The 140948-nt window shown below is 52.0% G+C and overlaps 1 protein-coding gene across 5 annotated transcripts; it reads left to right on the top strand.

Annotated features, from left to right (window-relative positions):
- Nucleotides 1-22838: 22838 nt before the first annotated feature.
- Nucleotides 22839-137784, top strand: Tacc2 (transforming acidic coiled-coil containing protein 2). Of its 5 annotated transcripts, none has more exons than XM_048338095.1 (18): nt 22839-26089; nt 26793-26894; nt 97091-97227; nt 101297-102569; nt 106214-106274; nt 107532-107733; nt 112911-112972; nt 115615-115727; nt 117001-117172; nt 118405-118545; nt 119422-119511; nt 125529-125672; nt 126286-126362; nt 128006-128049; nt 133297-133457; nt 133722-133828; nt 134185-134305; nt 137237-137784. In XM_048338095.1, the coding sequence occupies exons 1-18, from the start codon at nt 23040-23042 to the stop codon at nt 137300-137302; spliced, it is 6123 nt and encodes a 2040-aa protein (XP_048194052.1). In that variant the 5' UTR covers nt 22839-23039; the 3' UTR covers nt 137303-137784. The 5 variants fall into 5 exon arrangements, with proteins under 5 accessions (XP_048194052.1, XP_048194051.1, XP_048194053.1 ...); XM_048338094.1 differs by having other exon boundaries at nt 115612-115727; XM_048338097.1 differs by lacking the exons at nt 22839-26089; nt 26793-26894 and adding an exon at nt 78071-78186 and having other exon boundaries at nt 115612-115727.
- The last annotated feature ends 3164 nt before the right edge of the window (nt 137785-140948 follow it).

The following is a 140948-nucleotide window of genomic DNA, read 5'->3' as shown; positions in this document are numbered from 1 at the left end:
CACACACACACTCCGCCCCCTCAATCATCTTGGCTTCCTTCTTTGTCTGGCTCCCCTCTTTCTTTCTTCCACAGTGACTAGGAACATGGTGACCAGCGACTCCTGCGTTATTGTTTTCAGAACCCACCATTCAATTCCCACTGCTCTGGTGCTTCAGAGAGTCCCCGTGGAAGAACCAGGCGTGACTTGTTTCTGCACACACACTAGTGATTGGCACTTCCGGGAGACCCTCGAGGCGGGAGGGCAGAGCGGGTACAGGGAAACGCTGGAAGATCTAGGCAGAGTCAACAGCTTCCTGAGTAGAACCCCAATCACCCAGGAAGTAAGGGCAAAGCTTGACAAGAGGGATTCTATCAAATTAAAGAATTCCTGCTGATCAAGGAAAACAATCACCAGAATGAAGAGACAATCAATAGATTAAGAGAAAAATCTTTTTATCCAGCTATTCATTGGATAAGGGATTCGTAATCAGACTATATAAAGACTTAAACAAAAATTAAGTACCAAAACGAACAATCCAGTTACTAAACAGGCAATCGAACAGTCAGTTCTGAAAGGCAGAGGTACAATTTTTCAATAAATTCATGAAGTAAATGGTCAACATCCTTTCCATAAAGCAAATCCAAATCCAAACGACGCTGAGATTTCAGCTCAGTCAGAATGGCAATCATCAAGAAAACAAGTCACAAATGCTGACAAGGATTGGGGGTCGGGGCAGAGGTGGGCAGGAACCCTTCTATCATTGTTGGTGGGATGTCAGTTAGCACAGCCACTGTGGGAATGCACCATGGAAATCAGTATGGAGGTTTCTCAAGAAACTAAAAATCGAACTATCCTTTGACACAGTTTTATGACTCCTGGGCATATACCTGAAGGAATGGAGACATTCCACGCTTGTGTCTACTGAAGCACTATTCCCAATAGCCAAGCTATGGAATCGACCTACTGTCTATCAACCAATGAGTGGATAGAGAAAATATATGGTATATGTACACAATGAAATGTTTTTCAGACATGAAGATGAAATTTTCAGGAAAATGGATATAACTAGCGATCATGTTAAATGAAATAAGCCAGACTCAGAAAGGCAAATGTGCCAGGTTTTTGCTTATATTCAAAACCTAGGTCTTAGCAAAGAAAAGAAAAGCCAGACACCAGTGGCTCACACCTGTAACTGTAGCTACTCAGGGTGTTGGGGCAGGGATGATGGGTTGGAAGCCAGTCCAAGCAGAGAAGTCAAGACTCCATCTCCAATTAACCAGCAACATCACTGGACTAAAGGCATGGTTCAAGTGATGAGGCTCCAGGAAGCAGGACAAGAGCAGAAAGCCTTGGTACTGACGAGCACAATTGAGTTCACACACACGCGTGCACACACACACACATTTAACTTGTTTCTTATTGTGCTATACTTTGAAGTTTTGACCAAGCCTTGTACATTTACACTTGGGTTTTAAAAATCAACAGTGGACAAGTTTGTTGTGGGTGTGAAAGAAAGGGGACCGATTCTCCAAGTGGTTATGACCTCAAATGGTGGCTCAGGATTGCAAGTGCTCATACTTTTCCTCTGTCACCTGAGCCCCCTGCCCCCTTCTTACCCCTCCCCTGCCAGGTTCCAGCTGAACTCCCCGGTGGGAACATGCAGGGTTGGGGAGGGAAATGTATGTTTCTGAGTGGTGGCACAAACCAATGGATAGTTTTGCTCTTAGATGAAATACCGCTGCCTTTACCAGTGTGGTGGTACAAACCTGTGTTTAGGACAGCTATCTGGGACACTGAGAAGGGAGGGTTGCTGGGATAAATCAAGGAACACAGATGAGCATGGGCCATCTGGCTTTCTCTGAGGAGTGGTTGCCCTGGCTGTTTGGTGGGTGACCCCAGACTTGGTGTCTTATCGAAGCAGCTGTTCTATTCACCTGGAATCGCATGCCCAGCTGGGTTTCTTCCCAGGTGCCGAGAGCAGGGATGACCTGTTTCTGGTGCTTGGTACACAGGAGCCTGGCTTAGCGATCAGCCCCTGGGGACGCCTTCTGGTTGCACGATAAAACCGTGACCTGGGATCTTGCTGTTGGTGGCCTGTTCTTAAGTGTGTTTTCATAGGGTCTGCTCTCATGTCCTTTCCAATTTGTCTTTCTCTGGCTTAGAAGTCTTCATCGGCTTCGAGTCCAAGATCTGTGCAGCCGTCTGGGGGCAGTCAGAGTCTGTGGAGGGAGCAAGCGTTCCAGGAAGCGCCCAGAAGCCCTGACCTGGACCTGCAGCGCGCCTCCAGGTAGGGAGCCAGCCCTGGGGGCGGACTGGGCCGCGGGCATGTGTTCTGTGTGCTGCCTGCTCCAGCATTTGCTTTGCTCCATTTGCTTTGAGAAACTGACCCTACAACGCAGGAGCCAGTCCTCAGTGAGATGTTGGAGCACTGGCTCACGGTCCTCTCTCTGATTGGCTCAACCTAAAGACACTGGAAAATCTGTCGTTTTTGGCACCGAAAAATGAAATGGATGACGATAGATTTGCAGGCTAGCAATGCCCTGGCCATTTAGCTTCCTGGTCAGAACTGAAAACGGAAAGATGGCCGCTCCCAGAGTCTCATCTGTGGCCGCATCAGATATTTCAGGGCGGAAGCCATTGAAGGCACTGGGCTGTGGAACTGAGGACCCAGTGGGCAATTCCTAGAGCTCCCGGGGAGGCTGGTGGGTTCATTTCAGAAGCTCACAAGGCCATACCGGGGCAGTGGTGTGCCGGTACTACAGGCATGACCCATTGGTGTCTCCTCATGTCCACCCCTGGAGAGGTTCCTGATTTCAATGGAGGGAGGGTCTACACTCAAAGGGGGGGGGGGCAGTGACAAGCAAGTGACCAGCAGACATGAGCAGTCGACCCCCAGAATGGCCCCACCCAAGTACACTGGAACAAATCAACAACTACTTAGGAGCTCTGCTCCTTAGGATTCAAAAGGGATTTTATGTTGATGTTGCTTTGGGTCTGGAGGAGGCTGCTGGTGGCGGGAATTACTGTGCGGTGGGGAGGGTTCTTATCTTCTGGGAGGCTTGAGCTCTGTGGTTTCCACAGCTATATGACTTCAGAACCTCTTTGGCACGGAGGGTGGCGGGAAATTGTGATCCCGTGGGGCACAATGTTCTTTTTGCTGAAGGAATCAGAGAGGGACAGTTTGAACAGCACCGGGGGCTCTGTCCTGGCCTCTAACGCAAAGCCTCCTTGCCTCTTTAGATCCCTGGCTATTCCATATTCACAAGCCTTTTATTAGGGTAATAGGACAATAGTTAAATGCCAAGTTTTTTATTTTTGTTTTTTGCCAGTCCTAGGGCTTGAATTCAGGGCTTTGGTGTTATCCCTGAGGGTCTCTCTCTCTCTCTCTCTCTCTCTCTCTCTCTCTCTCTCTCTCTCTCTCTCTCTCAAGGCTGGCTCTCTATCAATTGAACCATAGCTCCACTTTCAGTTTTTGGGTGGTCAATTGGAGATAAGAGTCTCATGGACTTTTCTGACTAGGCTGGCCTCAAACTGTGATCCTCAGATCTCAGCCTCTTGAGTAGCTAGTGCCCAGCTTAAATATTTAGGGTTTGGGTTTTTTTTTGTAAGTAGAGAGTTTTTTATTTTTATTGAATTTTATTGATAAGGTGATGTACAGAGGGGGTACAGTTACATAATAAAGTAGTGAGTACATTTCTTGTCATATTTGTTACACCCTCCTCATTTTTCTTTTCTTTCCCTAGTTCAAGTAAGCTTATATACAATATCCAGTGTACCAAAATCATATACAGTGACCACCTGGGGTACGCCACAGGAAGTTCACTTAGTACATTAAACATAATGACAACAATAAAATCCTCCTGTTTCCTTCTCTGGGAGTTCATTTTGCTTCGCCTCATCTTATATAATCATATGTACATAGCTGTTGAGCTATTGTGATCCTCTGATAGGTCTATCCTTGATAAAATATTTAGTTTTAACCAAACTTCTCAATTGTTTTCAATGACCATGAAATGAATGGATAGGTTTTATCATTTTTGGAATCCTCTACTATGGGAGCCACCACTGGTTGAGACCTAAGGTCAGCTTTCCCAACCATATCGTGTGTGTGTGTGTGTGTGTGTGTGTGTGTGTGTGTGTGTGTGTGTGTGTGTTCTGATCCTGGGGCTCAGGACCTGGTGTGCTCTCTGAGCTTTTTTTTGCTCAAGGCTAGCACTCTCCCACTTGAGCTACAATTCCACTTTTGGCTGTTGAGTGATTAGATGGGGAGAAGGGTTTCAGTAACTTTCCCATTCAGGCTGGCTTTGAACTTTGATCTTTGAGTAGCTAAGATTACAGGCATGAGCCACCATCTCTGGGCCTACCCACCTCTGGGATCTCTTAAGAGTCTTGGGGGATTATTCTGGGCCTGTGTCACAGTTGGATTGAAGCATATAGCAGCCTAGAGGTCTTTTGGTGCTTGTTCCTCAGCTTTCATCAATTACTATTTCTCTCTTGAAGAAAAATTGCCTCCTCTTGGCATGCAAGTTGAGCATAAAAGAGGTGTCTTCCAAGAATAAGCCTGAAGAAGCAACTTCCAGTTCATAATTAAAAACAGAATATCCCCCATAAATGTACACATATCCATAATTCGGGGCACCCGTGCTGATGAACTCCATGGAGACCATGGAGAGCGTTTTCCCTCCCTGCTCTCTGGAGGTTTCTGGTGGGCTCCATGCAGGAGTGGGAACGTTTAGGGAGACAGGCTGGGGCTCTGGCTCCTGTGTGAGCCACACCAGCCCTGGCATCGTCCGGAGAGATAACAAACACATCGAATGCTCACTTCACATATGGATGCCAGACACCATACCAAATGTTCTGTGCATGCAAAATTCAAGTTTGCTTTCTTTGGATGGAGTCAATTCTGAGTCAGAGTCCTAACTCAGCCAGGCTGGTGGGAATCCCCACAGTAGCCCTCCCCTTTGGGGGACTCCCCTTTTGCTGAAATCTTGGGTTCTAAGGCTATCATCTGATCCCCTGCCCCCCCTCCCACCAAACACGACCACTGAGGTGCTGGTTGGTCCAGCACCTTGTCCATTAACTCCTATGACTGTGCTAATTCCTGATTCCCCACCACACTTCCACGTGGTCTGTGTGCACCCCACCTTTAGAGACTTTCTCTCCCTATCCATGCTTCTCTGAGCTAGTAAACATTGTCAGAAAGCCAGCGAGGGAATCAAACACCCCCATCTTTCTCTGCTCTCTATCCTCAAAGGCATTTGCCTTCTCCAGGGGCCTCATTGGACACCCAACATTTACTCTTTAAACGATACAGGTTTTGCTGGGCACCAGTGATTCATAGCTGTAATCCCAGCTTCCTAGGAGGCTGAGATCTGAGGATTGTGGTTCGAAGACAGCTCAGTCAGGAAAGTCTTTGAGACTGTTCCTTCAATTAGCTAGCAAAAAAGCTCTAGGTGGAAGTATGCCTCAAGTGGTATACCACCAGCCTTGAGGGAAAAATGCTAGGCAAGAGAATGAGTCCCTGAGTTCCATCCCTGCTACCACTCCAATGAACAGAATGCAGATGTTACAGGAGGTGAGCAGAGCCACTAAGAGCAGTTTGTTTTCTACAAACCGTAATGACTCCAGAGCGAGAAAATGCCTAAGAACTTGTCATGGCTACTGCTGGCCACGGAGACGCAGGAACAAGTAGTGTTGCACAATTGTTCTGTAGATGTGACCAATTGCAGAATGAAAATATTAGAGGAAAATTACATTTCCCCTAAACTCATATATTTTTCCTTTTTCACTGTTCCTAAACAAGATAATATGCCATCTATCTACATTGTGCTAGATATTTGCTATTTTTAAGTATTTGGAGGATGCATTGTACCACAAAGAATAGAGGCTTAGAGCATTTCATAGTCTGCCTTTGTGTTACTTTTGCTTTGAGAATATTCTCTCTCTCTTTCTCTCTCTCCCTCTCTCTCTCTCTCTGTGAATTATGCTAGAACATGGAGTATTCACCACCCCCCGCCAAAGGGTTGTAAGTTCTTCACCTCAAGATGATGGGGGCCCATCAGTTCAACTGGCTGCCACATGGTGTCGCTGTTGTAACTTGGCCCTGTCTAGTCGGCCAAGCCCTGCAGAGGTCCCCGCAAGGCAGGCTTCGGGTTCTCCATGGAGGACACTCCGCCCTCCCAGGACAGAGTTTAGCTGAATCCCAGTTAGCAACCCGGCACCTACCCTACCCACATGGCTGGATGCCGGGCCTGGAGTGGTCCCAGGCCCGTCACCCCCTGGGGCCCTCCTTGGGTACCTACAGCCAGTCTTTTCCTTTGAACTTTCAAAACACCACCAGCCCCACAGCTAGCGGGCTGGTTGGGGGGTAACGAAGCGGGGGAGTCTGCGAGATGGGGGCTACATCACAACTGTCTGGGGCACCGGTAAAAATACTCCTTTCTGGGCTTTTGCAGAGGACAAAGTCCTACCGTGAACAAAAGTCATGGCGTTTGGGTAGAAAGAGTCCAGGGGAAGGGAAACATGAGCAGCTGAACTTTGAGTGAAAGGCAAGGGCGCGCTGTGCTGTGGACTTCAGGCCCAGCGCTCAGCAGCTCAGGAGGACACCAAGGCTCAGAGAGGTCAGGACATTAGTACCCAGTCACACAGACAGAATGGATGAATGGTGAGGAGGGTTGGCTGTAGCTGGTCTAATGCAACCCCAAGCCCAAACTTGGGACCACGTGTTAAACCCTCAGAGAGTTTTTGTGCTGGGGGTTCTCCATAATTAGAAAGTAAACATTAGTTAGTTCTTAGAGTTTGAATTTTCCTGTGAAGGAAGTCAGTTCCTAGAAGAAAACTCCAAGAGGTCAGACCTGCGTACTGCATGGACGCGGGTAGGGGCGGTGCCTAAGGACGAAGACTTCTGTCACTCAGAGCTGTGGCCACTGCTCCCATGGGCTTCCTCCGGCTTCTGACTCACTGTTAACCTCTGCAGAATCAACACACAGGAGAGTGAGAGAACCGGGGAGGAGCCCGTCAGTACCTGGTTGACACAGGCTGGGCTGGAGGTGATCTTCCGCTGAGTTAGGCACGGGTCTGGTTTAAGCATGGCATTTAAAGCTTCGAAAAGAGGGAAGGGTAGGGCATGGTGGCTCATACCTGTAATCCTAGCCACTCAGGAGGCTGAGACCCGAGGATCACGGTACAAAGCCAGCCCAGGACAGGAAAGTCCATGAGACCCCCACATCTCTAATTCAGCACCAAAGCAGTGGAAGTGGAGCTGTGGCTCAAGTGGTAGAGCACTAGCCTTGAGCACAAAAGCTCAGGGATAGCACCCAGGCCCCCCCCCCACACACACAAAAGGGAGGGAGGGAGGGAGGGAGGGAGGGAGGGAGGGAGGGAGGGAAGAGCAGTGTCCTTCCATTATGAGCTAATATCCCTTTGTGCAACAGCATGGAACATGGGAAAAATAGAAAAAGGAGGGAGGAAATCGCCAATGCTTTCACTGTCTGCGGATGCTTAAAACATGAATGTGTTCACATCAGACTTTTCCCAGTTCATTATCACTTTCTTTTCTTGACAGTGAGATAGCTAAATATTTGATGTAGATGTGGTTGGTTTAATTCTACAGCCAACACATTAATAATCTATAGTTATTTGTTTTTATCTCCTTTTTTGCCCTCTTTTGTATTATTTTTATAATTCTTTCTTGTTCCCTTTGGCTTATTAGCTACAGCTATTTATGTTCTTTTAAGGTTTCTTTAGGAATTATGTTGTTAATATGTCATAATCTGATTTGATGTCATATATCAGTTCATGTACGTGAGGATTCATAGAAAAATAAACGTCCACTACTCCCTCTTTTGGCCTTTCTGCTGTTGCTGTCACATTTAATTTCTACAGAAGTTTCAAATCCCACAAGAGATTTTTTTTTTGCTTTAAGAAATAAATTATCTTTTATAAGAGATTTAAATAGTAACAAAAAATCTAATGTGTATGTAGTATTTCTGGGGTTCTTTATTCTTTCGTGGAGGCCCTGATTGCCATCATCATCTGGTATTATTTTCTTTCTGCTTGAAGGACATCTTCTTTTTTTTTTTTTTGGCCAGTCCTGGGCCTTGGACTCAGGGCCTGAGCACTGTCCCTGGCTTCCTTTTGCTCAAGGCTAGCACTCTGCCACTTGAGCCACAGCGCCACTTCTGGCCATTTTCTGTATATGTGGTGCTGGGGAATCGAACCCAGGGCCTCATGTATACGAGGCAAGCTCTCTTGCCACTAGACCATATCCCCAGCCCGAAGGACATTTTCCTCACAGTTTTTTGTTTTGTTTTGGTCAGTTGTGGGGCTTGAATTCTGGGTGTGGGCCCTGTCTCTGAGCATTTTTTTGCTCACAGCTAGCACTCTACCACTTTGAGCCTCAGCGCCACTTCCAGTTTTCTGGTGGTTAATTAGAGATGAGAGTCTCATGGACTTTCCTACTGGGCTGGTTTTGAGCCTCTATCCTCAGATCTCAGCCTCTTGAGTAGCTAGGATTACAGGTGTGAGCCACCAGCAACCCGTTTAACATTTCTAATAAGTCTTGTGATATTTGTTTATTCTGTTTAGACAAGGCCTTACTATGTAGCCTAGGCTGGCCTTGAATTTGTGATCTTCCTGCCTTTGCCTCCTAAGTGGTAGGATTACAGGTATGTGCTACCATGCCCAGCTTCACATCTCTTGAAATGTTAAATCTATGCCCCCCCCCCCTCTCTCTCTCTCTCTCTCTCTCATCTCTTCTTTTTTAGTACTGGGGATTAAAGCCAGGACATTGCACTTGCTAGGCAAATGCTTTGCCACTGAGCTACATCCCAGCCCTTGCCTAGCTAATTCTTTTTCCATTTGTGCATCTGGAAAAAAAGTTTATTTTGCCTATGGTTTAGCAAAATATTCTCTCTGATCAAAGAATCCTTTATAGCCGGGCGCCAGTGGCTCATGCCGATAGTCCTAGCTACTCAGAAGGCTGAGATCTGAGGATTGCAATTTGAACTCAGCCCAGGCAGGAAAACTCCGTGAGACTCTTATCTCCAATGACGCACCCAAAAGCTGAAAGTGGAGCTTAAGGCTCACGTGGTAGAGTGCTAGCCATGAGCTTAAAAGCTCAGGGCCAGTACTGAGGCACTGAGTTCAAGCCCCAGGCCCCAGGCATGCACACACACACACACACACACACACACACACACACACACACACACCACACACTCTTTTCCTTTACAGATATTTTCCCACTATATGTTGACTTGCATTATTTCCAATGACATCCACGTCTCTTCTCTATTTATTTGTGTGTTGGGGTAAGAGCGTGGGGGTCCTGGGTTAGAATTGAAGGCCTGGATGCTGTCCCCAGTCTTTTTTGCTCCAGGCTAGCCCTCTGCCACTCTCATCCCACAGGAGATGTTTTTGGTGGCTGATTGGACATTAGAGTCTCTTGGACTTTCCTGCGAGGCTGGCTTTGAACCTCATATCTAGCTAGGATTACAGGTGTGAGCCTTTGGTGCCCGGCACTCTCTAGCTACCTTTAATATTCTTTCTTTTTCCATAGGTTTTCCGCTAGCATTTTAATATTTTTTTCTTTTTCCATTTGATTATGATATGCCTTGATAGAAATTCTTTTTTTTTTCTTGACCTTGTATATGAGATGCTTGGATGTGTGGGTTTATAAATGACCTTATATTTGGAAACTTTTCAGGCATTATTTCTTCAAACTTCTTTTATTTTTACCCTCTTCCCCTGGGTTTCCAGGTACACATATATTCAGACCTGGAGGTTGTCCTATAGTTCACCGATGTCTTGATCATTTCTCCTCCAATCCTTATTCTGTCTTGTTTTGAGCATTTCTGTTTCTATTACTATATCTTCAAGTTCACTAACATTTTCTCTCCAGTAATTTACCTGCCATTGCTTTCATATAGTAACAATAATTAGAAATGATGCTTTTTTCATTTTTAGAAGTTTGATTTGGGCCTTTTTATACATTCCATGTCTATGTTCAACAGGCTCAGCTTGTCCTCTGGCCTTCTAAATAAATGGGAGTAAAATTATATTAATTTAATTTAATTCTTGGCAGTGCTAGGATCAAGCCTAGGGCCTTGTGTATGCTAGGCAAGCATTCTATCACTGGGCTCCATTTCTGGCCCTATAATACCTTTCAAACATCTTGTGTAGTAATTCTATCTTCTGAGAGAGTGCTCGACTATGTTTGATGACTCGTGTTTTCTTTCCATTGTGGATCCCAGGTTCCTTCTTCCTTGCATGCCAGAAAGGACTTTAGGCTTTGGGTTCTGGGTATTTCTGTATTCCTATGAATATTCCTGAGCTTTGCTGTGGGATGCAGTGACTCGCTGCAACTTAATCCTTTGGGGGTCTTGCTTTGGTAGGCGAGCCCAGAGCACTGTGTGGGCGAGGGTTAAATTGTTCCCTCTACTGAGGCGAGACCCTTCTTAGTGCTCTGACGAAGTCATGACGAAGTCTCCCGCTCTGGCTGGAGGGAACAGAGCTCTTCTCCAGCGCTGAGATTTGCTCCCTCGGAACCTCTCAGCTGCGCTGCCCCTACTTGCAAACGGTTTCTGTACTGGCCCGTCCTAGTTGGTACCTCACCTGTTTCCGGGGTTCGCTCTGTTCGGCCCTCTGCTCTATGGAGCTGTGCCCTGGGCATTCTAAATGCCTTGGTCTCCTCAAGTCAGAGAGAGGGTCCATCTCCATCATGTCGCCAGCCTCCCATGCCCAGTTTGCCAGGCCTCAGGCCGGGGCGACATCAGGCCTGTCTTAGTTAGGCGTCATTGCCGAAGGATCACCAATCTTTTTCTCCCCTGTCTCTTTAATAATAGCCGCCACCCCCCCACTATCCCAATCCCTCTGGTAATTAATAACTCTTTCCATGACATTTTCAAACGCAGGCTCCCTCAACACACTGCAGAGCCACCACCCTATCAAGTGTCTCTTGTCAGTTTTCAGTGGAAATGCAAGAGAACACCTGGCATTTGTTTTGGAAGAAGTGGGGAGCTCGTTTTGTGGGTGAAAGTTGTTCCCTTTTTCTCTTCAAATGCTCCTTGTATCAGTCACTTGCAGCCTCTTTGTGTCTTTTTATGGCCCCAGATGCCAAATTTTCCAGCAGTTAATCTTTCTAAGCTCCCACTGCAGCTGTGCTGGTGCTGGATTGGACTTTCATGTCTTTGACACTGAACCACGTGGGTTCCTAGTAATGCTGACTCATGAATTTTCAGCCCCCCAAGGGGATTACAGAGAGATCTAAAGAGAAATAAAAATAAAGACAAAGAAAAATAGACTTGTGACTGAGATGTTGTATAAAAAGAAACTTCATCACAGTTGTAAGCTCAGCACACACAAGCTCTGTCTTGGATAAGTGACACGGCTGGCATCATCACGTTCAGAAGATGCTGCCGTCTGAAGGCCTTTTTAGTCACTGAGGCTGGGGATGGGGCTCAGTGGCAGAGCCCTTGCCTGCCTTGTGCGAGGACCCTGGTTTCATCGCTAGCACTAGAAAACCAATATGGCCTCCAGTGGACTATCCCATAAGGATCTCTGTTTTGTGTGGTGGGAGAAAAATCATTGCAATACAATTAGAAATGAAATGAAAATACACGTATCATTAGTTCTGGTTCAATATGTTTGTGTGGGGTCAAAATAAAACAAAAATGCTACCACCACAACCCAGTTCTATAATCAGAACGGCTTGCATTTTTCCAGCGCTGACTACTGGGCATTTAATTTGAAATATTCATATTTTGGTAAACAATCTACCAAATTCTTGGATCTGGGCTTATTAAAGCTTAAAGATGTTTTTCTTTGTTGTGAATTAAAAAAAAAACATCATTTCATTGGCTATCTTTATTTATAGTTTTTTTTTTTCTTTGCATTTGATCCATAGGAAAAGCAAGTTCTAGGCTGGGTGCTGGTAGCTCACAGCTATAATTCTTTTTTTTAATTAAATTTTATTGACAAGGTGATGTACAGAGGGGGTATAGTTACATAATAAGGTAGTAAGTACATTTCTTTTCATATTTGTTACGCCCTCCCTCGTTTTTATTTCCCTTCCCTAGTTCGGGTAAGCATATATACGATATCCAGTGTACCAAAATCATATACAGTGACCATCTGGGGTACGCCACAGGAAATTCACCTAGTGCGTAAAACGTAACGACAATGAGAAAATCCTCCTGTCTTCATCTCCTGGAGTTCATTTTGCTTAGCCTCATCCTATATAATCATACGCACATAGTCACAGCTACAATTCTCACTCTAAAGAAGCTGAAATCTGAGCATTGCCATTTGAAACCAGCCTGGGCAGAAAAATCTGTATGACTCTTATCTTCAATTAACCACTGTTGGGGTCTGAACAACCCCTTTCTCCCCCCACGGGGAGAATGGTAACCACAAACTCTATGAAAGAGCACTCAGCCTGGCCCTCCGCCAGCGGGAGGCCAAAGGCGTGCTCACATGGGCAAGCGCTAAGTTGAGGACGGGTTGCTGAAGCCTCCCCTCCCCCCAGTCCCCTCACATGTTACCAAGGGCGGAGGCGAAAAGGAAGGCATCAGGGACACGCTGCGGTGGTGGGAAGCGTCTCAAAGACTTTAATATGGAAAGGCACTTATATAGAAGTAATGGCGGGAAAGAAAGGGGGCTGGCCAAAGGGCCAGTCATAGGCTAAGGACCATGTCCATCAAGTGACATCATGAAACTTCCTTTGTGGGCGGGACAACCCCATCATGGTGGCATGCACGTGTTCACCTCCCAAGGGGCGGAGGCCTTCTCTTCCTGTTGAGGCTGGAAGGTGGGAGGGGCTACTTCCCATTGTCCCAGGGCTGGGGGGGAAGGACAGCCCCCAACAAACCACCAAAAAGCTAGAGATGGGGCTGTGGTTCAAGTGGTAGACTGCTAGCCTTGAGCACAAGCTCAAGGACAGTACCTAGGCTCTGAATTCAAGCCCCAGGACTGGGAAGAAAGAAAAAGAAAGAAAGAAAGAAAGAAAGAAAGAAAGAAAGAAAGAAAGAAAGAAAGAAAGAAAGAAAGAAAGAAAGAAAGAAAGAAAGAAAGAAAGAAAGAAAGAAAGAAAGAAAGAAAAGAAAGAGAGAGAAAGAAAGAGAGAGAGAGAGAAAAAGAAAAGCAGGATCCACTTGTGTGCCATGGCTCGCCTCTGTAATCCTAGCTGCTTGGGAGACTCACTGTTTGTGGCCAGTCTGGGCAGAAAAGTCCATGAGATTCTTCCCAACAGAAGAAGCTGGGTAGGGTGACACGCGCCCATCACTTTAGGTACAGTGGGAAGCATGAATAGGAGGATTGTGGTCTAGGTATATCTGGGGCAGGAATCAAAACCCTGTTTCAAAAATAACCTACATATAAAATCACTTATTTCATGCATAAAAGGCTCAGCAGCAGCTTGCCTGCCTAGGAAGCATAAAACTCTTGAGTTCAAATCCCGGTACCACCAAAAACAAAACAAAACAGCAAGCAAACAAATGAATTAGGATCTAGATACATTTGAAGACTAGACACCGGAGACCTAGAGTTCATTGCAGCCAGTGGGAACACTTGCGTACAATAACGCAGACGCCGCCAACCAACAGTCTGGGAATGGCAATTGGGTCATCCTGCGGCCCTTTAGAGCCCCACGGGAGAGCGGCTGGAAAACTCGGCCAAAAGGCAGGTTTTTTGTTTGTTTTTTTTTTTTGGCCAGTCCTGGGCCTTGGACTCAGGGCCTGAGCACTGTCCCTGGCTTCTTCCCGCTCAAGGCTAGCACTCTGCCACTTGAGCCACAGCGCCGCTTCTGGCCGTTTTCTGTATATGTGGTGCTGGGGAACCGAACCTAGGGCCTCATGTATCCGAGGCAGGCATTCTTGCCACTAGGCTATATCCCCAGCCCGAAAAGGCAGGTTTTTTAAAAATCTTCTTTGCCAGTACCCATCCCTTGCCAAGCAGGATCGTGGGTTCACAGAAGTCAAATGGCACAGTGACTCTGAAGAAATATAAATGGCCACATGAGTGTAAGGCATGGCATACACGTGTGGTCCCAGCACCTAGCAGGATGAGGCAGGAGCAAGACCCTCCCTGGATGGGAAAAATCCTATCAAAAAGGAGAGTACTGTAGATCTTAGGAGAATATCTGTATAGTTTCACTCCCTTCGATGATGTTGAATGCCCAGTGATTTGGATTCATAAAGCAGCAACGTAGTCTGCAATATTTATCAATCCTTTGCTAAATAAAAAAGTGATTATTTTTCCTGAATGCTACACTTGCCAACTGATTTCATGATAAGGTATTGTCTATTTCAAATAATCAGAGGTCATCTTTTGGGGTGGAGCTCAGTGGTAAAGTGTGCTTACCATGCACCAAGCCTTGGGTTCAGTCCCCAGTGGGGTCCCTCACCAGTAAATCAAAAAGAAAGAAATGATCTCTTAAAAGAATTCCTTAGCTAGATATGAAGTTGGTTTTGTAACCTATTCATTACATATGTATGCCCACACAACCAGGAATATTTGTATTAGATGATTCTAGCAACAGAGAGAGGTGAATTCTTGTTTCCTGGTTTTCTATTTGGTGAGTGGTCTCAGTGACTTTAGGAATAAAATCTGAAATGTCTACCAAAAGAAAGAGTAAAAGAAAAGAGAACAAGGAGGAAAGGATAAAAGTGCACATGGCAAAGTGTAGGTTGAATGGCAAGACAAGTCTAATTCACGCCCCCCCCCTCCGCCTGCACACACACACAATTTCCCAGATAAATTTAGATTCTATGAATATTTTCCTTCTATCTACTTTTCTCCTTTTTCTGTCACAGAATGAGCAGGGAGAGTGAGAGCTGGAATAAGAATACAAGCGGAGTCGGCAATGGTGGCTCACACCTATAATCCTAGTTCTTTGGAAGGTTGAGATCTGAGGATCAAGGTTCAAAGCCAACCCAGGCAGGAAAGGCTGTAAGAATTCTTACCTCCGATTAAGGACCAAAGAGCCAGGAGTGGAGTTGTGGAAGAATGCTAGCCTTGGGCACAAAAGCTCAGGGACGTTGTCCAGACCCTGAGTTCAAAAGCCTTGGGAATAAAAGATTAGGCAAAGAATCAGTCACAGGTAACAAAAGAGCACTGTATACAGGGTGCTGGGAGGACCTAGAGCGGAGTGGAGAGTGGGGGGAGGGGTGGGGGAGGGGCGGGGGTCATCCTCAATGTTGAGGGGTTTTGAGAACTCCTTGTATGAATAAAAGGCCCATTTCCCAGTTGACACGCAGGTTCTACCCACTGAGGTACAGGGGGAGCTTTTATCTCCCATTCGTAGAGTATCCCTGTAGGAATCCCTGAGGGGCATCTGAAATGTTCTCACTGATCAGGGTGCGTGCGTGCGTGCGTGCGTGCGTGCGTGCGTGCGCTGGTCCTAGGGCCTGGACATTATCCCAATGCACTCTATCACTTGAGCCACAGCTCCACTTGTAGTTTTTGGTTTTTTTTTTTTGGCCAGTCCTGGGCCTTGGACTCAGGGCCTGAGCACTGTCCCTGGCTTCTTCCCGCTCAAGGCTAGCACTCTGCCACTTGAGCCACAGCGCCGCTTCTGGCCGTTTTCTGTATATGTGGTGCTGGGGAATCGAACCTAGGGCCTCGTGTATCCGAGGCAGGCACTCTTGCCACTAGGCTATATCCTCAGCCTCCACTTGTAGTTTTCTGGGAGTTTATTGGAGATAAGAGTCTCATGGGCTTTCTTGCCTGGGTTAGCTTCCAACCATGATCCTCAGATCTCAGCCTGGTGAGTAGCTAGGGTTACAGGCATGAGCCCCTGGCACCCAGCCTCACTGATTGGGCTTTCAAGGTATGCTTCCTCATTATACTCTGCTGAAGGCCGCAGGGAAAGTCCCTCGTCTGAGGGCCAAGGCAGGAATGCGGGGACCTGTGGAGCACCCCCTGTCTCCACCATGGCAGCCTGCAATATGACACGTGCCAGGGCCAATAGCTCTCAAGGGTCATTCTAACCCGCGGGCTGCCACTCTGCCTCTGGCTTTCATTTTCTGGAAAGCACATTGGAATGCAATGAGCCACTGTGAATGATGTTAGAGGGAGACATCTTGTAATCTTTTGAGTTAGAGGCATTCACGAGAAGAAGCCATTCACGGACATCTGTGCTATATAATGGGTCACAAATTGCTTGCCCTGCCCTCTTCAGTCACGAGACCTGCCAGTCAGCGTGGAGGCCGGGCACGCAAGCGCTGCCTGGCCACGTTTGTTTTGCAGAGCAACTTTAAGAAATCCTCTGCCCTTCCTGGACCTTAGTTTTCTCATGTGCAAAATAAGAGATTTGGAGTAGTAGATTACAGAAATGTTGATTGTATGGAAGGACATTTCTTTTTAATTACATATGTTTTAAAAAGTTAGGTAGGGGTACAAAGGGATGAACTTTGCTAGTCTTCAAGTGAAATAACCATGATCAGAGAGCACTGATGTATATTTACTTATCCTTGTTTTGTTTTCAGTTTTATCTCTCCATCTGTCCAACCATCCATCCGTTCATCCATCCATCTAGTATCCATCTACCCATCTTCCCACCTACTCCTCCATCTCTCCATTCACTCACATATCCATGTACTCAGCAACATTCACCGAGTGTTTGCTATCTCATGGATACAGTATTGAAGAGATGAAGACCCAGCTTCTAGTGAGGGCAACTGTCATTAGTATATGGTTGGTCATGGTGCCTCACGCTAGGTGGGCCTGTGAAAGGAGCTCTGGTCCAGGAGCTAAGGCCAGAGAGGTTCACTGAGAGGTGGTGGGAGAAGGAGGGCTCTGTGACCCAGGCAGATGCAGAGCCGGTGGCTCTGAGTGGGTGGCATGGTACAGGAAGGGTAAGCTGGGCCATGGCTGGCAACAAAGCAAAGCCACTGGAGAGTGTTCCCATGGAAATGGCGATTCAAAGCCATTTCCCTGCCTGAAGCCTGGAGAGCAGAATGAAGGGGGCTCCAGAATGGGAGAAGGAGCTGCACCTGTTTGAATGAAAGGTTGGTGCAGGCAACAGGAAGAGAAATGGGCTCTGCGGCCAGGCCAACATCACAGGCCTTCATGTTGCTGTGCTTATCGGCTATCCTCCCCTTACCACATTTGTCTTGAACCCCTTGGGACATTTTTTTCCATGCATACAAAGGAAGACCTACCTTCTTCTGTCAGGATGCTATGGGATTTAAGTGCAAGCATTACCACAAGTGCTTAGCATAGTCGTGGCCTTAACCGATGCTTAGTGTATGACTCTACCTCAGCTTCACTTTTGCTCATCTGAAAGCTCAGCCATGGTGCATCGCCACGGTTGTGTTTTCCTCCAGATCGCCATTGTTGTGTGTCCTTTCAGAAGTATGTCCTCAAGAACTCAACCAAATGTGCTCGGTCCCTAGCAGGGCGTTGGGAAGGGCAGGCCTCTTCTGTGCCCTGTCATCTGTTCAGCACATCGCAGCCCTTCTGCACCCCTCCTGGCTGCTGCTCCCTTTGGGGCGCTGTGGGTGGAAGTCCTGTGTCCTTCCTGATCTCAGACACAGCGGCAGCGACTCCAGAGCTGAAAGGCTTCCATTGAGCCCGTGTGTTCTGCACCCTCCCTTCCATTGTGGGCACAGCCTTAACCCACACATGGAGACTCAATCTTGAAGCATAAAAGGACATTATGTAAGCTTAATTAATGCCCAGCCCTCAACAGACTCCCTTCTTAGAATTCTTTTCTGCCTTCAGGCAAATCTGCTCCTGGTGAGTGACTCTAATCTGGCTTTAAAAAAAAAATGCTTCTGATGACAAATCAAAGAGATTGCTGGGGCTCCATTTATGCTAACAACCGAGTCTCTAAGTCCTTACTGGGCAGAGTTGCTCTATGTCCCATTCTCAGTGGAAAATCTGATTCTGGCTACTCTCTAAAAAGAAGGAAACATATTTGCCAGGTGCCCAAGTAGAGCAAATTTATCATCTTGTTCCAGATGGAAATTACATCAGTCAGCCTAAGGGGAAGTCATGGCAGGGAACCCTAAATTGGCAGTTACTGTGCCTGGCCATTAAGGAAGTGGATTTGTTTCCAGTCTGCTCAAGAGGATGGACAGTACCTTATGGTAACAGTAGTATTGAACTGTGTGACTCCAGTAAATGTGATGTGTCTGTTCAAAGGAATGAACCAAGTGAGGAGCTCAGGGGTGTTGGCTAGGTTCTGGGTTCTCTCTCTTGGCCTGGTAGTTTCCAGAAGGATAGCCCCATCTGCTTTAACCAAACCCCAGGTAGCTTTCATATTTGTCTGTCCATGGTGCATCTGAACTCTCTGTAGGCCTGTCCATCTTTGGTGACCATTTGTGCAATGGAAGGTCTCGGATTTCTCACTCGCTCTTCTTTGCTCATTAGCTCACTTTTGAGTCAGGAAAATCTAATGTTAGCTGACACTGTAGCCAGATCTCCGGCAGGTCCTCGGGTACCAGCCTCTCCTCGTATGTGCCGGAACAGGCGTTGGACTCCGATGGCCACTTGAAGTGAAGGCCTGCACTCTCCTCCTTGAAGGATGGCAAACAATGTTGCATTCAGAAGCATGGCAGAGTCTCGAAGCAGTGGAAGTTTTTGTTCTTGGAGGCAGCATGTGGCAGTGGAGACCTAAGCACAGGGTATATACACTTCCCAAATTCTTGCCTATAAATGGCAGCAATAACATCTACTGCGCCCAGCCACCGCAGGATTAAGTGGGATGAGCCTGGCCCGGCACTGGTATTGGTTTTCTCTGCTATGATTTCCTCAACCTTTTATTTATTTTTATTATTTATTTATTTATTTTGCCAGTCCTGGGCCTTGAACTCAGGGCCTGAGCACTGTCCCTGGCTTCTTTTTGCTCAAGGCCAGCACTCTGCCACTTGAGCCACAACGCCATCTCTGGCCATTTTCTGTATATGTGGTGCTGGGGAATCGAACCCAGGGCTTCACGCATAGGAGGCGAGCACTCTTGCCACTAGGCCATGTCCCCAGCCCCAACCTTTTATTTTGGAAAACAAGAAGACTGAAAAGGATGGGCATGCACGGAGTGCTCATATGCCTATTTCATTAGTCTGCCTGAGCTGCCATTACAGAGTACTACAGTTCCTGAGGCGAAGGAGCGAGCTGGGTGGGTTTCAACCTGTCCTCCCCTGGCCTTGCTTCTGCGCATGCGCCCCGCTTCTGCTCCGGCTCACCCCTCGCAGGCTGTGTGTGCGCATGCCCCTCTGCTGCCTTTCCTCACCGCAGAAGGATACCGGCGCTGTGAGACTAGGCCCTCACTCCTCGGTCGGCACCTAAGGGGGTGTCTCCGAACCCAGAAACACTGGGAACTGGAATGTCACATGAGGATATTGGAGCACCAAGTATATTAGGCCCGGGAGCACGAATTTCAAGATTGTGGCAGGACGCCATCCACGGTGCCTCCCTTCCCTCCCTCCTCCCTGGAAGCATGAGCCTCCCCTCCCATGGAGAACGGAGAAATGGAAATGGTGGTGGTAGACGCAGAAATCCTTTCTCTGGTCACACCCAGACCACCTTGTTCTCTCTCTCTCTATGAATGTATGTATGTAATAGGAAAGGATTTCTTTCTTTCTTTTTTTTTTTTTTTTTGCCAGGCCTGGGCCTTGAACTCAGGGCCTGAGCACTGTCCCTGGCTTCTTCTTGCTCAAGGCTAGCACTCCGCCACTTGAGCCACAGCGCCACTTCTGGCTTTTTCTAGACATGTGGTGCTGAGGAATCGAACTCAGGGCTTCATGCGTGCTAGGCAAGCACTCTACCGCTAGGCCATATTCCCAGCCTGAGCAAAGGATTTCTTAAACTTCCTTTATTGCTTTCCTCCTTGTAATACCTTTAAAGAAGAGGACAGAAGGGCTGGGAATGTGGCTTAGCGGTAGAGTGCTTGCCTAGCACGCACGAAGCCCTGGGCTCCATTCCTCAGCACCACATAAACGGAAAAAGCCAGAAGTGGCGCTGTGGCTCAAGAGGTGGAGTGCTAGCCTTGAGCAAAAAGAAGCCAGGGACAGTGCTCAGGCCCTGAATCCAAGCCCCCAGCACTGGCCAAAAAAACAAAAAAAAGAGGATAGAGCCCTAGAAAAAACATATTTCTGTGAACTTTGCCTTGAGCAATTCCTCTTGGGATATTAGAAAATATATAGTCATAACAAATGCATAAAATCAGAGCTATGTAAATACCAAAAGCTGTCCAGTCCCACCCCAAGAAATTGTAAAGGGAAAAACAAAAAGAAAAATGTCCAGAATACAGGAAGTGGCAAGCAGGTACCATATATTTTCCCTTTTTTCCCCAAACTTTGTGTTGGATGTATATTATTTGTAAAATAGAAGTGCTTTGGAGAGCCAGGTGCCAGTGGCTCAGGCTTGTAATCCTAGCTACTCAGGAGGCTGAGATCTGAGAATCATGGTTCAAAGCCAGCCTGAGCGGGAAAGTCCTTGATACTTAGTTAACCAGCCAAGAGCTGGAAGTGGAGCTATGGCTCAAATTGTAGACTGCTAGCTTTGAGCAGAAAAGAAAAAAAGCTCAGGGATAGTACCCAGGCCCTTCTTTTAAGTCCCAGGACCAGCATAACAATGAATCGGAGCTAGAGGCATGGCTCAAGTAGTAGAGCACCTGCCTAGGAAGCACTGGGCCTGATTTCAAACACCCATACCACCCAAGATAAAAACATTTAAAATATAAAATTCACTTAATTAAAACTATATAGAATTGAGCCGCATTGTCAAATGTAACAACTGATAAACTATTTTGCAGTAAGTAGGTAGTTGGTTATTAGTGGCTGTAATTCTGAGCCTCATTGCTACAAGTTTCCTGCATGTTTCAGAGATTTCTCTTCATACATTGCCAGCTAACTGTGTTCACGTTGAGACAAATGGAGGTATTTTAGTTCCTGTGTGTGTGTGTGTATGTAAATGCACACGCGAGCATGCATGCCGCAAGCACAAATTCCATGCTAAAGAAGAATGAGCTTTATAATATGTCTCTTTTTTACCACCTGTTAAATATGAACAATCAACTTCACTCTATTTAAGAGTAGATCTCTATTTCAAAGCACAGCTTTACCAACTTGTGCTTGCCTCCCACCCTGAAAACATCAAAGGAACCCAGGACCGCTGAGAGCCTCTCTACAATTTATGCAGGATTGGCTTAAATCCCCCTTTATGGTTTCTTCTTAGAACAGCTCCTGGGCGCCCCGCATTTTCAGCTTCTGCGAATGTGCGGCTGCGTTGCCGGTTCCCTGCGGACGCACAGGTGCAGGCCCGGCCCGCATGGCTGGTGCTGCCTGCACTGGCCATGGAGACGGGGGTGGCGTGTGGCTTGCTGGGGGTCTGGTGGGCTTTCTTGTGTGTGAGGGGGGTCGGGGGATGATTTTGCCTGTGATGTGGCTCTGCCCTTGGCATTGGTGGAGAACCAATGAAACATTCCACGTTTTCATTATTGGCAGTGCTGGGCTCCTAGGCTCCCGCGCCGCGTCTGGAAATACTGCCAGCCTGGATCGGTGCATCCAGTCCTCGGAGGCGACAGAGCGGAGGAAACACGCCCAGGAAACCGGGGGCGCAGAAGGTTCTCCGCCGCCTCGCTCAGCCCTGCCCCGGGAGCAGGCGCGCCCTTCGGCCTCCATGCCCTTCACCGAGTGTTCCCCGGAAGGTGGCTTGGCAAGTCCCGCTGCAGGACAGGAGGATGGCGCTCTGGCCCAGCAGCCCAAGAAGGACCCTCAGCCCGGCGGACCCGGGGAGCTGGGGGCGGCAGCCACCCCCGCGCGGGCCGGCTTTCCTCCGCACTGTACGGCGCCCGTGGCTCCCGGTGCAGCTTGCCACACGCGGTCCAGTGGTACCGACCAGTGGCCAGGAATTTCTCCGGGGCCTCCTGGGGAGTCGTGTGGCCAGAGTGACCAGCCTGATGGCTTCAAGTCCCAAGGGAAAGAGGGTGCAGGTGGCTGTGCCCCCCCAGAGGGCAGCACCTGCCACCCTGTGGCCACCCACCTGAACAAGGGGAGCTCAGATGAAATCACAGTTCCACAAGGCCCAGTCCTTCGAGCCTCCGACGGGGGGCTGTGCCAAGGGGAGGCGTCGCCTCAGGGTTGGGCAGACAACTTGGAATTCCCCAGGGCCTGCCATCCCCCTAGCAAGGATTCAGGGGTGGACCACCACGCCAAAGCAAATACTGCCACCCAGGACAGGTGCCAGCAGCGGGTAGGAGCTCACGAGCCTCCCACGGAGCTGCTACATCACCCACCGTGTCCGGCCGTGGCTCTGCGTGGCACAGATGCCCAGAGCCATTCACAGACAGGGTCACCAGGAGCCGAGTCTCATCCACTTGTCCGGGTGCCAGCGGGCAGCCAGCCGGGTTCGGGAAGCTTGCTTGCGGGTACAGAGTCTGCTCCACTCACCCAGACGGAGGAAGCAGGTCCAGCTCCAAGCCCCACTGCACATCCAGGGGCTCCGAGTTCTGCCACCACAGGAGAACCCCGCTGGCTGGCCAGGGAGACCGTTGCTGAGATGGCAGCGCCAGTTTCCGCAGACTCCAGCCCGGAGCTGGTGCAGGGAGGGTTGCTGGGTGCTCTGGGAGGAGAGCACGGGCGCCCAGAAGGGAGCCACAGACAAGTCCCTGTCCAGAACCCCCAGGAGCAGGGAGAGCCCTGGAAGACGGACAGAGCCACGCAGTCTCCCAGGAGACACCGAGGCCCCCTGCTCATCTGGGGGCTTCAAGTGAAACTTCCAGAAGGTCAGTGGGGTCCAAGGATAGAGCCAAGGCCTCTGAGGATGCCGAACACCCCACTGTGGCTAGAGAGGAAGGCGGGTCATCCGGAGAGACCCGTCGTGGACAGGAAGATGCTACAGAAACACGTGGTGGTGTAGATCAGGTGAACGCAGAGGAAGAAGCTCCTCAGGCCGGTGTCGGCAAGCCCAATCCACAGCGGGGCCAAGAAGAGGTTTCAAAGCCAGGCAGTGAGGGAGAGAACAGAACCCCTGCTAGGTCAGGCTCGGCACAGCCATCCAGAAATGGACACGAGGCCAGCGCAGACTCGCAGTCAGCAGAGGCACCGTGGCCGCCGATGGCTGAATCCCACGTGGCCGATGTAGCTGCCCCACTACACAAACTCCCTGAGGAGGACCCCACTCTGCCCCTGGCACCAGATGGGTGTGGTGAGCACGTGGTTCCCAAAAGGCCTCGTGGTGGGGAAAGCTTGCTGCCCGCCCCTGGCCAACCCTCCCGGCTGGAGCACCATGGAGCTGGACAGGACATTCAAGTTGACAGGTCACCTCCCTGTGACCGGGAGAATTCAGCAGTGGATGGTAGCCTCACGATGTTCAGGGTGGGGCAAGAGTGTCAGCGGGCAGCATCCTGTGCGGGAAGTAGCCAGACAAGAGGAGCTGCTGAGATCCCCCTCCAGCCATCCCCGTTGGACCCTGAAGCATCCATCGTGGATGCGCTCAGGGAAGAGGCCCAACCACTTGCAAATGAGAAAGAGGCTCATCCCGGCAACCCGGATGATAAAAGCCAGGGTGTCCATCCTTCCCCAAGCCACGCACCCATGGAGCCTCAGAGGGATGCGAGACTCCCGGCTCATGGGGGACAGGACCTGGCATCCAGATTGGAACATCAACATGAGGCCCCCAAAGGTAGTCAGTCTGATGCTCCAACTCCCTCCAAGCAGCCGGAATCAACCCCAACAGGGCAGGAGTGGCCCGTACTAGGGGAGAATAGGCAAAAGGGAGCGGGCAATGGTGCTGAGCTGGTAAGTGTCTCACCTGCTACCGCTGACACCCTAAAAGATGCTTCTCTTGCCGAGAACTTGGGTGGGGAGGAAAGTTGCTACACTGGGCAGAGGCTAAACAAGTCCCAACAGGAGCTGGTTGATGCCATGAAAACAGGCAGCCGGCACGAAGACGCAGGTCCCATGGGCCCCCCGCCCCCAGGCGTGGGTGAGACAGAGACGGCAAGTGGAAACACAATGGAGGCCCCGCCTTGTCCACCTGACTCAGTGGTGTTCCAAGATGCAGCTCACTGCCTGCCAGTCCCAGAGCCTACCAGCCTCAGCATCGCACCCCCCCGGGGTGCCCCAGAGAAAGAAGCACGTGGTGAAACCCAGGAAGACAGGCGGCAACCCGTGCCAGCCCCGCAGCGGGAAACGGAATGCCCAGCCGTGGCGGATGCAGGAGATTCCCCAGCGGCCCAGGACCAAGATGGCGCAGTGAGGGCTGCTGAGACCTGGGAGAACTCCAGGCCAGGCGGCCCAGGGATGCAGCAGGCTCCCGAGGGCCCCGCGGCTGCTCTGAGGGGTGACTTCATTCAGGAGGAGCACGGCTTCCCCTCTGGAGCCGAATCTCCCACCTCCGACCCGGGTGAGCCTTGCCGAGCTGAGCAGCTCACGCCCGGCTGCCAGGATGCCCTGCTGCCAGCTGGGGAGCCGGGTGGGATTCCCAGAAGCACTGGGGAGAGCTCTGCCCGTGGGACGGTCACCGACTCAAAGAGGCTCCTGGCGTGGGGGCCACCTGAGGGCACTGGGCCTGACCTGCTTTACCTGCGGATGGACGGTGCTGCTAGAAAGGAAGCCGAAGACGACGGAGCCCAAGCCATTTCTACAAAAGGCCCCTGCCACACGGAGGAGTCACTGCTGTCTGCTGGCTCCTTTGACTCGCTCCTACACCCGGGATCTGCAAGTGGGGGGCACTCGGGGGTGCCCGCTGGCAGTGGAAGCCCCAAAGCCGGGCTGCCTCTTCTGGCTGAGGGTGAGCAGACATCCGAGGAGGAACAAGTACCTGCAGCCCCGGAGGTGGACGCCAGGCTCTGCGGGTCGGCAGCGGGCCCTGTGAGGGAGGTCAGCACTGCAGGCGAGGTTGTCCAGGCGACGGAGCACAGCAAGGACAGAATGGTCCAGGCTTCTTCGGATGCAAGGAAAGGGGCCTCGGGTAGCGTGGGCCCCGGCTCCAAGCAGACCAGAGTGATCGCGGGGCTCCCTGACTTCAGAGAACACATCACCAAGATCTTTGAGCAGTCTGTGCTTGCAACCCCGGCTGCTGAGCGATCCCAGAGTGAAAAGACAGGCGCCGGAAGGCGTACAGTGGGGAAGGACCTCACCAGACCACCAAGCCCAGAGAAGCTTCTAGAAGGGACAAAAGGAGTGGCTGTTGCTCCTCTCCCTGAACCTCCTGCTGGACTCTGGGTGGAGAAGAAGCACAAACTGGCTGTCGAGGCTGAGCCTTTTCATCTGATTTCCGAGGGTGCCGCTTTAGACGAGCCTCCCGGTCCGATGGGGCCAGCTGTGGCACAGAACCTTCCAGATGCCTGTGTTGAAGAGAGGGTGACTCGTGTCCCACCAAGAGAGAGAAGTGAGGGGCCAGAGGGATCTGGGGAGGCAGGGCCGGGAGTCCAGGCTCCCTTGTCCCCAGGGAGGGGTGAGCAGAAATCAGCTTCAGGTCATTCCTCTCCCGGGCAGGATCGGGGGGTACCTGCAGGGAGCACCCATGACTTCCGGGTGTCTCCCCGGATCCTTGGAGAAGAGGAGCTGGTTCTTTCTGGAAAAGAGTCCCTGGAGATCCTGGCAAGACACAGAGAAGACGCTGTCTTGGACTGTGCTCTCCCAGGAGGCGTGCCAGGATCCACCTGTGCCCTAAAAGCATCGTCTACCTGTGGGGATGCTTCGATTGTGCCCACGGCTAAGCGTGATCCCAGGAGCCCTGACGCCCTCGGGGGTGAGAGGAAGCCGGAAGCTGCTGCCGGCACCACGAGCGTGCACTGTGCCCCTGGAACGGTGTCCGGCAGTCCCCCGGAGGCCAGCAAGGCGACAGGAGCTGCTGGGGGAGCCCAGGGTGGCGTCACGCTGAGCACGGCCGGGACACAGGCACGTGCCTCGGGTGTCCTGCCCGAAACAGCTCCCGCGAGGCTGCTTCCCGGCGTGGCTCCTGACTCAGCGCCGCCGGGGAGCTGTCAGGACCCAGCTTGCTCCGATCAGACTGAGCCAATGGAGGGTGCAGCCGCCTCCCAAGGGGACAGCCCCGCCGGGCACCCGAAGACCAGGGGGCAGCCAGGACCCGAGCTCCCCGCTCCTGCCGGCCCTGGGAAGGCCCAAGTCTTGGTTCCAGAAGAGCTCAACACTGACAGGTACTTGAATAATTTCCCGTGGGGTTAGCCTCCGGGGTGATGCCCGTGCTGACTTTTTAAAAGCCAATCCCGTAGCCAGGTGGTTTTCAGAAAGCTAAGTTTTCCACGCCTCTTAGCTTAAATGCGTCCACGTAACGTCTTTGGGTGTGACGAGACTCTGAAGAACGTGAGAAGAAATGGTTGGAGGTGTGGAAGCTGTGTGTGTGTGTGTGTGTGTGTGTGTGTGTGTGTGTGCGCGCACGTCTGCTTCTTTGTGTGAGATGGAGTTTCCTTAGGTAGCTCAGGCTGCAGTTGAGTTTGAGATTCTCCTGCCTTGGGCTAGGGTTTTAGGTGTGTGTCATAATGCCCGGCTCCCTTTGTATTCTTGAATTCACTTAACTTTAACTTCCGGGGCAATCGGAGAGTGCTTCCCCGCTGGCTGTGCTTGATGGGATGATAGGTTGAAGTGGATGGTAAGCTTTGTGGGCTGTAGGTCCAGCTGCTTTTGAACCTGGATTTGTTTAGGCAGAGGGCCCTGAAGTGATTCGGGGCAGCTCCAAGGCATTAGCTGCGTGGAGCTCATTTAGCCCTTCTAAAGCTTTTCGTATAATAGTCACCTGTACCCTCCACTGGGCAACATGATTCTCTAGTAGGACGTGCAGAGAGATGGCCCTGTCACCCATTCGTGCTGCCCTGTTCACTGTTTTGGTTTTCGTTGTCTCAGGAAGAACCCCGGGTCCGTCCCAGCCACCTTCCCTCTGACTCCTGAGAAGGACGTTCCGAGAGTCCCTTCCGATGAGGCCAGAGGCGTAGGAGGACCAGCAAGGTCAGTGACCTTTACCTAACTTTGGAAATCTTGTCACCTTCCTCAGAGGCAGACGCACTGGATGTTTCACAAAGGAGGGTAGCCTTGGAAGTAGGGCCACGGCGAGCCAAAGTGCCGTTGTTGTAAAAAGGACTGAGGTGCTTACTTAAACTTTACTACCTTAACCAAACACCGTCATTGAGATAGGAATGACATCCCACATGTGCACTCATTTGCAGGGTTCAGTTCAGACTTGAGGATGTGGTTAGCATGCTCACCACTTGGGTCCTATCACCAACCCTCAACAAACAAACAAACACCGTACAGTCCAGCGGCCTTTAGAGCACTTCGCGTTGTGCGACCATGGCTGCCATCAGTTTGAGAACGTGTTCGTCCCTCTCAAAAGCAGCTCTGCAACCCTAACCACCTCCCTAGCCCCCCACCCCCCCCCCCACCCCCAGCAATCGCAGGCACTCCACCTCTGCAACTTTGGAGACAGATGGGTTTGTACTGGTATAATCTCTGACACAGGCCCAGCCCACCTTGCACCAGCTGCCTTGCACCACTGGGATCTTGAGATGAGGGTGGATGACCCTCATGCAGGGGCTGGCCTACTCATGCCTCAGGGCAAGGCCATGTGTGGTCTTGAAGAAGTTGAAGTTTCATCCATCAAGGGAAAAGCAGACCTTGCAGACAGGAGCACTGTGAATAAGCTTTGCAGCATCCCCAGAGTTTTGGCTATTGCAGTGGGGCGTGTGTGTGTGTGTGTGTGTGTGTGTGTGCGCTTGAGCACGCGCAGAAGTAGGGTAGGTCAGACTCTAAATTAGTACCTGTGTCTCCTCTCGGCAGCTGCAGGCGTTTGGCGTTTGTAAATGATTTGATTCATATTTTGCACATGCGGAAAGAATGCACGGTCACCTGTTTTACAAGTCTGAACACCCCCCCTCCCCCGCCCACCTCCCAGCTGCCTCCTCAGCTAGCCCCACAACAGAGTCAGTCTGTCAGGACGCCCGGCCCGCACGGCTCAGCCTGTGCTGCCCGGCCAGTATGAGCTAATCTGCATTTGATGCCTGTTCTAGACTGACTTAGTGAGCCATGTCTTCTTGCCCTGACTGGCCTGTATCGTTTGCATTCCCTTTTAAGGCCTTGGAAGAATCTTTGTGGAGCTAGGGCGATCTTTCCCATCTCCACACAACCATACCATAAACTTAAAAAAACAAACAAACAAAAAAAAACAACACCATCTGGAGGTGTTTGATCACCTTCTGTGGGAGCTCAGGGCTACACCCAGAAATAGGTCATGGCTCATTGTTTTAATCACATTGAAGTTTAGAATTCTATTTTCTGAATTTGCATTAGGTATTGTAACTTATGCTACATGTTTGAAAAGTATGGTAAAGCATAAAGAGAGGAAAATCCACAATTATATCACCTAATGGTGACTGTTACTTAAGATTAGTATATAATTTCATCCACAAATATTTTTCAGTTTACATGTATACAGGGTTGTTCCCCACCTCCATCTAAAATTTTTACAGACATGTAGAGTTGGTGGCCAACGTCATGTGACCTATCACAGGACTGATAGCCTCAGAGTCACAGGTTCTGCCTTGTTTCTGTCCCCTTTGTTCTAGAACAACACAACACCCTGTAGCCGTAGGGGGGGGGATATGTGAACATTATGTATAAAATACACGACAGAGACATTCTGGAAATTGTGTGGAAGAAAAGAATATGAAATTATACCATTAGTCATTTTATAATGCTTATATGTCAAACAATAATATCTTGGGTCTATTGGATTAAAATGTTTTAGTGAGTTGGTTTTGGGAGGGGAGGGATGGGGGGGTGTTTGCCAAAACTGAGGTTTGAAATCAGGGCCTGGATGCTGCTGGCTCTTAGCTTTTTTTTTTTTTTTTTTTCTTTTTCACAAGGCTGGTGCTCTGCCACTTGAGCTTTAGCTCATCTTCCGGCTTTTGGGTGATTCATTGGAGATAAGAGTCTCTTGGTGTTTGCCCAGGCTGGCTTTTAAACGTTGACCCTTAGATCTCAGTCTCCTGAGTAGCTAGGATTATAGATGTGAGCCATTGGCTCTGATTCGTTTATTTCTTTTCCTGTATTTTTAAGGTGGAGCCCCCAATTTGAAAACTGTGTATGTGGCCTTTACCCACAGGACTGGCATTCTGCGTAGATTATGTGCCTGTAGAACCCAGGAACAGGGCTGGAGAGGTCAGCCTTCTCTATGCTTGGGGGTGGGGCGGGGGAAGGCCTTCCACCCCATCCCCCCCCCCATTAGCTGAGTGTTTCTGGAAAGAGTTTTGGTTAGAGCCTCCACTCTGGTCTGCTTGGTGGATGACCTTTGGCTCCTCTTCCTGGAGGAAGATGACAGGGAAGACAGCATATGAACCAACAGCCCCTGGAATTCCACCTTGGGCTTAGAGAGCAACGGAAGTCCTCAGAAAGGAGGACGCCACAGCCCAATAGAAATGCAGCACAGGCCCCACAGTTACCTTAAATTTCCTAATGGCCACATTCGAAAGCAAAACAGAAACAGAAACAATTCACTTGGAGAATTATTTCCTGGATAAAAAATATTATCATGTATGTCATCATGAAATTGGTAAAGGTTTATAATATTAAGGCTTAATAGGTATAATAGGTTTTAAAGGCATAATACTGAGGTTTATAATATTATAATACTAAGGTTCTGTAATCTTCATATGTATTCAAGTTAAGTCTTTGAAATCTGGCATGTGTGTTATACTCACAGCTGAACGTAACTGGGATGGGTCCCATTCCTCTTACACGTTAGCCCATGTGGCCACTGGCTGCCATCTTGGATCCCCAGGTGTAGAGCACTGGGGCTTCCACTATAGATCAGAAGGCCACACCTTCCCAGGTCTCTGTCCCTCTGCCTAATTAGCTGTGCCCACTGGCTTCATAAAATTGGTTAGGAGTATTTCTTCCCATTGAGGAGGAGACAGAACTTCTTCCTGGTGATCCCAATCACCACAGAGGATTTTTGTGTGTGGCCCTGAGCAGGTCTGAGAGAAAGGCTTGAGTGTGTGCTGGAGCAGGTGTTTTTTGGGGGAAGGTCAAGTCCTCCTCCATTTGAGGGAGGCTGGTGACCAGACTCATGCTCACTGCCAGGACCTGGAGTGAGAAGAAGCTCAAGGCCAGTGGTTTGAATTCTCACCCCACCCTGGGTCCTTATTCGTTACCTACATAGCCTGTTTCTTCACCTGTAGAGTGGGGATGAAAGCAAGTGTATTTGACTCATCATCTGTCACCACAGTTAAATATGATCGCTAATACAAGTGCCTCACTGGTGTGTGTCTCAGTGCTTGGTGGGCGTCAGGCCCCATGGGTTTTGTGGTAGCTTTTTGAGGAGCAGTGAACTGAGGAACCAATTCATGTCCCTCTCTGATGTGCAGATTGTTTTGGGGATCCAGTCTGGGCTCCTGAGCTTGAAGTTTCAATGTGGTTACTTTCCTTCTTCTGAACTCATTTTTTTTTTTTTTCCTGCGAAAATAACTTGATGGCTGAGAGAATACTTTCACACTTTTCCTACTGTGATCTGCCACAAGTTACAAAACTGTTGAGATTGTATTTTACTGTGATACTTTGTGTATCTTTCTTTGAATGTGCTACTGTATTGTATTCGCAATCAAAATGATGTTTTAAACTTCCACAGAGGAAGCAAAGTCAATCCAGTGCAAGGCCTCTACTATCTTGAGACCGTCAGGCGACCTGCTCCCACGGAGTCTTGAACATCCTGTGCTCAACCTGATAACATCTACCAGATTCCACATCTAAGAAGTGTTTTTGTTTCTGCTGTCTTAGAATAGCTTGCTAATCCAGTCTCATACCTCTAACTATGTTTACTGCTTTCTTTCCTAACGTATGCCTTTCAACTGATGGTGATTTGCCATGAGTGGCTTGTGGCTTTACTTCCCTCCAGCCATGATCACACAGCTGATCTGAGCAGGTGCTGGCTGACAAGCGCCTCTTGCGCATTTCTGTGTATCATGCACAGAAATCTTTCCCATAGAGGGGACGGGGACCCCGACACAGCCTTGTTTCTCATTGAAAGTGCTTGCCTTGATCTCATTATGTACACCGTGATCCAGACGGGGGGGCGGGGGGGGAAATCTAGAATTTGATGCTTGGATTGCTTTGTATGCCTGTTTAGGTAGGTAGTCCAGGATGGATCTTGGATATGGCCTACCATGCTTACGTTTGCTGAATATTCATTTAAAGGGGGAGGTCTTCGTTTTCACTTGGGGAAACGGTTAACAAAGTATCATGTTCAATTATTAACGTATTTTAAGAGAATTACATTGTCCCCAGATGCTTAGGAACTTTATATAGTCCCAGGCTAAACCATGAAGGGCAGTGGAGTTGAAAAGTTGAGGGATGAACAAAGAAAGACAGCTGGCGCCTTTCCAAGGAAACTCTGGCGGGACCTGAAAGCCACACTAGCCGAGCTCCTCTCCCCCCTCCCACGCCACCTCCCCACTGGCTCTCTGTTTCTTCCTTCTCTTTTCATTCCCTTCTAAAATTACCAGTGATGACACCATGTTTTCAAGTTAAGGATAAGGTTAGAAGATGACAACAACTGGATAAATTAAGGAAAAGAAGGGGAAATTATTCCAATGAGATTCTCTTAGTTTGTGGAGCCAGAACAGCAGATCTCAGCTCTCTGGAGCTTTCCAGGTTTGAGATGCCTAACCCTTCAGCCCTCAGTTTCCTTCTCTGTACAGTGGGGAAATGAAAAACACCTCCCTGAGTAAGGCTGCGGTTAGGAGACAACTGAAATGTCTTCCCAAACCTCCAGGACAAGTTCTGTGTATTGTTGGCACAAGCTAAGAATGGGGGCCTGCAGGAATGAGGGCCCACAGGAAGTGGAAGGAGTCTTGTCTGCCATTCCACCTCTCCTGGTTCCGGTTGCTTTCTGTCCAATGGAGTTCCACTCACCCCACAGGGCCCACAGTGATGTCATGCGTGGAACAAGGTCACAGGTTCAGACACTCGTCAGAAACTAAGTCTGCATCAGAGGTAGGTTCACGGTGAGCCATCCTACATAAAATTCAAAGGGCGCTTTCATAGGTAGCCTGTAAGTTTGGAGCTTTTGTCCTTCATAAGGAAAACCAATATTGTGAGTCGTGACTCTGTCATTTGGAGAAATGCCAGGTCTCTTTGCAAAGCCCGCGTATGAAAGGTGCTGCTGTCCTCAGAGGTCAGAGCAGCCTTGTCTGTGTGCAGGGGCTGGTGCCGGATAGCCAGCGCCTGGACTTGTAGCTCTCCTGCCTCCACGGCCCCTCTGCCTGCCTGTGGCACGCCCCCACTGTATGCCCCCACTGCACCTGGCCACCAGGGCAAAGTGGTCATTTTCCAAATTGAATATGTCCAGGATAGCTTGCCTCCTTTTCCCGAAGCCTGTCATTACTGTCGCCGGGGGAAGTGACAGCTCAGACATGGACCTGGGCTTGTTTGATCCAGCAGCAGTGTTTGGGACATAGATAGTTTACATTCTATCCAGCTAGAGTTCCAAGGACTCTTGGAGCAGGCCTGTGTCTTCCTCCCCTCCCCCGCCGCTACCTTAGGGAAGAGGAAACAGGCTCTGAGTGGGGGGAGGGACTAGGGAGCCACCCAGTGGGAGCCGGGACTCTGGTTCTTACCGCAGCCATGCCAGCCACCCACCTCTGCTTCAAGACATGGAGAGTGCAGGGGGGGATAGGCACAGACCTAGACAGCAGCAGAGCTCAAATTCCAGCTTGGTTTGACCTCTGTGACCTGGAAGGGGGGCGGGCCGGGCAAGGAGTCCCTTTCTGAATATGTTTACTCAATTGTAATATGGCCTGTGGTATTATCTGTGGTGTGTGGTACAGACAAAATAAAAAGAGCCACCCTAAAATGACTTTGTGACAACTGTTCTCTGTAAGTTCACTTTCTTACCCTTCCTTGGGGCCTTGGTGCTTTCAAATTCAGCATCTTGCTTAAATTTCATTTTGGGCTCCCTGGTAGGTACTGTTCTTGTCCTCCTTTGCAGGTAAAAAATGGAGGCCCCAACAGGTGGGTGTGGTTGGGGAGCTAGTAAGTCAGGACTAGAACTTCCCTTCTGGAGCCTCTCTTCTGGAAAACTCATCAGCCCCCATGTCTGTGCTCAGAGCTCTGGCCATCAACCCGTCTGCGGGGTGGAGTCTGGGAGAGGTTGTTCTCTGTAACAGTACCATCTGCCACAAGTTGGAGCTGAAACGGAACTAGTCACATGGCTGGAAGCCGGTGCCCTGACAACCAGGGGGAAGAACAGTTTCTTCATAACTGCTTAAGAGATTACGCTGTATTACAGGTGTCTCAAAGGGTAGCAGGCCGGCTGAGCAAGCAAGCCAAGCAAGGTCCTGAGTTCAAACCCCAATACTGGCAAAAGACACAGGGTGGGTGGAGGGATAGAGAGAGGTTAATCTTGACTGTCAGAGCCAGAGTGGCTCCCCAAGTCCCCAAGGTTGTTCAGGAAGCCTGGAAGTCTCTCAGATATGCAAGAAGCTCCATGAGCATTTGACCCCTCCTTACTTCTGCACATGGGAAAGCCAGGTAGTTGTGCCTGTTGTTGTTACTCTTTTGGGTTCTGTTTTGTGATGCTGGCCTTGAATGTTCCAGGCAAGCCCTCTACCCCTGAGTCACATCCCAGCTCCATGTGGTTGCGGCTCCGGGTATGGATGGAGTCGGGGTGGGCTCCTGGCAGGCGTGCTCAGAACCACAGGCCAGCCAGGGTTCTGCTCCCATGTGGAGCGTAGAGATGCCTGGCACCTGCCAACTGCTCCGCTCTACCTGCTGAACTCATGCCCAGGGTGAGCACTCCCTGTCTCTGAGCTGGCAGTGTGGTAAGGAGGTGCTGGACAGTCTAGTCAGCTGGCTACCACCAGCAGCACACAGGAGGAGGCCTCCCTACCTGGGCAGCCCTCACGGGCCTGTGTTGGGGCCAGAATGGATCACAGTGTTGATTCGTAGTTGACCTCCAAAGTGAAAAGGTGAGGAATGGGCTTAATGCAACTTACAGCATCTCAGCCTCGACTTTCTTGTCCTCTTCCTTATTTCTTTTTCTGGTGCTGATACTGGGGTTGAACTTAGGACCTAGGCATTGTCTTTTAGCTTTCTCACTCAAGGCTGGTGCTTTGTCACATGAGCCACACCCTCTACTTCTGGCTTATTGTTGGTTAATTAGAAATAGGAGTCTCACAGACTTTTCTGCCTGGGCTGGTTTTGAACCATGATCTTTACATCTCAGCCTCATGAATAGCTACAATACCAGGCTCACTCTGCCCAGCTCTTCTCTTCTTTCTCTATGCCTGTGAGGTTGTCCGATGTGAACTATTTCAGGAGGCTGCCAGGTCAGATGTGGAATGAGAAGTTCCTCTGTAGAGAAGGTGCTGGAACAGGTCTGATGAGTGATATTCCTAACACTCTTTAATTTTGCAAGGCCAGCAAGAAGGGAGTTGAGGATGAGATCTCAGTGGAGGACAAGGGTGGGCAGAGTGGGCCAGAGAGGACCTGGTGTGTGGAGCTTTGAGTCAGCCGAGTTCTCAGGACGGTGAGGCTCTACCTCTACCATGGTGAGTGGGGAGAGCCAGAGGAGGTGGGCAGGCTGGAGCTGGGCTTCCAACCCCATCTCCATTTTTGGAATGAGGTTGGCTGGCACAGAATTGCACCAGGCCTGGGAGTCTGTGTGATGGGGGAGGGGAGGGGACTGATGATGTCTCCTGGGAGAACAGGCACGGTGAAACGGGGCACAGGGTACACAGAGCTGGTGCACTGTGAACTAGGACTGCCACAGAGCAGGAACCATCGGCTCCTCGGGGATCTGCGGACAAGGTCATGGGCATGGACAAGGTCATGGGCTTAATCCCACAGTGGTCACTCCAGCAAGAGTGCACCCAGGTTGGGAGAGGAGAAGCAGAAGCCACCGTGTCTCCCAGGAGGGAAACAACGAAAGAAGCGCCTGGGGCATGCTGGGAGCAGGCTCCTCCACTGGGAAGGATCTTGGGAGAAGGAGCTGGCCAGCTGTCAGGCTGATGTGCCGTGGGTGAGCGGGGCCTGTGCTCCGCGGGCTCCTCTGCAGGCTGATGCTCAGGCCTGCCTCGTCTGAAGCTCCTCCCGGGGACTGCACGCCGTCTACCTGCCTGGCCTCGCTGCCCTCCAGTGTAGGACCAAGACATGGGATGGAAGGTCCTAAGTTCTTGGTCCAGGCATGTTGCTTGGATACATTACTGGTCCATATATCTACATGTAGATAAAATGGTCTGGGGCCTTAGGCTAGACGGCAGGCTGCTCTTCTCTCTTAGGGAATGTTAGACTTACAAGGCTCTTGCTTACCCAGCACCTGACACGTGGCACGACTCGACTCTGAAAGTGTCTGCTGAATAATTAAACACACCTAGCTATCAAGTGAGTTTGGAGGTTCCTGTCCTAGAAAACGAGGTCAGGCAGATACTGAGCCACTTCTGGCTCTGCAATTAGGCTCCTCAGCCTCAAGCGACTTCTTTACACCCGAGAAGCTTCCGCTTCCTCCACTAAAGAATGTGTGCAGCGCTAGGGTGACTCTCCCAGAGATTATTGAAAAATATTATGTAGAAAAAGCTTAGCAGAAACAAAAGCTTATGATCAAAGACTCTGTGGGGACCAGCAGGAAACACGGGGCTACCAAGGTGATGTTTTGATAATTAGTATTATGCTTTGTCATCACCATGAGTTGAGTGATGATAATACCATTATTAAGGCGGGTCTGCGTGTGTTTTTACCCCAGGGCTAACTGGAACTTGCTGAAGCCCACGCGCGCCTGAGTGTTCTGGATTCTTTGGAATGTGCCTGGGCTGATGTGGTGCCCTCCGGTGCCCTCCCGGCCCCTGGCTGCAGCCTCCCCCCTCCCCCCGCCACATGGAGGAGGCCGCTGCATGGCAATGTTGTATTGGATGCAAGGTCAGGCGGTCTGGCATTGATAGGGAATGCATTCTCTTGGGTGAGGCGCGGGCCAAGTGCGGCTGCGAAGGTCTGAAAGCTAGCATTAGTGGCAAGGAGCGTGCGCTGGCGTAGCTGTGAGGCGAGCTCTGGGCACCTCTTCCGGGACCAGCTGCCCAGCCCTCCTCAAGAAGGGGCAGGGTGCAAGGCTGTCTGCCCGGCCTGCCTTCCAGAAGCTGGAGCCTCATCACTGGAGTTGGAGACCCCTCCAGGCAGGCGCCTGCGCAGCTGCTATTTAAACGCCTATGGCCAGAGTTGGCAGATGGTGAGAATTTGGGGGAAGGTGCAGACGCCTGGGTTTGAGGCCGCAGCCCCTAGCCTGCACTGCTTTTCTCGGCTCCCTCTGAAGGCAATCTAGGCAGATGCTCTGCTGGCTCTCGAGGCTGGGCGGTAGGGATACTGGCCTTTGAAACCGGAGTCACAGGCATAAAGTGTCCAAGCCAGACAGATCTTTGCTACCTTCATTTTACTAATGAGAGACCCGAGGCACAGAGCAGGTAGATCACTTCCCTAAGGCCACACATCCTGTCTGGGGACCACCTGGGCTCACCTTGAATGGCGTTTTCAGGTCTCAAGGCTGGTACTTCTCCTTACACTCCCCGCCAGTCCCAGGAAATTACCCGCACGTGAACCGTAGGAACTGATCTCCTAGACAGTTTTCTGGAGGTGGGAGTGGATGAAGGGGATGACCTTGGATGACCTTGGGCTGTATCTAGGAAGCTGCATGCGGGAGCCAGTCAGGTGATGTGTGCTGTGTGGCCGGCTCTCCTTGGCTGTGTTGGGAGCCCTTTCAGGATTGCAGGAGTGGCAGCATGAGAAGTGAGAGGTGCTCACAGGTTCAGTGTGATACGGGGATTGAATGTGGTGTGGACGCACCAAGGGGAAGGACGCTGTCACTCAGAGTCCACGGACACCTGAGCTCTGTCTCCTCCTGGCCCCATGTCTGTGAGGACAGTCTACTGAGGAATCTTGGGGGACACGGCCCTCTGCTTCCCAATCCTTTGCGAGCCGTTGGGCCGGGAGTCCTTAGGAGATGAGTGCTCACTGCAGGGTTCACTCTGGGTTTAGCCCAGTAGGGACCGGTCTATCTGTGAGAAACCACCGGGTTCCCTGTGGGCCTCATGTGTCCACCTGTTTCCTGCCTTTGGTTCTGGTCCCCAGTGGAGGGAAAGCATTGCTTTTCAGATTCTCCCTTTACATTTTGCACTTGAGGAAGGATAGAAATAGGAAAGCTGGCTCTAAAGGCAAACAAAAATCTTGTAAATTTTATTATTATTATTATTATTATTATTATTTTAGGGGCTCGAACTCAGAGCCTGGGCACTGTCCCTGAGCTTTTTTTGCTCAGGCTAGTTTTGCATCACAGCTCCACGTCTGGCTTTTTGGTGGTTCATTGGGGATAAGAGTCTCATGGGCTTTCCTGCCTGGAGTTGGTTTCAAACTGCGGTCCTCAAATAGCTCGGATTATGGGCGGTATGAGCCACCAGCACGGACTGCATTTTCACAAGGCCCTGGGTGACTCCTCACGTGCTGTTTGAGAAGCTGGCTAGGTTCATCGACCGCCATTTGAGCAGCAATGATCAGGGGCACCGTTTGCACTGCGTCCCGATGGCTTCCTGGGTTTTTTTGAAAGTTTTGTTTGTTGCTGTTATTTGTTGCTTGCTATTTGTTTTGGCAGTTCTGGAGTTTGAACTCAGGGCCTCATGCTTGCTGGGCAGGTCCCTACCACTTGAGCTATATCCCCCACCCATTTTCCTTTCATTATTTTTCAACAAGAATCTCATTTATTTATTTAGCCTGGATCAACATGGTTGCTGATTCTCCTACTTACACTTCTTCTATAGCTGGGATGATAGGTGAATATTGCCATGCCCAGCTTTTTAGTGATTGAGATGGGGTCTTGTAAATGATTTGATTGGGCTGGCCTGGAGTCACAGTCCTCCTGGTTTGAGCCTCCTGAATAGCTAGGATTGCACTGTGAGCCACCATGCCATCATTCTTCCAGTGGCTTTAGTCATCCTGATACCACCGCTGGCTCAGGCTGTCATCCCAGCTACTCGGGAGGCTGAGACCTGAGGATCATGGTTCATAGCCAGCCCATGCAGGAAAGTCCTTGAGACTCTTATCTCCAATTAACTCCCAAAAAGCCAGAAGGGGAGCTGTGACTCAAAGGGTAGAGCTCTAGCCTTGAGCAAAAAAAGTTCAGGAACAATGCCCAGGCCCTGAGTTCAAGCCCCAGAACTGGCACCAGATATGTATGTGTGTGTGTGTATACTACGTGTGTGTATATATATACATACATGTATATATGTATATATATACTCTCCCTACATATGTACTATATCTATATGTCTCCCAATGTATATGTATATGTATTATGTATGTACTGATCTATCATCTATCTATCTACACTGATACCTTCCTATTCCTCCGAGAGCATCTGGGTCGCGTGCTGCGGGTTCAGCGTAGGTGTGGGAGACCTGCTACTTGCCCAGGCATTTCTACACTGAAGAGGATCTCTGGGCTCAGCTCTGTGGAAGGAGACCACACAGCGGTGCTTATTCATGGGGCGGGAGGGGAGGCGCCTGGGTACTGCTTACCGCCATGCGGACGGAGCGGCGTCTGCATCCTCACACCTGCCCCGCCGGCCCGGCGCCCATGGCTGCCGCTCACCCGACGCTGCACCGTCTCCCCTCCGCTCCCATGCCGCCCAGATAGTCACTCTGTTTCCCGGAGAAGGTTATCTTTCCTGCCAGGGAATATGGCACAACTAGGCAGAGCTCTGTTTTCTATCTAGTCCCAGATGCTTCAAGTTTCAGGCTAAGCCACGTTCAAGTGCACGAGCACTTTGGCCTGGGGGACTGGGCTGAGTGCGCTAGGCCTGGAAGATGGTCGTCCAGCACCTTGGATGTCAGTGAGGCGTGCCGGTGTGAGGTACGCCCTCAAGGACCCCCCCCCCCCCCCCCCGGCCATTACCTAGAACGTCAATGGGGCTGATGAGAAGCTCTCTGTGTTTCCCCGTGTGTATTCTGGCTTCCAGGCTGACATTTTATCGTAGCATGGGCGGAGGTGATGGCTGAAGGTTGAGAACGCCTGAACCCCGCCTGCAAATATTTCTCTCGGCTCTACAAGCAAGTTCTGCCGAGCGAGCGGCGCTTCAGGAATGTGTCTAGCTGTTGCACAGCTTTTCTTGGAACGCGAAGACTTCACTTGGAAGTCCAGAGCAGGCACCCTTTCTAGAAAAACGAATTCCTGCGAGTTGATTGGAGAACAGGGATCTTGTGCCAAGCTCTGGTGGAAGGAGAGGCCCGGCTCTGGGCAGCGTCTTCCTGAGGGGCCGGGGAAGACAGGAACGCCTTGCGACGCCACTGTGCCAAGCCTCTCCGGCACTGTCTTGAGGGATGACAGCCGCTCCTATCACACAGGACTGCGACAAGAATGAAGGGAGGAGGGACGGAAGGAGCCCTCGTGCCAGCTGCGAAGTCAGCCCTCACCCAGGGCTCTCACTACCGCAGAACATCTTCTTAGAGAATTTCTTCCATTGCTTTTCTGTCTCTGTATTTGTGCCAGTTTGGGGGTTTGAACTCAGGGCTTAGGTACTGTCCCTGGGGCTGGCACTCTACGCCTGTGCCACAGCCCTACTTGTGACTTGTGGGTGGTTAATTGGAAATAAGGAGGCCATGTAGGCCAGTACACAGGCCCGGTCTCCTGAGCTTTGCCTCTTGTTTGGTACTTCAGTAGGTGGCTGCGAGTTCTCTGGCAGGCTTTCTTTCTGTGTCCTGATTCTCGTGGGGTCCCCTTTCCTTCTGGATCCGTCTTTCTAACATCCAGAAATACCTACTGCATTGTCAGTGCTCAAGAAATATTTGTTAGCCAGGCATGGGTGTGTCACACCTATTATCCTAGCTACTCAGGAGGCGTAGATCTCAGAGTCACAGTTCAAAGCCAGCCTGGGCAGACAAACCTGTGGCACTCTAATCTCCAACTAACCAGCAAAAAGCCAGACTTGGTAAAGCACCAGCTCTGAGCAAAGAAGCTGGATGAGAGTACAAGGCCCTGAGTTTAAACCCCAGGACTGGCAAAAAAAAAAAAAATGTTGAATGACTAATCATGTACAGGTCAAGTGTGCACATTTGTGTCATAGGTTATTGGGTATATATGACAACAGGCCACCAACCTACAATATTTCCTTCCCGTGCTGGGGCTTGAACTAAGGGCCTGGGAACTGTCCTTTAGCTTTTTTTTTTTTTTTTTTTGCTCAGAGCTTCTGTCCTACCAAGTCAACCACTGCTCTGCTTCCAGCTTGTTTTTGTTTTGGTGGTTAATTAGAGATAAGAGTCTCCAATCTTGAGCCTCAGATCTCAGCCTCCTAAGTAGCTAGGATGACAGGCGTGAGCCCCTACCAGAGCCCAGCTGCATCTGTGTCTTTAAAAGGAAGAAAGGAAGTGTTGAGTCACGGTTGAGTCTCTGCCCTTTGGCCTCTGAGTATATACAATATAGCAATGCTCTCTTTGACACTCAGCCTAAAATAGGAAGTGTGGCGCCCACACAGAGCCGCATGCCCTTTAGTTACAGAAGTTCCCAGAGGAAAGGTGATCTTCAAGGGCAAGGCAGGTAAGTGCCCCTCTAGTGGTGGGCAGTGGGTATCAGTGAAGGAGTTAATTTCCTGGTCTAAAACCGAAAAGAGAAACCGCAATAAAAGAAACGATCACAAAGCAACACCAACACACAATGATCCCTAGAAATTCCGGAGGCAAATAGTTTGAATACGGACCCCGCCTATTTCCAAGTTTGCAAGAGTCTAAGAGAATGCAGGCCACCCAACAGTTGTGCAAACTGTAGAGCAGAGTCATGCAAAGGTCCTGTGGGCCCAGTGCCTGTAAGATGAAGAAAGTAATGCCAATCTTCGGTTCCAGAAACTAGTCAGATACCATCTCCATTCTGAGGCTTTTTTGGGGGGTGGGGGGGAGTGGGGGCTGGGGAAACAGGTGGCCATCCTCCCAGGAGGAGATGTGGAGTGTGGAGTGGTAGGTCAGAACTTGGCGTTCTGGGTCCTTGCATGTAGCTTTGTCTTTTCCTTGTTCCGCACGGGGGGGGGGGGGGGGGGGGGAAACGCGGGCGGGGGAACCACTACAAACAGTAACAATTTATCCAGGCCCCAAGGCGCCTGAAGAAGTTTGCAGGGCAATCAGGAGCAGCAAGGGGCTGTGTGCGCGTCGGTGTCGTCCAGGAGCGAGGGCGCGCGGTCCCGCGTGCGCCCGGGCGCCGCCCGCCCGCCCGCCCGCCCTCCGGCGCCCCGCGCATTCTTGGCCCGGGAGGCCAGCGCGCCGGGCGCCCTGCGAGCAGCTGGCTGCGCTGGCCCGGCCGAGCGCCCCGGGCGGAGGGGAGGAGCCTGGCCCGGCCCCGCCGCTGCCGCTGCCGCCGCTCCCAGTCCCGGGCCTTTTGTGCGGCAACTTTCCCGGAGCCCTGCGGGGAGCCGCGCCGTCCCCCGCGCGCGCGCGCCCCACGCCGTGGCCCCTGGAAAGTTTGTGTCCCCGGGCTCGCGAGGCGGGGGAGGGGGGAGACAGCGCCCGCGCCGCACCGCACCGCGCACCGGGCCGGGCGGACGCAGCCACTCCGGGACTCCAGGGCAGGGGCGTCGCTGAAGGAGGGCGGCTCGCGGAGGACCCCGCAGCCCCCGGACCGCCCGGGGCCGGTAAGTGAGCCGCTGCCACCCGCTCGGGGCCCGGCGATCGCCGGGGGCAGGGAGGGGAGACCGGCGACCCCCGGGACCGTGGCTGCGGGACAAAGGCGAAGCCCCTGCCGCTATCCCGCGGGGGGGTGGGGTGGGTTGGGGGGGGGGCCCGGGGCCGGGGTGGGAACGTGGGTAAATACGGTGTCGCCCGCTGGCCGCGCCGGTGGGGAGGCTGGGGCGCGCGGGCGGCTCCCCCTGGGGTCCGCGCCCGCGGGCCGGCGGGACGTGCGCCCACGCCTGCGTCCCCACCCGCGCTCCCAGGCCCTGCGGGGCGTGGGTCCCAGCCCCGGGGCGGCCTGGGCGTGTGCCGCGAGGTCTGTGGTTCCCCTAACCACCCCACCCCACCCCACCCTGGGTCTCACGGGGGTCCCCGTGCCGCGCCGCGTGGAGGAGCCGCGAATCGCCGCACTGGATTTCCTCCGAGTTGGGGACTTTTAAATTCCCCAGCAGTTACGTCAGTGGGGCCGGGCGGGGCGCGGCACGTGACCTCCCCCGGGGTGGGGTGGGGGGAGCAGGCCGGCCTCCTCTCCACGCGGGGACTCACTGGCCCGCGCGCCCGCACGGGCCCCACGCGCTCCGGCTCCACGCGCTCCGCGTGCCTGCGGACCCCGTGCCCCGTCTTCTTGATCTCTCCGGGGCCCCTCTGGCTGAGACGGGCACGCGTGGGCAGGGGTGGATGGAGCGGAGGGGCCCTGGGAATTGCTCCCCGAGGGGGAGGAGTCTGCGTGGTGCCCGGGCCCGGGGGTCCCCGTGCACCTGTGGCGGCCACGCCTCCTCCCTGCACAGCCCGGCCCCGGCCCCGCCCAGGGTCCCCTGGCTGGCACACGTTTGTACACCAGGGGGGAAGTGTCGGCCTGTCGCCATCACATCACAGTGCCCCGAATTCCCGATTCAGGCCACATTTCCAAAGCCATTTTCTCTATGTTTGGAGACGACTTTGGCGGAAAGTTCTGGCCCCAGCCTGGGTGGCCTCCCGCTTCTCGCCCATTCTGAACCACTTGTCGTTGCCAGAGCTCTGCCTTCGTCCACCAGGGCTCTTAGGTTGACAGCGCCGAAACAACTCCAAAGAAGGTTTTGTTGGGGCAATGCACCCCGGTTTCCTCCCAGGGTGTCTGGCTGCGCCCAGGGCCGGTGGAAGGCCTCCTGAGAATGGGGCTGTCTGTGCCAGGCAGGTGACTGGGAGGGAGTGGAGTCCCACGGGGCTCCTTGCCTTGTCCAGAGCATTTTCTCTGAAGGGAGCTGGAGCAGGAAAGAGGCCAGCGGCCGACACCACAGTGCGGCCACCAGAAACGGTGCAAATGTGCAGGGCAAACGTTACCGCTGTGAAACCCAGACAGAAGGAGTCCCCTGGCCCCCTCTGGAGAGCCCGGACACTTAACAATGCTTTATCTCAAAGGAAACTTCAAGATCGCTTCATGCAACAGATAGATAGGAACAGGGAGGCTCAGGGCCAGGGTCGGCTGCAAGGAGGGGCTTCCCCCCTAGCACCCAGGAACCTGCCCTAATACTTCCAGTCTCACTCTGGCTTCTTTATTATAATCCGCTTTGCATCTCTGTTATTTGTTTCCCGCTTCTATGGAGACAGACACTCCTTGAGGGAGGACATGTGTGGTCACAGTCCCACTCACCATAGCGATGGGGACGTGGGGGGTAGGCGGAGGCTGGATCCAGTAAGACACAGCCCCTGCCTTCAAGGAGGAGTGTGTGTGTGTGTGTGTGTGTGATCTGAGCAGGCGTGCAGTCTGTGAGGAGGTTACATCATGGGAGAATGGCCCTGGATGTGTATGAGGACATAGTAGGCATCTAATAGTGGGTGAGAGGCAGGGGTGCCGTGCAGGGGAAGAGTCTTGCACAAGCAGGCGTTGTGTTACCCCTCACCCCGATGCCTACATACTGTCCTGCCTAGGGGGCTCCGCCGTGGCATTTGGAACTGGAGGCGCGGTTAGACTTGGGAGGTTGTGGGCTTGCCAGGCACCTGCTCCGGGTGTGTGGAGGCCAGCAGAGCTGAGCACTCCTCACTGTGGTCTGGGCTGGGAAATGCGCGTCCATTTGCACAGATAATCAGGAGAGGCTTTGGGGAGTTGGTGACAGAGTTAGTGACTAAGACTGGCCAGAGAAGCAAATGTAGGAAAGAGAAGGCCACAGGGCTGGATTCCCTGGCCCCTGGATCCGCTGGTCCCTGGAGATGGCCTGATCCCTGCATCCCCTGGTCCCTGGAGATGGCCTGGCCCCTGGATCCACTGGCCCCTGAATGGTCTGGTGTCCGGATCCCCTGGTCTCCACTGCTGTGACCAAGGGCTTTGAAGTCAGTCTTGGTAACTTTTCCTGCCTCTCCTCCACTTGAGGTCACACTCCTTGCTTTACGATCTCCATAATCATTGCCCCAGCAATTCCCCATCCTGAGAAAACATCCTGAGGATTATGAAACCACTTGAGAGCCATGAGAGGGGCGTGGAAACAGAGACCCAGGGAGATAGAAATAGGCAGGTCAGTGCCTCAGAAAGCAGAGCCAGACAATTCTCTAGGGCCTAAGGAGTGATGGGCTGGGAAAGAGGTTTCCCTTGAGATGTTTTGGGGACCTCCTTCATCCTCTCCCTTCCCCCTTGCCTGCCTCCCTCCCTCCCTCCTCCTACCCTATTTCCCCTTTCCCTGTCTAGTATGTAAAAAGGGTTGCAGCCTGTCCTTTAGCCAGATCCAGTTAAGAGAAAGCAACATTCCCAAGATTTATTTCCCCCGAGAAAGGGAGGGGCGGTGCAGAGAGCAGTCAGAATTTAGAGACAAAGATTTTGTTTTCCAGGCCCTGCCCTGCCTTGCCCCTCACCAGCTGTGTGACCTTGAGCATTGCTTGAACCTTCTCTGACTCACTTGGAGAGTTAGCCCTGCCCCGACTGGATTTGTTTATTGCCAGGAAAATACTCCGGTAAACTGTAACAATACTCACCACAGTCAGTTGTATTAACACCTCCGTCTCAGCTTCAGAGATTTATTTTGCAGAGTCAGATTTCCTAACCTGTTTGTATTATTAGTATCGTTAAAGGCAAACAAGAAGATTACTGGTAAAGGTAGTTCTCTTATTTTGAAGCAGTTTCTGAGCCCCGCTGTCCCAGAGCCGGTTAATTCCTAGAGTTAGGAGCTGGGCTGTTTTGGTTTGCCCTCCCTTTCAATTGTTCATTTATCTTTTCCCTAAGAAACAAGTGTAAATGAAGACTTTGTCTCTCAGGTCTGAGCTCCTTAGATAGCAAAGCTGGGAGGGACACACCAAAAAGGAAGGCTGAACTAAGGGCCTGGGTGCTCTCCCTGAGCTTTTTTTTTTTTTTGCTCAAGGCTGGTGTTCTACCTCTTGAACTACAGCTCTTCTTCCAGGTTGTTTTTTTGTGTGTGTATGATTAATGGGAGATCCGTGTCTTATACACTTTCCTGCCCGGGCTGGCTTCCACGATCCTCAGCTCTCAGCCTCCTGAGTAGCTAAGATTGCCAGCCATCCCTTTAATTCCTCTCACTTTGTGGTTCTGACCACACACACACCTGTCTCATTCCAGCTCATCCCTTGTCTGTGCCATTTGGAATCTAAGGCTCCTGAGCCACATTCTTGCTTTTTAGGGCAGGGTCTGGAGTTGGTTTCACGGCCTAGCGTTTCCCCTGGTGAGAAGTGAGGCTTGAAGTTGGGTCACATCACCGTGTGATTGTCAGTAGCTTCCTTTTCTTTCCTCCTTTCATGGCTAGGTCAGCCCTCCATTCAACCCGTAGCCTTCCCCGTTGTCCAGTTACCTGAGTGTCCAGAACAGGAAAAAGTCAGATGTTACCTCATCTACCTTTGAATGAAGCTCATTCTTCCCAGCCAGTTACCTGGCCTGGAAATCTGCATTGTAGAGCTTACTGATGATATTACCTGGATCCTAGGCCTGACTTGGGGAGCAGGAGGGTCCCAACAAACCAGGCCCTGCCACCCATTACCTTCAGCGTCTCATTACTCACAGATGTGAATGACGGGAAAGCAGGAGGAAATTCTGAATTCAGTGTGGCTACCTTGGGAAGAAACAGGGACTTCCTTCTGCTCCTGTCTTCTAAGGTGCTGACATGAGATTCAGGATTGTTAGAGAGAAAGACAAAAGGCAAGAGGTGGTGGGCAAGAAGCAGGCATCATACGGCTGTCTTGGTCAAACTCTGGTTTGAGTGATCACTGCCTTGGGTCCGGTTCTGCAGGTCTCATTGCTTGCGGGAGCAGTTTGGTTCTCCAGGGGTGATGAATTCTCTTGCTGGGGTACCCCAAGCTCTCTGATCCTGGCATCTTTTTTTATTGGTTTATTTTTTGCCAGGCCTGGGGCTCAAACTCTGGGCCTGAGCACTGTCCCTGACTTCTTTTTTTTTTTTGCTCAAGGCTAGCATTCTACTGCTTGAGCCACAGCGCCACCTCTGGCCTTTTCTATATATGCGGTGCTGAGGAATTGAACCTAGGGCTTCATGTATACCAGACAAGCACTCTTACCACTAGGCCAAATTCCCAGTCCCCTGACCAAAGTTTAAAGTAGCAAAAGAACTGGGTGCCGGTGGCTCACGCCTGTAATCCTAGCTACTCAGGAGATTGAAATCTGAGGATCCTGGTTCAAAGCCAGCCCGGGCAGGAAAGTCCATGTGGCTCAAAGTATAAAGAGTGCTACCTGTGAACAAAAAGAGCTTCGACAGGACCCAAGTCCTGAATTCAAGCCTCAGGACTGACAAAAAAGAAAAGAAACGAAACTACAGTTGCAGAGCCCAGGGTGTTTCTTGTTTTGCTTGTTTGTTTTGTGCTGGTCCTGAGGCTTGAACTCTTAGCCTAGATACTACTTTCAGCTTTATGGGTGGTGGGTTGGAGATAAGAGTCATGGATTTTCCTGAAATCCTCAGATCTCAGCCTCAGCTGAGATTGCAGGCCTCTGGGGGCCCAGGTGCCCTGGGCTTTTTCACCAAAGCAGCTTGAGTGCATGTTAGAGTTACAGATCCCGCGGTGTCCCCCAGGACGGCCATATGAGGGGTCTTTCTCTTCGAGGGCTCCCAAGTCCCTGCCTCATTTCTTTCTGCATCCTCAGCACTCTGGACTGTGCCAGGCACCACAGTTTTCTAGCAGTTCCTTGTGGGCTCGGTGGATTCACCGTCTCTTGTCTTGCGCTGTGGGAAATGGGCTTCGTGCCTGGTTCTCGATCTTCTTGTGTTGTCGGTTGGATGGATGAACATCATTTCGTGTGGTTTGGGGTCAGGGAAAAATCTGTGACGGATGAGATGCTAGTTAGCGAAGTAGGTTTCGTTTTTTGTGTTTGGACTTAAAAACGTTGTCGCGTCTGTCAAACCACTGGAAACATCTGTTGAGGCTTTGGCTTGTTGTTTGTGGCTGGGTCTCTGTTCTAAAATTAGAAAAGTTAGAAGGGAGCAGGTTCTGCCTTCTCATGGCGGAAGCTATTAGTATCATTCTATAATTGCCGCCTTCATCTATCCATGCATTTATGGATCACCTAGTGTTTATGGAGGACATGTGAGAAAGATCGTGAGCTTGACCTGTGTTTCTTGCAGTTGTTGGGACTGATGGTAGCTTGAGATAGGGTCTTACAGTCAGCCTAGACTAGCCCCAAACTTGCCATCTTCCTGCTTCTGCCTCCCCAGTTTCGTGATTACAGGCATGGACTACCATGCCTGACTTACTTATATTTTTAAATTATGATGAACCGAATCGTGAATGAGCTTTGCCCTGTGAGCTATTTTAAGTGCACAGGCCAGTAGTGGTAAGTGTATTCACCTTGTTGTGAAATGTCCCCAGGCTTTATTTTATCTTGTCAGTCTGAAACTTGGTGTCTGCTACTCAGCAGTTCCTTCTCTTTTCCTCCCCCAGCAGCTGGCAATTACCATTCTACTTTTGTTGGGATGAGTTTTGCATTTTATTTGCGTTCAGTTTCTTTTAACAACTTTTCAAGCAATGAAATTTGCCTCTGTCTCCAGAAACCAAGGCTTACAGATTAGAGTTCATTCAGTGAACGTGCCTGGAGCTTTGAGTGACAGGATGGAGCTGGGGGGAGGGGCGGGGGGGCCCAAGCTTGGTCCTGTGTCCAGTCCTGCTGTACTGTGAACTGCCTTTGCTGTCTCCACCCAGCTAAGCCCAAGGACGCCCCCGCTTGAATGGGGGTGGGGGTGGGGGATGCACCTGCGATTGGATGTTTTAGAGAAATGCAGGCACACTTGACTGGGATTCTACCTACAGGGCCGGTCCACTTGGCAGGCAGCATTCTTGTGCTGCTTTGATTAGGGACAGCTGCATTGTCCCTACCTGACCCCGTGACCCCATGCGACACCTAGAAGGGCTTCTTGCTTCATCTTTTTTTTTTTTTTTTTTGCTGGTGGTGGTGGCAATGGGCAGTGCTGGAGTTTAAACCCCAGGCTTCAGGCTTGCTGTGAGCCACCCTATTTTCTTCCTTCCTTCCTGTTCCTTTCTTTTTATTTTCCATTCCTTTCCTCCCTCCCATTCTCTCTCTGTTTCCTTCTTTTTCTCTCTACTTCCTTCCCCCTCTCTTTCTCTCTTTCTTCCTCTCTCCCTCCTTTTCTTTCTTTCTTTCTTTCTTTCTTTCTTTCTTTCTTCCTTTCTTTCTTTCTCTCTCTCTTTCTTTCTTTCTTTCTTTCTCTCTTTCTCTTTCTTTCTTTCTTTCTCTCTTTCTTTCTTTCTTTCTTTCTTTCTTTCCTGCACCAGGGGCTTGAACTCAGGGTCTGGGTACTGTCTCTGAGGTCTTTTGCTCAAGACTAGCGCTCTACCACTTTGAGCCACAGCACCATTTTTTTTGTTTTCTGTTGGTTACTTGGAAATAAGAGTCTCATGGATTTTCCCATCCAGGCTGGCTTTGAACCACAATCCTCAGATCTCAGCCTCCTGAGATTATAGGTGTGAGCCACCAGCACCTGGCTTATAAAATGAATTTTTTTTTTTTTTTTGGCCAGTCCTGGGCCTTGGACTCAGGGCCTGAGCACTGTCCCTGGCTTCTTCCCACTCAAGGCTAGCACTCTGCCTCTTGAGCCACAGTGCCGCTTCTGGCCATTTTTTCTGTATATGTGGTGCTGGGGAATCGAACCTAGGGCCTCATGTATCCGAGGCAGGCACTCTTGCCACTAGGCTATATCCCCAGCCCTATAAAATGAATTTTTAACTGCATTTCCCCCTTCATTTGTTCTACCCCTCTTCCCTCCCCCGCCTTGTCTTGCAAGTACCCATTTCCTGGTACTTACCATGGTTCTTGTCTATGGACAAGGGGTTGCGTTTCATGATGGGCTTGCTGGCAGGGTCCTAAGCAACATAGGTTATATTGTAAATCAAGATAGGGAGTGAGACATGTAGATGGACTGGCTCTTACGTCAGATCATTCTCAAGATTACCCATGCACCTATGAATTATATGAATAGACCAATCTACTCTTGACGCCTGTGTGTAATGACCTCCCAGAGGTCCTAGCTGGTGCCCCCTCTCAGTACCTTACCGGGAGGGCTGAGCCAGGCAGCCTGGGCAGACCAATCGGAGCGATTCTCATCTCCCATTAACCGGCAAATGCAGTCAGTAGAGGTGTAGGACACTCGCCTCGAGTGGGAAAGCCAAGCAGGAGTGTGAGGCTCCGAGTTCAAGCCCCAGTACCAGTGCAGAATAATGATGACGATGATTGAATTCCCGCATGCTGAGGCCTTGCTCTCGTTGCTGACCACGGCCCGCACGAGGCCTGGTGTGGACCGTGCGTGAGGATCTCTCCTGGGGAGGGGGGAAGGCTCCCTTCCTGCCGGGGGCCCCAAGTCCTCTGCTGCTGCCGCCTGTCCCCCTGGAGATTTCCCCCATCCCGCCCGGGAGGCTTTGCTCTGGGCAGGGCCTGGCACTGTGGCGCGTGCTTTCCCGTGGGGAAGATCCCGGGAGGCCACGTGGCTCCCACACGAGGGCACAGAAGCGAGTGCGGACCTCGCCAGGTCACTTCAGTTCCGAACCACGTCCCCTGCTCTGTAAAGTAACTCGTCCGCCTTCCCTGCTGGCGTGCTCAGGAGCCACCCAAAGCTCTAAGATACTGTACAAACCAGAATACTGACTCCCACCCCCCCCTGTTCCATCTTCCCACCCTCCCTCCATCTCTCCCTCCCCCCTTTGCACTTTCCCTTCCCTCTCTCCCCTTTGCTTCCTTTTACTGGGGTTTGTACTTGGGGCCTCAAGCTTCCTAGTAGGCAGTCCCGGCCCCACTATATTTGTGTTCAGAAAAGGAATTCTTCCTCTTCTTCTTCTTTTCCTCCTCCTCCTCCTCCTCCTCCTCCTCCTCCTCCTCCTCCTCCTCCTCCTCCTCCTCCTCCTCCTTCTTCTAACTAAATGCTCAACCTTTAACTTGCTGGGTTTTCTGGTATCTCTGGGAGTGGAAAATATGTCTCCATTCTCCCACCCTGGCTCCAGGAGCTGTCCCGGGCTGTTTTCCCCCAGAGTCCTGGGGGAGCTGCCTTCCTGTCTTCTACCCCAGCCAGCTCAGATCTTGTGTGGGATTTCCTGGCCCCCGTGCCCTTGGCTCCGTGTCCAGATCCTGACTCTTTCTTCACTCTGGCCCAAGGGAAGGAGGGGCCAGCTCTTCACACAGGCCTGGAAAAGCCATGTGTTCAGCGGTGTTCGCTTTCTTACGACTGCTGTGATCTGTGCTTTCACTGTAATTGCAATAACAAATCTTGTTACATTGTCCATCCATATTAAGATATTACCATTGACAGTGGACCCTGTAGGCCCAGATCTTGCTCAAGGCGCTCATGTCATCGTGGTCCCGAGGGCCCTCTCTGCTCCTAGGAGAACTGATGTCTCTGGTTTTAGGAGTCTTGCTACTTACCCAGCACCGCCCTGTTCCTGCCCCACCGGATGCCAGGAAAACAACAACACCCCAAAAACAAGCCATAATCTGGCTGGGTGTTGGTGACTCATGCCTATTAGCTACTCAAGAGGCTGAGATAAGGATCAAGGTCCAAAGCCAGTTGGGGCAAGCTGAAACACTGTCTCCAGCTAACCAGAAGGATAAAATTATCTGGGCTGGAGACATGGCTCAAGTGGTAGAGCACTGGCTATGGGTGTAAAAGCTAATAAGCAAGAGTATGAACCACTAGTGCCTGGCATCTGACTCCCTTTAAGTAAATAATATTGCTTAGCCCTCATTAAAAACAAGTAAATTGGGGAAAGGTTGCTCATACCTGTAATCCTAGCTACTCAGGAGTTGAGGAAGGAGACAGGGAAGTCTCTGTGACACTTATCTCCAATTAGCCATTAAAAAGCTAGAAGTAGAAATTTGGCCTAAGTGGTAGAATGCCAGCCTTGAGTGGAAAAGCTCTAGAACAGCACCCAGGCTCTAAGTTTAAGCCCTAGGACTGGCAGATACACACGCACACACACACACACACACACACACACGTAAGTAATAACATGAGAAAGCTCAGGTTGTATGTATGAAGCCTCCAGTTAATCATGTGGCTTCCCAGCCCCTTAGATGCTCAAAAGCCACGTTGTCTGCTTGCTACCTGCACTCCCGTCTTCCATCCTCAGTGAGTATCACAAAGCCCCCCTCCTTTGCAACACCCTGAGTCCTTCCACTCCCCTGTGGTCCCCTCCCCTGCAGGTATCCCCCGTAGCCATTTGTATGCTAGATCCTATACTCTGCCTCTCCACTGCCATGGATGTCTGGCTGTCCCCATCACCATTGGGACTGCTCCACGCTTAATCTTGGACTTCTCAGCCCCCAGAACCATGGGAATAGTCTGTGAGCTCTAGGTCACCTTGTTTCTGGGCTCGTTGAGTGACCCAGCACCCCAAAATAGCACCTATCACAGTCCTGGCTTGAGACTGAGACTGCTCTCGATTGGCCTGTCGGCCCTGAGCGCATGGTGTTGTATGAATCCTGCTGGTGCCTGCAGGATTTTCCCTGGACACAGGTCCTCTGTAGAACTGTGTTGGCATTTTAGTTAGTGTTAATTTCTTCAGTGTCAGTCTTGGGGCTTGAACTCAGTGCCTGGGTGCCGTCCATGAGCTTTTTGGTTTTTGTTTGCTCCAGGCTCGCACTCATCACTTGAACCACAGCTCCACTTCCAGCTTTTGGGGGGTTAAGGGGAGTGAAGAGTCTCAGACTTTCCTACTGGGGCTGGCTTCCTGAGTAGCTAGGATCACAGGCGTGAGGCACCAGCACCTGGCTGTCCAGTTCGCCTTCTAGACTGGATCTGGAGTGTCTTATGGTTTGAGGCAGAGCACCGTCACCTCGGCCTCCGCAGCTGTGATTCCGGGCCCCACGCCGCCCTTGTTGATACAAGCTTCCCCCCGACATTCCAGTGGGAAATCCACCCTTTGCTGCCTTCCTGGTGTACAGTGGGCTGGCCTAGCAGCTGGTGGCAGCAGCTGGTGGTAGAAATATCTGATTGATGGCTCTCCCCCCTCCCCTGCCTCTGAAAAATATTTCAGCCACTCTGCACCCACTTGTAGTATTCAGAATCCATTTATAGCCTTTGACAGTTGGCCCTAAGAAGAGTTGTGGGAGAAACTCTCCTTTGTCCCTAGCCCTCTGAAATATAACTGGAACCCTGAGAAGTAAGACAAAGAAGTCCCAGAGCCAGTGGTATGATGGGAATATTTAGTGCTTGCCTATGGTTGGGCTTTGTATATGAACATTGATGCATGCACTTTTAAAATTGATGATGAAGATGGTGCCAGTCTTGGGGGTTTGAACTCAAGACTTGGGTGCTGCTGTTCCTGAGCTTTTGTGCTGAAGGCTAGTGCTTTACCACTTGAGCCACAGCTCCACTTCCAGCTTTTTTTTTGGGGGGGGGGGGTGGTGGTTCATTGGAGCCGCATGGACTTTCCTGCCGTGGCTGACTTTGAACTCTGATCCTCAGATCTCAGCCTCCTGTGTAGCTAGGGTGACAGTCATGAGGCCCTGGCATCTGGCTTACACTGTAATTGTTTTGTCCGGACCTTTGCTGGACCTTTACTCCAAGCTCGTTAGTGACTCTTGGTCTCCACGCTGTTCTAACTGTACTCAGTCAGAAGCAGGGAACCGGAGGTGAGTTGGCAAGCAGAGGGACCGGGGCTTATAGCCGGAGCCTGAGGAGCGAGACCCAGCTGAGCCATCTTTGGTGAGCAGCCTTTGCAGGGGGGGAAAGCGGGACCACAGTGGAGTCCCCGGGCGGCCGTCTCGGGGTGGAGCCGGTCTGGAGTCCAGCCTTGGGACGGCGTACGCAGTTGCCTTGGCAGTGTCTGTCGTACTTCTCCACTCACGTCGCGGTTGCTCAGAATGCTGACCAAACGTCACCGAGAAACGACGTGATGATGTTCAACACAACACAGTCGTACGCTTTGAAAAGAAGTTCTATCCCAAAGGGCTAAGGGGGGAAAAAAATGTCATTCCACAGAATGTGGGCAGATATCTGTTTTCTGAAAAGCTCTGTGGGGACCTTGGTCGTCCCCAGGGATGCTTCATAAATGTGTGTCAGGGTTTTTGCTTTGAAAGGAGGCTAAGTCTAGAACCTTCCAGGAGGCAGTGTGGCTACAGCGGTCAGGGACGGTGGCCTTGCTGATGATGTCCTTGCCTTGTGAAACCTTCCCTGAGATCGGAATTGATGTTGTTCCCTGACACTTAGAATTTTGTGTGTGTGTGTGTGTGTGTGTGTGTGTGTGTGTGTGTACACTATTACTAGGGATTGTACTCAGAGTCTCAAGCTCTCTCCTTAGACTTTTTTTGCTCAAGGCTGGCACCCTACCACTTGAATCACAGCTCCACTTGTGGCTTTTTGCTTCTTAATTGGAGATAATAGTCTGATGGACTTTTCTGCCCGATTGAACCGAGGTCCTTAGATCCCCAGCCTTCTGAATAGTTAGGATTATAGGCACGAGCCACTGGCGCCTGGCTAGAATTTTTCTTAAGTGCTTTCTTACTTGTTTTGACTATCTTAGCGGTATGTATTCTGCATGGAACTAGTAAATGGAGATCAAAGCCCAGGAAGAAGAAAATTCCTAATTCCCTTTCTGAAAGGGCACTGGTATAAACACCCTGGCATCGATCTTGCATTGCTTTCTGACTCCTTCGATCTGTGCTTGCTTTCTTTGGATCTATAGAAATATGCGTCATTAAGCACAGGCACATCAAATTGGATCATGTTGTCAACAGTTGGTAGTTATTACCTTATTTTTAGTTACTATAATGGGTATATTTACATCTAGATGCATGAAGTTCTGCCTTTATGTTTTAGACTGTCGTAAACAAGTCCACCCTATGTCTGTGCCTTCATTTTTTTTTTTTTGTTTTTTTTTTTGGCCAGTCCTGGGCCTTGGACTCAGGGCCTGAGCACTGTCCCTGGCTTCTTCCCGCTCAAGGCTAGCACTCTGCCACTTGAGCCACAGCGCCGCTTCTGGCCGTTTTTTCTGTATATGTGGTACTGGGGAATCGAACCTAGGGCCTCGTGTATCCGAGGCAGGCACTCTTGCCACTAGGCTATATCCCCAGCCCCCATTTTTTTTTTTTTTTGAGGCAGGGTCTCTATATGTAGCCCAGCCTGGCCTAGAACGCTCACTCAGAGAGCTGCCCCAGCCTCCTGAATGCTGGGATTGCAACCATGTAGTACCACACCCGGCTATATGCCTAAATTTGATGAACAGCCTTCTACCTGTAGACCAGGTGGGTTGCTTGGTGCTCACAGCCGCGATCTTTGCCTCCACTGTTTCTCATCTCCCGAAAACAACCTCTCGGAAGGACAAGGGCTGTGTGGAAGGAAGCAACACCTTTTTTTTTTTTTTTTTGGCCAGTCCTGGGCCTTGGACTCAGGGCCTGAGCACTGTCCCTGGCTTCTTCCCGCTCAAGGCTAGCACTCTGCCACTTGAGCCACAGCGCCACTTCTGGCCGTTTTCTGTATATGTGGTGCTGGGGAATCGAACCTAGGGCCTCGTGTATCCGAGGCAGGCACTCTTGCCACTAGGCTATATCCCCAGCCCGAAGCAACGCCTTTTGATGGCTTTCTGAGTGTCTTGCCAAAACCCCTGGCTGTTTTTCCGAAAGTCCACCTTGCCTACAGTTGAGGTTTCTCCCTCCCCCAGTTTCTCCGTGGCTTCTTGGGGCTGAGGATCTTGACTTGGGAGAGCAGGGGTGGGGTGGGGTGGGCAGGGACCCCGGAGAACAGCGGTGTGTAAGCGCATGTGGTCTCGTCCAGTCATGTTTAGGGTACAGCTTCAGGAAACTACCCGGGGCCTCCCCTACTCTCATTGCAAAGACAGCGATGGATGGCGGAGTGATTATCAAGGCTTTGGTTTGAATCTTTGGTTTAGGACCAAGTTCCACTTCCTGGACTGGGCCTGGCCCCTTCCCCTTCATTGCCCTCCTCTTCTTTATCTCCACTGGGAATAGGGTGACCTTTTGTGTTCCTGAAGAAGGCCCGACCACTTCCTGGTCATGGCTTCAAATACAGTACACGGCCCCCTGCGTGGAGGGGGCTCTCGTTTTGTCTTTTCCACTTTCGGGGTGCAGCCAGGTGTGGTTGATGGAGAGAATGTGACTCCTGAGGTCAGGCTTGGGATTGTAACCCTGGTTCCTCCTCCGTGGGGCTGCCTAACCTCGGACAAGGCGCTCAGCCTCTGTGCCGTAGCTGATAAGGGGGGTGATAGTGGTACCTCCTCGTGGGGCTGTTTAACATCCAAATATGGCATTATCCACAGGCGCCTAGAGGAGATGAGTGTCAGCAAACACTGGTTGTCCTGGAGCCAGACAGCTGGGTGAAGCTTACTTCCTCCCCAGCCCCTGCCCCCCACCCCCCACACCATGACTCTGGGCCAGGGGCTCCTGGTTCACGCTTTCGTGGCCATCTGTAGCTTCCTTCATAGCAGTTCCTACACTTTGTTATCAAATAAATAAGCATTTTTAACATGCCTGGCTGAGATGGCAGGCTCTTGCTTATAGCTGAGCACATACTTGCCAAGCACTGATTAGTGGCTCAGGGCTGGAGCAGAGTGGCTAAAGTCTTCATCGGGAGAAAGACGCTCATGGACCCTCCCTGACTTGAACACACACACACACACACACACCCAGGATCTGACGGCTGTCAGGTTTGTGCCAGTCAGCAGATGGTTGTCCACCATCCTGGGCAACGAACAGCCGTGTTTAAAGTGTAACTTACATAGATTAAAACTCTGAAGATGGGTGCGTGCAGGTGGCTCTCGCCTGTCATCCTAGCCACTCAGGAGGCTGACATCTGAGGATCGTGGTTTGAAGCCAGCAGGAAAGTCCATGGGATTCTTATCTCCAAGGAACCACCAAAATTCCAGAAGTAGAGCTGCTGTGGCTCAAGTGGGAAAGCCTGGAAGGAAGCTCAGGGGCGATGCCCAGGCCCTGAGTTCAAAACTAGGATTGGCACCAAAAAAAAAAAGGAAGAAAAGGAGGAAGGAAGGGAGGGAGGAAAAACTTTGAAAATACAATTAAATGAATTACCAGAAACATGCAGCAAAACTTCAGGCCAGGTTTCTCCCCAGTGGCAGTGGGGGACATTTGGGGCCAGGTGGTCTTTTGCCATGGGGACTGTGCTGTGCCTTGTGGCATGTCCTTACCCAGCTGTGACAGCTCAGAATGGCTCCAGGTATCACCAGTGCCTTTTGGGTGTCCCAGGGGGATGTTGCCTCTGCTTGAGAACCACAATCAAGACTTGCAGAACGTAACCAGGCACTGGCGGCTGGCCCAGGCCTAGAATCCTAGCTGCTCAGGACATGGAGATCTGAGGATCTCAGTTCAAAGCCAGCCCAGGCAGAAATGGCTGTGAGACTCTTATCTCCAATGAACTAGCAAAAAGCTGCAAGTGGAGCTGTGGCTCAAGTGTTAGTTCAAGCCCCAGTACTAGCACATGCGCACGCGTGTGCACACACACACACATACACACACACACAACCCCAAACCAAACAAACACAAGCAAAACTCAAGGCCTGACAATCTGTTTTTAGATTCAACAGACATAAAAATTCCTCCCTCAAATGGCTATCAAGAGTCCTAAACCTTCCGCTTTGTTCTTGTACTTAGCTAGTTTGGGGCTAATGACAGATTCCTCTTGAATTTGCACTGCCTCTGGCCGGGGCTGTGAGCAGCAGCACAGAGGGAAACTGAGGCCCTGCTCAGGGACAGACAAAATGTGCTCTTACCGTAATGCTTGCAGCATCTACAGCTGTTTTCGAGCGTTGCCTCTTTTGCTTTCCTCGCCCCAGCCCCCCCCCCCCCCCGTAACTGCCCCCAGAAACCCAGGAAATGCACCTTTAACCGCCACTGCCTGCCTGTAAACGCAGAGGCGGGGTGGGTCTAGGACTGCTGGCGGGGCTGGGGGCCGGGGGGCCTGGCCGCTCCTTCCCCTCCCTGCTTTCTTCTCACCTGGGCTTTCACTCCCTTCCCCGCTTGGAATCTGTACACCTGTCCTCTGCAGTTGGGTGTCCAGGCTCTATTCCTTCTTGTGGCCTTAGTAAGTAATGTAGGACTGGAAGCAAGGCTCAGAGGTAGAGCACCATGTCAGCAAGCCTGAGGTCCTGAGTTCAAACCTCAGTACTGCCAAAAAAAAAAAAAATAGGAAACAGGATGATCTAAGGGACATCAGGGAACTCCCCCTCCTGTGGGTGTGCACACACAAGGACGCACGCGCGCGCACACACACACGCACACGCAGGCCATTTGGAGATTCCCCACTCGCCTGCGCTACGCAAGACTGTCAGGCACTATTATTTATTTATTTATTTATTAATTGAACACAAATTTTTTGACAAGGTGTTGTGCAAAAAGGGTACAGTTACATAGTAGAGCAGTGTGTACATTTCTTGTGATATCTTACATCCTGTTTTTCTTTCCCTTCTCTAGGTCAGGTAGACATATATACAATATACAATGTATCAAGAACATAGACAGTAGCCAGGTGGCCACAACCAAGAAAGTTCGCCTAGGGCTTTAAATGTAATGTCGAGATTAGACCATATGTCGACAGTAGTCTTATATGAACGTACATACATAGCTTTTGAGCTATTGTATTCCCCTGAGAGGTCAATTTTTGACCTTTATATGTTGAGTAATTGTTTGGTTTTAGTTACATACTGTTGGGTCACTGCCCCAATCCTGTGGGGAATACCATTTGACAAGCAGTTTTTGGTTTCACAGACTTGGTCTCTACTGTCTCTCCGTCTCCCTTTGTTAACAGTCATATATCAGGGAGATCATGCCCCTTTGTTTTCTGTGTTCTAGGCTTGTCTCGCTCAACATTATTTGCTCGAGTTCTGACCATTTCCCTGCGAATAACTATTTCACCATTCCTAATCGCTATGTAGTATTCCATTGTGTATAAGTACCATATTTTTTGGATCCATTCGTCTGTGGAGGGGCATCTGGGTTGTTTCCATATTTTGGCTATTGTGAATTGTGCCGCGATAAACATGGAAGTACAAATGTCTTTTTGATATCTTGGGGTTTGCTGTTTAGGATAGATGCCTAGGAGTGTTATGGCTGGGTCATAGGGTAGGTCTATATTGAGCTTTTTGAGAAACCTCCATACTGTTCTCCAAAGTGGTTGTACTAATTTGCACTCCCACCAACAATGGAGAAGGGTTCCTCTTTCCCACCACCCCCTCCAGCATTTGTTGTTGCCTGAGTTCAGAGTATAGGCCATTCTAACTGGGGTGAGGTGGTATCTCAGGGTTGTTTTTATTTGCATTTCCTTTACTACCAGGGATGTTGAACATTTCCTCACGTGTTTCTTTGCCATTTTTATATCTTCTCTTGCGAAGTCTCTCTTTAGCTCCTTTGCCCATTTCCTAATTGGTTTATTGGGCTTGGAGGGGCTTAGTTTTTTGAGTTCTCTGTAGATGACAGATATCAGGCCTTTGTCTGTTGCTGAGGCACTGTTATTTAAACGGTCTTGGAGAGAGCTGCCCTCGATCTCCGTCCAGGGCAGGTACGGTACGTAGGGCAGCTCCCTGCCTAGCAACCTAGCTGGCCTCCTGGGACCTGAGCCGGGTCAGTTGGCTGTTTTCTTTGGTCTTTTGGTGGTGGTTAGAGAAAAAAGGAGTCACCCAGGGCCATTGTCTGCCCGGCCCTGCCACCTGCTACCATGGGGTGCCCCCCCCCCCCGCACCCCTCCCAAGCCGGAGCTGCTCCTGGCCCCGCCCTCTCTGGGATGGGCTGGATTCAGCCTCGCCTCACCCGGTGCCTGAAGCCTTTGCCTCAGGACTCGCTCAGCTCAGGTGCCCGGAATGTACGAGCGTGCGCACACACGTCAGTGTGTCATCCCTCCCCGTACATTTAGTGCACGCGGATGGATGTCTACCTGCAGTCTCTCTACCACACGCGCTGCCAATGGCAGCAGAGCATCTTCACTGGGTCAGATTCTGCGTGACGTTGGGGAGGCCCCGGTGAAGAGGACCAGACAAGGTCCCTTCCCTCCTGGGGCTGGTGGCCCAGGATCTCCCTGCTCCCTGCGCTGAGAGGGAGGTGGGGGTGGTGGGCGGGGGGGGGGTCCCCTTGTCACCGCCCCTCCCCCACACCAGTAAATGACCGGGCGTCTTGCTCCCTCCGGCCCGTGCGCCCTTAGCCCAGTTCAGTGTCAGTGAATCCGGGTTCTGTTTGAAATAGGATGCTTCTAGACAGAAGCACCGGGCAGTGCGTTGATTGATCGGCTGCTGCAGGTGTACCCAGGGCCTCATGGGAAGCGAACCCAGCTTTCTCCCCTCGAAGCGGTGGGGTGCAGTCCTGGCTGCTTCCGCGTGTGGGGGAACTTTAGGGAGCACTGCTGCAAACTGGCCTGGCCTCTGCGATCTGTTGAGCAGTGCTGGGCGTTCTGGGGTGCCGTTGTACCCATTTTAAGCCCGGAAGGAGCCCTGCTCCTCCTCCTGTTCCTGGGGGTCTCTTCCTTCCAGCTTAGAGCGGAACAGGGGCCTGGGAAGGGGACCGTGAGCAAGCCCCCCCTCCCACCCCCCCGTCCAATACTTTAAATTCAGAGCTAAACTTAACAAAAAAATTGTGTTCAGGGCCTCCTGATCTCCCTTGGCTTTTTTTTTTTTTTTTTTTTTTTTTACTCAAGGTTGCCACTCTGCTACTTGAATCACACCTCCATTTCTGGTTAACTGGAGATCGAGCGTCTCAGAGACTTTTTTTTTTCCCCCTGTCTGGTTTGGCTTTGAATCTTGATCCTCAGATTTCAGCCTGCTAAGAATGCGAGTCACCAGCACTTAGCTGCAAATGTGTTTTTTAAGTGACTATTAAAATAAAAACTGAACAGGAGCTAGGAGCTGTTGCAGTAAGCCACGTGAGGGGAAAACCGAGAGCCAGCCTCCTCTCTCTGTCCTTCCCCATTTCCGAGTAGTTCTTTGGTGCAGAATCCTTTCAATTTTTAGATTTCTTCAAAAAAGGGGAGAAGGTACCTCATTATGGGGGTGATCCTCAGATGAGAGGAAAGAAGACTTTTATGTCCCTGCCAAGGACATTAAATTTGCCCCTTGCGTTTACTCCTCTATTTTGCTTATGGCATCCCTGGCTGACCCAGGATGAACCTGGATGTTCTAGAACCTTCTACAAGTGACTACATTGCCCGAGGCCATTGGTAGTCTCATGTATTCTGTCTTTATTTTACTTTTAAAAAAAGAAGCCAGACTCACTTTCCAAATGAAGCCTTCCGGCTGCTCCACCGTTTATTAGACACAGGGATGGGGTGCTTTGGCTACCTCTAGGAGCCTTGGGTTCTCCTTCCATACTCAGGCGACTGCTTTCTCCGTAGACCCTGAGGATTCATTGCTGTGGACACAGGTGGCTCCTGCCAGAGCCCAGACCGAGTGCGGTGACCCCAGGGTGCTGTCCCACCCCGGTCTCTGCTTCCAAGGAGTGTGGAGCAGTGGACTTCGCATTTCAGACCCGTCGCCGGGGAGGCTTTTGCTGCTGGCCCGGGGCCCGCTCATGAAGCCCCGAGGGGGGAAGCAATTTGGTCCTGGCCACAGCTTCCTGGTATTAGCGATGCCTAGGCCAGCAGCAGGTGGCTGGAGTTTCTGGCCTCCAACTTTGGACAGAAGAGCTGGAATGAGGTACCGGTGGGGGAGGTAGAGGAGGCGGGACTGGCGGTTCCAAGTTCTGCATGGCTGCCCTAGAGCATTTCCAAATGCAGAAGCAGAGCTTGAAACTCTTAGTAAGCAGAAGTGCAAAACATTCACACTGCCTTGCATAATCTGTTTTTCCTTCTGCCCCCAAACGAAACCATGTGTTTTCTTTTTCTCTTTTGGACTTGACCTCGGTATCTGATACTTTCGCTCACTCTACTGACTAGGCCACGCCTCCAGCCCCCGTGTGGGCTTTTAGTTTTGATTAGTTGGTACTGTCTTTCAGTAGGCTTGGCTAGCTCACAAAGGTTAACTGAACTGTTACTTAAGCAAGCACTTGATGAGAAGCTGAATTATGGAGTAGAGGATTTTGTAAATTAATTTAGAGAAGGAATTACCCAGTCCTGAATGACAGAGCTCCTTTGTAGCTTTTCAAACCTCCCTTGACTTCATGCATCAGATCTGTGCGCCCAGTGCCCAGCGTGGCGAGCACGGGAGATGACCCTGCGTATTTGCTTAGCATCTCTGCATTCCCAGTGAGCGTCCAGCTGGCGACCTAGACCAAGCCACACTGCCCGCTGTCTAATACCGACCATTCCAGATGGCTCACACAGACAGAAAACTTTGGTTTTTCACAATTCCCGAGCTGCCTTTCCTGTGCTTTGTGATTTAACAGTTTAAGCCTTGGATATCTAAGATCAGCTGCCCCAAAATAGTCAGGGAGGGGCTTCCTAGCACATTCCTGTATCCTTCGTATCCTGGACCTCTCCTTGGGAATTCAGGGCACTGAGGAAATCTTGCACTGGGGGCCAAGGCCCACCAAACTGCTATCCCAGATCAAGGTTCAGCCTGGAGTTTTGGGAAGGTGCTGGTGACTTTTTGTCTTCGTTCATAGCTCCTCCCTGCCTAAATTCTGCTTAGGGCAAGCTTAAAATGAATTTATCTCCTCTGTACATAGACTTGTTCTTTGACCACAAAGAGGCTCTGGAGGTGCCACAGGCACCCGGATAGTGGACCAGTCAGTGAAGGGTTAACTGAGCAGGAGCCCACCCTTCCCCCACCCAGCAATCCACAGCTGGGCCTGGCCTGGCTGGCTGGAGCTCACAAGCTCACCAGGGCTGGAAGAGTCTGGATGTGCGTGCTCCTCAGGGGTGGCCAGGCTATTTGCCAGCCTCCCTCTCTGCACCTTCCTCTTGTCTGTGAACCGTCGCCGTGGTTCCTGAGTCCTTGCCCTGCCTCCCCTTGCTGAGGCTCTCTGGCTCTTCCAGATCCACCATCCATTACCCTGCGAACTAGCGATCTTAGCGTCGCCCTCCTCCCTTCCTCCCTCCCTCCTCGCTTTCAGTCTGAGCTGCGTCTTTGGCCTCGACGCCTGCCCCATTACGTGATCCCATTACGTGATCCCATGCACTTGGGGATTAAAAGAAAAAAAAAAAATCCAGAGGCCGGGGAAGAAAGGCTGTGGAGCTAAATGCCTTCCAGATGGCGATGGAGCCAGGAGATAAGATGCCGCCGCTGCCATCTGGCCTGACAGGCCGTGATGTGTTCAGCTTGCACCTTGGGGGCCGTTCTCGCCTCCTGGGACAGCCTGGGCCGTGCTGGGCTTTGTCCCTGGGACAGGGGCTTCATTGGGCAACCCCCGCGGATCTTCCAAATGAAATTTGCTATCACATCCGTTCCGTGGGAGCTCTGCCAGGAAGGCTTCAGAAGCCCTGAGCGGGGAACCGTGTCGCACTCCATGCTGAGCGCCTCTGGCTAGAGGCGGGCTGCTAGCCCTCACGTCCGTTCTTGGTTGGGAATAGGTGGAGACTCGGGTTGAGCAGCTAGTGGGATCATAGTTGTTTTTTTTGAAGGATTTTTCTATTTCTGTGTGTGGGAGGCCTGGGCCTTGAACTCAGGGCCTGGGAGCTGTCCCTTAGTCGTTTTGCTCAAGGCTGATACTCTACCACTCGAGCCATGCATGCCTCTACTTCCAACTTTTTGCTGAGTTAAATTTGAATTCCACTCGGTTATTCCAGCGAGGTTTAGCAAATGTTGCCTATCTCCTTAAATAGGAAAGAAAAAGATCATGGACATTTACAGCTGCGCCTTCCTCAGACTCAGGGCCATTTCTGGAGGATGGAGGGATGTCTACAGGGGACCATACAAAGGGTGACTGCGGAGGGGATGACAGGAGGGTGAAATCCCGGCCTCAGCGCTCTGCCTCTCGGTGGGGGACTTCACCGCTGTCTGGGGAAGGCCGGCGGAGGTCTGGGCCTGGGGCTGGCATGGCCTAAGCTGTGGAGTGCTGGCCTTCTTCCTGAGAACAATGGCTCTAAGACAGCCACCACAGGTCACGGGGGACGCGATGGGTGACGGGAGCTGCCCGGGCTGCGGCCGAGGCCCTTTCCGCCATGCCGTCCGTGGTCAGAGGCGGGAGGGGCCGTGGACTCCTCGCTCAGGTCTGGGGCTGACTGGGTGTCCGGCCGGAGTAGTCTCAGAGCCCCACTCTGCCGGCCCCTGGGCCTGGTGTCCGTCTGGCATTCCTGATACCTGGGCCGTGTGGACCCCACCATCTAGCTTTAATTCCATCGCTAGTCCCGTCTCGGCGCTCCGACTCTGCCGTCCCCCCAACTGTAGGACCATTGTCCTTCCCTCCGTGGCCCCCAAGGGCGGGCGTGACGTCTGTGGAGCACGGTGGCGTGTGCCACGCCTGCTCTGTGTCAAGGGCTGAAGACCTGGGGAGGGTTTGAGGCCTAGGATGCCCCTGACTGGAACTTGAGTTGGATTATATTAGTAGCTGTGGGGACGGGGACCTAAGGGGACACAAGCAGAGGCAGGCACCGCTAGATGTCCCAACCGCTTTGCTCCACGAGGGCCAAGGCCTGGGGGAGCAGAAGTGGCTGGACAGAGAGACCGGATTCAAGAAGAAGAAAGCAACCCGTCGGGAAGAGATGTTGTGATAAGAGAAGAAGAAGAGTCGACGGTCCTGACTTCCGGTGCCAGGGCCTAGCCTGTACCCGAGCCCTGAAGACTGGATGAGGTGGGGGGGAGGCGGGGAGGGAGGTGTCCTGGTGTCCGTGGGTTAGGCTTGGTGGTGAGTCACCCCTTTTCTGGTTAGAGCCAACCTCCTGGGCCACTGGGGACATGGTCCAAGAACAGGCCACAGGGAGCGGGGGGAGCTCCCATTCTTCATTGAGCTGTTGAGTCATTGGTTTGGGGCCTTTGGCGATGGGACCCGAGCCATGTGCAGGAAGGGTGGGGCCATGGTAGTCCTGGCCAGCTGGGGGATGGGAGCCAGAGGGTGGCCCCTGGGGAACAAGGCTGGGTACAGGACAGCCGGGGGATCCAGGCCGCTGACCTGAGGGGAGCTTGGGGCTGGGGGTTCACTGTGCTTACTCTGAGGCCCTCCCAGGGGTGGAGAAGCAATGGGTTTGGGGGGGGCAGTGGGGGGAGGGTGTCTCCTCTTCAGATCCCAGGGCTGTGAGCGGTCATGGAGCCTCTTCCTCCCCTCTGTCAGCAGTTGGGAGGCTGAGATCCTCCTGCCTCTAGGGCTGAGGAAAAGGGAGTCCTGCCGGGGTTGGGGGGTGGGGGGGGCCCTCTGGCCTAGGGACCGGATTAGGCCTGCGGAGTCATTTGGACCGTGGCAGGACAGACCTGTGTGCCTGCATTGATTACTTTGTCCGGCCAGTGAGCGATCTTTGCAAAGAGACAGGACTGCACACACGCGGCTTTCCTCAGTGTGCGTCGAATGACATCTTTGTGGGTCGTGGGCCAGTGGAGGGAGGGATGGGCCAGCGCGATCTCTTGAGAGAGCTAAGTTTCAGTTTGTTTGTGTGAGTGGCCTAGACGCTCCCTGACTTGAGCAAGAACCGAGGTGGCCTTGTAGAGCGTGGGAACGGTTCTCCCGAGGAGCCTGCGCGGAGAGCAAGCGTCGTTCGTTCTGCGTCCTTCTTTCTAAACAGGGCCCCACTGGGCCCCCTGGCAGCCTGCGCGAGGGGCTGCTGGTTCTTCCTGAGCCCTTGCGTTTTCTCGCCGGCCCAGGTGCTGTCTCTGCGGCTTCTCTCGCTAGCTCTCTGGCCCAGGAGAGCTGACGGCGTGGGTTCCAGCCCAGGCTCTGCTCCTGACACTTGGTCACGCCAGCAGCACACGTGTGGACTCTCCACTCACCTGTTTGGGGGTGACCTGGCTGGATGTTGGGTCGCCGTGGGACTTGAGACTGGGGTGGCCCCTCGGGGCTCAGAGGCCCATCTCCCTGGGATGGGGCAGCCGCGAGACAAATGAGTGGTACCCAGGGGGAGGACTGAAGGGCTGTGTGGAAGGGGGGCATGATGTGCCTGGCACAGGGCCCTGCATACCTGGGAGGTGAGACTTTGTTGGCCAGGGGAGGCATTATTGTGCCAGGCACCAGTCGTGGGAACCTAAGGAGGCTGGACGGGGGGGAGTGGGCAGAGCCGTGTGGGCAGGTGGTGAGGGACAAGGCCGGACTGGTCTTGCAGAACCTGCTAGGCCAAGGCAGAGCTTGAGGCGGGGCTGAGGATTCCCGTCCCAGCGCGTGGGAGTGGGGACCCAAGGCCTCTACCCCGGAGGATCCAGTTGCGCCCTGGGCAGGGGCGACCTCTGAGGTTGGCGAGGATGAGGGCCGGCGTGGCAGGAATCCGCGCTCCTGCGGGTCCTTAGCCCCCAGGGAAGAAACGAGCCCATACCACCAGGCTGTGAAACCTCAAACCCCAGCTGCCGCTGCAGGCCGGGTTTCAGGCCCTCCTAGTGAGCCGCGTAATTCTAGCCTGGTCCCCTCTGAGAGGTCCTCAGCCGGCCAGCTCCCCTGGGACAGCAGAGTGCATGGCCACAAAGGCTGCGAGGGCCGTTTCCCTTGGAAGCCATTCCCGGGCTGCGGATGGCATTGCTGGCTGTGCTTTTTTTTTTTTTTTGCCAAAGATGACAAACAGAACCTCTTTTGAGCTCCACGCCTGTGCTTTTGTCCCTTCCCTGGCTGTCCAGAAGGGGGCGCTCACGCACCGTAAGGGCTCCCCTCCCTGCCCGGAACTCGGCGTTGGGACCATGGCAGGTGTTACCAAGTCCCATGTGAGGTTCTCAAGTTATATATTCACCTAGACTTTTCTCAGCCTTGGCTATTTGTTTCCCCGAGAATTTGCCACAGTTGTGTTTTGAGTTTTCAACTCAGAGCCCCATTGGCACTGATACAATGATCAGAGGCTACCATGTACATTCCCCTGCTCTGAATAAGCATCAAAGAAGGAAACTCAAGTCCCGGGACTTGAACTCGGCCTGCACACTCTCCCTTTAGCTTTCTCCTGCGAGGCTAGTGCTTCACTATTGGGGCTTGCTGCTCCACTTCTGGCTTTTTGGTGATAAATTGGAGGCAATTCTCACGCACTTTCTTGCCTGGCTTCGAACAGCCATCCTCAGATTCCAGCCTCCTGAGTGTCGAGGATTACAGTGGGGAGCCAGGGGTTATGACATTGACCCATGTCGATTCTAATGGTGGTTACGTGACTGTGCATTTGTTGAAGTTCATGCCTAATTTTACTATTTGTTAAGCAATGCTTTAGTCAAAAACAAAGATCAACGTTATCCAAGGGTAGGTTTTTCGCTGAAAGCTAAGAGAATTCCACACCCCCCCCCCCCCGTGCCTAGTCCTGATCGACGTAAGATCTGGCGGGCACAGGGCACCCCTGTCCCTGGAGGAACCCAGTATGAGGTGGATCTTGAGTAGGGTTGGGGGCTTCATCGTCTGCTTAATTTGATAGAAATTTTTCTACTAATTTTTTTTAAAGTATAATTTATATTTACGGGGGGAAAAATCAAGACGATAGTATGGAGAATTCTCCTTTATCCAGGAACATAGTTGCCTCCGCTAACATCTAATAGTATGTTAATTTGATACAATTAGTGAACCCAGATGGATACATTATCATTAATTAAAATCTATGGTTTTTCCAGATTCTCTGAGTTTTTCACTTAAAATCCTTCGCTTCTGATGGACGACCCCATAAAGGAGGCTGCACTTCCATTGTACTCTTTCCCTCCATGACTTTGATAGATTTTGTGTGTGTGTGTGTGTGTGTGTGTGTGTATTGTGTACGCGCATGTGCACATGCGCATATGTTTGTCTGCCCACCAGTCAGTGTTGGGGCTTCCCTTGGGGCCCGGGTGCTCTGCTTTAGCTTTTGAACAATCAAGACTGGCACTCTACCACTGGAGCCACAGCTCCACTTCCAGCTGTTTTGTAGTTAATTTGAGGGTAAAAGTCTCTTCGGCTTGTCTGCCACGTGGGCTTCAAACTGCAGTCCTCAGACCTCAGCCTCCTGAGTAGTTAGGATTACAGGTGCGAGTCTGACAGAGTTTTGAAGCGTTCTGGTCTGATGATTAGACTGGGGTGACTGATTTGGAGAGAAGGTAGTGTCGTTTTCATGGCACCCTACCATTAGCCCTGTTGGGCACCGTGGCTGTCAGATTTCCCCGGCTCCTTCCCTTCCCCTTTTCCTGGCCCATCCTTTAGCCTTTTTTCTGCTCCCTTTTGTTGGGGAGGGGCATCTATGTTAATGATTTCCCACTCCTCAGGACTGGAGGTCTGTCTCGTCTCCATTCACTAACCTATTCAATCATTTATTGATGTCACTATGGACTCATGGGTATTTATTTTGTACTTTGGGCTGTAATCTGAGAGGGCTGTTTGATTGTGTAGATCCTTTGTAGCTTTGGTTTCCTTTTAAGAGTGTCCAGAAGACCCCAGCAGGACAGTGATTTGCTCAGATTTGCACTTTTAAAAGCCCTCACCAGCCGCCTGGTGGGGCAGGAAAAGCTCTCTGATTGGCTGGCGGATTGGCAGCTCCCATAGCCCGGGGCTCCAGGACAGCAGGGCCCAGCTGCCAAGGCCTTCAGCCAGCTGTGCCCTCCTTGCAAATGAAGCATGAGCTCCTCTGCTTCCTGCTAAGTGCTTTTAGTCTTGGGACAGTGGCCTGGATACGGGGACCAAGTAAATTACATCTCTCCCCCCCCCCGCCCCGCCCACTTCCAGGTCTCTGGAGGTTTTCAGTCTAAGTTTCATTTCTCTGTGGTTGGCAGAACTGAGGTTTACACTCAAGGCCCCGTGCTCGCTAGCTAGGCAGGCCCTCTCCCACGTGAGCTATGTCTCCAGCTGTGTTTTGCTTTAGTTTTCAGATAGGGTTTCACGTCTTTGTCGGTTGCTGGCCCCACTCCGAACTTCCCACCTATGGCTACTCATGAAGCCGGGACTACAGGCAGGAACCATCACGTCGACTTATTTGTTGAGAAGGGGTGGTGCGTGTGCGTGTGTGTGTGTGTGTGTGCGTGTGTGTGCGTGTGTGTGCTGCTGGTACTGTGGTTTGAACTCGGGGCTTTGTGTTCTATCTTAGCTTTTGTTTTTTTCCCCACTCCAAGGTGGTGCTCTACCACTTGAACCACGCTTCCACTTCGCACCTTGCGATGGTTAATTGGAGGGAAGAGTCCACGGACTTTTCTACCTGGGCTGACTTTAAACTGTGAACCTCAGACCTCAGCTAGGATTGTAGGTGTGACCCACTGGTGCTCCGCTAAGCATTCCCACGTGTGTAAATCCACAGGCAACAATGAACTTGTCCCAGTGGGGAGGCGCAGCTGTTGTGAGCAACTTCCGGTCTCCTCCAGCTCTTCCGGGGCCTTGAACCATCAGCAGTTCAGCCTGACCTCTCGGCGCGGATGGGAGAAGCGTCGGGAGTTGAGGCTACAGAGGGAGTCTGATGACAAGAATTTCCAGAAACCCAAGTCAGAGGCTCTCTCCCACCACAGTGCAGCCACAGCTGGCCTGGGAGGAGGAGGGTTAGCAGAGGTGGGTGTGGTGGCACATGGGCCAGGGATACACGTGAGCCTGAGCAAATATTGTCCCTTGCTCTGAGCTGACCTCCCTCTCTCCTGACTGGGACAGCTGTCTCTTGGGAATTGCTAACTTAGAAACCTTGGCAGGACGGCCTGACCAGACCCAGAAGAAATGAGTGTGTGTGCTGGCCAGACTTCTTGCAGAGAGGAAGTAACTCCTCGGAGCTGGTGCAGGAAGCCTGTGGAAACGCTGCCCTGAGCGGGTAGCATTGGAGTGGGGAAGGGGGCCCTGCAGGCTTCCAAGGGAGGTCACCCCATCGGCCCCAGCTTGCTTCCATTTCTGTGCCAGAGCAGGAGAGCAGAGTCCTTCTCCCCATCTCTCCCCCAAGCTAGCGATGGGAGCCCTCTCAATAACACTAGGTGTCTTCCTGCTTGCAGTTCCTTTGCTGGCTCTCCACCTGGCTAAGTTCATTTTGTAGGTGAAGGCTGGTATTACCTTAATTTTCATTGCTGCAATGAAACAGGCAGGCAAACTATACATGCCTGCATACATATGATAATATATATGTGTGTTTGTGTGTGTGTGTATATATATATACACACACACATATATATAGATATAGATATGGTTTATTTAGCTCAGCATTACAGAGACTAAGAGTCTCCTTTTTTTTTTTGGCCAGTCCTGGGCCTTGGACTCAGGGCCTGAGCACCATCCCTGGCTTCTTCCCGCTCAAGGCTAGCACTCTGCCACTTGAGCCACAGCGCCCCTTCTGGCCGTTTTCCATATATGTGGCGCTGGGGAATCGAACCGAGAGCTTCATGTGTAGGAGGCAAGCACTCTTGCCACTAGGCCATATTCCCAGCCTAGGAGTCTCCTTATCTGTGGACCGGGAGTGTACATGCCTGTCTGTGTATCTGGTCTTTGCCCATCTTCTTTTTTTGTGTGTGAGTCCTGGGGCTTGTACTCAGGGCCTGGATGTTGTCCCTGAGCTTTTAAAGTGCTCAAGGCTGGTCTATAACTCCACTTATGGCTTTTTGGTGGTTAATTGGAGATAAGAGTTTTACGGATTTTCCTGCCCAGACTGGCTTTGAACCACCATCCTCAGATCTCAGTCTCCTGAGTTGCTAGGATTACAGATATGAGCCACCAGTGCCCAGCTCTGTACCTCTTAAAAATGCCCGATTCTTTATCATGGGGCTTACTCTAATGATATTATATAAACCTAATTGCTTCCCAAATGCCTCATCTCTTAACTACCTTAATCAGATTGCTTTTGTCCTCTTAGCATGATAATTTATGGCCTTGGGAAGATAAGCCATCATCAAATAGTGCCGATTCTCCCTCGTCAAGGAGAAGGGTTGCGTTGTTGGGGCTGAGGGTCTTCCTGGGCGAGACTCCATGTTCAGTAAACGGTCTTCTGCTTTGCTGTTGTGTAAGCCAGGTGCCAGCCATTCCCTTGTACTCTCTGGTTCCCGGGCAGCCTGGGTGTAAGTACACAAGCCTGCTTCACCCTCTGAAAGAGGGGTGTGCAGATCGCCCTGAGACTCCTGGCTCTTGCTCTGTCAGTCTCCTGCCTGGGCGCGGGGCGTTCCCAAGGACTTGGCCTCGCTGGCTTCAGCTGGCAGCTTGGGGTGGAGGTGGGAGGCGGCTGCTGAATGGGGGAAGGATTCTAGCCCTGCAGCGTGCTTCTCCTCTTCCCGAAGGGAACTGGAACCAGAGCTGCCCTTGCCAGTCAGCGGGGGGGGGGGGGCAGGGGGGAAGGAGGGGAAGGGGGGTGCTGTCCCTGCTCCGTGGAGCACAGCTGGGGAGAAGCTGTGAGCTTCTGCCCAAGGGAAGCCGGCCTGAGTGCGCTCCACAAGAAGTAGGTGGTGTGATGATGCTTGGAGGAGTCAGAGAAGTTGGGCTGGAAGTTTCTGGAAGAGTATGGACCCCCTTCTTGCTCTGAATGGAGGGGCCTGCAGCTGGGAGCCCATGCTTCACTCCAGCGCAGTGCATGCTGGGGGACTTTTCTGCTAAGCCCAGTTCATCCCCTTGGGCCCTCAGGCCCAAGGTGCGGAAAGGAGGGCTGCCAGGAGAGGCCAAGTCACAGCCCAGAGGAAGAAGAGAAATGAACCCCCAAGCCAAGAAGGAGCCAGGGCCGAGGCCAGGAGGTAGGGAGGGCTGCTGCCAGCTCAGGGGGCAGCGTGTAAGTACAATCCGAAAGGGCATTCTGGTTTTCCTACTTTGTTTGCACCTTGTGATCTATCCATCTATACTCCACTCAGTCACTCACACAACTACCCATTCATCTACTCTTCCTCATTCATCCTTCACCCATCCTGTAGTCTTCCTTTATCTGTCCATCCATCCGTCTATCCACCCATCCACTCATCTAATCATCCATCCATCCATCCATCCATCCATCCACCATCTAGCATCAGTATCTAGGGACTCTATAGAACCTCAGGGGCTGAAAACCAATGAAGAAAAGCAGAATTATTTCTTAAAAGAGGCCTGGAGATCCCAGCTTTGATGTTGAGTCAGTAAAACAAATAAGACAAAGAAACCAAGAAGCAACAGGAAGTCTTCCAAGTTGGAGAAGCCACAATTGCCCAGAGTGTTTGTACAGCACAGGGAGAAGTTTCACACTGTGGCCAGTGCGTGTGTACTGGTACATTTACTTGTCCAAGATCGGCTTAGAACTCACCTTCCTAGTTGTGATGCATTACTATTTCATCCTCCTTCCTCTTCCTCCCCTTTCTTCTAGTTAAAAATGTATGTTGACCACCGAGTCAACGGTAGTATTTCCTAGCGCACTGAGCTGCTTCATTTCCAAGAAGAGAGGCCCGTCACTGAGTTGCACGCGGTTCCTGCCCTGTGGAAGGAAGCTCTGCCAGCGAGCCTACGATATCTATCCAGATGGACACAGCTGTTTTGCATGGCTGGGTCTCCTCTGCCTTCCTTCCTGTGATCAGTTCAAGCCTCCATACGAGCCTACAAAAATAAATTATCTCCCCATGTACAAATTAGCCTGTGAAGATCTGAGAATTTCTGTGAAAAACAATAATAATCCCTCATTGTCAGTTGTTTTATTAGCGCTAGTTCCCGCCTGCCAGAGGTAGGCAGGGCATAGAGGAAATTACAGTCAGGGCCTCTGGGATGGATATGAAAAGAGAGTGCTATTTTTAGGGCTTGGTAACACATATATTTAAGTGCTGCACACACACATACACACTTGCTCACATAAACACACACACGGGCACACACACACACACACAGGCACTCACTCTCCCGCAGACGCTGTGCTATCAATAAGCGCTCATGGGTGCTATTTCTAGCCCAGTGTTCTGTTCCTTCCTGGAGCCTTGAGTCAGCAGTTCTGTGCCTGGGAGTTGGGTTTGCACTGTCTTGCTCAAAAGTAGGGCGACAGTCCCTGTTTTAGGCCACCATGACAGCTCATCAAGCCTAGAAGGAAATTCACCCCAGAATAGCCAACAATGGTGATCAAAATGAGCCTTCTGCTGCCGGGCGGGGGGGTGGGCACAGGGTCGTCCTGTACCTGCTCTCGGCTAATGATGAGAGGAACATGAGAAGTTTGAAGCTTCCGGTCGTCCTGTACCGTTTGGTGTAGTCTCCGGGGCGGGGGCTCACTGGGACCTGTAAGCACTCTTCCCCCTATACAAAGGCTTCTCTTGACTGTTTCTCCAGCCTGGCTGGACAAACCGGCTTTGCATTCGTTTGGGCAGTGGGGAGGTCCCATCTCTGTTTACTCCCCAATGTGCTCCTTAAAAAGGTCTTTTATTCCTAGTACAAAGTAGCCTCTAACGCCAGTAAACTTAAGCTTGAGAGGGAAAAGCAGTGGACTAACACTCAACCTTCAAACCAAATACCACATGAAAGCTCATCTAATAAGAACCCAAGCCTTTTTAGAATGCTTGCAGAACATTCTGGAAGTAGTGGCCCGAGAAGAAAGATGGCAAGTACTGGTTCTATTTTGGGTCCTGGACAGAAGCAGTTACCTGGCCCAGGTGAGTCCCTTGGCTTCTCTTCTCAGATTTAGCAGGCAATTAATTTGACTATTTTTAGGTAGGAACCTGAACTTGGGAGGTTGGGATTTTATTTGGCCAATCGCATGCCTGTCCATAATCTCAAACCTGGTTTATAAAGTTAGCAACAGGAAGGGGGGTATCTAATACAATCTAAAAAAATGCGATGCCTGAGAAAGATGGCTTAAAATGAACCCACTTAAAGAGTGCCAGTTGCATAGTGTAGAGTGAGGAGAATGCTTGCCATATACCACCTTTGGAAGGAAGCTGAAAATGATGAAAGTGGCGTACGTGTAATTAGATGTGGGTTTGAATGCTAGCCATGTTCACGCTTAGAGTGACTGAGGTTTGGGCCGTCTATTTCTTGTTCAGTTTCTGGAGCTGCACCGTCCTTGGACTTTAGCAGCTCACACAGAAACTTTGCCCTGAGGGCTCCGCTGGGTTAGCAGCTATCTGTGCTTGTCATCCTGGCTGGGGGCTTCCCCTTTGCTTCTTCCCAGGCCTCACTCCACATCTGCCAGGGTCCTTTTCATGGATTCTTGATATCCCGATTCTTCCGCCAGGCCGGGCAAGCCGCTCAGCCCTCTGGGAAGCTAGGCCTCCATGCTTGGGCGCAGTTGAGAGAGGTAGAGACATGCCGGAGACTGTGCCCCATCAACAGTGAATTCACAGTGAATTCACTGGCCCTGCTAGGACGCAGCATGCGGCAAGTGGCAGAGCAAAGCCAGAAGGTGGAATTGGGACATTTTCCTGAAGGTGGTGAACAATTTTTGGAGTAAGGCTGGAGTGACAGCAGGACAGCAAGGTGCTGTTCTTGACTGTAGCCCGGTATCTTCCTGTCCTTTGTGCGCTTTACTGGCCTCCTGCTCATGTGTGCGCATGTGGGTGCTAGACTCAGTTATATAGGAGTTCTTGCTGTGGGTTTCTGTTGTTTTGTTTTTTTTGGTGCTGGTTCTGGGGCTTGAATTCAGGGCCTGGGTACTTACTGCACTGGCCATGAGCTTTTGTGTTCAAGGCTAGAGCTCTACCACCGGAGCCAGGGCTCCACTTTTGGCTTTTTGATGGTTAGTTGGAGATAGGAGTCTCATGGACTTCGGTGCCTCGGCCGGTGGCCTTCAGATCGCGGCCTAATGCGTTTCGTTTTAAGCAAAGCATGGCGAGCCCAGCATGTGGGCTTTCGGGAAGTGCTGGGCGCAGTGGGTGATGGATGGAGGGGACCACGAGTGGAAGGAAGGGTTGCAAGTGGACAGCAGCCACCCATGGGAGCAAGGTGGGGCTTGTCAGAGGGTGGCTCCCTGGAGAGGCCTGCAGGTCTGCCCAGCTTCCACGCTGCCCACTGTGTTGGCCGGCTGGGGCCAGAGGCTGGACCAAGAGGCTGGTGTCCAGACACTCCTGTTACCCAGCTGTGCGCAACCCCCCCCCCCCCCCCCACCCAGCACCCTCCAGACAGGCTTTCCTGCCATCTGACCTACTTTGTTCCAGTAATGCTTGGGTAATTAGTAGCTTTGGGGGTCGGCTGACTGGTTGTGCTGCTATGGCAACTAGACTCCCTGAGGCTGGAGGCAGGGTAGGGTGGAGACACCCCGGCCCCCCCATCCCCCAGGTGGTTTCGGGCATAGGCTGGGCTGAGTGAGAGAGAGGATGGTGAGGTGTAGCTGGGTTTGGGATTGGGAAGGTTCAGGAAAGCCGAGGGCAGAGTCACTGGTGAGGATTGGCCATCTAGCTCTGCGGCAGCCTCCTCACTGGCCAGGCAGGACCTGGGTGGGTCTGTGGGGCCCAGCGCAGGCTTGGCTATGAGAGGAACCAGGGCCTGGGATACTGCTCACGTTTTAACGCTTCGACATAAACCTAACTTGTGGGAATGAATGACGTGAGACGGGGGGGGGGGGGGGGGAAGAGGGAACAGGTGGGTTTGGGGTAACAGAACCATCACACAGGGGTAGCTGTGCTACTTCAGGGTCTCGGGAATGTCTCTCTGCTCAATGACCCCACCCCGGCTGCTGTGGACTGGGCCTTTTTTCAGTCTGACTTAGAGCCTTCCTGCTTTCCCCGCTTTGTTATGTATTCTTCCTGATCGGAGCAGTCTGTCCTGATTAGTGGTGCCTCTTAGTTCGGATTGTTGTAACAAAAATACCATAGAATGGGTGGCTAAAATGGGAAATATCTATTCCTCATGTCTGGGGGCGGCAGGGGGGGCGGCTGGCAGGAGGAGAGCTGGAAGTTCACAGCCCCCTTTCTGGTTTGCAGATGGAAACTTCTTGCTTCATTTTCACACGGGTGGGGAGGCCTCAGGCCCTTTCTCTTTTCATTGGGACACGGATCCCTAGGGAGAAGGATGAAAGGGGTGATTTTGGTCCTGATGCATTGTCCCCACAAACTCGCATGTTGATCTGAAAGCCCTTTGTACAACTATCTAAAGGTAACAATTGTTTTTTAAGGATATAAAACCCATAAAGGGGAAGAGGAGCTATAACCCTGGCTTCTCCAGAGGCTGAGATGTGAGGATGGCAGTTCAAAGCCAGCCTGGGGCAGGAAGGGCTGGGAGACTCTTACCTCCAATTAACCACCAGAAAACCAGAAGTGGAGCTTTGGCTCAAAGTGGTAGAGCACTATCGTTGAGTGAAAAAGCTCAGAGACAGCGCCTGCGCCCCTAGTTCAAGCCCTACAACCGACAAAAAGAAAAGAACAAAGCCTCGTTTCCATTTCCTGGAGTTCATCTTGATAAATATTGTCCTGTATGATCAGATGCATATAGGCACTCTGCCTTTCTGTTTCTTTCCTAAGAGTGTCCTCCTTTAGTCTCACTGTGTGGATGTCTAGAACATTCGCACGAGCGTGTCACTTCATTGACCCCATATTTCCTTTATAGTATTCTACTTTGGGCATACATGTTTCTTGTAAAGAAGGACCCTGGGCTTTTATAGGTGGTATTTCATTTACTTTTCCCAATACTTTGCAAAGTAGATAGCGCTTTCTTCTTCAACAGACGAGGAAGAGGAGGTGATTGATTCGAGGCTACATAGCCGTTGAAGGAGAGGTTGAGAATTCTGGTTCCATTCCAAAACCTCTACTCACCCCCTACTCACCTAAGGGTAAAGATATGTCGATGGATATTTCATTCTTTAGGTCACGCAAAACTCAAAGCAGAAGTTGTCAGGCAAGTTCTAACTGTGGTTGTGTGACTGGAGTTTTAGGGCCGAAGTCCTGGGGTTTTGGGGCTCTGTTGTACAGTCACAATACGGTAGACTTGGCCAGCTGTACCAGTACACCAAAGAAATAGGAAAGGGTGAAGGACAGAGGAAGATTCCATCAACGTGGCTCCATTAGGAAGAACAAAGAAAGAGGTTCAGGTGACCCCATGTCCTTCTTCAAGGTGCTGATAGGAACCTTGAGATTTTCTAGAAAAGGGCGAGGCCAGAGGGGGCTGGGGCACGCGCACCTGGGCAGATCCACGTTCTTGTCGTTCTCACAGTTCTGGTTCTGCAGAAGTTGTTGCCAGTGTCATCACCTGAGGAGAGCAATCTGGTCCAGTCTTTGGTCATAAAGATGTTTATTCATCCGTTGTGTTGTGCTTGGAATTCAAGGTAAACAGAAGAGAGCGACTCTACAGGGGGAAAAAATGCAACAGAGAGACAGAATAGACTGATGCCCTCCTTTGGCTCCTCGTTTTCCTCCACACCTTTTCCTGGTATCATCTGTAGCTGAAGTCCGTGCCCTGCACGGCCAGGAAAGGGATTGCTTTCTTCAGGATAGTCTAGGTGATCAGCTAGGCGCTTTTCAGCTCCTCGTCCTGCAGATAGACTTGAAAAGGTCTGTTTTCTTCCCGAGGGGTAAGGTTGCAGGATCCTCACCATCAGATGACAGCAATGACAGTCAGTGATGGCGTCCCTGGGCGGTGCTTTCCCAAGCAGGCCTCGGTCACACCACTAGTGACAGTCACCTTCCCCAGGAAAATGACAGAGAGTCATTCGCTGTTTTCATATACATGCAAAAGTATATACTTCTTGGAAATTTCACACCACGGAGTCCTGGGAATCAGTTTTGAGGGTCTAATGTTTTGTTGGACATTGAATTTACAAAATAAAAAAGCAAAGTCAGCCCACATCTAGAAATTCCAGATGTGCCCATCCGAATATCCCCGGACATAGTTTTAGAAAACATTCAGCATCGGGGAAGGAATTTTAAAATGCCTCAAGTAGTTTTATTTAGGTACATTTCGGGCCAGGTGCCCTCTGGGTGAAGAAATGGTGAGAAAAGCCGTATGGCTTTCAACTTGCCCCCATGTGGTCCTGTGGAAACTCAGTTGTGGGGAGCTGTGTTTGGAGCTCCCCACGCGATTGTACTGGATGCAGGGGGGCAAGTCTAGGCGTCAGGTGTGGTCCCAGGTCTCACCTGTGAGGGGCTGGAAACCTCTAGAGCCTGTAGTAAGAAAGGTCCAGGAGTTCAAGCCCAAGGGGTTCCAGAGCCAGAGGCAGAAGAATGGAGTTGGGCAGTGAGTGTCTGCTGCCTTTGCAGGGCACCGGGCGCCCGCTGGCTCTGTCCAGGGTGAGTCTTCTTCTCCCAGGGCTTCTGATGGGGAAGTCTTCTGGTGGCCAGAGATGGTTTTGCAGACCCAGCCCCTGCAGGTGGCCCTGTGCCCTGCGGGGGGGGGGGGGGGGTGTCCGCCTGGTCCCAACTGCAGCAGACTTTGCAGAACAAAGGTCCCCTGGAGGCCAGGCTTTGGCTGGCTGGGAGTAGGGTGGGGGTGAGGGTGGGGAGCTAGGAGCCCCCCCCCCCCAGGAATTATTGTCCTGTCCACCCCAGAGGTGAGCAGTCCTCAGTTTCCACAGCAGCCCAGGTCCTGAGAGTGGAAAACACCCTTTTCCTTCTTCCGGGGAGGTGTGAAGCCTCCGGGTGACCCGCCCCTCCTCACCCCACCCCCCTTCACCCGAACTTCTGCTCCTGGTCCCCAGCGGCACAGAGCCACCCCACCCCACCCCGCCTTCCAGGGTCCCCGAGCTGCCTACCCCGCCGAGCATTTCCCTCTGGGAAGCCACACAATGCGCGTCCCGGGGAAGCTGGCCAGGCGGCGGGGGGGGGGGGGGGGGCTGGAGGCGCGTGCGGAGGGAGGGAGGGTCTCCGCCCCCCTCCCCCTCCCCTTCCCCGCTTCCGGAGCCGGGGCTTTGTGAAGGTTCAGGCGGCGGCGGGGCGGGCGGGGATGACATCATCGCGTCCCGCACGGGAGCCGGGCTGCGGGGGGCTGGGGGAGGGCACGGTCTCCCCCCCGCGCCGCGCCGCCGCCGCCGCCGCCGGGCTCACCCACCCGCGCCCGGATTGAGAGGCGCGCGCGCGGCGGTGCGCGCTCCCCGCGGCGGCCTCGGCGCGCGCCCCCCGGGCCGGCTCCGGCCGCGAGCCCCGGCTCCCCGCTCCGCGCTCCGCGCTCCGCCGCCGCGGATGCCAGCGGCTGCTTCCCCTCTGCAGTGCAGCAGCCCCGGCCGCCCGCACGCCCGCCGCCCCGCCGTCCCGCCCGCCCGCCCCGGGCGCCCGGGCTCCCGGCTGGAGGAGCAGCCCGCCCGCCGGGGCGCAGCGAGGATGGGAGGCTCGCAGTCCCTGCAGGCAGCCCCCGCCAGCGACCTGAACCCGGAGGCTTCCGAGGCCATGTAAGTGCCGCGCGCCGGCCCGGGGCGGGGTGGGACGCCGCGCGGCTTTGTTAGCGGCCGCTTCCCCGGGGGTGGAGGGGGGGGGCACCCGGGAGCCCCGGCGGCCCCGGCCGGCCAGCCCGGGGTTCCGGCGGCAGCCTGGCGAGGCTCTACCCGGTGGCCGCTGCCGGTGGCGTTCCGCGTCCTCCCCGGGATGCTGCTGCTGCTGCTGCGGGGGGGGGGGGGGGGGAGGGGGGTGGGTGGGGGGGGGAGAGGCAGGAACCACCCCCTCCCCCCTGGATTTGGGCTTTGATCCTTCCGCCGTGGGGCGCCTGCTTCGGGGCGCCTCGCCCCATCCCCCACCCGCATCTTTTCCTCTGCACCCTCCCTTCCCCCCTCACCCCACCCCCCAGCCGTGTTGCCTGCCGGGGAGCAGCCTGGCCCCCCCCCCCCCCCCCAGGCAGGCCTCCTCCCGGAGCGTGGCAACTCCGTGCCCCGGAGACACCCACCGTGCGCCCGGGCCGGCGGCGCGGGGCTCGCCGGGGGGGGGGGGGGGACCCCCTTCCCCACCCCGGCCCGGGGAGCCCGTGCATCCCTCCCGCCCCCCCCCCCCCCCCCCCCCGTCCACTCGCGCTCCGGGGAGCACCGAGACAAGGCCGCCCGCTTAGGAGAGACTGCACTGCAAGCCCTGCCGCGGGCCCAGGCAGTACTTGACTCGCCTCCATCAAGGAACCCGAACCCCCTCCTCCGAGCCACAGAGCTAACGTGCTCACGAGTGGGCTTCCGTGATGGTCGTCTGCGCTACCGAGCCTTACCCAGCCGGCCGGCCGGGCGTGCTTTCGAGGATGGGCTTATCGACAAATCCAGACAGGGGCTCCCTGGCCCGGCAGGCAGGCAGGCTGCTGTCCAAAGCAGGCCCGCCAGGAGGTCTGCTCCCTCTCATGTGTGCAGGGAAGGATGTGTTTCCCAGAACCATGTTGGGGCGGGGGGGGGGGGGGGCGCCTTGGCAGTGGGGGTGGCAAAGCTGTGAGTTCTAGCGAGTCTTGGCTATGTGGGATAATAGCAGGGGCTGGAGTTGGGGGGGTGTGGTGGGGAACCACACCTCATGTGGGTCCCCAACTCTGGGCTTCAGTGAGGAGCTGGCCCCCTGTGGTGATGTCATGTTGTCCGGAGCAGCCACGTGGCTCTGGGGGGGGGGCTCCCTTGTTCATAGGAAGGAGTCATTCTTAGGAGCAGGTGTCACCCATCATTTCTCTTTATTGACTCAAGAAAGCTGGGCCTGACAATGGAGATGCGGCGCGCATCGGAGTGGTTTTGTTTGTTCTATCTGTTGAACCAGTTTGCCCTGTTTCCCGTTTAGGTGCAGATATTGTTAGGTACATGGACATGCCAAAGCAAAGAACCGATTCCAGCGGTCCCCCCCCCCCCCCGCCCCCACTTTTTTTAGAAGTCTCTAAGCTAGCAATCACTTGATCAGTGACTGGTACCAGCCCCCTTACTACCTATTACAGCTCTCACTCACCAAAGCACTTAAGAGCCCCAGAAAGGATAATGTGACAGTATGTTTGGGGAAAATGAGCTCCTCCGCCATTGGAAATTCAGCTCACTAGTCTTTAGCATCCGTGCCCTCTTTCCCAGCTAAGTTACTGAATGTTGTGTCCTCTGTCAGCTGTGAGAGGAGCCTGGAGCAGTTCTGCTGGGCAGATGCTGCCCGCCTGTGGGGATTAAAGTTTTCTGAGGTCCTGCCTGTGTGGATAGTAGCTTTAAGTAAGCTGCTAGTCACATATAGTACATATATAGTCAGTCCTGTTACCATTTACCTAAGGCCCCTCTCCCTGGACCCCGATGCTTCTGAAATGTGTCTGAATCTGGCCATTAAGATTGTGTGTTTTAAAGCCAAGCACTGATGGCTCATGCCTATAATCCTAGCTACTCGGGAGGCTAAGTTCTGAGGATTAAGGTTTAAAGCCAGCACGGGTAGTAAAGTTTGTGAGACTCTTATCATCGGTTAACCACCCCAAAGCCAGAAGTGGAGCTGTGGCTCAAGCTAAAGGACCATACCCAGCCCCTGATTTAAGCTTCATTACTGGCACACACACAAAAAGGTGTTTTAGCAAGTGTGCCAGTGGCTCATGTTTATAATCCTATCTTCTTAGAAGGCTGACATCTGAGGGTGATAGTTGGAAATCAGCCTGAGCAGGAAAAGTCTGTGAGACTCGTATCTCCAATTAACCAGCAAAAAGCCAGAAGTGGAGCTATGGCTCAAGTGGTAGAGCACTAGCCTTGAGCAAAAAAGCTAAGGTAAAGCACCTTAACCCTGAGTTAATAGCCCCAATACCAAGACCAAAAAAGAAAAAGATAGTAGATTTACCTATTCACAAAACTCCATCCTCTGCCCCCTGACATTTTTGTTTTGAAGAATTGGAAAGAGGGGAAATATTTGGGAACGTCTTCCTAGCAACCTATTTCCTTTGAATCTCAGATCTGAGTCTTTTCCTCTTCAGATGTTCTTCTTTCTAGTCTCAAGGTTTTTAAAAAATGCATTAAGAGCGTGGCTCTTTCATGATAATTTGTATTTCATGTACCTAAAAATGCATGCCCCATGAATAATACACAAGACCCTGCCTGGCAGGAAGAGCTTCTATTGTGGGGTGATGCTGTCACGGCTGCAGCAACAGAGAGGACCTGAATGCTCACCTGTCAGCGACAACCGGACTCCAGCGGGAACATTGCTGGTTTTCTTTCTTTTTTAACTCCACTGAAAGCTGGGCTTATGGAAGGCCAAGTGTAAGAGTAAAACCCAATGAGGGCTTGAAAGTGACTGTGGCATTTATTTTCTGTTCATTTTAGGACTTCTTCCGTTGAAATTTTATTTCTTCTATTCAGGTTTTTATTTGTTATTCAGAATCTTCCATTCGGGTTTGGGTGCCTTTGCACAGCTTTTGTAGCCTGCGCTGAGAGCTTCCTTCTGAACTGGGGAGCGGCGGGGTGGGGAGGGCAGAAGACCCATGGGATGCGAGATGGACCAGGTGACTGGTCCCTTCCTCCCAGGCCACCTGGAGCCTGTTAGACCTGCTGTCGGGCCTTGCCTCACACCCCTTGAGTCAGAATTGGCCCGTCACAGTCGGAGAACCCCTGATCCAGTGGTGTGTCCTGCACCTCAGGTCCATGTGAAACCATAACCGCTACCGACCACTAATGACAGCCATCGTCCCTCCCAAGACCAACACTGGCAGAGGGAAAATCCTCCCCGGGAACCCTCTACCCAGATGTGAGGGGCGAGGGCAGGGGAGGGGCAGGAAATACTTGAGAGGAGCCCTGGGGGACTTCTGCTAAGTGAAGCAGCCTTAAATACTTTGTCCTTCCTGTAGTTAGGAGGCCCGTCCTGGGGTCTCCTCAGACTTCCCCGTCCCGCACATTTCAGTCGAAGAGCTGACCAGGGCTCAGTACCCTCTGAGGGCTTCAGGGTGGTCCTGTTCCCCTCCAGGATGCTGCACGGGGTTCCACAGAGCACATGTGGATAGCTCTGGAGTGAGGGCTGGAGGAGGGGGGAGGGGAAGAAGAGGGGAGGGACTGGCTCTGGTGACCAGTGTTTAGCTGCGGGGAGCCAGGGAAAGTAAAGTAGGAAAACACTAGAGATTGTCCTGTGTGGTGATGAAGAAAGACAAGGCCTTAGTGGTTCGTGACAACGGGAGCTAGTTTGGGGGAAAGTAGATGTGTGTGGAGGTAGCCGGGACATGACAGTATTCTACAGTTACTTTTGTCTTCCAAGTAGCAGGTTTACTTTGGATGTTACTGTTGGAAACAGTTAGTGGACTGATTGTATCCCCTCTGAAATGGCATAAGCTGCTGAGTTGAAGTGCGTGGGAGTGAAAGCTTCGGGCTCCAAGGCTCTTTGTGGGTACCTTTTTCTTCTACCAGAATTCCTAGACAGCTCCAGCCTGGACCTATGACCTAGTGCTTGGCCCCCAAAGATTCTCTGGTGTGTGTTTGGGGGGGGTGGGGCGGTGGAGCTGAAGGTGAGAACACTGCCAAGCCTTCTAGTGGTTCTTGGCATCCAAGAAGCCATGCTGCCCCTCTCTCCTGTCGTTTTGGGGTGGGGTACCCCACTACTGGTAGGACAAGCAGCTAGAAGTCACCTGCGGAGGAGTGTGACTCTGAAGGTGAGTCTTACATCCAGGTCAGGTGATTCTGGATCATTCTTCCCCACTGACCCTCTTGTCCCCAACTCTTGTTTCTCTCCACTGTCTGCAGCCTGTTTCGGTGGCTCTCTTGTTGGTTGCCTAGGAAACTACGTTAGCCTGAAACACGATTGGCTGCTCTGGCCAGATGGATCATGGAGCTGGAGCAGTGTTGGGAGGGGGCGAGCATAGGGTGTTGAACAACCCCATCCGGACCCCTTAAGATTAATGAGGTGGGCTCAGACACGGGGAGCAGTTGTTCCGTGGAAACCAGTTGCTTTTGTTTCAGAGGTGCAGGTTGTCTGGGGAGGCTGGTTGAGCACAAAGCACCAGCCGAGTCTGAACTACGCCTACACATCCATCGTGGACGAGAGGGTTCAGGTGACATGGGCTCGGTTTATATTTACAAACCCTCCTTAGCAGTTGTTTCTGGAGGGCAGGTGGGGGCCGCCGACTGTCTCCAAACATGGAAACAGAGCTGTTGCTTGCAGCCTCGCTCGCCGCCGCCGGGAGTCCCAGACTCAGCGAAACTTTTTTTTGCACTGCTGTTGTCTGCCAGCCTTGTTTCGTTATCGAAGTATTACATCCATTAATCCTGGGAGGTGGATGGGTTTTACAGATCGGGAACCTGAGCGCCTCGGGTGCTTTAAATCATCAGATCTGCAAGCTCCTTCTCTAAAGGGTCAGATGCTGAAGAGTGCAGGCTTTTGTTGGCATCAGCTCTGCTGCTATAGTACAAACACTGCTATAGGGAATGCCTGCATTAATGCTTTAATACGGCTATATTGACAAAGACAGGTCAGAGGTCGCGCAGATGGTGGGTGCAGGGATCAGCCCCAGGTCCTCCGTGCTGGTGACCGCAGGCCGTCAGTAGGGAGCCTCCAGCCTTTGGCCTGCACACCTTCTTTCTTCTCTTTCTTGCTGTTTTCTGTGTGGCCGTGGATGTACTGATAATGTCCCCCCACCCCGCACACCCCCCAATCCTCCCTCTCCTCCCCCTGTGGCTAACTTTTCTCTCTTGGATTGATTTCCCATAGAGACCTCAGGCTCAATGCGTCCAAGGTAAAAGCTCTGATGACCTTCCTTCTCTCAAGGGCAAAAACAGGGAGTGCAGCTCAGTGGTAGAGCACCCACCAAGCATATGTGTGAGGCCCTGGGTTCGATCCCCAGCACAGCACAAACCAAAACTGATGTTGAGTCAAAGCCAGGCCCTCCAAAGCCGCCAGCCCAGCAGTCCAGCACTTTAGTTCATTTAAATGTACGTAGCCACACGTGGCATGTGATTGCCGGGACCGGCCATCGCTGCTTCGTATTAGTCTCTGTTCCGGGGTGCTTCATAATCCTCAGCTTGACTTGTAATTAGTTCATTTACTTCCCTGGTCTCAACAGGACGAGGAGGGGGCGGCACAGAGCCCTCCGCTTGTTCATGCTCCCGTCTCTAGCCCCTGGCCCAGTGCCTGGCACGGCACGCGGGAGTCAGTAGGTGTTTGTGAATGAGATTGCTCGTGCATGCACGGATGGGTGTCTTGCCAGCGAGAAGAATCATCACCACCACATCAGCTCTGCTGGGGTTGTGGGGAGCCCGGGCCGGGTGCCCCGGGGGTCAGTTCTGCCCCATTGCCACAGTTCAACACAGCCTGCCCTGACTCACAGCGGGGCATCCAGACAGGGGAGGAACCGTCTTAGGAAGGTGGCACTGCCCTTGGGGAGCAGCAGGGACCCCGCCCCTTCTCCCTCTTTTCTCTCAGCTCCTGGATGTTTGGCTGTTTCTATTTATTTATTTATTTTTTGCCAATCCTGGGGCTTGAACTCAAGAGCCTAGGCACTGTCCCTGAGCTTCTTTTGCACAAAGCTAACCCTCTACCTCCGCCACACCGCCACCTTCAACTTTTTCTGTTTATATGGTGCTAAGGAATCGAACCCAGGGCTTCATGCACCCTAGGCAAGCACTGTACCACTAGGCCACCTTCCCTGCCCATTTTGCTGTTTTTCAGATGTCCATTATTTTTCTCTCAGGTTGCTGCACATCTCTTCCAGACTGCTGTCCTCCCTTTCTTTCCCTTCCCTTCCCCCCTTCCTCTCTCCACTCCCCTTCCCTTCCTTTCTTCTTTCCCCTCTTCCCCTTGCCTCTCCTCCATGGAGGAGAGCCTCCCTCTGGGCTTCTCTGTTTCTCCCCTACCGTCACCCTCTTCACCTGCACAGCTGCCTTGGGAGGACGCTGTGGAGTCTGCTGTCCACGCTGCCTTTGTTGCCGCCTCGCCTCCTTAGCCTCAGAGGGGAAAGGACTCCTGGGCTGCCCGGAGGGGGTGCTGCGGGCTTTGCCCTGTAGGTGAAGGGCATCCCCTGCGTGCTCCCGAGCGGGGAAATGGGTGCCGATTCCACCAGGGAAGCCCTCAGGAGCCCAGTGGTGGGGGCGTGGCTTGGGGGATGGAGGCGGGGCTTCAGGGAGAGGAGCTGGTTGTACTCAGGCCAGCTGCTGAGCCTGCTTTGTATCCACATCCCAGCCTCACTCCAAACATGCTTGGAGGGGGCTGGGAATATGGCCTAGTGGTAAAGTGCTCACCTCGTATACATGAAGCCCTGGGTTCGATTCCCCAGCACCACATATACAGAAAATGGCCAGAAGTGGCGCTGTGGCTCAAGTGGCAGAGTGCTAGCCTTGAGCAAAAAGAAGCCAGGGACAGTGCTCAGGCCCTGAGTCCACGGCCCAGGACTGGCAACAAAAACAAAACAAACAAATATGCTTGGAGTGCCAGGGTTTGAGAACTTCAGAAACGGCAGCTCAGAACCTTGGTGGAAAGGACCTTTTTCTCTTTTGTTATTTTGGTGCTGGAGAAGGAGCCTAGAGCCCCAACGCCTGCTAGGCCCCTGAGCTGCATCCCGGCCCTGCAGAGGGCTTTTCTGCAGCAGAAGATCGTCTCAGTCTCGTACCGTATCATTTATAAAACATCACCTAGGCTCCCTTCCTCATTCCTCGCAGCGTGAGTCAGGAAATCATTTTATTTTAATTACTGGATTAAGGAATTATTTTTTGGGGGTATTGGGGTTCGTGTTTGCTAGGCAGCAGGTACTCTACCTGTTGGGCCATGCCCTCAGTCCATTTTTGCATTAGTTACTATTTAGGTAGGGTCTCAAGTTTTTTTCTAGGACTTGCCTCAGGCCATTATTGTATCTCTTGTCTACTGTAGCTGGGATTACAGGGAATCATCTTAATTGTTTAGCTTGCATTCTGCTAAAACACATGTACACACATATCTGTGCTGTGGTGGTGGTTGTGGTTGTGGTGGTGGTGTGTGTGTGTGTGTGTGTGTGTGTGTATGTGTGTATTGTAGATGCACTGTATCATTTGGTAAAGTTAGAGTATTAGCTGGGTGCCAGTGGCTCACACCTCTCATCCTAGTTACTCTGGAGGCTGAGATCTGAGGATCATGGTTAGAAGCCAACCTTGGGCAAGAAAGTCTTTGAGACTCTTAGCTCCAACGAACTAGCAGAAATCCAGCAATTGAGCTGTGGCTCAAGTGGTAGAGTGCCAGTCTTGAGCACAAAAGCTCAGGTCCTGAGTTCAAGCCCTGAGATTGGCACACACGCACACATGCATGCGTGCACACCAGCAGCACAGGTCTCCTCCCTGGGCCGTGAAGTGTGGGAGGAGATAATAACGGGCACTAGGTCTGTCCTCCTTTGGGTCTGACGAGTCTTTGCCCTAAGGAATCTTTTCCTTGTGACTTCAGTCACGTTCTGGAGGGCAGATCTAAGGAATTGGGTGTAGACTGCTCACCCTAAGTGAGACCTCTCCAGGAAAAGGCCATCTTTCCAGAGGCCCAGCAAGCCCAGAGGTGTTTAATCAAGCCATGGCCTTTCAGTACCGGTGAATGTTGAGTTCTAGCAGAGGCTCAGGGCTGGACTGGAATACAGTCAGACACAAGGACAGGGTCTTAACTTCACACTGGCCCCGTGGTTACTTCAGGCTGTTGGTGTTAAGCGGAAACTTGGTTTAGCCAGTGCCCCCGGGCTGTTCTTGGTCCACTGCTAGAGGAGGAAACCCAACAGGGGTAATGGCTCACAGATCTGCTGCTGGCCACTCCCCGCAGAGCCGTGTATTCTGTCCCAAGCTAGTGGGAACAGCACCTCCTTTAATGTGGACCAGACCCAGGGTCTCTGCAACTTCAGCAATAGTGGCATCGAGGGGGGCCTCCCGCCCGACAATTCACAGGAGCCCCAGCGGAGGTTGCTAATTGTTCCTGGCACATTAAAGGGAGGCTCCTGGAGTGATCTGGAAGTATTCTCCCTCCAGGAAGGGGGAGGGGGAGGCCACCTCCACTTGGGGCAAAACATCTGCACACCGGGAGGTCCTGCCTCCACTGTGCACTTCCTTTCACGAGCAGCCCGAAGATGTTTTCCTGGGGTGCAGGGCTGCTGGGGTCTCAACTCAGAACAGCAGGTCTTGGGGCAGAGGGGAGAAGCGGAATAAGAGCGGAGGCTGCCGGACGCCCTAGGCTCCAGTTGTGGTGACAGTGAAATGGGGTGAGGCTCCCCGCTTCCTCACTGTTGCCCAAGAACCCCAGCAGGTAAGGCAGAGTGCAGAGGACGCACTCGTATTTGGGGGACCGTAGAGAAGAAATGACGTGGGAAGCGTATTATGTTTTCTAGTCCAGGCCCCGAGTACTGACTAATTTCCTGGATATTGTGTGGGTTAAGAAGTATTTTTATTGTTACTGAGGTGTTGTACAGAGGGGCTACCGTTTCCTAAGTCAGGTAATGAGTACGTTTCATGTGTTGGGCAATGTCACTTCTTCCTTTACTTCCTCCAGTTTTCCCCTCCCATCCCCGCCCACAAGTTCCACGGTCATTTTCCACATAGTGTATACTGAATGGCACGATCGCTTTTGTTTGCTCTTCCTCCCCTCTGCACCCTGCCTGGACTCCCTCAGGAGAAAGGCAACCGCACCCCCACCCCCACCCTGGCACCTGCTGCCATTTCCTCCCATCAGTGTCTCATGTCCAGCTACTTTGGTACTCTCTCCATAGCTGCCTTTCTCAAGCTTCATTCTCTTGCCTCTGAAGACATTACCAGAGTCCACTTCTGTCTTGTTGCTATTTCTCAAGTCAGTCAGATAGCCTTGGTAAAAATGTCCCGCCTGCTCGTGCCTGTAATCCTAGCTACTTAGGACGCTGAGATCTGAGGATCATGATTTGAAGCCAGCCTGGGCAGGAAAGTCTGGGAGACTCCTTTTGTCCAGTTAACTACTAAAAAGCCCGAAGTAGGGTTGTAGTTCAAGTGGTAGAGTGCTAGCCTTGAGCCAAAAAGCTCAGGGACTGCTCTCAGGTCCTGAGTTTAAGCCCCACCCAGACACACACACACACACACACACACACACTATAATAAAAGGAGAAAGTTCTAACTCAGGGTGAGTCCTTCCTTAGGGCTGTGTCTCCACCCTGTCTTCCTTGTTCTCCCAAGGGGCGCTCCCCGCTTCCTTCACACCCCCCCCCACCCCGGCCCCATGGAACTACCTCCTCGCCTCTAGGGTAGCCGGCGCCATCTCTCATCTTGTCTCTGCTTTGATGGGGTTCTACTTTTGGGGAATGCAAGAGGGAGGTCTCCCAGCACCCACCTCACGGAGCCTACCACAGCCTTGTCTGTACTTTTCTCTCTGGCAGATTACAATTCCTCTTGGAGTGGCTGGGAATTAATGCAGTAAATATTCAAGTGACTTTTTTTTTTCACTGCTTACTTTTGCATTTCCTTGCCCACAGCTGCTTCAGCAGCGTGTGTGTGTGTGTGTGTGTGTGTGTGTGTGTGTGTGTGTGTTTGCATGTGCTCTAAACTCATGAATCCTTGGCACCAGGTCTCCTGCTACAGGGGGCCGTTAAAGGAAATCAGAGCATGACTCTAGGTTTCTCTGATAGGTTAGGAGGAAGGATGCACTGATTTGGATGGTAGGATTTTTAACACTTTAAGGTCTTTCATGAGTAGGTAAATTCTCTCGAAAGGCCTGGCAGTGTTTGAGGGGCTCTGGGGGGGACAGTGAACTGCTCTCAAAGTGACCCCACCCAACAAGCTGTCACCGGCACCTTCTGCCCTGGACTCACACCAGAAAACAGGTTCTGTGCTGTTAGCAATCTGTCCAGAGTTACAGTATGAACTTGGAACTCGGATTTGTTGGTGCTCACTTTCATCTTCGATGGAGATTGTGCTGTTGTCTTGTACAAGTTGTCAGGATCATTTAAGTTCACCTGTTAAAGGCTAAGAAGGCGTTTTCATTTAGACTTCTGTCGGCTCAGAGTTTGCAAGAAGACTGAGCAGTGTGAAAATCCAACGTTCCGTAGCATGCACTGTCCTAGAATAAAGTGCATTTCGAGGCGTTGAGCAAGAAGCGTGAGCTGCGGCAGTAAGTGTGCTGCTTACCTGTGTGCAAGCCCTGCACTTCCTTTACTTTTTTCCTTTGCTTTTTGGTCTGAAACTAGGACTCAGACCTGATGCTCTCGGTCATTGGCTAGCGTTCTACCAACGGAGCCAGGCCTCCACCCCCTGTACTTCCTTTCTGCCATGGGGGGAGAGGAAAGGGCGAAGGATTAAGACAATTGTGAGAAGGCATTGTTCGCAGACTTCTGGAAAATGGGCTTTTAAAACGTTCTAAATTGAGGACATTTCTCCAACTTCCTGTTTTTTGTGCCAGTACTGGGACTTGAACTCAAGGCCTTGCATGCTCCCTTAGCTCTTTTCCTCAAGGCTGTTACCCTATCACGTGAGCCACAGCTCCACTAACAGCTTTTTTTTTTTTTGCTGGTTTATTGGAGAAAAGTCTCTTAGGTTTCCAGACAGGGGACGGAGAGGGAGGGGTTGGAGACAAATGCTTCCTTAGAAGCAGAGACAGATTCAGAGACACGGATAAAGACGCCGTAAGGATGAAGGCTGGATCCGAAACCCCTCGGGGGAGTCTGCTGTGAAACCGGACATCTCCTTTTTCTCCCCAGGACTCTTTGCTAAGGATGTCAGTCAGTGAGAACACTGGAATTTGGGGGCTGGCCTCAGCCTACAGAGGTGCTGCGGCTGACGCCGGAGGTCGAGGTCACTCCCTTTAGAGTCTAGAAATCCGGAGCCCTTGCAGGGCTGGTGGCCATGGCTGCCCCATGCATGTGTCTGTCCTTGCTGTGTGCTGGGGGGTAGCTACATTCTTGTCATTCCTCGAACTCAGGGCCTGAGCAGTGCTCCTGAGCTATTTTTTGCTCACCGCTAGCACTCTACTGCTTGAGCCACAGCTCCGTTTCTAGTTTTTGGTGATGAATTGGGAGCTAAGAGTCTCACAGGCTTCTTTTGCCCAAGTTGACTTTGAACCACAATCCTCAGAGCTCAGCTTCTTGAGTAATTAGGATTACAGGTGTGAGCCATCTTCACTTGGTTTCAGACTTGTCTTTGGGGGAGCTCTGTCTGCCCCATTCCATTGTTCTTAAGGCTTCCTATCCACTCTCCGCTAGCTAAGTCACGGACATAGGACCCAGGATGGTCTGATTGGATGCTGCCTCCCTGGAATGAATAAATGAATAGATAAATGAGTGAATCCATGCCAGTACTGGGGCTTGAACTCAAGGCCTGGCATTCTTGCTTCTTAACTCTTGTACCCAAGACTACCACTTGGGTCACACACATTCATTTCTGGCTTTTTGATGGTTAAGTGGAGTCTCGTGGGCTTCGTTCCGCTGGCTGGCTTTCAGCTGTGATCCTCAGATCTCAGCCTCTTGAGTAGCTAGGATTGCGGGGGCTACTAGCCCCCGGCCTTCTTTAGAATCTGAAGCATGGTTAAATAAGCAAACTCTTGGCGGACTGAGGCTCTCGGCCTTCACAGCCTTACGATAAGTTCCACTTGTGCTTTAGTTATTCAGACTCAGCTCTTGATTCTTACAGCCATGTTCAGTTTACAGCTGGCTCAAACTGTGCGCTGCAGACCCTTGATTTCTCTCTTCTCTTCTCCTGGGCTTCTCCGACCCCTGCTAACATCTTAGTGTACCCAACTGAGTAATAGATACATACGACTGAAAATGGGTGCTGGGAGTCAAATATGCTGTCATCGGCCTTGAGTTTTCCCAGGTGACCATAGTGTCAGCTTAGAAAATCCTAGCAGTCTGGCTTTGCGGAGCTGGCTTCATTCTCATGGGAGATGGCTCCTGACCAGTTACTTCTCTGTCACCTGACCATCCAAGATGGATGTCAGTGTTTGATGGTGTTACGAAATTCTGTTCTTCCTACACATTGAGGAGTGAAAACACAGAAGAAGTTATTTGACTACGTCTAGGAGGTTGCAAATTAAAAGTGAAATATCCTTTCAGTCAGTCCCTAATCAATAGAGTGTGTGTGTGTGTGTGTGTGTGTGTGTGTGTGTGTGTGTGTGTTGGCTGGAGCGTCAGTTGACAAGGCTGTCTACGGTTGTTATTTAGTGGAGCATTTTGAGTAGAATCTAGTATGCAGTTGTTTCAAAAATACTCACTTATTTACAAATCCATCCAACCCTTACTCACAGGAAATGTGGATGAATGAGACCGTCTGAGCTGCTGAAAGCCTAGTTTTGTTTCTGGAACATCTTTCTCTTTCCCACCCTCCCTCCCTCCCTCCTGGAATGGCAGATGCTCTCTTGGCCCAGACGATACTGGCTGTCTATTCCACAGCAAGAGTTTTAGCCGAAGTGTTGACCTTTACCTGTGCTTGGCCTTCAAGGGGAAGGGAGGTGGGGGAGGCAGGAAGGGAGTTCTAGGCTGACCTCACGTGGCGCATGGGCTTGGTGCTGGCGGAGTGTGGGACTTGCCCGTCTCTGGCATGCCCTTCACTCTCGGTGGGTGTCCCCATAGCCCCTGTGCGGTTCTAGGACACTTCCCCTTGGAAAATGTGAAGTGCTATGCTGAGAAATTTATCTAAAGTAGATACGCATGGAAATATTCCTTTCCCCTTCAGCCATGCTTAAGAACAAATGATTAATAATCAGGCAGCATTCACGTATGGGTCGCTTTAGATTTCCAGGTGGGCGTTGCATTCGGAACAGAGGATCTTATTCAGAGGCACTGCTTAACGAAGGCAGGACCAGTTCTGTGGGGCGTTTTTCGCCACGGCTCCCATGAATAGGCTGGCGACTGTAGACAAACCACTTCAGCTCTTTGGGCCTGTTTCCTCACCTGTTTAAAAAGGGGGCTCATGTCTGTAATCCTAGCTACTCAGAAGGCTGAGAGCTGGAGAGGGTGATTTGAGGCCAGCCTGGAAAGCAACGTGTGTGATGCGTGAGACTCTTCTTTCCAATAAAACAACCCAGAAGCCGGTAGTGGATCTGTGATTCGAAAGGTAGAAGACTCGACTTGAGCAACAACAACAACAAAGTCTAAGGATTAGTGCCCAGGACCTGAGTTCAGGCCCCAGTATTAAGAGAGGGGCGGGGAATGGAATCATTTTTCTAGTTTCAAAGTTGTAAGATTGCAGTAAAAGCCGAGCAAAGTTGAGCCATTGAACGACGCATTGAGAAGCTCCGTTTATAGTACCTCTCTATGTCTTCCTTTTATGCCCACACATAGATTCTCAGATACACTAGTGTTTAATATGTGTACAAGTGTGTGTAATAGTGCGTGCACGCGTGGCTGCTGACTTGCGCCATTTCCTTGTCGTAGCTCATATAAGTAAAGCCATGGGGCTATTTAACCCAAGTCACAGATGTAGAGGAACAGGCCCTTAGGGTCGTGGTATTTCTGGCTACCTGGCTCTCTTTTGGGGGGAATTTCCACCGGCTGATTTGATTGAGCGTGGCACTGAGCAGAACGTTTCACACTGGGCTTGGTCGGACCCCGGAGCTTTATGAAAATCCTCTGTGTTCCAAGCGAGTACAGGAACGCTGTTGGTACGCTACATGCACACAGCCTGGGTGCCCTGAGGGTTTCCGTGGCCGGCGCGGCCTGTCCACACTTGGGGTCACTCTGCCATCTCTCTTCCCCGTCGCCTGCACGTGCCAGGCCGTGGGGTTGGATGTTTCCCCTCGCCACCCTGTGCTGATAGGTTAATTGGTTTACGTGGTGAGGCCAACCTCCTGCCCATCTGCCTGGGTGAAGAAAATCTCATCGCCAGAGGACCTGCTGTTAAAAAACAAGGGCTGTTTGTAATGACTGTTGTGGGGACCCATCAACCAGGAGTGAAATCTACCAGATAATGGCTGCCTTTGGCCTCCCTCTCCCCCCATGTCAAATTTTCATGTTCATCCAAACAGCTTAATTGTTAATCATGATAACTTTTCTATGATTAAAAAAAAACAACAGAGAGCCACAGATTTCAGAGACAAACAGCTTTGGATTTGAGCTCCAGCTCCCATTGTTTGCCTTTGGCAAAGTTGTTTGCCTCTCTAAGCCCTAGTAATCTCATCTATAAAATAGGCCCCCTTATCCAGCAGCCCCAGGAGTAGTTAGTTACTCAAGGAGGCTGGGATCTGAGTAAAACTCAGTTCAAAGCCAGCCCAGGCAGAAAAGTCCATAAAACTCACCTCTCATTAACCAGCAGAAAGCCACAAGTAGAGGTATGGCCCAAGTGGTAGAGTGCCAGAGTTCAAAAGCTAAGGGACAGCCAGGTGCTTGTGGCTTGGGCCTGCAATCCTTTCTACTCAGAGACTGAGATGTGAGGATCAGGGTTTGAAGCCAGCCCAGGCAAGGAAGGCTGTGAGACTTGTATCTCCAACAAACTACTCAGAAAAAAACCTGGAATGAGGATAACACCCAGGCCCTGAGTTCAAGCTCCAGAACCAGCACACACACAAAAAAGACCTAAGAGACACCGCCCAGGCCCTGAGTTCAAGCCCCGATACCAGCAATAGAGCTTAATGCAGTACTTGTCACATAATACAACATTCAACAAAGCTAGTAGGTTTTCCATGCTAAGAACTAGAGTTGCTGTATTTTATTTCCTCCCCCGCTCTCCTTCCTCCCCTCCCTCCCTCCTCCCCTCCCTCCTTCCATCCTTCCTTTCCTATGGGTGGGTAGGTACATGCCAGCCAGTAGTACTGGGGCTTGAACTCAGGGCCTCATGTTCTCACTTGGGTTTTTTCACACAAATCTGGCACTCACACACACGTGAGCCACCCACACCTCTACTTCTGGCCTTTTGCCTGGTTAGTTGGAGGTGAGTCTCACAGATTTTCCTGCCTAGGTTAGGCTTTAAACTAGGATTCTCAGATCTCAGCCTCATGAGTAGCTAGGATTACAAGTGTGAGTTACCAACACCCGCTTTAAAATTCATTTTGATTCTCATTTTTAGTAGACGGCAAAAGATTCATGTGATCTGAAGAGAAACCCGAGTATTATTTCCCCCCTTTTAATGTACACGCGACCTGAACATTAATTTTGTGCATTTTTATTTCCTCTAGTAGGAAAAGAATCATATAATATATGGAACTTGCTTTATTGCTTTGGAAGTCCAAAATGCTGCTTTATTTTTATGTATAGACTTGATGGACTACAGGAATTCTTTTCTTGGAAATGTCTTTGAGCCCCTGGGAAACTGAATGGGGAGAAGAGAGCCAATTTGCAAGGCTGCTATTTGCCTTCCCTAATTAACTCCCCGTGCTCCTGGGAAAGGCATAGAAGAAACGGGAAAACAAGGCCAGCGGCACCGGAAGCGGGTACTGCTCTGGTGGTCCGGGGTGGCCCCTCACGTATTCAGAACAGGTCATCGTAAACAGGAAGCACAGAGGGGCCTGGTGTGCCCTGCTCCGCCCACGCCACGGGCTGCCTTTTGCACGCCGGCTGGGGTGACCCGGTGGTCTCTCTGAGCAGGTGTGCAGACGGGCAGCCGCGCTAGCAGAGACCTCATTGGAATTCAGCCGCCGAGACCCCAGAGCATCCGCCGCCGAGGGAGACCAGGGCCCTTTGTGCTTCTGAGCCTCCCGTTGCCAGAGCGTAGGGATGCGGCCGCCAGGGCTGGGCGCTTGGTCCCTCGCTCTGCATCTTGGCTTCGTGGCTGGCGGTGCAGGGATGCCGGCGGCGGCGGCGGAGGCATTCGAGCTGGGAATTTGGGAGTTCGAGGCAGCCCTTCAGCAGAGATGGCTTTGGGCTCCCGGCAGTTGTGGTCCCCTGTGGGATGGGCCCGGTGGATGGGGACGGTAGTGAGGGCCAGTGAGGACTCCAGGTTGCTGGCCCCCGCCAACAAGCCGTGGAAAGAGGCAAGTTGGCTCTGTGTGTCTTGTCAACATGGATCCTTGATGCGTGTTTAGCTGGGGGGGGGGGGTGCTGGGGAGTTGGCTTATTTATTCCCAGGGCTACCCCTGGAACCCTCAAGGCGATCTAAAGAAAGTGTTACCTCTCTTTTCTGCTTAGTTGTATTAGCTACTTGGGAGGTTTTGCTGGTTTGAGGTATTGGGGTTTGATCTCAGGACCTTACACTTGCTTGGCTTGCTTGCAGCTGAAGATCTAACACTTGAACCATGCATGCTCCGGCCTCTTTTTTTTTTCCCTCTGTGCCATTCCTGGGGTTTGAACTCAGGGCTTGTGTGCTGTCCCTGAGCCTTCTTGCTCAAAGCTGGCACTCTACCACCTGAGCTCCAGCTCTACTTTCTCTGCCTGGGCTGGTTTTGAACTGCAATCTTCACCTCTCAGACTCCCGAGTAGCTAGGATTATGGATGTGAACCTCCAGTGCCAGGCTGTTTTTTTCTTTTCCTTCTTTTTATTTTTATACTTGTACTAGTTCTTGAACGTAGGTCTTGATGCTCCTGTTTAGCCTTTTCACTTAATGCTAGCACTGTGCCACCTGAGCCACTGCTCTACTTCTGGCTTTTTGCTAGTTAATTGGAGATAAGAGTCTCAGAGTTTTGCTTTTCTTCAAATCTCAGCCTCCTGAGAAGCTAGGATTATAGGCATGAGACACTGGTACTTGGCTCAGCCTGGCTTTTTGTCGGCATTTCCCAGATAGAATCTTGTGGACTTTTCTGCCCAGGCTGACTTTGAACCTGGGTCTTTCAGTGTTTAGCCTCCTGAGTAGCTAGTATTACCAGCATAAGCCATAGGTGCCCAGCCTCTACTTGTATTTTTTTTTATGTGCCTCTAAACAGATATTTTAAAACCTAGCTAGACTAGATCTGAGGTCCAAGTGTGCATGGATCTTACATTCTCCTCCCCCAGATGAATGCTAAGCCCTTTTAATATTAATGTCTGTGTGTCAGAAGTCAGTGGCTGTTTGCATGCGTTAAGTATTTACTGTGAAATTTAGTGCTGAGCTGGTCCTGGCTCACTGGAGCCTGTCAATCGAAAGCATCTCTGGTGCTTTCGTTGGTCTCTTGGGGTCCCTGGAGGGTTTGATGATTGGTGGAAGGCACCAAAGTCTTTGAAGGGCTGATGGGAAAAAAAAAAATCTTTGGCACTATGAACTGAATCACCCTCAATAACTTATAAAAGCAATACGGACAGAGATTTTCTAAAAGGAACTCACCAGGTAGTTTCTTTTCTCTGATTCTGAGGATAGTGCTGGGATGGTTGGTTCCCCGTGCTCTGCCCCCGGTTCCTGGCCTTCAGAAGGTGGCGACCTCTAGTGAGCTCACTGATCCTTTGCCCCTATGGGAGTTCAGCAGCGTGAGCATGGTGTTTTGGGGGCGTGGGCCCCTGCGGTGTTACCCTCTGATTATACTTCTTCGCCCCATGGGCCCATTGGGATGCCTTATGCTCCTGTGTAATCCTAAATATCCGCCGTCTTGATAGTTAACCTCCTCGTTGCAAAGGAACCATCAGTGTCTGGTTCTATTCAGACTCCTCTGAGATGAGACCTGGCCCGCTGCTGCCCCTGCTTCCTTCCACACCTGCTGTCCTTGCAGGGAGGTTGGGCCCTGGCCAGGTGGGCGGCCAGGAGTCCGTGAGCCGCAGCATCCTTCTGTCTTGCAGGTGGCACGCCAGCTCAGTGACTGGGCTGCCTTCATCGTGTCCCTCTGGCCTAAGATCAGTCAGCCTGAGGAAGCAGGAAAGGAAGGTCATCCATCTCCAAGGCTTTCTTTAGGCCATGGTGGGAGGGCAAGGAGTTTCCCTTTGAGAACTGTTGGGCCAAGGCACTGGGGGAGGAGTTTTCCTTGGGCATAGATGTTCTTTGCACATCAAGGGCCGACTCCACACTGCCAGAGGCAGTCAGCCATTCTTTGAGGCCTGGTCTGGCCGTCTCCGTTGATGGGGTTGTGGCTTTCATTCATTCACTCAGCAAGGCTCATTCACTGCCTCTCCTGCTTTAGGTTTGGGCATGGCACTGGGACAAACGACAGGCCAGTGTGGCATCTTCAAGCCCAGTGGAGGGAAAAGATAAACGTGGCTAGAAAATGAATAAGTCTATGCTCAGAAGTTATAAGAAGGTCTGGGATGGCGGGGGAGGGGGGGAGAGGAGTGGGGTGGGATGGAGAGAGGGAAAATGGAAATTGAGTTTTTAAGGTGTGGGGTTTCAGGAGTGGGTTAGAACCACAACATCAGACCCGCACACTGTGTCTGGTGGACGGAATCCGTGCCACCTGGTGGGTGCTGAAGCTCACTGGGCATTTGCCACTGAGGTGAGACGTGTGTGAACTGAGTTCAAAGACTGTGTGCTCTCTGTGCACACAATCAGCGATGATTCACCTTGGGAACCAGGGGAGATGACTTTTCCAATTGACCAGCAAGCCGGAATCCATGGGTTTCCGGTTGGAAGACCACATGCAGCTCAGCAGAACGGCTCCTGCGTCCAGCAGGCTAACCTGTGCCTCCTGCTTCTCTCCACCAGGAGTTCTGACTCAGAAGAAGCATTCGAGACCCCAGAGTCAACCACCCCTGTCAAAGCCCCACCAGCCCCGCCCCCACCGCCCCCTGAAGTCATCCCAGAACCCGAGGTCAGCGCACCACCAGCCCCGGAAGAACCAGGTAACATGCATGAGTCAGTCAGCCTCGCACACAGAGCCTCCTCTCGGGAGGTTCCGGCCGCCTCCCCTCCGGTTTGAGCTCCCGGGCTCTGCGCAGGCTCTGGGGGGGGGGGGGGGGTCACTGATGAGCACGTGCTCAGCTGCTTGCAGGGAGTGGCTGGGTGCTGGCTTGGCCGGGCTGTTACCCCCAAGGTAGAGAACAGGGCGAAGGATCGTCAGGTGGCAACAAGTAGCCAGTGGCGGGGGCGGGGGGGTGTGGTGGGGAGCAGGAAGGTGCATTTGTTCCCGCATTTGCGCCTCTCCTGGGAATACCACGCTTCCCTGGGGATGAAGACTGCTGAGCTTCGGGAAAGGCCCTGCCGTAGCCTTGGGAACGGCTGGCGCCCCCTGTTGCCCTCCATTCCTACGCTTTCCCCTGTCCCCCGAGGGGGTGGCCCGCTGGACCCTAGCTTCCTTTGTCCCTGTGCCCACCACAGCCGCCTGCGTCTGCCCCTGCTGGCACTTGCTCGTCTCCTGGGAGGCCGCTGAGGAGGCTGCGTGTTGGCGCTTGTCGCAGGCACAGGGGGCCTGGTGTTGGGCAGTACGTCCTGGAACCCTGCCAGGCCAGGGCCCTCGCCAGCCTCAGCCAGGGAGGCTGGGGTGGGCCTCACCGTGGCGGGAATTGGGAGACCATGCGGCCGTTTCCCAGGACTGCCTGATGGACAGCTGAGCCTCAGAGGGTTATAGATAGCCCAGGATTCCACACTGGGTTCGCCTGTTCTGGCTGCTATAACAAAAGCCCATAGTGGACTGAACAGCTTAGGGACAAGAGACATTGTGGGTCACTTTCTGGAGGTTGGAAATGGATCCATCAAGGCACCTGCAGATTCGGCATGGCCATGGGAACTTGCTGTGTTTGTAGGCAGTGCAAGGGATAGACAAGCTCCCTCCAGCCTCCTTTACAGTGTCACCAATCCTGTTGCCAAGGGCTCTGCCCCAACCTCCAAAGGCCCCACCCCTCCTTCCATCCCCTTGGGAGTGAGGCTTCCAATATAGGAATTTTAGGGAAGATACAGATTCAGATTATAGCACACGATGAGTTGAAGGCCAAGTGCTGCTACCGCAGTGCTTGAGTCCTCCTTGACTAACTGCTCCCCCCCCCCCACTTTTTTCTGTGTGTCAGCCCTGGGCCTGAACAAAGGGCCTGGGCACTGTTCCTGGGCTTGTTTCCTTAAGGCTAGTGCGCTACCACTTGAGCCACAACCTCTCTCTCTCTCTCTCTCTCTCTCTCTCTCCTGAGTAGGTTATTGGAGATGAGAGTTGCATGGACTTTCCTTCCCAGGCTAGTTTTGCACCAAGATCCTCAGACCTCCACCTCTTGAGTAGCTAGGATTACAGGCGTGAGCCGGCGGCAGCAGCTTGCTTGCCTCTTGATGTGAACCTCACCTGTGTCCAGGTGTCTGGAGCGGGCGAGGCTGCTGAGTTACAGCCAAGCACGAGGCTCCTTACTCCCCATGCAAGGAAGGAGAAGCGCCAGGCGGGGCCTGCTAGCCTTGTTAATCTCAGCTGGTGGTGGACACAGCCCAGGCAGAATCCAGGTCATCCGAGGACAGCAGAGGCCCCACCAGCAGCCGAGGAGAAACCCCAGGAGAAGCTAGGCCTGCTGACACCTTGATCTTGAACTTGAGCCTGCAGAACTGCGACTCCAGAACTGGAGAATCAGTTGTGCTGTGGATGCCACCCGCAGCCCGGGTGATGAGCTGTGGAGCCGACTTGGGCTCGGACTGAGTCAGAAACAAGGGCGGGGTGTCTGGCGCTGTTTTCTAGGCCAGGCTCATCTTACCCAGACCTGTGCCGGCAGGTGCGTGAGGTGGAAGACTTGGTGATGTGAGTGGTTCTGGTTCTGCGTTGCCTCTGGGATGTGTGAACGAGCCATCTTCGGGCAGCTTTGTGTGGTCTTTGGGAACCCAGCTGCACCGCACTTGGTTTTGTAGACAGTCAGGGCTGTACATGGTGGTGACCTTTTCCAGCGAAGGGCTCCTCCCAGCCCTGCGATGGACCCTATGGAGCGGTTTGCTCCACAACCACACAGGGAGGAAGTGGGCAATCTGTCTCCCTACCCCCATGTGGCAATGTCTAGAGTCAGGTTTGATCACCACAACTGGAGTGAGAGGTGCTACTGCCTCTAGTAGGTCTCCAAGATGCATCGAACAGGCTGGTCCTGCCTGATGAAGGCCCAACTGTCCCAAAATGACCCGAGGACCAGGTGAAGAAATTAATTACCCAGCACCTTGGGTATCCTATTGTATGATTTCATTAGGGAGTGTCAGTTCAAAACAGCAAAGATGTGTTACGTAGGCAGGGAAATCTTTCTTCTGGGCAAAGCAAGGAGCAGATGGTTGAGCCGAGTTTCTGCTGATGGTTGATGATGCAGAGAAAACTGCTGACATTTGAAGGCCTCCGAGGCCCAGGCGGCAGCTTGAGAGAGGGAAGGTTGGCTTGTGCAGGGCCTTTGGAAAGGAGGGAAGGGTGGAGGCTCTTCCCTCCTGCAGAGACCTACTTGAGAGCATCGCCGGTCCTCCCCTCCCCTCCGCTTCACCGTCCCTGGTCCTCAGCATCCCTGGTCCTCCTGCCGTTGAGATTTTTTTTCCCCTCAAGGCTAGCGCTCTATCATTTGAACCACAGCTCCCCTTCCAGCTTTATTTTTTTGGTGGTGGGGGCGGGTAGTCATGGGCTTTCCTGCTAGGGCTGAGTTCAAACTGTAATCCTCAGATCTCAGCCTCCAGAGTGGCTAGGATGCCAGGAGTGAGCCACCGGAGTTGGCCTGTTTGCCGTCTTTTGTGCAGTGACATGTCTTCAGTTTTCTGGCAAATCATTTCCTTTGGCCGCTTTGGAACGGCTGGGCACCCGTAAGAGCATACACAGTGCCACCTGGTGCAAACAGAGCCCCAAAAGCAGTCAGGCCAAGGCCAAGCTGGCAACCCCCAGGGAACGGCAGAGGGGTGGCATCGCCGCGCACCACTGGACCAACATTGGAAGCTTGTGCAGCTCCGGGGGAGGAGAAGCAGCCTTCATGTTGGCAGTGGCCGAGGAGGCAGCAAAGCCAGGAGGAAGCCCGATAGGGGGAGTGAGACTAGACAGGAGGCAAGCACGGGCAGGCGAGACTGGGGGTGGGAGAGGTTGCAGGTGATGTCGAGAGGGGCAGGTGGTGGCGGGCAAGCGCAGGCTTGCTTAGTTGCCTGGAAGACTCCGTGGGAAGGCTCTGGCATGTTCTCAGGAACAGTTATGGCCACGATAATGGCAGAGACCGATCAGAGGCTTACTACGCTTGGCTTGCCTTGATGCTGTGTTTTTCTTCCTTGGTCCTCTCCCTTGCTTCAGCCACATAGGCTTCCTTTTTCTTCTATTTCTGTAGTGCACCAGGGACCCCACGTACGTGTGTGTGTGTGTGTGTGTGTGTGTGTGTGTGTGTTCATTCCTGCCCCAGGACCTTTACGCCAGTTGTTCTATTTGCGCAGGATACTTCCATCACCGCACAACTCCTGGAGTCTGTCTAGCTTGTTTCTGGTCTTTGCTCAGATGGTGCTGTGACCTAAGATTGTGGCTCACCTCTCTGGCTCTGTTTTTCTCCCTAGCTCAGCTCGCTTGCCAGACTGTTACTCCACCACCTGGACTGTGGCTCCATCCAGCTCAGCTATTGGCTGGCTCTTCTTAGAGATAGCATTCTGCCGACTTTGCTGGCTGAGCTAGCCGGCTTTGAACCGCGATCCTCAGATCTCAGCCTCCTGAGTGGCTGGGATTACGGGCGTCACCCTGGCATAGTCGGTGCGATTGAGCCATTGGCGCTGCCCCCTTCACCTGCCCTCAGGGCTCCCGTCTTGCAGATGGGGGAACGGAGGCTCTGGAGCTGCCCAGGGTGTGGTGGCAGGTGGCACCGGGGTCCGTACCGAAGCCAGATGCCCCCGGTTGAGTGTGGGGGTCCCGGAACCTAAGCCTCTCTCTCCTCTCGAGGGCGAGGGTGTGGTACGAGATGACCAATGCTCCCAAATGTCGAGTGTCTCCGAGTGACGGCCCTGTGTCCGTTTCCTCAGGATGCGTCTCTGAGCCGGTCCCGGTCCCCGATGGCCCGCGCAGTGACTCGGTGGAAGGAAGTCCTTTCCGACCCCCGCACTCCTCCTCGGCCGTCTTCGACGAAGACAAGCCAATAGCCAGCAGCGGGACTTACAACCTGGACTTTGACAGCATCGAGCTGGTGGATGACTTGCAGAGCTCGGAGCCTCGCCCCTCCGACGGTAAGGGGCCGGAGTGCCGGGTGAGCGCGCGGAGGAAGTCCACCGAGTGCACGCCGCCCTCCAAGTCCACGCTGTCGCGCTCGCTCAGCCTGCAGGCCGGCGACTTTGACGGGGCCGGCTGCCTGGGCAGCCCCGAGGCCGCGGCCCTCGCCCCAGATGCGTGCGGCACGGGCTCCAGCAGCGCGTCCAGCACCCTTAAGCGAACTAAAAAGCCACGGCCGCCTTCCTTAAAAAAGAAACAGACCGCCAAGAAACCCACGGAAACCCCCCCGGTGAGGGAGAGCCAGCAGGAGCCGGCCGAGGACAGGCCGGCCCCCGGCGAAGAGCACCCAGCCTCCGAGCCGCAGGCCCAGCTGTCCGCGGTAGAAGGTTCCGGGTCCGCCGTGTTGGAGGAGGAGACGCCCCCGGAGCCCCCCGCCGTGACTCAGGCCCCCTGTCCTCCCGAGCCGGAGGCCGCTGGGCCCCCCGTCTCCGGAGGCGGCAGAGTGCAGAACTCACCGCCCATTGGGAGGAAAACGGTGCCTCTGTCCGCCGCCCCCGAGGCGGTGGAGGGGGCCCCATTGGACAGTGGGGAGCAGGAGGACCCCCCGGCCAAAGGGCTCTCAGTGAGGCTGGAGTTTGACTATTCTGAGGACAACCAGCAGGAGAATTCCCCGCCCACCAAAAAGCTAGGCAAGAAGCCAGTTGCCAAGATGCCCCTAAGGAGGCCAAAGATGAAGAAGACCCCCGAGAAAGTCGACCCCACCCCTGCCTCACCCACCCGATCCCCGGACCCCAATGACATCCCCATTGCCAAAGGTACCTACACCTTCGACATCGACAAGTGGGATGACCCCAATTTTAACCCTTTCTCTTCCACCTCAAAAATGCAGGAGTCTCCCAAACTGCCCCAACAGCCCTACAGCTTTGACCCAGCCGCCTGCGACGAGTCCCTTGGCCCCTTTAAGACCCCCAGCTCGCCTTCCAAATCCCCAGCCTCCTTTGAGATCCCAGCCGGTGCCGTGGAAGCCAACGGAGTGGACGGGGACGGGCTGAACAAGCCCGCCAAGAAGAAGAAGACGCCCCTGAAGACGTAAGTTCAAGGGCGGAGGTGGGGTGCACGGTGGCTGTGACCCTGTTGAAGCCCCGGCCTGTGCAGTCAGGAGGCCTTGATTGTATTTATTTTTTCTCCTTAGTGAGTGGTCTCAAGTTCTGTGGTTTTTCTCAGAGCCTGGGCGCTGTGCCTCATGAGCTTTTTTGCTCAAGACTAGACCTCCGCCACTTGGAGCCGCAGTACCACCTCCCGTTTTTCGAATAGTGGTTCCTTGGTGATAAGAATCTCACGGGGACTTTTCCTTCCCCGGGCTGGCTTTGAACCGTGATCCTCAGATCTCAGTCTCCTGAGTAGCTGGGATTACAGGCGTGAGCCACCCGTGCCCGGCTGGTCTAAAATTTTATAGTCAGCCAAAGGTGTAACGTTCTGTTCTCGGGGCGCGTGAGAAGCCCTGTAGGAAGGGAGTAATCACAGGAGACCCAGATCATTGGTGACTGGCCCTTTTCCCTGGCTAGTGCATTACATGCCCTTCTGAGAAGTCAGGATCTACGTCCTGTGTATTATTCAGTCTGTTAATATTTATAGCACTTGATTCTGCCATTAATAAGACTTAGCCCAGGGCTGGGGATATAGCCTAGTGGCAAGAGTGCCTGCCTCGGATACAAGCGGCGCTGTGGCTCAAGTGGCAGAGTGCTAGCCTTGAGCGGGAAGAAGCCAGGGACAGTGCTCAGGCCCTGAGTCCAAGGCCCAGGACTGGCCAAAAAAAAAATAATAATAATAATAAGACTTAGCCCAAGAGCCCAGCACAGGCCCTCGGAGGCTCTGGGGCACATGAAGGAAAGCCCCTCTTGCCACCCGACCAGCCTCTAAGAGATGCCTCCTTGCCTTCTTCCCTCTCTCTGGTCCTCTTTTGCAGATAAGAGTTCAAAGGCCCTCTTAGGCCCAAACGTGATCAGTGGTGTGTACCTTACTTACGCCTGTGTGTGTTGGCGCCTCCCGTTCTAGCTTGGACGGCTGCCAGTCCTGTCTTAGGAGACCATGTCCATTGTGGTCACTTCCTTGAGACAGCAGCTACGATTTAACAAGACTCACAGGACTCGCCCCCTGGGGCAGTAACGAGCAGGCCCCCTCCCGGCCCCTCTGCGTCTACCTGCACAGAGGAGATGGGGAGATAGATCCCTTTCCCTCCCGCCCGGGTTTCCCCTTGCACTGAACATCTGAGAGCAGCCCAGGCTTCCTGAGAAGGGCTTTGGCCTTGGGGCACACTGCTATCAGCTAGTGGGGGCCAGTGAGGGGGGGAGCATGGTGGCCCCAAAAGGTGGACTTAGCTCAGTTTCCCAACCAGGCAATCCTGAGATAACCGTAGGACTTTATTTGGGATATGACCGGACTAGAAGTTGGAAATGCTGACACTGCAAAGCCTGGTCGTTCCATGTTTGCATTGGAGCGGGTACCTTGTAGCCTCCTTCTCTGAGGGAGCCTGGGTTCAGTATGTCCCCCAAGCCCGTTCTTCTTGGATTGCCACAGCTGACATGGGCCCGGGAAGATGTCACATCTCAGTGGACTCTTGGAAGATCCTGCCCTGGGGTGACAAAACTTTTAGGGGGTCAACAACTGGATGACCCACACACACCCCAAGAGGAAGGCCTTCCCTAAGGCCCGCTGTGGTTCCCTGTGCGGCCTGCTCAGAGCCGCCACGTCCTACCTGGCTAGACCCCAGCACCTGCAGATTTATCTTTTTTGTCAGTTCCTTCTGTCTGTCTCTCTCTTTCTTGTCTTCTCGTCTTAGGATGGTTGAAGATATGATGTCTGTGTGTTCTCTGTTGTAAGTAAATTTAATGTCATCTGCTTTACGCTCCATGTGCCTTTTCTTTTCTTTTTTTTCCTTCCCCCTTTCTGTCTTTTGTTTCTGTTTGCAACCGTTTCTTTTTCTTTTTGTAAATTTCCTTTCTGTGGCTGCTGCTGCTGCTGCTGCTTCAGTGTTTCCGGGCTAAGCCTGGGATGTTGGGGTACAGGGCTCCCCAGTAGTAGAGGTTATGTTCCCGCTCATTGTGATGAGTGGGGTCCCGGTTGTGTAACAGCTGCCTGCTTGTGGGGACGGGACCTTTTCCCTCTTTTGCATTTGGATGTCTTCATTTGGGAACCTATGCACTTATTTGTCTAAGCTCCATTTCTTTCTGCCAGTCTGAGTTGAGCTGGTGGGTGATTGCTTTCAGTAGCACCGTGGCTTCACATTAACCACCCAGAAATCCCGGGCACACTGCCGAGGCTGGTTCTTGCCAACGTGTGAAACAAACCATTGGGACCATCACACACTGGGGTGCATGGGAGCCCCTTGAAATGCAGGGTCAGCTTAGAGTGGAGCCCACACTACAAGCTATCGCCAAGCTGCCCTGGCCCACATCCCCAGTCACTTCGCTTACGTCCAGGCTGGACATGAGCGTAGCAGGCTACCTGCATGCGTCCACAGCTCTGCCTCCCCGCAGGGAGAACGCTTGAAACAAGTTCCGTTTCCTTGTCCTTCCGTGGGAATTTGTTCTGAACCAGGCGTCAGGCAGCTCTGGGACCCCAAGGAGTCTCAAGCTTTTTTTTTTTCTGCCCAGGGGATTTCTTTCGTAATTCCAAGCCATTTAGTCACTACAGAACACACAGTTATATATTTATATGCATGCATAAATATATGCTTTGAGCTGTGATGGTACTATTTTTTACAGCAAATGCCGTAACTGCTATAAAGCAATCATTCCTGATTTTCTTTTCATGATTAAATGCCATTGTTGGAGTGTTGTGTTTGAGAGGACACAAGGAAGGAACCTGGGGGGTGGGGACAGGCAGAGGAGGGAGGAGGATGGCAGGATTTAGGGTGAAGGCCACCTCCCCTGCCTGGCTGAGTCAGACTCTAGCAGGCCCGGGATGGAGACCAGAGGAAGCGGCCCCCTCTGTGGGGTTGGGAGGGTCTGTATGTTGACTGTGGACGTGACTCCTAACCACACGATGGACTAACAGTACTGTTGAGGGCCACCGTTTCTCTGGGGTCTGATGGGACTGTGCCCCCTCCCCAACTATCTAAAGGAAGGAGAAAGAAAAGGAGAAATGCGTATGCATCTCACCTTTGGTCATGGTTAGGGAAATATACCTACACATTAAAAAAAAAATCTTACCCTGGTTATAATCCTAGAATCTCTCAGAGCACAGGAACTTCTATGTTCTGGAAGATTCCTCCAGCACTTTCTATTTCTGCATGGGCTCTTTCGGCTGTTCCTTGAGAGCCGGGTGGCAGCCCCCAGGTGAAAAGTTAGAAAGAGGGCTGCTCATTGGTGCCAAGAGCCCCTCCCCCAACGTTAGTTGGCTCAGACATTCCTGGAAGAATGGAGAAACATTCATCTCACCGAGAAATTTTTGCTTCGTTAGAATAAGAACATTGAGTGAACTTTTGCTTCACGTTCTGGGTCAGCTCTCCAAAATGGCATGTCTTGAACGATTTTTAGCTTGATGGGTCCTTCCCTCGGGGGGAGAAATAACATCGGTGAAGACGCCCGAATGAATCGTTGGCATGGACGGGGAAGCTGGTGTTGGGACCGGCAGGCGGGAGTGGTCTGGGCACGGCTGTGGTTTCAGCCTGTTTTGTTCATGGCTGTCCTCTAGTTCTGAGGGTGTGTTGATCCTTTCTGTTTTGTTTCCAGTGACACATTTAGGGTGAAAAAGTCGCCCAAACGGTGTCCTCTCTCAGATCCTCCATCTCAGGTAGGTGTTCTTTGGATGTATGTGGTTTGATGGCTCACCTGGGCAGTTACTGCGGCCATGTGTGTAGTTTTGACCCCTGCCACACACAGCCTGCCTTCCTGCTCTTGCTGGCGTGTCGCCAAGGCCCTCCCCTGGGAAGGTCCCCCTGGGGTGGGAAGACTCTTTGTATCCCTTCACTTTGCCAAAGATGAGAAAGGAGGAAGATTGGATTCTCTATTATTGCCTTTAAGTAGTTGTCCAAAGGGTTTGATCCCACATGCCAGCTTATGAGTGTCCTGCGTCTTGACCATTGTTACCCCTCCCATCATTCTCCTCCTGTTTGTCCCAGCCCCAAATGGTTGGATTCTGTAGAAAGGACCATTCTGGTTCATTCTATCCGTTTAACCTTTGGAGAACTTAACCACCGTCAAGTTGAGAAGACCTTTAAAGATCACTACAAGCAGAGTGAAAAAATGAGAAATCTGATATGTCAGGGCCACTGAATTATTCCACCAGAGTGGAAAGACGAAGGAACTGTGTCCCCTAAAGAAGGGGCAGTGGCGTCCTTATTTGTGTGAGTGGTGGTTGGTTCATCTACCGAGCTCATAACATTATTTTCCTTCCCTCCTTGTAGACCAAGGAAAGCTGACCTCAGGCAGGTTTGCCACATTGTCTCTGGGTCAGAATGAAGCAATGGTCCATCCTTCCAGACCCAAGCCAGCAAAGCCACAGACCCTGGCCAGGCTTGGGACCATGGAAATGACAGAGGCCCCAGCCCCAGGAGTAGGAGGCTCCGGCCCAGTCACAGTTCTTCCCTCCTATCTTTGGGTCCCCTTCTCAGCTCTACGCTAACCTGTGGAGTGACAGAGATCCCCCCCCCTTTTTTTTTCCTCCCAGAGACTGGCAGGAGGATTGTCAGATGATACTGATACTTCCCTATCTGAAGCCAGAATGAGCTTAAGGCAGTCGTTGCAAGAATAAAGCTGGCAGGAATATCTTGGATAACCCAGACACAAAAATCCTCGGGCTTTTTTGTTTTGTTTTTGCTTTTTGTAAACTCAAAGTTAGTCCTGAAAACCAACCACCAGAAAAGGAGATTCATAGTGGAAGGAATGGGTTTCGTTGATGGGCCATTTGTAACAGAATCTGAGGGAAATGGACACAAGATTTTGACCGGGACCTGTCCTGGTTAATTGGGCTCCCTCCCGGTCATGGCTGGGTGCAGTTTCTGACTGGGACGCTGAAGGAGAGAAGAGACAGCCTTCCCCTTCCTTACAGGACCCCACTCCAGCCTCCACCCCGGAAGCCCCACCCGTGATCTCTGCCGTGGTCCACGCGACCGATGAGGAGAAGCTGGCGGTCACCAGTCAGAAGTGGACGTGCATGGCGGTGGACCTGGAGGCCGACAAGCAGGACTTCCCGCAGCCCTCAGACCTGTCTACCTTCGTCAATGAGACCAAATTCAACTCGCCCACGGAGGGTAAGCAGCTCACTGGCCAGCTGGGCCCCCAACCCTGCCTCAGGTCATACCACCCCTAGAGAGAGCAAGGCCAGGAGAGAGACACTGCCCCGCCAGGTCACCGTGATCCGAGTGGCTGATCGCCTGCTTCCCTGTGCACTGGAAGCGAAGACCGCATTGACTAGAAACCAGCTGCCCCTCAGCCCTGCAGTGCCTAAGTACCAGCCTGGTGCCCTTGAATCCAGGTCTTGAGAATGGGCATTCTGCTCATTGCTCTGAGTGTAGGACCCACCTGGGGGTCTCTTGGTGGCTCCATTGTTCATAGCCCCCATGAGATGGCCACACAGTGTGGCCCTACGCCAAAGGTTTGCCAAGGAGGACTTGATTTCCGTGGAAGGATTTCCCCAGCCAGATAGATAGCTTATCTGGCTACCTCCTTCGCGTGTGCCTCCTTTCTACTTTCTCTCTGGCTCTGAATCCTCCTCCACCAAGGCTGCCTCACCCACGTCTGTCTGTCTGTTGACTTCCATGCTTCCTGCCTTCCTGGGAAAGCTCCTGAGACATGAAGCGGAGGTCCTGTCAGGAGGGCTGGGTCTGCTCTCCCGGGCTGGTGTCCCGAACCCACGGTTCCCCTCCTCCTCCTTGTGAGGCTGAGGAACCTAGCCTTAGCCAGCACTTCAGCTATGACTTTCGTTATCACTTTGGCTTTTCCAGGATCTTGATTTCTAACCATTTTTTTTTTAAAGTAGTAATCGGGGACCAGGAATGGTGATACACACCTATAATCCCCACTACTCAGGAGACAGAGATCATGGTCCAATGCCCACCCAGACCATGATACTATGAGATCCCTCTGAACAAACAAATAGAAGGGCTGGCTCGAGTGGTAGAGTATTTGCCTAGCAAGTGCAGTGCCCTGAGCACGATCCCCAGCATCACAAACAACAGCAAAGCCCCAGTGGCAATCCCTGTTTGAAGGCCACACGGAAAGCCCTGTTTCCACTTCCTTGTTGGTAGTAAGGGACCAAGAGCATCCCCACCTTGGGAGGAGGCGATGGTGTCCTGGAGGTGCTGGTGACGGCTTTCGTAGGAACACGGGACGCTTCCTCTGTGTGCTCTCCTGTGCTCAGGCCTCCCCTGGGGGCTTGCTTGGAGCCCATGAGATCTCTGAATGGTGCGGGTTAGCATTTGTGTAGAGCTCTAGTTCCTCGCTGAAATAGGTCTCTCAGAATTCTGGATGCTTGTCTTCTGCTTATCTGCTGCTCTTTCCTGCTTCCAATGAGGAGATGATCCAAATACGTGTACCTGGAGCATGCTGGGACATCCTATTTCTCACAAAACAGAGCCATTTGGTTAGCTATCAGGTTGGCCCTTTGACTAGGATTTTGAGGCCTTCAGAGTGAGCATCTCGCTCTGAGCCTGATACCACAAGCCTTTGCGATCAGGCCTCAGTCTCCCCTTCATCCCTGCCTTCCTCTGCACCTGTCTGAGTCATGTACCTCGCGTGCACCTCACTCAGTCATATCTGTGGAGGTTACTGTCTCCCATCCCCAACTGTCTTGGTCCTTCCCCGAAGGTCCGTCGCCTGCTCTGCTTGCCCTTGGCGCTTCGTCCGAGCTGAGCATAACACCATAATGAAGATGTGTGTGCAAGCACTTCTGCATTTGCTACGAGACTGCATTTCTTGAAGGCAGGACCTCTTGTCTCGTTCTCCTTGTGTCATAATGAAGATGTGTGTGCAAGCACTTCTACATTTGCTACGAGACTGCATTTCTCGGAAGGCAGGAGTTCTTGTCTCGTTCTTGTGTCCCCAAGTGCCCTGAAGATCATGGGAGCTAAAGATAGAAAATGCAATAATCCCAATAGAACTGTTTAAGTTCAGTCATAGCATCTGTGTCTCTGTGGTGTCCTAGAAACAGACAATTCACCAGTTCAGAGACATAAGTGTTAATTGTTTTTGCAGAATTTCATTTAATAGGTAAATACGTAAGTCTCAAACAAAACTCTACGCTGGATGCTGGTGGCTCATGCCTGCAATTCTAGTTACTAAGGAGGCTGAGATCTGAGGATTGTAGTTTCGAAGCCTGCAGGAAAAGTCCATGAAACCATCAGAAAATCAGAAGTGGTACTGTGGCTCAAAGTGGTAGAACACTTGCTTTGAGCAAAAGAGCCCTGGAGCCGTGCCCAGGCCTTGAGTTCAAGCCTTATGGCTGACAGAACAAAACCCTGTTAAGCTTTCTTCCTTAGAAAATAATTGTTCAAATTTGGGAGGTGACAACTGTAAGTTTAGCTGTGAGGTGACTTTGAGCTTGAATTCCAGCTTCAGGATGCACGGATAGCCACCTCCATCTCTAGTAAACCCAGAATCTGGGTGCACATCCCCCTTAGCAGGCCATCCCTTCAGTAAGGTCAAGTTCAGAGGCACCAGGAGGGTGGATATGAGTCTCAGACTGACTTAGTGGAGGACTCCAGCTGTGATCTGAGACTTTCTTACAAGGAAGTCACCAACTGAGAGAAGAGGAAATGTTGGGGTAGAAAAAATAATTACTGGTTGAACTCCCATTCATTATAACATTGGCCTACCAATTCTGTCCGGAAGAATAGTGAAGCAGGGGCTGCCATCTTGTATGTGTGATGTAATTTCCTCCTCCAAGCTCTAGAGTAGATTCTTGCAACTCCTTACTTAAGCATGAAGAGACGCTGGGTGCTGTGAAGGCTTTGGGTGCGTTCTCCGTTCTCCATGGAGAACTGGGTCTGCTTGGTGTGTTTCTCTCTTTCTCGCTGTCTCTCTCTTTCTCTCTCCTGTTGATGTGAGTGAGGTCCAGGCTTGCAGTTCATCTGTAGGATGAAGGTTGACGTCATGGCTCCTATCCTGGATGGACATAAGCAGTACATAGCTTCAAAGTGTCTCTTTCAAAAACCCAAGTGAAGTCAGTTGAGCAAGATGGCGCCGCCACCTGTGGGCTGCCTGTTACTAACTCCCTGTGGTGGCCCTCATCATCTCCCTCCGAATAAAATCTCAGCTTGACAGTTGTGAATGAGGACGTTTGTTTGACAAACACCCTTCTCGTGCACACGTGATGCCAAGGGAGCAAACCTGACCGGTTTGCTCCCTAGAAAGGGAAAGTTCAGGAGCCATTGGGCTTCCCAGCCTCGGGACTTTGCCTGCTTCTGGTCCAAGAGGCCCTGAGTAGCCTTGGCTTCAATCCCCAGCACCACAAAACACACACACACACACAAAACAACAACAACAACAAAAACCCTCTAGATAAAAATAGGGCACATGAAAGGGATGATGTTCATCACTAAAAACAGATACGGCTGTTTTCAACTTGCCATGTGAAACCATACCTTTTTTTTCCTCTTGTATTCCCTTCCCATGGTTTTACCCCTGCTATTACTGTAACTGATCTTAGTACCTGGGATACTGTGTAGATGTGTATTGGGACTAGGGAAGGGAAAGGGAATACCAAAATCGAGAGACAAAGGATAAAAAGACAAACCATTGTAGTAGTGATAACTTAGAAAACCATTTGGTGTAAACCAACCATACAACTCTGGGGTGGGGGGGAGATTGGGGGAAAAATGAGGGAGGAGGTCACAAGTTGGATAAGAAATGTACTTGCCTTACATATGAAACTGTAACCCCTCTGTACTTCACTTTGACAATAAAGAAGAAGAGGGGGAAAAAAACCCAAAACAGATATGTCTACATCTGGTGGATATGGAAGGAGGAGCTGACACAGCTGTGTACCAGGGCACAGGGGACCCATGTGACCAGCAAAGGGCAAGCCGAGGTCTTAAACTTAGTACTACACTGTGGTTCTCACTCTAGTCCCACTGCTGGCATGGACAGTCAAGAGACAAGGAGTGCTGGCTCTCCCGCCACAAAACCGCCTTCAGCTCCGTGTGCAGGCAGCATCCGCCGGGAGGATGTGATGGCTTCGGAGTCGTCCACGTGCAGGACAGCCTGCGTGTGTCCCGCCCCTCCCACGCACACCCCAGGTCTTAGAGAGTCCCCCTCTACGGTGTGTCTAAACAGAGCTGCAGACCAGAACTATTACCTATCTTTATCTAAAGTCATAGGTGGGCTAGGACTTAGTGGATTGGGTGCTTTGGGATAGGTTATTTGTGGTTGTTCATCCATCTTTAGATTTTTAAAGAATGGTTACTACAAAGGTGACGTTCGGTGGGGTTACATTTACGCAAGTAACGTAAAGAGCACATTTCTTTGTCTGGACAAGGTCACCCCTTCCCTTGCTCTCTTCCAGTGTTTCCCTCCCCGATTCATCCCGTCTTGGTGCTCTTTTATAAGTACACAAGAGGCATCTGGTAACTCCAGATAAAGCTGCCTCAAGGACCGAGGCCCTCCTAGGCTCACCACGACCTATGCCCTATGCGGCATACAGCAGGAGCTCAATTTGTGTGCTGGACAGGGAGTTGCATTAAGCCACAACGCTGATTGCTTTATCAAACTTTCCCTTCCCACCACCTGAGCCAGAAGGTAGGATTTCTACTTCCTGGTCAGTGTCTGGAATTTCCTCTGACGCCTAAAGTATCACCGATCAATTGAAGGACATCATGTCTCTGCCTCATTGCAGTGTATAGATCTTTGCATTTGAAAGCTTGATTTGGACAGTTGCCTGTAGGCAAATGGAAGGATTTTGGCAAGTGTCCAGGTAATACTCAAAAGCTTCTCTTACCAGTAACACGGAAAGAGCTGTACCTGGCCTTCCCCTTCCTCGCTGACACTGGAGCTGAATTCACGGAGAGGGACGAGAGCAGATCCATCTCCAAGGTGTCTTCAGGATGTGTCATCCGTGTGCTGTACTTGAGAGTTAAACAGACAGCTAGCACATGGGCTCTGATCCAGAAACTTACTGCAGAAGGCTTGGGTCCATCCACAGTCAGGTCACTTCATTTCCTTGGGACCCTCTCTGATGCCCTAAAGGCGGGAAGTTTACTGGCTGAAACCCCGCTGAGCTGGACCTCCTTGTCAGATGTATCACTAATCTCTAGTCAGTGGGTATTGCACAAAGCATAGAGCCCCACCCGCCCAGATCCAATCTCACTTTCTATTGCTTTCATTTTTTTTGTTGTTCAAGACCAGGACTTTTGCTCATTGGCAGGTGCCCTGCCTCCAACCCCATGATACCACTTTGTGATCTCATTTTCTGTTCTTTTTTTTTTTTTTGCAGAGTTGGATTACAGGAGCTCCTATGAAATTGAATATATGGAAAAAATTGGCTCTTCCTTACCTGTAAGTTCTTCCTACCCCACCTCCCTGCCTTCAGGTGTGAGAGCACAAGGGCGGGCCTTCTCCCCTATGCAGAGTTTCTGGGAACTCAGAACCCCCGATTGAGCATCCTGGAGGCAGTGCATGGGGACCCGGAACTGAGGCTGGGCCGGCGGGGTTAAAGGCTGAGTGCAGTCCACAGCCCTTGACATTGCAAGAGGAAATGGTCAGGCCTCCTGAAGAATTATCTCCCTAGACTGACAAAGAGCTAGTCAGGACTTCTGTACAGTGGGGTAGAGTTAGTTGGTTTTAAAAGTTTGCTCTTAGTTGTTTTCTGCAACTTCTAGTCTTCCCTCCACATCCCTGGGCTTCTCATTCATGAACTCAACCAACTAATGAATTCAATTGTTTTTCTTTAGCTGGCTGTGGGTAGCTCATGCCCACAGTCTCAGCTACCCATGAAGCTAGGGGTCTGAGGATTGCAGTTCAGAGTCAGCATGGGCAGGAAAGTCCATGAGACTCATTATTTATTTATTTTTTTTTTTTAATTTTTTTTTTTTGACCAGTCCTGGGCCTTGGACTCAGGGCCTGAGCACTGTCCCTGGCTTCTTCCCGCTCAAGGCTAGCACTCTGCCACGTGAGCCACAGCGCCGCTTCTGGCCGTTTTCTGTATATGTGGTGCTGGGGAATCGAACCTAGGGCCTCGTGTATCCGAGGCAGGCACTCTTGCCACTAGGCTATATCCCCAGCCCTTGTTTTGTTTTTTGCCAGTCCTGGGGCTTGAACTCAGGGCCTGAGCACTGCCCCGGCTTCTTTTTCTGCTCAAGGCTCGCACTCTACCACTTGAGCCACAGCGCCATTTCCAGCTTTTTCTATATATGTGGTGCTGAGGAATCAAACCCAGGGCTTCATGTATACAAGGCGAGCACTTTTACCACTAGGCCATATTCCCAGTCCCTCCATGAGACTCTTATCTCCAGTTAACCACCAAAAAAGTTGGAAGTAGAGTTCAAGCGGTAGAGTACCAGCCTTGAGTGAAAAAGCTCAGAGACAATGTCCAGGCTCTGACTTCAAGCCCCAGTAGTGACACTCAAGGGGAAAAAAAAAAAAAAGTTGTACCTGTACTACATGTATAAACTTATTTACTACTTTTCTATAAATATATTGTATAATACATTTTTATGTATCATTCACATCCTGGGTAATGTAAGTAATCTAGAGATGGCTTAAATCACACAAGAAGGGTACATGCCGGTTATATGCAAGCACTGCCATTTTATAGAAGGACTTGGCTACCTGAGGGTCCCCGGAAGCCGTGGGTGGATGTACCCTGTGAATCGTGAGGTCTGTTAGAGATAATTGGGCAGAAACCCTGGCCCCTCCCTCTGTGCGTTTTAAGTAGTTACGATGGACAGGCAGCTTTGCCAGCTTACTAGTGGCTGCCTTGGCCTTTTGTTCTGGGCGTGGCCTCTTTCTGTGCTCCTCTCCAGCAGTGTCCTCGGGGGTCCCCGAGGTGCATGGGAGAGCTTGTTTGGGGGCATTAGATGCCCGTGGACACGTTGAACTCTCCTTTGTCTTACTGTACGTCGGATTTAAACGCTGGGGGTTGCTACTCCTAGACTTCAGGTCAGGCAGGAAACGAGCCCTGATATACGTGGACTAAAATGACCACTCCCCGAGTAATGTACAGGGCATTGGCGTCATTCCTCAGTACATTTCCTGGGGTCTGCCTTGCTCCTGAGGTCACAGCTGTGTCCCCGGTATGTGACTCTGTGTACTGAGGGGGATGTCATTTACCATGGAGGTGGAGCTATCGTCTGATTGACATTAGTTTAAGGGGACTGAATCCAGGAGAGACTCCAGCTTGTGCTGGCCAGGAATCCTAGGGTACCCAGGGATTTGATGATGATGACAATGACAGTGCTGCTGCTTAATTGTCCAGAGGATTTTTGTTGTTGTTGTTGTTGGTTCAGAGCAGTGTGTGAGCTTCTTTGGGTTCCCACCAGAGTAGTATAGGGGTCTCTGGGTCTCGTGTTCCTGATTCAGCACTCAAGGCCTTGGAAGGGATCTGGTCTCTGCCCTTGTGAACCTACTTTCCTTCCCCTTAGCTGCATACCATACTCACATGTGATCCCGGTCCCTCTGGGCTCCTCTGCAGGCTCTGAATTTTCTTGGACACTCAGTGTTCTGAGCCTCAGCCCCCGCCTCCCCCTCGTCCACGCCTTTCCAGCCAGAGCTCGCTCAGAAGCCCTTGTCTCCTCGCAAGCCAAGCCCTGGCTCTGTTCTTTTTCTGGTCCTTAGAGGGCCCCCCCCCCACTTCCTCTGCGAGGACTGGGATCTCGCCATACCCTCTGCTAGTCCACGGAGCCAGCATGCTGTCTGTCCCAGATGGAGTGGCCAGTGGGTGCAATGGCTGAAGAGTCCACGGAGAGGTGCAAGCTGGTCCTCTCACCTCACTGGTAGTCCGTCCTGTAGTGAGCCCCCTTCTCCCCCGTCTCCTCCGTCCCTCTCCCGGTCAGCCTTCACATTCCCGTCTCGTCCCGTCCCGGTCTTCTCCCTCAATAACTGGAGGCGCATTCACTCCCATCGGTGACGCTAGTTTTGATGTTCATCCGCTGGCACCTGTGCCCGAGCTGACACGTGCGTGCCTCTCTTCCTTTTAGCAGGACGACGACACCCTGAAGAAGCAGGCCTTGTACCTCATGTTCGACACGTCTCAGGAGAGCCCCGTCAAGTCTCCTCCGGTCCGGATGTCGGATTCTCCAACGCCTTGTTCAGGGTATGACGATGGGAGAGTTACACATAGGCCTCAGCTCCCAAGCGTCTTCGCCCCGCTGTCCTGACTTGATTCTAGTCGCATGCAGTCAGGCAGCCCCTACTCCATCCTCTATCCACACAGACACAGGGGCGCCGGCTCTGTTGCTGGGGACCCTGAAAGAAGGTGGAATCCTTTCACAGCTGCCAGAGAGCTCCCCACCCCAGCAGCCCACGGACGTTTGTCCACTGTGGAACAGCATTCGGAACTTGAGTCCTGAGCTGGGTGCTGGTGGCTCACTCCTGTAATCCTCGCTGCTCAGGGAGTCTGAGAGCTGAGGACCACGGCTCGAAGCCAACCTGGGCAGAATCATCTGTGAGGCTCTTGATTTGAGTGAAAAAGTCAAGTGAGTGCAAGGCCCCGAGTTCAAGCCCCCATACCAGCGCACACGCGCACACACACACACACACACACACACACACACACATACACACACCCCAGAAAAACAAAGAACTCAAATTTCATCTCTCCTTCTTATTGGCTGTGACCTAATGGTAGTTATTTGACCCTCATATACCTTAGTTTCCCTGAATATAAAGAGCCTATATCTCAGTTTCCCTGAGTATAAATAAAGAGTCATAAACTGACTTCCTAAGGAAAGCCAAGGAGGCGGTCAGTCAAGTGTTAGGCATGAGCTCGTGGCTTCCGTGGACCTGGTCATGTGAAACACACGTTATTTACAAAGAGTGGATGTCGGTGCTTGTCGGGGTCCCTGTTCTGAGTGGCGCCTTGTTTGGTTGGGGAAGTGGGGGGGCATTGCGGTGAGACCTGGCCCATCCTGTCTCGGAGCTGCGGGGAACGCTCTTGCTTTGATTTCTCACACTCACTGGGGACCCTGAGAATGGAATCCTAGGTAGTGGAGAGGAATTAGTATAAAAAGAGTCGTAGCACCCGGTGACGGGCCCTGTGTGGGGTATTTTACATACAGACCACATCTCCTTGCATCTTCGCAAAGGTGTGTTGTCTTATAGGAAAGGAAACTGAGGCAGGTTGCCCAGTCTTTTCCCCTAGAGCACACAACCAAGCTGGTACCCATTCTCCAGTGGGGCCTGTGCCCTGCCCTTCCTGACCAGTTGGCCCTGGGACGGGGCTGGACCCTGGAGATTGCAAGGCTGCTGCTGACCTAGCCTGGGGACGCAGCCCCGGACATCCGGGGGTCCCTTGGGATGTTGCTTCTGGTCGGTTACAGTGTCATTTCTAAGAGAGAGGACCCTGAAGCTGTCCTTTGCCTCCTCAGGTCAAGTTTTGAGGAGACGGAAGCACTTGTGAATGCTGCCGTGAAAATCCAGCATCCCGTCACTTGCGGGCTGGCCTCCAACCAAGAGCCTCACCTGCAGGTGCCAGACAAGTCCTCCCAGAAGGAGCTGGAGGCCATGGCCTTGGGCGCCCCGTCAGAGGCCATGGGAATTGTAAGTGGAATTGGACAGGGCTCACCTAGCACCTGCCAGAGGACCCGACTCTACTCCCAGACTATAGGATACCCCCCCCCCCACCCCCAACGTCACAGTGAGGAGCAGGCCCTCACACCCACTGTGGTGCTCGTGCAGTTCTCACCTAAGTGCTTTGCTTCCCCAGGGTTGTGGATTTTCTCTTGTTCTCCCCCCTTGGAACTGGACATCATGGAACCAGGGTTAGTCGGTCTCGGTCCTGTCAGCCTCTGGCAAGCAGAGCAGTGTAGACCAGGACACACCCTCCTTTTTTAGGGACTAGCTGTTTTTGTTTTTGTTTTCTGAGTGCCCGTGATAGGAAATTTCTCCTGTTCATAGACCAGGGCTCTGTCCATTCCTTTCCCAACAGCTGCCAGGGCCTTGCAGAACCAACAGCCCCAGGCTAGAGGCCTCCCCCACCCCCCCCACCCCGCCCCGTGCCACACGTGCTCTTCCTAGAGTATACGGTGCTCATGGAAGATGCTTCCACACGCCTTAAGGGGACCAACCTTCTAGGTGAAGTGAATCTTATTTTTATGTCTTTCGCCTCCCTCCTAGGAATCCCTAATCCAGTTATTTTTTAAACCGCTGGTTGAGTGTGTCAGTTTTGTTCTGTACTGGGAGATTTCATTTGTCTCGTGCGATAAGCACCGGTTGAGATCCACCTACGACGTGTCTGGCCATTCGGTATTGGAGACATAATAGTGAGTGAGGGCAAGGTCTAGCTGGCAATCAGTCTCGCAAATAGATACCCTGAAGGACTTGTTCATTTGAACCTCCTAAAGCTGGCTTCTGATTTTGAACTTTCTTACCTACCAGGAGATTCGTTTTCCTTTTACATCATCCTTCCATTATTCAGACAATGACTTTTACTAAAATGTTACTTGCTCTGACATTTGTACTTGGAGAGATTTCCTTACTGGAGTTGTTACCCAGTGGGAATTTTGAAATAATGAAGGAAATTCTAACTTGATTCTCAGTCTAGGGAGCGAAGGGAACTCATGGGGGGGGGGCACCTAAGACCCAGCTTTGGGGGAAGGGTGGGGCCTGCCCATCTCCAGCTGCCCCCAGTCAAGCATGGGCAGCTAGCGGATATGTCCTCGAGTGTTAAGGCATTGGTGTCCATCAGATGGAAGCGTTGTCCGTGCCTGGAACCAATACCACTCTCCTCTCCTCTATTTTTCTTCCTCGTCCTCCTCTCTGCCGGCGTTCAGACGTCTCCGGAGGGGGCCTTTGCCTCTGCTGACGCTCTCCTCAGTAGGCTGGCCCATCCCGCCTCTCTCTGTGGCGCGCTTGACTATCTGGAACCTGACTTAGCAGAAAAGAACCCCCCAGTATTTGCTCAGAAACTTCAGGTTTGTAGCCCATGTGTGACCTTTTGGGAGTTTGTCAAAACCTCAGTAGAGAATGAACCCCTAAGTGTCAAGTGAGCCCAGACCGGGCACTTCAGGAGGAAGCTCTGGGAATGTTCCAGATGCACTGTCTTCCTGTCAAACACTGACACCTGTTGTGTACTTTAGCCAACACTGTATGACTTGTGCGGTTACATAGTGAATGAGCCATTTCTGTTATGGTTTGGAAATTGGGTCCTAACAGTCATTTTTTCAGATGCATTGAAAGGCCCAAAGGCAGTGAGAGTCATACATTCAGTCGACATTGAGCCAGGCCATCTGTATACACAAGGCAACCTCAGATTCCCACCGAGCTAGCATCTGGACTCGGCTGCACATCTGGAAACAAAACAATTATCTCCTCCGTGCTTGAAATTTTGACAACTTAATCTGATATCCCCTAGACTAGAACATTCAGCCCAACCCAAGCCTTGAGAAATGGTTCACACAGCCCTGTGAGAGATGGCTATCCAGCCATCCTTGGGAACGATGGCAAACCCCATAAGAAACAACAGGCAGGAAATCAAAGACTACGATTGTAGGTGACATTTTGATTCTATTTTAAAAATCATTGTTTTCATCAGCAGCTGATACTCCCTGACAGACATTCAAGGGCCATTTAAACAAACAAACAAACCAACCACAAAGAGAACAGAAATTGAATGTGTGTTTCATGATCTGCTGAGGTGTTCGTGGTGAGAGAAAGCTGCGCGTGTGTTTTTGCCAAGTCCCTGTCCTGGCGCATCTGTGTGGCACCTTCATCTCTTGGGTGTGGCAAACATCGTGTCTGTCTTGCTGCCTTTCCCTGCGATTTGCTCACACCCCGACCCCCTTGGGCAGGAGGAGTTAGAGTTTGCCATCATGCGGATAGAAGCCCTGAAGCTGGCCAGGCAGATTGCCCTGGCCTCCCGCAGCCGCCAGGACGCCAAGGTACCCGTTTGCCGCTGCAGTGCCCCGTGCCCCCCTGGGAATGCTGTGTGTGCCACGAGGTCCCAGGACTGCACTGCTAACCATCGGCCGGGCGGGCGGTGTGGTGTCTGACCACGCACGTGTGACTTGCGAAAGGCTGAGTGTAACTCCTGCATACACGCACACTGCTTACCTGGAGAGTGAAGGAACAAGCGGAGGGCAGCGCTGGCCCGCAGGGGACAGGACGCCTAGCAGCAGGGTATGGGGTGATGGGGTAAGATGGCAAAGCAGTTAGGGGTGAAATGAGCGAATACTGGTTCAACACAAAGAGTTCCAAGTTGCCTTCATTGAGGTTGCCTTTTGCCCCCAGGATGTCAGTTGCCTCTCTGTGGAACTCCTCTGTTTTCTAAAAGCGCATGTGTAACCTCGCTGAGGCTCAGTCGTGAGTGGCCGGGGTCTCCCTGGAGATGCCCGAGGACGCTGTAGATGAGGATCAGCTGCCCTTCCGGTAGAATGATGCAGCGTGAACGCCCCCTCTGCTGTCAGGGCCGACGGCCTCTGTCCCAGTTGCCCCCCCCCCGCCCCCGCCTCCCGCCACGGCCTCAGACGACACACAGAGAAATGGCGTGGAATTGTGTGTTTTTTGTAATACTGGGGCTTGGACTCGGGGTGTCTTGCCATCGTGTGCTGTTTTTGCTCATGGCTAGTGTTCTACCACTTGAGCCACAGTCCATTTTTGGCTTTTTGCTGTTTGATTGGAAATAAGTGTCTCTCAGATTTGTCTCCCGGGACTGGTTTCAAACCATGATTCTCAGATCTCAATCCTACTACATAGCTAGGAATATAGGCACCAACCACTAGGGACCCACTCATTTTTTTTTCCCCCCTTAAATAAAACAAAACCAAAGAAGGCAGCAGGTCATTCGGTCTATGGAGCAAAGCCAGCAGAGCCCCTGCTTCGTGAATGGAGTGTGACATTCACAGGGCAGGTAGAACGCTTTCTGCCTCGCGTCCAGGTTTGGGGTGCTCTTTCTGAACAAAAGGAATGTGTCGCTGCGGAGGAGAGCACACAGACACTGTGTGTTGCCCTCAGGATGCCAGTGAGCCCAGGTCTCTGAACACGGCCTTGGAATATCCTCTTGTGTTCTGTGGCCTTGAGCTTTCGATGGGCCAGTGACCCTCTCTGGGCCTTGAATTTTTTTTTTTCCAGTTGTGAGAAGAGGCTTAGCACAGGGAGGACCCCACCTGTGGAGAGCAGCCTGGAGCCTGGCACAGAGTAGGTGAGCAAGAATGGAGGGAACTGTTGTCAGCTAGTACTTTATGTTTGCTTCTTACGCTCACAGCATCTCCCATGGGGAAACAAGGACATAGAACCACGTGACAGTGCTGGGGTTCCTAAGTGACAGTCCTGGGGTACCCAGATGAGACGGTGCTCATCATCTCATGTATCCGATCATTGCCTTGGTTGTAGCCCAACAGACGACCCCCTCCCAGAGATAGGAGGTGGTCCCACCGTGAGTCTCCAGACTGTGGGATACAGGCAGGGACAGGGGAAAAAAAGTTTGTTGATGTCTTTGTTCTTGTTGCCATGCCCATGGCATGGGCTGAATTTCCATGAAAGGGAGATTTTTTTAGAAAGCCTTAACCAGTGCAGATTTCCACTCTGGTAGATTTAGTTCTTGATAGGCTTGTGGAACGGCTTAGAGGCAGAGGGAATTGCCTGAGGTTCCGCCTCTATAAATAGCATATTCCTGTTCAGGAAAATCGTGGGGGCAGAAATGAATAGGTCCAGGTAAGTGGCGTAGTAGGTTGGGAAGGAAGTGTTCTGGGGGTGCCAGACAAAGCCGCCCCTTCCTCTGAGAGCATGTCAGAGATGGTCCTTGGAAAACACAGATCGTTGACTTCCCCTTAGTCATTGTTTTGGTTTTTGTCAGACGGTGTGTCTTGATTTTGATTTAGAAAGAAATGTCACATGAATCCCACGGAGTGTGGGCTCGAGAGGCAAGCCAAGCCACATCCTGAGGTATTTCAGAAGTACATGCAGCAGGAAATAGTCTGCTGAGGAAGAACTGTCTTGGAGTATAAGAAACACTTGTTTCTACCGTAGCAACTTGTATTGCTTTTGGAAAAACACATTGTCTGCTGGCTCTGGCCCATAAAGAGTTGCTCTTGTTATCTAGCTAACCCAACAATGGTCCACTGACCTCAAAGCAAGTAGGCCCCTGTGGTTTTCTTTCTCATATAGCAGCGTGATGGCCCCTGTAATTCAGCTGCAGGTGACCTAGTCGCACCTCTTTGTAGCACGGCCTTAAGTGGATGCTGACACAAACATGAAATCACTTGGAACGAAGAATATTATACAGGTGGGATGTATATCAGCAGGAAGTTGGGGAGGGGGTCTGGCTGTTACAGCACCTTCCACAGATGTTTCTTCCTAGATTGATAGCTGAGCCAGCCTTTAGAAACTGCAGGTCGAGGTGCTCTGTGTGACTGGTTAGGAACCGTTAGAATGGAAGAGTTCAGAGCTGGGGTGTTGTCTGGTGGACCTGAATTCAGTTGTGGCCTCTTAAGGAGTAAATCGGACCAGATCTCTGAATTGGGTGCAACAGTCCTGAGTTTCACACTATTAACCCAGGCTGGGTGGAACCTGAAGAGCCTGTCTTTGGCTTTCCTTTGGGTGTGAGGCTTGGAGGTGTCAGTTCAGTCTGTGTGTGTGACATTGTGCCGTAATTGGGTGACTTCGGATCCAGGCCACACTAATGGCGAGCTTCCACCCACCTGGGAGCAAGTCCCAGCAGGAAGCACCCCGGGGAGGGGAGAGGAGGGGATATGAATCCTGTGCCTCAGTTCTTCCAGGAGTCCTGGCTCACCTGAGTGTCAAGACACTGGTGCCTGACAGATCTCAGAACAGGAATTGGGTCGGGGCCACCGTGGCAGAGTGAGAAAGACACCCAGCCACCATCCCCTGCCACCGTGTGACAGTGAGTCCAAAGGAGAGAGGCAGGCGTGAAGGCCCCCAGAGGGGGCGACAGGAGGCTGGTTGGTAGGCTTCTGCTTCTTTGCCAGTCTTGAGAGCCTGTGGTCATTTCCAGAGTCTGAGTGTTGATGCGGTGGTGCCCCGTGCAGAGTGGGCCAAGGTGAGGACAGCACTGGGTTAAGGCCATTCTCCTGTGTGGACCGGACCACATGGCCCAGACACCCCCTGAACCCCCGGCTCACACCCTGTGGACTTAGCTCAGCTGGCTTGGGCCCCCTGGTGACTCTTAGCCCAGGGCAGCTCTTTTGTGGCTCTCCCAACCTCAGATCTGCTCTGGGGCCACATATTCTGTTGGGTACCAGCCTTAAAGCCTGGCGGAAGGGAACTGGCCACAGGAAAACCCTAAACCCGGTGAGCAACAGGATCCACCCCTGGCTGAAAAACCAGCAAGACTCCAGACCCAAGGCTGCAGGCTTGAAGGAGGCTTCTAGGAGTGTCAGGCGTGGGGGCGTGGCCAGGTGTCTGTCAGGCCTGGGGGCGTGGCCAGGTGTCAGGCCTTGGGGGCGGGGGCTGTGTCACATTTCAGCGTGCGATTGCACTGGCTTTGTTGGCCTCTCTGAAGTAACAAGTGGTGGATTATGTGAGAGAAAGGAAGGTTAATCTAAAAATACCTGATCTTAAAATAACAGCAACAGACAAACCTTTTAATTGCTGTTGAAAACAACTCTAGGTTGGAAGGAAAAGCCAGGCCGTGTGCCGTGACTTCCGTGAACAAGCAGGTTGTTGATAAAGGTCGTCACTCACGTTGAGTCCTAAAAACCACTTGTCTCCTTGTTGAAGACACCAGGTGACCGTGGTGAAAGGTCACGGTGAACTGTTCTGGAGGGTTCTACCGAGTTGTGTTGTATGTACTTAGACGCCTCCCTGGCTTGTTTACTTTTCATTTCTTTCTTTGTTTTCAAAAGGACTTTAGGCGGCTAGAAGATTAGTAATTCCTTATTAGTCCTATGTAGCAGGAGCTCCATAGGACTTTGCTCTTGTGCATCAGGGCGGTGTCTTGTTTTGGGTTGGAGTTGGATCTCATTTGAGATCTGCAGACCAAAGCTCTCCCATCCTCTGTATCTTTACCTTTAGAAAGACCAGGCTGGCCTTGGTGGCTCAGGTGTTCTTGTTTTCCATTTTGAAATTTTTTGTTCTGATTTTTGAAAGAACACATGTGAATGTGACTGGAACGTTTTGCTTTCTTCGCAAGTCCCGTTTGGAATTTTGTGTCGATGAACCTGCTGCCAAGTCCATCTAAGCCTTGAGGCTTACTCCTTAGGTTTAATTTTCCAGCTACTTCTTCGAAGTTCCTAGTATCAGTAGAATGGTGAAAACTGTCCCAAACAGCAGCGACGAGCCTTTCTGTGTGTCCCTTGTGGCCTGTGGTACTTCCTCTCCTGAAGCTGGAAGCTGCTAGCTCGCGTCCTGGTCAGGGGTCCTGGAGCCAGAGGCCTATGGAGGACAGGAGGCCAAGGAGATTGAGGGGCACACGTGGCACGTGAGCAGGTGGCTGGGGTGTGATTGGCCTGCATGGCCTGCTCCTGGTTCCGAGGGAGCACTCTAGAGGGAGCACTTCAGGGTGTGTCCAGGGATACAGGGACAGGCAGGGACAGTGCGGTCCGCGTGAAAGGCTCTCTTCCAGGACGAGCTAATCTACTGAGTGCACTTTGCATGTGGACAACTAACAGGCCCTAACTCGGTAACCTCCGGTCCTATCCATTACACTTCTGCCTGTGTTTTCCAGACGGTGCCCTGCCCTGGCCCTTTGCCCTGGTCTGTGGGATGCACATGTGGCCGTGCCTGTCCTTGTAGTCACCCTGCTCGCAGGCCTTCGGGCCCGCCCCTTCTCCAGACCGCTGGCCCGTTAGTCTCATCTGTTGCCCTTTATCAGACCTCACCCTTCTGATCCTAAGCCTGTCCCTCTTTACTCTGCTGTGGTGTTCTGGTCACCGCTCACATTGCTTTCCTAATCTCCCAAGGGATGAGCAGTTCCATTCTCCCCGTTAGTCCACTGTCACCTCACACTGAATTTGAACTGGCAACTGAGACAGAGGCCACACTGGCATCCACAACAGCACCGTGAGGTGAACGACTAGGACGGAGGGTGGGTGGTTGGCTTGTGTCTCTTTGGCTGTAGGGTTCGGCTGACGAGCCTGGCTGTGCGCTAACTGACGAAGCTTCCGATCCTTATTGTAACTGGGCTGCAAGTTTTCAAGCATTTTATGCAAAAGGAAGGGTGGCTGGCCCGCGCTCACCCCTCCGAGGCCTAAGAGGCCTCACGCCAGTGTTGGTCAGGGGAGGGAGGGGATCAAATCACTTGTGGTGGGTCTGATCAGCAAATGTCCATGTAGACATTGACCCAGTTTTCAAGCTCTCCCCGTCGCATAACAGACCCAGTGGCAGGTCCCCCACGACTCCAACGGTGGCACTCAGAAACACTGGCTGCGGAAGTCGATAGGGTTGCCAGCAGTGCGAGTTCTTTGTGCCTCACACCCTTCTGTGGGGGGTGGGGTGGGGGGGGGTCGGGAGCACATGAATGTGCAGCACCTCTTCCCCCTCCCCAAATTGAAATGTGTCCAGTCTTATTATGAAAAATCATCAAATCTGGGGTTATTCAAAACTAAGTCAGCGTAGGCTTGAGTTCAGTACCGGTCACCAGCGAGACTTTGATTTTTGGACGTGGAGCCTGCTGTTGCGCCCAGGGGCTCGGTGTCTGGTCAGTGGCGGTGGTAAGCAGACACCCGACACCCTCCGCTCCCAGGGCTTCTGCATTCGCCCCTTTGTCAGGTACCGAAGGGGTGGGGGGACTCTCCCTCCATTGCACTTGGCACCGCTCCATCCATGAGTCTGCATTTTCTCATGCTTTCAGTGTTCATTGTGTGGACGCCATGCAACTGAGAGGATGAATGCGGTTCGCGAGGTGACACGCGCCGTCTCCTCTGTCATCCGATTAAAAAGTTAACTGCTGTTTTTTTGGTTTTGTTTTCATGGAAAAAAAAAAAAACAAACCATTCCACAGAGAGAGTCTGCCCACCCAGCCGATGTCTCCATCTCGAAAACCGCCTTGTACTCCCGCATCGGGACCGCCGAGGTAGAGAAACCCGCGGGCCTTCTGTTCCCACAGCCTGACTTGGACTCCGCGTTGCAGGTCGCCAGAGCAGAGGTACCGTGGCTTGTGGCGTGGAGGAAGGTGGCTCTGGTGGCTCTGCCACTCGATGCAGTGTTGACCCACAAGGCCGGCGTCGTTAGAGACATTGTGTCTTCTGAATGCTGCAGGCGCCAGGGGCTGGTGGCTTATGTCTAGAATCCCGGCCATTCAGAAGGCTGAGAACTGAGGATCACAGTTCAGAGCTGGCCCAGGCCTTTGTGACACTCTCACTGTCTCTAGTGAATGACCAAACAGCCAGAATTGGAGCAAAAGTGGTAAAGCACCAGCCATCTGCAAACATCTAAGAAGCGACGCCTAGGCCCTGAGTTCAGGCTGCAGTACTGGTACCAAAAAAATAGAAACCAGAATGCTGCTGCAGGCAAGCCATGTGGCTAATGGTGGGGCTTGTTCCTGGGCACAAATGTCTTTGTTCATTTCGTATAACAGGAAGCACTGCTCCCCAGCGGACACAGAAGTCTCATTTCTGGCTTCCTCCTTTGTCCTGCTCAGGGACGTTCTCTGAATGCAATGAGGGTTTGGTGCAGGGTGTTGTAATTCCACGTTCATCTGATGTGGACTGGATCTGGTCAGGTCCGGAATGAACGTCTCTTCTTCTCCTTCATCCTAGGTCATCACCAAGGAGAGAGAGGTCTCAGAGTGGAAAGATAAATATGAAGAAAGCAGGCGGGAAGTGATGGAAATGAGGTAGGTGAGTGGTCGGCCTGCCCGGCACCAGGAAATGCTGAGCTGTGGTTTGGAAAGGCTGAGACTGGTGTGGGACTCAATAGTGTCTTCCACGGGAGCGTCCTCTTTTCTTTATTATACGAGGCTCGTAGTTTTTTAAATTCAATTTTATTGACAAGGTGATGTACAGAGGGGGCACAGTTACATAATAAGGTAGTGAGTACATTTCTTATATTTGTTACACCCTCCCTCATTTCTCTTTCCCTTCCCTAGTTCAGATAAGCATTTATACGACATTCCAGTGTACCAAAATCATATACAGTAACCACCTGGGGTACGCCACAGGAGATTCGCCTAGTATGTAAAACCTAACCACAACAACGATAAAATCCTCCTGTTTCCATCCCTTGGAATTCATCTTGCTTTACCTCATCCTATATAATCACGTGTACATAGCTGTTGCGCTCTTGTGACCCTCTCATAGGTCCGTCCTAGATCTTTCTATACTTAGCAAAGTTCATAGTTTTACGAGAGTCATTTCATTACATCACTATTATTCAAACAGAGTTAACAAATGCAATCTAATCAGCATACGAGCTGTGGAAAACCTCCCCGCCAGCCTCCACTCCACAACCCAGCTTTTGGGGGTTGAGAAAGGGTAAACGGTGTGTTTTCATTTGTTTGCGTATTAGGGTAGTAGTAGGGCCTCCAGCGTGGATCACGCAGTGCCCTTCACGGGAATGGCGAGGGCTCGTTTAATATCGAAATGATGAGTTAGGGTTCCCAGCTCTCCTACTTTGTCCCTTTCTGTGCATGTCTGTGTCCCGGGGTCCTTCCCTGTCACGCTGGGGAATCTGAGAGAAGTCTGAGGTCCCTGTGAGGACCGGATAGGCAAAGGGCGCCGAGGCACTTTGAGGCCTATTGCCCTTCCGTGAAGACGCCAAGTTCCATCCCAGCTCCGTGACCCAGGGGTGCGAGGAGATACCAGTTAATCACGGGGAGCAGGGGAAGAGCCACGCGGGCGCCCGTCACACACAGTTACTGTTTCTGATTGTGGGGTTCCCTGCGCTTGGGGTGAGGTTCCGACCTCGGGCAGCTGGGGCAAGTTGCCTTACAGCTGTAAAAAGCCTCAGCCTTCAGGGCCCCTTTCCACCTCCTTGAAGCCCTTCCCGGCCGGGGTGTGTGTGTGTGTGTGTGTGTGTGTGTGTGTGTGTGTGTGTGTCAGAGGCTGCATGGCAGGGCGTTGTGTGTTTGGAGTCATGTGCTAGGAAAAGGAAGCCACTTGGAAAGCAAGGAGAAGTTGGGGTGGCCCTCCTCTGTGAAGCCAGCCTGGTCCTGTGGTGTGGGGGTCACACTGTGGAATGCTGGGGCCCAGCACCATGTGAGCTTAAACACCATCCCGTGGCTGGAGTCCAGTCTGCCTCTGCTTCTCTCTCTTTTTTGTTTTTGTTTTGCCAGTCCTGGGCCTTGAACTCAGGGCCTGAGCACTGTCCCTGAGCTTCTTTTTGCTCAAGGCTAGCACTCTGCCACTTGAGCCACAGCGCCACTTGTGGACATTTTCTATATATGTGGTGCTGGGGAATCGAACCCAGGGCTTCATGTATAAGAACCACACACTCTTGCCACTAGGCCATATCCCTAGCCCGCCTCTGCTTCTCTTGCAGGAAGATCGTGGCCGAGTATGAGAAGACCATCGCACAGATGATAGGTAGGTGACTCCAGCAGGCGCCGGTGGGCCCTATGCTTTCTAAATGGGCAGGGTACGGGGCGGGGGGGGGGGCGAGAGTAGAGGCTCGGAGCCAGCTCCTGAGAATCGGCCTGAGAGAGCAGCGCCTGCCAGAAGAGCCTTCCACCGCCCCTGCCCCGAGAACTCTGACCTCCACACACACCGTTTGACTCCGCCTGGGCCTCTCCCCTCTTGAGGAAAGACACTAGGGTTGGTTCCTGGCATACAAGGGAATAGGAATCAAGTTCATAAGCACTAATTTAGTACAGGTCCAAATAAAAGAATCCTCTGCTCAGCTTTTACACATGGGTTCATGAGCAGAATCTGTGGTGGTAGCCCCCGGCCCTTTCCCGTGAGCCCCGCCACCTCCTGCTCCCTGAGATTGGTACTGCGCAGAATCCTCCTTAGCGCAGCGCCCCTGATGGCCCATGCGGGCAGATGGCTTTGGTCCATAGTAAAAGATGGCCGTGAGCTGGGCGCTGGTGGCTCACACCTCTAATCCTAGCCATTCAGGAGGCTGAGATCTGAGGATCAAGGTTCAAAGCCAGCCCAGGCAGGAAGGTGAGACTCTTCGCTTCAATTAATCGCTCAGTAAATCAATAAATGTCAGAAATAGTGCTTTGGCTCAAGTGGGAGAGTGTAAGCCTTGAACACAGAAGTTCAGGGACAGCATGTAGGCCCTGAATTCAAGCCCCAGGACTAGCACCAAAAACAAAACTAAAACAGGAGGAAAGAAAGAGAAAGAGGAAGAAAGAAAATCAGAAAGAAAGCTACACACAGCTAGACCTTTTTTCTTTCCATTCTTCTTTTCCCTCTTCCCCTCCCTCCCCCTCTACCCCTTTCCCTCTCCTCTTTTTTTCCCCTCCTTTTCTTCTTTTCCTTTGTCTTCTTTAAAAGATGTTGTAGAAGATCCAAGCCCAAGATTTTACACTGATGATCACCGCTCAGAAATGATGTTATGAGTTGGGGCTATATTTGCTTACCTATTGGCGTAAGGTCACGATAATCCATTTTTTGTTGTGCTTTGTTTTGTTGCCAGTCCTGGGCCTTGGACTCAGGGCCTGAGCACTGTCCCTGGCTTCTTTGTGCTCAAGGCTGGCACTCTGCCACTTGAGCCACAGGGCCATTTCTGGCTTTTTCTATATATGTATGTATGTATGTGGTGCTGAGGAATCAAACCCAGGGCTTCATGTATACGAGGCGAGCACTCTACCACTAGGCCACATTCCCAGCCCAATAATCGAGCTCCCTACAGTACTGCTAACCAGGCTGATGTATTCAGACTTGACCCTGTGTTAGCAGACGAGCCCTTTGCTCAAACATGAGCCAGCCGTCCTTCTAGCGTGTCCCAGGGAGCACAGACCCGTGGCCCCTGAAGGTGAGGATGCCGCAGGGGAGGACCCTCCGCCCTAAGGGGCATTCGTTGTGGTGTGTGACGGCGGAGGCCGGTTCACCCCCAGTTCCAGAAGCTGTCAGTTTCCCGGCACCTGCCTTCCAGCAGGACGAAATGTCTTGATATATTACTGGGAGGATTTACGAGCACATGCGGATGAGATGAGGGTTAAAACACTTGGAATCACAAACACTGGTAACAGCAATGGCGATGAGGGATTTATGTCTTCCAATATGCAGTATCTGGCATGTCCACCACAACTGGTGGCCTCCGGAGCATCGTGGGGTGTGAGATCATTGCATAAAGCTAGCGTAGCTCATCTGGAAAGCTGCCGCCTCTCCTCACCTTACCTCGGAGCGGCCCCTTGGGCGGGTGCTGCAGCTGGGGTGGGAGGCCCTGAGCTGTTGCTGTCATGCTTGGCTGGGGACATCACTCGGAGCAGACACTCCTCCCTCGGGAACTCAGGGTGGCACGGCCTCACAGGAGCACAGAGCTACCCCAGCCCTGTCCATGGGCAGGTGAGAGCAGCCAGGACATTTTCAACCCAAGGCCATTGTGAGAGTGTGTGTTGCCCACCTGGCCCTCCACAGAACGCTGCCATCCTCCCTCTCCCGCGGTGCTAGAGATTCTGGCCACGTAACACTCCTCTGTGGATACCTGCTGTATTTGACCTGAGGGTCCTTCTCGAAGGGCTGAATGCTCAGCCTTTGGGGACGTTTCTTGTTCCCGAGAGAACAAGCTCTAGATAGCTCTGAGACCCACTCAGATGATCTCCTCTCCCGCCATCCCCTTTTCCAGAGTTTTCCTCGTCAGAAAGGTAGCATGCCTGCACTTGTCCCTGCCCCCACTGCAGGCCCTTGATGAAGACCACCGGGCAAGTGAAGGTCCTCGTGTCCTTGTGAGGCAGGACTGGGCTGTCATCGGGGGGTGGGAGTGCCTTCCTTTGGGGGAGAGTGTGAGACTCTCTGTCTATGGAATCACCCACGAACCTCATCTGGATTCCATATTTGTCTCATGGTTTTCACTCACCCAGCCTCACTTGGGGTACAGGAAACTCCAGCATGAGCTTGGCAGCCCAGGTGCAGAGTGAATGGAAAGGCATTTGAAAGTTGGTGCCAGCTTGCTCCACCCACGCTAGCGCGTCCGTGGCTTCCCCCCCCCCCGCCCCCGCCCCCGTGGCTTCCACAGATGTCTCATGGCTTTGTGGCCTCGGCTTTGTGGCCTCAGCCCCGTGGCCGCTGTACCCTCTCAGCTCTTACTAATGTCCCAATGGCAGCTGTTCAGAATGCAATCCACAAAGAGACTCCTATGCTTTCTGCCTTCCAGGTTGTTGCAATTGATTTTTTTCTTTTCTGCTTTCCTAACAACTGCCCTGATTATCTGTTTTGCTTCCATTTTCTTTTCCGTTGTTGTCGTCGTTTTTTGCTTTTGCCCTGCGCTTGCAAAACAAGCAGGCAAGCCTGGTAAGTAAAACGCTTTCCCTCTCATTTGACCCCTACCCAGTGCAACCTTTGCTTGTGTTTTCTTTTGCCATTTCTTAGTTATTTCCCCACCCCCACCCTTGTGCGTTTTTTGCCTCATTCCCTACCTGATTTCATAGTGTGTTGCCTGAAAAGCCAGGGGTGTGGTCAGGGGCATTGTTCTGTTGTTGAGTCCTCTGTGTCTTTGGGTTAAGTCTGATTTCCTGATTTTAAGAATCTAACTGCTTTGCTCATTTAACAAAAGATTTGTGTGGCCGTCTCATTACCTCAGTCTCCTGAGCAATTCTATTTTTAAAAGTCCGGAAAGGAAACCTGAGGCAGGCGACTTCTTGGATCCAGGAAATCAGATGGGCTTGGTTTGATAAATGACTCCTTTAGCCTGCTCAGTGAAATGCATACGTGGCCCTGAATCTGCCCGGAACGCACCTTGCACAGCATGAGGGGAACCGAGGGGAACCGAGGAAGTAGCCAAAATGCCCGAGAATGCAAACAAGCATATTTGGTCTCTAGTGAGACATGAAAATGCCCTTTTGAGGGGAGGCTGTGTAATGTGTGGGTCATTGGGGATCTGTTCTCTGTGTTAAAATGCTCACCACTGGGCAAGCCATTGTCACACAGATTTTGCCATTCGAGTCCCTGCCACTCAGATTTGGAGGTGAGAGTTTCAGGGCTCTTCATAGATAGTGATGAGTCACTGACACCCGACTTTCCCTAAGTGTTGAGCCTCTCATTTACTCTTCCCCCAAATACCCTGTCATCCCCTCTATGTGGGGCGGGGAAGAGGCTGAGACCCACAGAATTCATAAACCTTGCTCAAGGTCCCATCGTTGGGAAGTGTCCGGATCAGGATCTGAACTCAGGTTGGCTGTCGGCCGAAGGCGTTTGTTCCCTGTCCTGGTGGCTCTGGGCTGCTGGGAGCAGAGTGCTAAGACCCCCCAGAGTCACAGAAGCCGAGAAAGAGGGGTGGGACGTACTTGGAAGGACCCCTGGTTCCCCAGGCAGGGCCGGTTTCCCGCTCACTCCGTCCCCCCGGGTCAGAAAATGGAGAGCTCAGTCTCTGTGCCGGCTGGCCAGTTCCAATGGGTCCTTCCATGGGAGAACCACTTTCAGTGGGAACTGAAGCCATGTGACCTCACCCAGCCAGAGGACATCAAACTCAGGACATGGCAGTATGTCTCTCCCTCAGAAACCTCATCAGCCCAACGTAGAGTCTCCCTGTGGCTATGGCAGGAGACCGCGGGACTGGGGAACAGAGAGGCAGCCGTTCCCATAGCTCCCAGGCAATGACGGAATCGGAGGTCTGAGACGTGGGGAGCTGTGGGGCGTCTGGAGACCCAGGGCAGGAGCCACCCGGGGAGCGAAGGCCATCAGGACCGGAACTGAGGACAGAGGCAGAGGTGGAGGAGTCCTGACCTCATTCCCAGTGCAGGAGGAGGAGGCCCCGGGAGGAGCTCTGTGCAGAGCCGGTGGCCTCGTTCACCCTCTAGGACCCTTGATCTGCTGTGGGTGCCGGTGCAGGGCAGTGAGACAGTACCAACGCGGGAGAGCCCAGGAAGGCTGGTGGCTGCCATTGCTGCCTGTGTCAGCAATGCCAGTGGTGGTTTCCATAGACCCCAGCTCTCCGCTTCAGTCCTGAGCTGCAGACACCTCATTCTTCCACCCCTCCCGGGCCTCCGGAGCCTGTTCTGTAACACAGATGTGGTTTCTTGGACATGTGGGATAGGAAACTGGCTTGGGCTAGCGGAGGACCAGCATTCTAGACTGGCCCGATGAGGTTCTGGCCATCATTTGCAGAATCATCTTGGTTTTACTTGGAGACTCCCATACTTTCTGCAGCCAAGAAGCTGTCAGGGTTGGTGTGAGACAGAACTTCAGGGCAGAACTGGTTTGTGGGGCTTGCATTTCTGGGATGTTTGAGAGATAAATGCTTTTTTCCCCCTGTGAAGTTTTCTGTCTGTCTTGACACTACTTAGCAAGGGCCCCTCTGGAACCCCTGCTATAACATCCTTATGGCTTGCCTTCCCCAAAAGGGAATGGAGGCAACCCCCCTCGCACCATCTCTTTGATGCAGGGGAAATAGAATGTCTGGGGTCTCCAGTGTAGAATTGCAAAGACCTGCATTCAGCTAATTCCTGTGCCACGTGATACTGTGCAGGCTCGAGTGTAGGATGCTGAGGCTGCGGGTTTCATAGCTTTACAGGCCATCTGGAAAGGCCTTGGGAAGCGCGTTCATTCCTAGGACGGGGATTGTATCCATGATGTAGGCTGAATCATCACCGAGGTCTCTGCTGGCCCCCAGAGACCCAGCGTGGACTCCACGGGCCCCATTGTCCGGCTTCTTGTCTCTCCTGCCAGAGGATGAACAGAGAGAGAAGTCCGTGTCCCACCAAACCGTGCAGCAGCTGGTCCTGGAGAAGGAGCAGGCCCTGGCTGACCTCAACTCCGTGGAGAAGTCTCTGGCTGACCTCTTCAGGAGATACGAGAAGATGAAGGAGGTCCTGGAAGGCTTCCGCAAGGTGTGCCCTTGTTCCCAGGCAGAGGAGTTTGCACATACCCAATGCACAAGCCGGGGGGGGGGGGGGGGGGAGGCGGGTCTGGGAGGATCCGTGGACACCCTGGGATCGAGGCCCTGGAAGTCCACCTAATTCAACTGAGGAGGAGGCTGGGGAGTCAGTCCGACTTAGCTGTCTGGGGTTCACTGCATCAGAGTTTGTAGGTTTCTTGACACCCCTGGCCTTTCTTGTTGTCATGACCGTGGTCCCTGCCCCTTGTCATGTCAGAATGAAGAAGTGTTAAAGAAATGTGCACAGGAGTACCTGTCCCGAGTGAAGAAAGAGGAGCAGAGGTACCAGGCCCTGAAGGTGCACGCGGAGGAGAAATTGGACAGGTAACGCGGGACTTGCCCAGCAGGGAGTCTGCTTCCAGCTTTGGTTTTTGGAAAGCGTGGCTAATCCATGCATGTCTCTCAACTCGACTTGTGCCAGGGACACACTCTGAGCATCCGCTGTCGTAGTGAAGGACATGTGTTGTAATGAGCAGGATTTGCAGAGCACCCCAACAGTTTGGCAGTTGGGGTTAGGGACTCCTGTACCCTTCTGAACTCAGCTCGATTCGGGAAGGCTGAGTCCAGACCCCTTTCCCTGCCTCGATCTAGATCTGGGAGGAGGGAGACAGAAGACATCTGTGGTGATCAGTGGCCATCCACAGTGACACATCATCGTCTCTTAACCCATGTTCCCACAGGGCCAATGCTGAGATTGCCCAGGTTCGAGGCAAAGCCCAGCAGGAGCAAGCTGCCTACCAGGCCAGCCTGCGGAAGGAGCAGTTGCGAGTCGATGCTCTGGAAAGAACACTGGAGCAAAAGGTAACAGGATGAGGGTGGGGTCTACAGGGGGTTGGGGCTGGCCCTCTACTGTGAGGCCTGTCTATCAGACAATGAAGGCGGGACTTGTGGGCAGAGCCACAACCATGGCAGCATTTCAGCATTTATGCATCACAAACATAGCCCTGTTATGGGCTTCCTTTCTGCTTTCTTGGAATTAGAGAGTCTGCGGGAGTATTTGTTTCTGCTTCTCATTCCTTTTCAGTATTCATTGGTTAGATATTTGTTCAGCATTTGTGGTGGGCCAGGTAGTGTACGTGAACCCTTGCATCCAACCCTGGCAGAGGCACCTGGCACCACCATCAGTGGGCAGTGTCAGAGCCCCAAGGGCCCAGATGGCCTCTAGTTCCATGGGCAGAACCTCGGGCCACTCAGCTTGTCCCTAGGGTTTCTGATACCCAGTGCCCAGCTCACCACGGACACCATCTCCCTATGTCCCGTGAGGAGATCCGTCGCCCTGGCAGGACCCTTCGAGCCTTGGTCTCATGAGTCTGAGGCTGTGTGAACGGAGGCAGGTCCTCCATTGGCTGGGTTTCTTGGGAAGAGGTTTCCAGGCATAGATTCCCCTGGGAAGACATCAGAGAACCCAGGAGCCTGAGGCACTGGCATTTCCTGTGCCCTTGATGGCAATTGTGTGGGGGAGGGGTGTCCCTTGTGGGCAGTTGAGCATTAGGAGTCCAATCTATGGCCTCTGCCATCCCAGACTAACTGAATTTTGGTATGGGCCAACCAGTAGTCACCTGGTTCAGGACTCACTGTGACTAGCCTAGGTGGCATCTGAGAAAAGGCCCAGGCAATTAAGAAGTGGCATTCTTTGTCTTTCACCTCAGTTTAAGTTCCCTATAGTCAGGAGAATACTTTACAAGAGCGAATATCCCCCAGGATGTAAGTCTGACTAATCCAGGCCCACTCGCTGGTGCTGGTTCTCCAAGCTCTTCCTGATTCTTCAGACTTCAGGCAGCTGGGCACAGCGCAGTTACTGTTCTGTCTTTTCCTCTTAGGATGCAGATGACAAATGGCTGCCAAGGAGTTTAGTATCAGGATTGCATTTAAAACAGAACTCGCCGCTGGGCATGGTGGTGTACACCTGTAATCGGAGCACTCTGGAGGCTAAGACAGGAGAATCAAAAGTTAGAAACTCGTCTGGACTACATAGAGAGGAATCAGGAAGAGGAATGGAAAAGAGGAAGGAAAAGAAAGAAGACAAGGGAAAGGAAGGGAAGGAAGCAGGAAAGGAAGAGAAAGGAAGGGAATCTAGATTGTCTCGAATATGCCAGTTATGTTTATCCATTTGTATTTTCTCAGCTCTCACCACAGAGACAAGCAATATAATCAGAGCAGGGAATACAAGCAGTTGTTCACTCCTTGATAATTATTGAGGGCCACGACAGTGTTAATGTTTAGTTAGTGCTCATAATTTATTCCATGTTGATAATCAGTGACTCCTAAGTAATGGGAAGTCCCCTTAACATAAAGACCGCATTCCCCCATCGCTCTGATGACTGAGTGTCCCCAGGTACGGAAAGTAGCAGCACCTTGGAGATTGTCCATCAGCGTTTATTGGGATTTGGTGGCGCTTCAATTGCACCCTGGTGTTGGGTAAAGCAGGAATCAGGATCGTTAGATGATGCCCTGGCCTGCTCAGACATCACCTTTGCTAAGGGAAGGTGATGCAGACTGAAACACAAAGCAGAAAGCAGGCTGCCGTGCACAGTTTGATAACAGGAAAGATAAAATCTACCGAACATTCCTACATTTTAAATTCAGCCTCCAGAGGAATGAGTTCATCATGGGACTTCTTCACTAGAGGACCCTAATGCATTTGGCCTTTTGCCCCATTGGGCTTTCTAAAGACTTTTTTTTTTTCCGCAATGTCCACCTGTGACTCCATAGATGATAACAAGGCTGTGGCTGTTGGTGAGAGCTTGGAGACCCCTCCGGGCATCTGTATGCGATGGATTTCTGATAGCTCTCAGCCAGAAGTCACTATCTCACTTTTAATATGTATGATATAGCAAAGGTACATAGAGCCCAGCCAACTTGAATTTCTAGTCCAGGCAGGCCACATTTGACTGTGAGAACCTAAGCAAAACACCTAATGTTAGCTTCCTGGTTTTGTTTTTTTCTTTTCTTTTTCAATGCTGGGGTTTGAACTTAGGCCTCGCCTTACTCAGTTTGCTCGCTCCGTTGATGCTCTAACCCTTGAGCCACTTCTCCATCCCTGTTTTTTGTGGTGGTTACTGAGATCCTTCAGTCAGACCTCAGCCTCCTGAGTTGTTAGGATTACAAGCGTGAGCCACTGGGACCTGGCTAATGACAGCTTCCTTTAGCCAGGCCTGACAGCTCACATCTGTAGTTCCATCTACTCAGGAGGCTGAGATCTGAGGATCAGGCTTCAAAGCCAGAATAGGCAGGAAAGTGTGAGATTCTTATCTCCAGTTAACCAGCAAAAAGCCCAAAGTGGAGCTTTGGCTCAAGCAGCAGTGCACTAGTCTTGAGCCGAAAAGCTAAAGGCCCCTGAGTATTTCTGTGTCTTTAGGCTGATAACTGGCAGGTGGTTAGACTGTTCTAGTCAGGTGGAAAATCGCCAGTGACGGCCTGGCAAGAATGGCAGCAATAGTGACCTACCTCGCTTATTTCTCAGATGTGACCACCCAGGTCTTAAGTACAGATGAGGACACTGAAGCGCCAAGAGAGTCCGTAACCTGGTCAAGGTCACCCACGTAGAGCTGGGATATATACGCGGGTGGTTTGGCTCCTTGTCATTTCTATTGTTGCTTTAGATGACTTTGGGGGTTGGGAGAGAGAGGACCCAGAAATTGGCCAGGGCCCATCCCTACCAAGAGCCTCAGGACCCTTCTGATTGGTCTGATTTCAAGCACCAGGAACCCTCTTCCTTGTCTTCATTTTCAGAATAAAGAGATAGAAGAACTCACCAAGATTTGTGATGAACTGATCGCCAAAATGGGGAAAAGCTAACTTCGAACCAAAATGCGTGGACTTGAGCGTTGCGTGCAATATGACCGTCGGCACATTGCTGTCCCTCGGGACGAGGGCAGGTTCTCTTCTCACCTTTCGTATGCACTACTGTATTTCCTTCCTCCATAGAGTCGATTTGATTGTATGCAGCACTGAGGAGACGATCAAGATTTCTTGCTATTGGTTTGCATTTTCCTAGTCTAATTCATAGCAAGTTGACCTCAGAGTTCCTGTATCAGGGAGATTGTCTGGTTCTCTAATAAAAGACAAATTGCTGACCTTGGCCTTGCCATTTGTACACAGATTCCCAGGGTGAGCAGCTTTTGATTTACTATGAACATGTACAGCGTGCATAGGGACTCTTGCCTTAAAGAGTGTAAACTTGACCTGCATTTGCTGATTTGTTAAAAAAAAAAAACAAAACGCGCATGTTTGGAATAAAATCCTCTATTGTAAATAAACATTTTTTTCTTTGGATCTTGGCAATGAGTGTGGCTGTGAATTATTTTCTGGGAATGGCTGAGTCTTTTCTTGTCTCTGTTCAATAATATCAGATTTGGCCTTTTGCTTTGCTTTTCTTTTTCCAGCAACTTAGTATTTCCCTCTTAGGTGGCTGGGTTTGTAAGTCAGAGCTAATGAGAGACATTGACTTGCCACATAAATAAGTGATACGTTGGATGCGCTTTGATTTTGTTTTTATAAAGCCTCTTTCTTTAGAAGACAACATCTGTTTGCTTTTATTGGGTGGCGGATGTAATGGACTGTCATTCTTCCTGTCCTGCCTCTGTGTGTGAGGACCAATCCTGAAATATTGTCTGTTCCCCTCCAAATGACTAGGAAAGGATGAGCAGGTCCCCATGGGAAGCTGCAAATCAGACACTTAGCAAAGAGTCTGTTGCCCTCCCTCTTCCGGGCTCCCAACTTGCCTAGCGACCCCCGGGGCAAGGGTAGGGAGTGAGGGGAAGGCGGAGGTCCGGAGGTTATCTTTGTGGTTTAGGCAGGTTGTAACAAAACATCACAAACTTAGTAGCACAAAATGGCAGAAGTTTGTTCCCTCGCAATTCAGGGTTCCCTCTTGCGGCTCTGCGGAGCACTGCTTCACGCCCCTCCCGGCTTCCTGTGGTAGCTGCAGTCCTTCACACCCCTTGGTTTGTAGCCCCAACACCGCAACCTCTGCCTCTGCCTTCAGATGGTCTTTGTATTTCTGCCTCAGCTCTCCCTCTTCTCTCTTATAAGAACACCCACCATTGGACTTCTTGCCCATCTTAGATCCTAGATAATCTCATCTCTGCATCCCCAACAACATCTACGAAGATCCTGCTTCTAAGTCAGGTCATGCACACAGGGGGTCGGGGTGAGTCTCGCTTGCCCTGGGGTCCTCTCTGAACCTCAGCCTACTGCAGTTAGCAGTAAATGTCCCATCAGTGAATGTCACCATTCACCATTTTGAATGGCCTTGGTACCATTAACCCCCTATGAAGTGCTGGGCACTTACATTATGGTCAGTGTTTTTGTTCCTCATGCTACAAGAGTGTCATATAAACTTACTAATGGGGTCTTTGGGGCTGAAGACCTATGAGTGGGTGATTGCTCTAGCACCAGGAACCCTTGTTGATCAGGTTGGGGCTCCTGCTTGTTTGTAGTGAGGCAAGATGCCCACCAGGGGGAGCCACAAGACAACGTAGGAAGTTGCACTGTAGGATTTGGACTTGGAAAGGGTGAATCTGGGGAGAGGTTAAGGAAGCGGAGCTTAGTCCCAGATTGGATGTTGGGAGGCATATGATGGCATGAGGGACATTCTACATCAGGTCCCCCAGTGAATCTTGTACAGAAGTAGAGACTAGAGTGAGGAGAGCTGCGGCTGGTGAAGAAGCCAGGACTGAGGGGGTGTAGCTTGGATCAGGTTGATGTTCTGTCTGTTCCCACATGATTGTAAGGTAGTCTTTGTTTTTTCTTCATACACTGGACCTGGCGGCCTGTCTGATGCTGGTGTCCTGTGACGTTTTCTATGACCAAGGTTCAGTGACCTGGCTAGGTTTCCCGTTTCAGGTGGTGCCTTGATTTTTCTCCAAAGATAGGATATGTTTTTCTCCTAGAAGCCCAGGTGACATCTTGAGGCTATGCACTTTTTTGCTCTGTCCCTGTGAGCTATGTCATCTGGTCCCTGGGGTCTTTCTGCCTGTGAGCCTGGCCCCCAATGACTTCAGGACGGCCTTCTGCTGGCCCCCTCCCTACTCTGTCATGGCGATAGGCAGCTCTGTCTCCAGGAAGCTCTATCTTCTGCTGGCCTGCCTTAATGTAGCTACTAAAAGTGTATTAGGATGTTCTCTGACTTCTCCCTTGAAACCGTTGAGGGATGCGCCAGGACAAACTCCCCACAAGTGAAGTTAGGCGTGGAAAGGACAGTGGCCCTCTTCTGTCTTCACTCTTCAGGAGGCGATTTGGAGGGAATAATCAAGGAATGTGGAGAGTCACAGGCTAAGCTCTCCACTCCACCACCTTCTGTCTGTGTGATTAGAGTAGGCTGCTTGTCCTCTGGGCCTGTGTCCACATTTCTACTTGGCGCGGGGCTGCTGCTGTCCTCAGGACCCGCTCAGCCTCTACCCTCCTCATCAGCCTGGTGCTTGTTCACAGGATGGGGGCTGTCCGTTATTTATATCCTTTCGCTGAGTCAGTGGGGAAAGCAAGAGCAAGGGGCACTGGAGCCCCCCCCAGAGCCCGCAGTGGCGGCGAGATTACCCATTTTGCCGATTCCGATGCAATCTCGCATTTTTAACTGGCTTTCCTTTTCCGCTCTGCACCTGGGGCTCTCCAAGGTGATCTTACTGCAGTACTAAGGTTGTCATTCAAAGACAGATGACAGAAGAAGGAGGAAGGTGGATGGATACTGTTAGCTTTTGGGGAACTTCGGAGGGTGCTTTTTCACTGAAGTTTGAGGCTTAGCCCCTTGGGTGCAAGATCTGAGAGACCTGAGATTAAACCAAGGTGCAACCCTGCACCCCAACAGATGACGATTCTTATCCCAGATTGCAGACTCCTGGAGAGAGACTGCTGGTATTCCATGTGTTGACAGTGAAGGGGTACCAGGTATAAGAATTGTTCCTTCACCTGCCCTTGGCTCTGATAAGATTCCCAGTAACATTTCTTCTCTTCCTTTTACTTCCCTTCCCTTTCCTTTCCTTCCTTCGGTTCTTCTTTTTTCTTCCTCCTCCTTTCCTTCCCTCTCCCTTCCTTCCTCCTTCCTTGTTTACCTCTTTCCTTCCTTTTTCCTTTCTTCCTCTTTCCCTTCCTCCCTTCTCTCTTCTCTCTCCCTTCTGCCTCTCCTCTCTGAAATCAAAATGAAAATATTTGTTTTAGAATTTCTATTTCTTCTTACAGTCATTCTGTTATTGTTACAGTAAAAACACATAATAACATTTATCATTTTAAGCATTCTCAAGTGCACAGTATAATATTAACTGCATGCAAATTATTCTCCAACTAATTTCTAGAACTTTCCCATCTTTAAAAAAACTGAAACCTGGGGCTGGGAATATGGCCTAGTGGCAAGAGAGCCTGCCTTGTATACATGAAGCCCTGGGTTCAACTCCCCAGTACCACATATATGGAAAACAGCCAGAAGTGGCGCTGTGGCTCAAGTGGCAGA

Source organism: Perognathus longimembris, chromosome 2 (genome assembly GCF_023159225.1).
Source record: "Perognathus longimembris pacificus isolate PPM17 chromosome 2, ASM2315922v1, whole genome shotgun sequence".
NCBI lineage: Eukaryota > Metazoa > Chordata > Mammalia > Rodentia > Heteromyidae > Perognathus > Perognathus longimembris.
This window is presented reverse-complemented; position numbering and strand designations above follow the sequence as displayed.

Coding starts and splice junctions, on each gene's coding strand:
- Tacc2 (XM_048338094.1), top strand. CDS start 23,040: ATGGCTGAATCCCACGTGGCCGATGTAGCTGCCCCACTACACAAACTC. Junction 125,673..126,285: donor TGCAGGTCGCCAGAGCAGAG/GTACCGTGGCTT, acceptor CCTTCATCCTAG/GTCATCACCAAGGAGAGAGA. Junction 133,829..134,184: donor GCGGAGGAGAAATTGGACAG/GTAACGCGGGAC, acceptor ATGTTCCCACAG/GGCCAATGCTGAGATTGCCC.